Genomic DNA, 126,330 nt, shown 5'->3' with positions numbered 1-126,330 from the left:
TGCTGAGGGAGACTTTTCTGGACTGGGAAGTGGTCAACTTGCAGGTTGGTAAAAAAAAAAAAAAAGAATTACCAACAACAGTATAGCTTTGAAAAAAGAAAGTTTATTAGAAAGAAAGAAGAGTGCAGTCTTCTGCAGCTGGGGTGCCTCAGCAAGAGGAGTGAGCACCCCGCAGTGGATTTTTCCTCAGGAGCATTTATGGACCTTAAGGCCAGAGCTCAAGGGTAATTTGAACCATATTAGCCACACCGGTCATGACAAATGATTACATTTGTAGGCATTTTAGTGCCTTAATGTCAGCAAGGGTTGCACAATGAGTTTCAGCACGGAATTCGGAGATGTATAGAAATTCTAGTTACTTATACATTTTTGGGAGGAAAGAAATTTGGAACCAGATGCCTGTTTTAGATAATAGGGAAATCTGAGGCCAGGTGTGGTGGCTCATGCCTGTAATCCCAGCACTTTGGGAAGCCGAGGCGAGTGGATCACCTGAGGTCAGGAGTTTAAGACCAGCCTGGCCAACATGGTGAAAACCTGTCTCTACTAAAAATACAAAAATTAGCTGGGCATGGTGGCAGGTGCCTGTAATCCTAGCTACTCATGAGGCTGAGGCAGAAGAATCGCTTGAACCCAGGAGGCAGAGGTTGCAGTGAGCCGAGATGGCTCCATTGCACTCTAGCCTGGGCAACAAGAGTGAAACTCCATCTCAAAAATAATAATAATAATAATAAGGAAGTCTGATTACTTCCAATTTCCCCACATAAGGAGTTTTGCCTTCAGATGCCTTGGGTTGTTTGTTTGTTTTTGAGACAGAGTCTCCCTCTGTCGCCCAGGCTGGAGTGCAGTGGTGCAATTTCAGCTCACTGTGGCCTCTGCCTCCCGGGTTCAAGTGATTCTCATGCCTTAGCCTCTGTAGGAGCTGGGACTAAGGCACGTGCCATCACACCCAGCTAATGTTTGCATTTTTAGTACAGATGGGGTTTCACCATGTCGACCAGGCTGATCTCGAACTCCTGGTGCCTCGGCCTCCCAAAGTGCTGGGATTACAGGTGTGAGCCACCACGCCTGGCCCAGGTGGCCTGTTTGATGGTTACCAGGTGGTCTTTTCTCACTTCTAAATTTCTCAATAAGGAGTTTTTGTCTCCGGGGCCTGTTCAGTGGTCAACAGGTGATTTTCGCTCTCCTTTCTCCCCAAGTTGTCATTAAGAGTCCTCTCTTCAGGGTGGCCTCTTTACTTCTTAAATACCCAAGTGCTTCCCAAATGGGGCAGGGGAAAAAACAATAGTAAATCAATCAATAAATACTCAGGTGCCTCTGAAAGTATTTTTGCTTTCTGGAAAACAAAATAAAGGTTCCAGGCTCATCTTAATTTTTCCTACCCCAAGACATAGGATCAGATCTTTTGAAAAGCACTTGTTTATTTTAACTGAGAACAATACTGGAGAAAAAAGAAAAAAATCAAATTGAGCACTGGAGTATATGAGATTGTTTTACACAACTGTTGGAAGGAGGCAATCTCATATACATCAGAGAAGATACTACTCATTACTGCAGTAACAGCAATAATGTCCTAAAAAGAACAATGATTTCACATTAATGTTTTCAATTTATCTCTTCTTAACTCCCTTTTGTCTTGCTCTATTAAAAGAAGTTATTTTTCTACTTTCTATTTTACACTAATTTAACATGCTATGTTATAGACTGTCATACTGAACCATGTGTCTTAATTATTGTGTTATACCTTAAAACTACTTAGAATTCTTCTAAAAATTCCTAGAATTCTAATTTTTTAAAATCCTCAACCCAGGTATTCTGAAATTGCCTCCAACATATGCCAGTCCAGGGGGATCTTCCTGTCCCCTTATCAGCATTACCAGAAACTCCATCTATCTTGAAAAGATAAGCAAATCCATCCTCCCTCACAAACACAACCACAAATCCAACCCAGCCTGATAAGCAGAATCAATCAATGGACACTTAAAGAAGATAATAACATCCAATGGGCAAATCATTGGTTCTCCAAGTTTGTTCACTTGTTTTTTTAACAATGCTTCTCTAGCCTTCTCCTTTTGAGTTGATTTTTCCTCTTTTTTTTATGCTTGTGCCAAACAATATGCTCATTTGTTTGCATATTCATTTATTTTAAGGCTGTCTCAGGGCTGAATTCCAATTTTAGAAGTCCTTGGATACCGAACTATTATCTCTTTGTTGCACAAACCCAATTATCCAAACCAGGCAAACTAATCTGAAAATAAAACTAAATTATAGCCAAAATCATTAGAAAACTTTATTAAATGGAATAGTTACATAATTCTATTCCTAGAAAGTTTATTTGGAATAATTGTTTTATTTTTGTTGACTCTGCTGTACTCCATAGAATTACTTCATAAGAGATGAAAGCTCAATTGAATTATATCATACTCCCATATTCAAATTACTGCTAGTTATTCACCTAATAGCATTACATGCAATTCCCAGACACCTTGGCCCATCTACAGGGACTTATAGTCCAATATTTTTTTTTAACTCAGCAAATTATAGCTACAGAAAGTTTTAGTGGAACTTATCCAGATTCTTGATGGATTAAAAGACCCCATGGCTATACACCAATACAGCAGTCTATGATAAGTGCCCAGTTACCAGAGAGATAAAACACAGATTTGTCTATAAAGACCCTAGCCCCATCCCCAAGAATTTGAGTATATTAAAATTATTTTAAAGAAAAAGAAAAAAAAGAAAAAATTATTTCCATTTCCATTATTTCACTGCAATCTCCACCTCCCAGGTTCAAGCGATTCTCTTGCCTCAACCTCCCGAGTAGCAGGGATTACTGGCACCCACCACCATGCCTGGCTAATTTTTGTATTTTCAGTAGAGATGGGGTTTCACCATGTTGACCAGGCTGGTCTTGAATTCCTGAATTCAAGTGATCTTCCCACCTTGGCCTCCCAAAGTGCTGGGATTACAGGCGTGAGCCACCACAACTGGCCCAAAACATATGTGTTTTTAAAATCCCTGCCATCACCAAGTTTATATTCTAATGGATGCATCTAACCTAGCATTTTTGCCTCTAGGAATTTGTTCTACAGATCTATGCTTAAGTGTACATAGGCAAAAGGGTATTTGCTGGAGCAGTTTTCTACACTGAAGAACATCCAACAATAGGCAAGTGATAAAGGAATGATGGCATATTGGTATGTAGAACTATGCAGCCATTAAAAGATTCAGATAGACACATGTATTTTCACATAAAAAGTTCTAGAAGATACATTAATTTTTTTAAAAAAAAAGCACACATCATAGATCCATAGAAGATGTATATGTTCATAATACAGATTTATAGAAAACAAAGTGAAGGTTGTGAATCAAACTGTAACAGTGGTGGTTATCGCTGGTAAGGGAATTAGGAATGGGAGTAGGGTGAACAGAAACCCCGATGTTACTCTATAAATTTTTCTATTGTTTGAACCATTTGCAATGAGAATTTATTTGTGTATCATTTGTGTAATTTTAAAAAGACAGAAAGAAAAAAAATAGCATGGAACTGCTGTGAAACCAGCAAAATTTTGACAGATGGTCTGTCAGAACTAACAAGAAAAAATGCAAGCATTGGGAAAATAACAGAGAAAAAATATCAGGTCAATATCCTCAGTTAATTAAAACTAAGAGAGAAAAGGAAGAGAGAGGTAGAAAAACAATCTAAAAAATGGGAATTTAAAACCAAAGTAGGAGATGAGAGAGACCTTGAGGAGCCATTAACTGTGACCACAGCACATTACATCTGTGATTTATGAAGATTATTTTATCAAAATCAGAGCATCACGAGTCTTCCAGCTCTATTTCAGAGAGGCTGGAAGGCATCGTTTCATTTCAACACTCAAGAGGAAACGATCAAGAGCCAAGAAAGATTTAAATATCTTCAGAGACAAGAGTTTTGCTTGCCAACTTTTAAGCAGCCAAGATTCCTTGTCATGATGAACCAAGACGCTGAGCAGAGAACAGATTCTTAAGAAAAAGGCAGGACCAAGCAGAATGACATCTGCAAGTCTGATGTTTTTTATTCAAGAGTCTTGTCTTTTTTCTTATTAAAAAAAACTGTAGGCCGAGCATGGTGGCTTATGCCTGTAATCCCAGCACTTTGGGAGGCTGGGGCGGGGGGCGGGGGTGCGGATCACGAGGTCAGGAGTTCGAGACCAGCCTGGCCAAAATGGTGAAACCCCATCTCTACTAAAAATACAAAAATTAGTGGGGTGTGGTGGTGGGCATCTCTAATCCCAGCTACTTACTCGGGAGGCTGAGGCAGGAGAATCGCTTGAACCTGGGAGACGGAGGTTGCAGTGAGCTGAGATCATGCCACTGCACACCAGCCTGGGCAACAGAGTGAGACCCCATCTCAAAAAAAAAAAGTAAATTAAAAAAAAATTTGGTAAATGCTGCTCCAGACAAAATATTGCACCCAGCAGCTTTCTGAATATTCAGCTGTCCATTTCACTGACCATACTTAATTTTGCCTATTGCCCAATGGTTTATAAAACACTTTCTCACACATTATCTCAGGCTGTTCTCACAACAACAAACCTGGTCCTGGTACCACTGATCTTATTTTATAAGTGAAGAATCCAAGCTCAAAGAAGTTGCTTCAACAAGGTCACACAAGTGAATGGTATAGCTGGGATGTAAATCTATGTCTGCTGACTCATATGTTCCTCATCAAAATAATTGCCCAGGCAGAGAGAGTTAAGGTATTTGATTTTTCCTTGGATAATCTTTGTGTGTTGGTGCAAGAGAAGGCAAGTAGGAAGTTTTGCATGGAGCAGAAGACCTGGGATAGAAAATAAGCTTGGGGAAGCATGTAGAAAAGGAAGTGAATGAGCAGTCTTAACGTAGTTGGAAGGTTTTTTTATCTGTTATGATTAGGCATACAAAATGCCACTATGGAGCTCTGCAAAGGGAAATGTCATGATGAAAACTGTGTTTAAGATAAATTATTTGAAGAATTCAGCATAAAAGGAAATGAGAAAAAATGGTGTATTAGAAACAAGGAGTCTGGGGCCATACATCAAAAAATGATGAGATTGGAGACATCAAGCGCAGGAAGATTCTCAAGGCCCAGGAAAGAAAAACCATTCAAACTGTAAATGAAGAACGAGTCAAAAGAGGCCGGGCGCGGTGACTCATGCCTGTGATCCCAGCACTTTGGAAGGCAGAGGCGGGTGGATCACTTGAGGTCAGGAGTTTGAGACCAGCCTGTCCACCACGGTGAAACCCCCGACTCTACTAAAAATACAAAAAATTAGCCAGGCGTGGTGGTGGGTGCCTGTAATCCCAGCTACTTGGGAAGCTGAGGCAGGAGAATCACTTGAACCCAGGAGGCTGAGGTTGCAGTGAGCTGAGATCGCGTCACTGCACTCCAGCCTGGGCAACAGAGTGAGACTCAGTCTCCAAAAAAAAACCCAAAAAGCAAAAATAAAACAAGAATGAGTCAAAAGACATACAGGAAGTCTTTATATCAGGTACACCAGATTGACAGTGATGCTAGTAACTGGTAGAGATGTTGAGAGGGTGACTAGAGATGACCCAGCCAATGACTGATAAGTAAAGCTTCAGGTGTCGATAATCGAGACGCCCATAAGAAATTGGTGGCACAAATCTGGAGAAAACTGAGAAATGAGTGCTAGACCTTTATAAACAGTCATTTATTTAGGTGATCATTAGAGAACAGAGGGTTAAAAGAGATGAGAAAACAGAGAATAGAGAGTTGATTTTGTGTAAGAAAAGAGATCTGGACAGGTCCACCCAGATGTAGCCAGAAGTGAACCTCTGGCCAGGCAGGAGGGATCAATCAGAGAGCAAAGGTTTCAGCAAACAGAGCATCAGCCAAAGCAGGAGGGTGAAATAGGGATCGTTAATCTACCCAATAAGTTCTGCGAGTCTACAAACACAGTTTCACGAACCATGGTAAACTCTGATATCACAGCAGAGGTTGTAATCAAACAAATATCCTCTTTGCTTTTGCTACCTTCTTATTCAGTGGAGGCAATCCTATACTTAAAACTACTTATTATGCCGGGCGCGGTGGCTCATGCCTGTAATCCCAACACTTTAGGAGGCTGAGGTGGGTGGATCACCCTGAGGTCAGGAGTTCGACACCAGCCTGGCCAACATGGCAAAACCCTGTCTCTACTAAAAATACAAAAATTAGCCAGGTGTAGTGGTGCACACCTGTGATCCCAGCTACTTGGGAGGCTGAGGCAGGAGAATTTCTTGAACCCAGGAGGCAGAGGTTGCAGTGAGTGGAGATCGCGCCACTGCACTCCACCCTGGGTGAAAGAGCAAGACTCCATCTCAAAAAGAAAAACAAAACAAAATAAACCCTACTTATTATGAGCCAAGTGCAGTAGATCACACCTGTACTCCTAGCACTTTGGGAGGCGGAGGCGGGAGGAACGCTTGAGGCCAGGAGTTTAAGACCAGCCTGGGCAACGTGGCAAGATCCTGTCACTATAAAAATAAAAAACTAGCCAGGTGTGGTGGTGCATGCCTGTATTCCCAGCTACTCGGGAGGCTGAGGTAGGAGGATCACTTGAGCCCAGGAGATTGTGGCTGCAGTGAGCCATGACTGCAGCACTGCACTCAGCCTGGGTGACAGAGTGAGACCATGTCTCAAAATATATATATATATAAAATTCATTATGACTATGAAGAGGTCACTGGAGGAAGGCAGGGTGTTGGAATAACTCATTCTGAAGGTGATTATGAAAGGGATCAGAGCCAAAGACCACGTTTAAGAGACAGCTCACTATTAAAGAACAGGAGAAATTTTAGTGAAGAAGAAAGAGAGAGGAAGAGAAAAGTAGAAGGAAAAGAAAAAATAATAGCATGTTAGAGCTTAGGCTAAGGTAAAGTGAAAAGATAAAAATGTTATTAAAGGTAGCTAAAAGATCAAAAAGGATGAGAACACATAAAAAAAGACTTAAATTATTTAATACTCAGGAAATCACTGGTGATGAGAAAGTGTAATATTAGTGAAGATGTAAAGATAAATGCCAAGTTGCTGGGAAGAAAAGGTGGTTGATGCTGCTCAAAGAAATCAAAGATGACACAAACAAATGAAAAAACACCCATCCTCATGGATAGAAAAAATCGATAGCATTAAAATGGCTATACAGCCCAAAGCAATATTTGGGTTCAAAGCTATTCCTACTAAACTACAATTAAGATTCTTCACAGATCTAGAAAAAAAAATTTAAATTCATATGAAACCAAAAAAGTGCCTGAATAGCCAAGACAATCCTAAGCAAAAAGATCAAAGGTGAAGTCATCGTGCTACCTAACTTCAAACTACTACTATAGGGCTACAGTAATCAAAACAGCATGGTACTGGTACAAAAACAGACCCATACACCAATGGAACAGAATGCAGAACCCAGAAATAAGACTGCACACCTACGACTATCTGATCTTCAACAAACTTGCCAAAAACAAGCAATGGGGAAAGGATTCTCTATTCAATAAATGATGCTGGGATAACTGGCTAGCCATATGTGGAAGATTGAAACTGGACCCCTTCTGAACATCACACACCGGGGCCTGTTGTGGGGTGGGGGGAGGGGGGAAGGATAGCATTAGGAGATATACCTAACGTTAAATGACGAGTTAATGGGTGCAGCACACCAACATGGCACATGTATACATATGTAACAAACCTGCACCTTGTGCACATGTACCCTAAAACTTAAAGTATAGTAATAATTAAAAAAAAAAAAGAAGCTGGACCCCTTCCTTACACCATATGCAAAAGTTAACTCAAGATGGATTAAAGAATTAAATGTTAAACCCAAAACTATTAAAACTCTGGAAGACAACCTACGCAGTACTGCTCAGGACATAGGCACAAGCAAAGATTTCATGATGAAGACACCAAAAGCAATTGCAACCAAAGTAAAAACTGACAAATGGGATCAAATTAACTAAAGAGTTGCTGTAACTCAAGATGGATTAAAGAATTAAATGTTAAACCCAAAACTATTAAAACTCTGGAAGACAACCTAGACAGTACTATTCGGGGCATAGGCATGAGCAAAGATTTCGTGATGAAGACACCAAAGGCAATTGCAATAAAAGTAAAAACTGACAAATGGGATCAAATTAACTAAAGAGTTGCTGTACAGTAAAAGAAACTATCAACAGAGTAAACAGACAACCTACAAAATGGGAGAAAATTTTTGCAAACTATGCATCTGACAAAGGTCTAATATCCAGCGTCTATAAGGAACTTAAACAATTTTACAAGAATAAAACAACCCCATTAAAAAGTGAGCAAAGGACATGAACAGACACTTTTCAAAAGAAGACATACATGTGGCCAACAAACATAGGAAAAAAATGCTCAACATTACTGATCATTAGAGAAATGCAAATTAAAACCACAATGAGATACCATCTCATGCCAGTCAGAATGGCTATTATTAAAAAGTCAAAAAATAACAGATGCCGGCAAGGTTGTGGAGGAAAAAGAATGCTTTTACACTGTTGGTGGGAGCATAAATTAGTTCAGCCTTTGTGGAAGACAGTGTGGCAATTCCTCAAAGACCTAAAGACTGAAATACCATTCAACCCAGCAGTCCCATTACTGGGTATATACCCACAGGAATATAAATCATCCTATTATAAAGACACATGCATGTGTATGTTCATTGCAGTAGTATGCACAATAGCAAAGACACAGAATCAACCTAAATGTTCATCAATGATAGACTGCATAAAGAGAATATGGTACATATACACCACAGAATACTATGCAGCCATAAAAAAGAATGAGATCATGTCCTTTGTAGGGACATGGATGGAGCTGGAGGCCATTATCCTTAGCAAACTAACACAGGAACAGAAAACCAAATACTGCATGCTATCACTTATAAGTGGGAGCTAAATGATGAGAACACATGGATACATAGAGGGGAATAACACTCACTGTGGCCTATCAGAAGGTGTAGGGTGGGAGGAGGGAGAGAATCTGGAAAAATAATTAATGGGTACTAGGCTTAATACCTGAGTGATGGAGTAATTTGTATAGCAAACCCCCATGACAAAAGTTTACCTATGGAACAAACCTGCACATTCGCCCATGAACTTAAAATAAAAGTTAATAAAAAAGGAAAGGCGGTTGATAAGGCTATTGGGATGGCCATAGAGAAGAGTAACCCTGCAAGGTAGTAAAATTATAGATTGACAACTGTTACAGAAAGAAGACTAAATTTAATTGAAGAAACACCTAGTAACTATTTACTATGTGCATGGCACCATGTTAGGTGCAAAAAATAAAATAAAATAGAAATTTTAAGAAAAGAAACTGGCCGGGCGTGGTGGCTCACGCCTGTAATCCCAGAACTTTGGGAGGCCGAGGAGGACGGATCATGAGGTCAGGAGATCGAGACCACGGTGAAACGCCGTCTCTACTAAAAAATACAAAAAAATTAGCCGGGCGCGGTGGCGGGCGCCTGTAGTCCCAGCTACTCGGGAGGCTGAGGCAGGAGAATGGCGTGAACCCGGGAGGCGGAGCTTGCAGTGAGCCGAGATCACGCCACTGCACTCCAGACTGGGCGACAGAGCCAGACTCTGTCTCAAAAAAGAAAAGAAAAGAAAAGAAACGGCCAGCCATGGTGGCGCACAACTGGAATCCCAGCTACCTGGAGGCTGAGGCAGGAGGACTACTTTAAGACCAAGAGTTTGAGACAAGCCTGGGGAGCACAGCAAGACCCTATGTCTAAAAAAATAAGAAAAGAAAAGAAATAGACCAGGTGCAGTGGCTCACACCTGTAATCCCAACAACCTGGGAGGCTGAGGCAGGTGGATCACTTGAGGTCAGGAGTTCGAGACCAGCCTGGCCAACGTGGTGATACCCCATTTCTACTAAAAATACAAAAATTAGTCAGGCATGGTGGCGGGCACCTGTAATCCCAGCTACTTGGGAGGCTGGGGCAGGAGAATCGCTTGAACCCCGGAGGCGGAGGTTGCAGTGAGCCGAGATTGCGCTATTGCACTCCAGCCTGGGGCACAGGAGCGAAACTCCATCTCAAAAAAAGAAAAGAAAAGAAATAGTCAAAGGAAAGTAAGAAAGGGTAGGGAAGAGGACATGAGCAAGACAGTCCCCATAAGGCTGACAGAAAGAACCCAGAAGGAGTGACAAGTGGTCAGCTAGCTGCTCAAGTATGGTGGAGGAAAGGTGGATGGCAAGCTAAGAAACGACCAGCAGGAGCAGAGATAAACTAGGCCTTAAAAGGGGACCAGTAATTACTAATCAAGTATACAAAATTGGCAACTCAGATCAAATTATTTACCAATGTGTGGGTGGGGATTCAGGGAAAATGGATCATATACGAGGGTCTACACAAAGAAAGTGCGAGAAGTGGTCAAATGCTAGAGGCAGATCAGCCCACGTATAGGAGCATGTTGGTTTTGAAGTTAAAACAGATCTGGATTTGAAATATGGTCCTGTCACTCTCTAGTTGTGTGATGTTGGAGAAGTTACTTAACTTTTTGGAGCTCCAGTTTTCTCTCCTATAAATAGCAACCTCATAGTGTTATTCTAAAAATTATGTGAAATAATGCCTGTAAAAGCAAGTGCCTCACATTCAGTTAGTACTTAATAAATAGCCAATATTATTAATATGGAGTTGTATTTATTTATTTATTTATCTGAGACAGAGTCTCACTCTGTCACCCAGGCTGGAGCGCAGGAGTGTGATCTCCGCTGACTGCAACCTCTGCCTACCAGGTTCAAGAGATTTTCGTGCCTCAGCCTCCCAAGTAGCTGGGATTACAGGCATGTGCCACCATGTGCAGCTAATTTCTTTTGTATTTTTAGTAGAGATGGGGTTTCGCCATGTTGTCCAGGCTGGTCTCGAACTCCTGACCTCAAGTGATCTGCCCGCCTCAGCCTCCCAAATTGCTGGGATTATAAGCATGAGCCACAGCACTGGGCAGACACTTTTAAATTTTTTATTGGCCATTTGTTTTTCATGGAAAAAATTTTAACACTTCTTAAGGTAAAATATGAGAAACACGGAAGCCTATTTTTAAGTACCGTTGCTATAACCCCAGAAATAATGCTTTCTGCAAGAGATAGCTTTGTTCTGTTTTCTTGTAACCTTATGGCTGGGTAATGGAGGCATTTGGCTTCAACTCCCAATGGCTCTTCATTATTTAAATGCCGGGATGGAAAACTCTAGTGGATATCTGAGACTGTCAGTAACAGAGCTTTTGTTATCTTCTCCCGATTGCTATTTCCTAGTTAGTTTTCATCACAGTTCATCCAAAGGCTAGTTTGAATAGACTATATATTATATATTTTTTCTACCACATGTGATTAAGCTCCACTGCTTTCTTCCAGTTTGAAAGAAAATATTGGATATGAGAAGTGTAGATGGGAGTTAATTTCTAAACAAGGTAGCCGGTACCTTTCTTTCTTTTTTTTTTTTTTTCCTGGCTAGCGGTGGTTAGAGCAGCAAACTGTAGGAATTTCAAACAGTAACAATATTATTTACATGAATAAGACCACAAAGATCAAAGGTGACTGTAGTGAAAATCTATTTGATTACCCAAATCTCTCTTTCTCTGGGAACTCTTTCCCACTCTTACCCTATCTAAAAAGTCTATCTAAAAAGAATCAGCAATGGATTGGTCCTACTATAGACAACTGTCTCCAAATGGATCAGTCCCAATCCTTGGGAAATGGGAAATGCTGTCACTAGGTGGCTGAAACTGTAAGCTAGTAAAAATTTAGGAAGTTTCGACAGTCAACTTTTCTGCCATGTGCCTTGGGAAACAGAGAAAATTGGTCAGCAAGTGGAGAGAAATGGTTCAGAACCATTTCCTTGCTTACAAGAACAGTTCTTGCCTGACAATGCTGTAGGCTCTCGTTCCAGTCTGTTAGAGGCATGCACCCCTGCATCTCTCTCTCTCTCTCTCTCTCTCTCTCTCTCTCTCTCTCTCTCCTTAGTGCAGTGCGGGCCAGGGTTCATTTCTACTGCTTACAGCCAAGAGAATTTGAAATAAAACATTCAAATCCCTTTTTCTATCATGCTACCTGAAAATAAATAACTTAACTATTTCAAACTGTTGAAGAAAGGACATATTTTCTCCCTTACTGCCATTATCCCATCTGTTCTCTTTTCTTTAGCAGACAGACCAAAATATTTGCAAACCATTTACTATTACTTATATATATAATCACTTTAATCATAAACCTGATCAATTCAATTAGTAAATATAATCAATTTAATTGCAGGAAGATGTTGTTTTGTGATTACCTTGGATACTCCTCTTACCCAAAAGAGTTCTAAAACTTCTAAAGGACATTTTGACCTATTTTTCATAACTAGGCACAATCTTACAGCGTAAGTTTTAAGACATAAATATTTGAAATTTTTTTTTCTAAAAATAGCTGCCTATTTGGGACTATGAAAAGATTTTGGAATTAGTGGTGATAGTTGCACAACTTTGTAAATATACCAAAAAATCACTGAATTTTGACCAAATTCAAGATTTGGTTAAAAATTTAGGGTATTTTAGGGTATGTGAATTCAAAATCAATAAAAATTAATTTTTAAAAAACTAATAAAAACAAAAAACCTGGCCAGAGTAATACATGTTCAAGTTGGTTGTAATAATATTGATGTAATAAAATTAAATTTGATGATCATATAATACAGAAAAGAAAGAAAATCGCTTTCCATCTGGGATGTCAAAATGTCCCTAATTCTATTATTGGAGAAACTGGTCCTTTAATTAAGGCATTGCCACTCCCAGATACCCTGTTAATAAGCAAATACATTTTTGCAAGCTTATCTAAAAAAACAGTATTGGTGGCCGGGTGTGGTGGCTCACGCCTGTAATCCCAGCACTTTGGGAGGCTGAGGTGGGCGGATCACCTGAGGTCAGGAGTTCGAGACCAGCTTGACCAATATGGAGAAACCTTGTCTCTACTAAAAATACAAAATTAGCTGGACGTGGTGGCATGTGCCTGTAATCCCAGCTACTTGAGAGGCTGAGGCAGAAGAATCACTTGAACTTGGGAGGCAGAGGTTGCAGTGAGCCGAGATAGCACCATTGCACTCCAGCCTGGGCAACAAGAGTAAAACTCTACCTCAAAACACAACAAAACAAAACAAAAGAAAACAAAACAAAACGGTATTGGCCATTCACTCCTTTCGCTAACTAGTCTGGTGAGCAGCAGTCACCTGTTAGGGCTTTGAGGAGAGAAAATGTGACAGAAAAGTTCTCCTCAATGTAGGTGGTTGATGGGTGAAGAAATAGTGGTGGGAAGGTAAGCAATGGTCAAGGAATGGGATATGTCATGCTAAGTCCTGGACAACTAGAGGGTAGCATCAGTGCTTGGAGTCTATGATAGAATGGTAAGGGGTCAGATTGTAGAGTAGGGAGAAGAAAGGAGAGGAGAGCAGCTGAGTGTCAAAGAAGGATGGAAGTCCTCAGAGAGTAGAAAAGTACTCACGCCACATTACCTCCCTTGTAACTGCCCTCAAAGTGGATCGAGGCTGTTACCCTCTTTCTAGAATCCTGCACTTTCTCTAAAAATTGATATCAACGACAAATATTAGAACAAAGCTAAATGATTAATGGTCCCTAAAACAAAATGGACCTTTTATCTCTCTGACAACACACTATTCTTCTTTGCTTATTAACTGCTGAACACACAGCTTACATTTCTCTTTGTTCTCCAAGTGGCACATGAAGAACTTTTTGAATTCTTGCCACATTACAGAATGACAGGATGGAGTTTCCTAAGTGCAGTGTGATGGGTAAGTCTGAGTTACACTTCTCAGGCAGCCAAGTACTAAAGTTCTCATTAAGTCAGCCCCTATTCCAGATAAAGAATCTTTTCAGAAAACACAATGAAAATGAATTATTTAGAAATTATATTTACTGGCCAGGTGCAGTGGCTCACACCTGTAATCCCAGCACTTTGGGAGGCTGAGGCAGGTGGATCACCTGAGGTCAGGAATTCAAGACCAGCCTGGGCAACATAGTGAAACCCCATCTCTACTAGAAATACAAACAATAACCGGGCGTGGTGGCGGGTGCCTGTAGTCCCAGCTACTACAGAGGCTGAGGCAGGAGAATCGCTTGAACCCAGGAGGCGGAGGTTGCAGTGAGCCAAGATCACACCACTGCACTCCAGCCTGGGCAACAGAGTGAGACTGTCTCAAAACGAAAACCAAAAGCCAAAACAAAAAAAAAAACAAAAAAAATGTTTTGGGATAAATTTGTCCTAGCCTTTATCTTTGCCCATGTAAATGACTGCCTATGAGCGATGACAGGTAAGTGGAATTAGCTACTATTTGAGTTAAGACCAGTTATGTTACTGAATGAGATGGTTATGGTTAGGTACTAAGATACAGTGCTAATAATATTAGCTGAAATGTACTGAGTGTTTACTGTGTACCAGAACTGGTTCTAAGTGTTTTACATTTATTAACTCATTCAAAGTTTTATAACCCTATGACATAGGTATAATTAATACCTCCATTTACAAAATGAGGAAAGTAAGGTCCTAGCCTGTTAGTGGCAACAGTAAAAAAAAAAAAAACTGCAAGGGGACCCCAAATTTAAAGTAAAATTGATAAAAGCAAGTGGGTTTAGTTACTCACCTCTCCCTAGAGATTCTCCTTTCAGTGTTAAAGTGAAGGTTCTGGGTTTTGTCTCATTTTGTCAACGTTAAGGTATGTTACTATAAATGCCTTGTCCAAAGGCCCCAGGACCATCATAATTCTCTGTGAATTCTGTGGGTGTAGATCTAGAATCTCTCAGACTAATGTAAATTCTGATGTTCTACTCTTGCTACCTAAAAGCCATGATAAGGATTTCTGATGGTATTCAGAGCAAGATGGCAAGCCATTTGAGCACTTTGAACAGAGGAGTGTCCTGACTTGGTTTTCGATTTTCACAGATCACTCTGGCTGATGTGTATAAAATAGACTGGGGCCTTGGCGCGGTGGCTCACATCTGTAATCCCAGCACTTTGGGAAGCCGAGGTGGGCGGATCACTTGAGACCAGCCTGACCAACATAGCGAAATTTAGTCTCTACTAAAAATAAAAAAATTAGCTGGGCGTGGTGGCACACGCCTGTAATCCCAGAGCCTCAGGGGGCTGAGGCATGAGAATCGCTTGAACCTGGGAGGCAGAGGTTGCAGTGAGCTGCATTCGCACCACTGTACTCCAGCCTGGACAACAGAGTGAGACTCCGTCTCAAAATAAATAAATAATTTTTAAAAGCCAGAATGGGATTAAGATAAGGATTGAAATAGAAAAACTAATTAGAAAGCTATTGAAATAGTCCAGGTGAGATGTAGTAATGGTCTAGATTAGAAGAGGTAGTGGGAAACAGATTTTTTTTTTTTTTTTTTTTGAGATGGAATGTCGATCTGTCACCCGGGCTGGAGTGCAGTGGTTTGATCTCGGCTCACTGCAACCTCTGTCTCCAGGTTCAAGTGATTCTCCTGCCTCAGCATCCCGAGTAGCTGGGATCACAGGCGTGTGCCACCATACCTGGCTAATTTTTGTATATTTGATAGAGACAGGGTTTCACCATGTTGGCCAGGCTGATCTCGTGCTCCTGACCTCTAGTGATCCGCCTGCCTCGGCCTCCCAAAGTGCTGGGATTACAGGCGTAAGCCACCACACCTGGGCTGGGAGATAGATTTTTAATACATTTTACAACTAGAGTCAATAGGATTTGCTGTTGACTTTAACATGAGTGACCTCCAAGTTTCTTGGCCTTAGAAACTGGTTGAAAGGTAGGTTTTCTAGCCAATGATAAGGAGTAGTCAATGGAGGAGAAGGATACAAAAAATCAAGAGTTCTGTTTTTGATATTTTAAATTTGACATGCCTGTTAGACATTCTAGCAGCAATATCCTGTAGGCATTTAAATATACAATATTAAATATATATATTCTTTATTTGATTTTATTTTGGTTGCCTTTTTCTACCTATTTTATTTTATTTTGGTTGCCTTTGTCCACACATTCTGAGAACCTGTAATTTGGAGAAGAAGAACCTTCATTTTTGTATCTTCTCCACGCTCTTAAGCAAAGATTTAGTGAACTAATTCACATAAAACTACAAATTGTGATGGAAATTTTAAACATTCTCCTCTTAGAAATAGTTTAATTTCAGTAAGGAACAAAGTGCTATGCCATTTTCTGACAATGAAATTTCAGATATTCATGTCACTCCACTTTGGGATGAATAAAAATGGCATCTCGGTTAGGGACAGAGGCTCATGCCTGTAATCTCAGCACTTTGGGAGGCAGAGGCAGGAGGACTGCTTGACGCCAGGAGGTCAAGACCAGCCTGGGCAACATGGTGAGATTCCATCACTAAAAAAAGGAAAAAGAAAGAAAAAAAAAGGCATCTAAGTACTACTTGAGCCAAACAACATAGGCAGCTACATATAGTACCTGTAAGATCAGTTCTGTGATCATCTCAATGTTAAAGAAGTAGATATACTTACAGAAATGTCAATGAGTGTCTTTTTTTTTTTTTTTTTGTGACAGAGTCTTGCTCTGCCACTCAGGCTAGAGTGCAGTCATGTGATCTTGGCTCACTGCAACCTCCACTTCCAGGGTTCAAGCAATTCTCCTATCTCAGCGTCCAGAGTAGCTGGGGTTACAGGTACACACCACCACACCAGGCTAAATTTTTGGGAGTATTTGTAGTAGAGATGGGGTTTCACCATCTTGGTCAGGCTGGTCTTGAACTCCTGGCCTCAAGTGATCCACTCGCCTCGGCCTCTCAAAGTGCTAGGATTTCAGGTGTGAGTCACCATGCCTGGCAGAGTGTCTTGATCTTTTACTACTTTGCAAAGAGAATTTCTTAGATTAAATATGTTTTAGTTAAACATAGCTGATAAGATTTGTCTTTTTTTTTTCGAGATAGTCTCACTTTGTCGCCCAGGCTGGAGTGCAATGGCACAATCTCTTCTCACTGCAATCTCCACCTCCTGGGTTCAAGTGATTCTCCTGCCTCAGCCTCCCAAGTAGCTGAGATTACAGGCACACGCCACCATGCCTGGCTAATTTTTTGTATTTAGTAGAGATGGGGTTTCACCATGTCGGTCAGGCTGGTCTCAAACTGCTAACCTAACCTTAGGTGATCCACCTGCCTCAGCCTCCCAAAGTGCTGGGATTACAGGCATGGGCCACTGCGTCCAGCCAAGATTTGTTTTAAACTTACTTCCTAATACTCAATGAATGTCATTCATTTTTTAATATGGGTGAGAGAGAGAGAGACAGCTAATATTTCACAGGTGGAACTTTATAAGGAAAGACATAAAGATATGACATCATAGCACCATACCATTATATGTGAGAAAAATATAGTATATAAAAATCATTTTAGATAGGGTGGGGCACACACAAAATTTTTTTTTAGTGTTTTAAAGTCAGACTTTTTTTTTTTGAGGCAAAGTCTCACTCTGCTGCCCAGGCTGGAATGCAATCATGTGATCTTGGCTTACTGCAACCTCTGCCCCTGGGTTCAAGGGATTCTCCTGCCTCAGTCTTCCGAGTAGCTGGGACAACAGGTGCCGGCCACCACACCCAGCTAATTTTTGTGTTTTTAGCAGAGACAGGGTTTCACCATATTGGCCAGGCTGGTCTCAAACTCCTGACCTTTAATGATCTGCCCACTTCGCCCTCCCAAAGTGTTGGGATTACAGACATGAGCCACTGGTGCCTGGCCTAAAGTCAGACTTTATTTATATGCAAAAAAGCCATAAGTTATATTTGTAAACTGTACTTAAAGTTAACTATATTTCTCAATAACTAAATTTCTTTAATTGGATTTGTAGCTGGAAAGAAAGAAAAATTTCACTAAAATAGTCTGACAGAAAACATTGCTGAAAACACTCTTACTTTATTTTTATGTTTTTATTTCCAAATCTTCTTCAAAATAAAAACCCTTATCTTGTTATATCTTGTGCCAAATTTAGAGTGTTATGTTTCACTAACATTTCCAAGACATACTTTACAAAATATACTTACACATACATTATATTTATTTAATTGGTCTCTGCAATCTCTTGGAGCAAGTGTTATTAATGTCCCCCTTTTGCAAGGAGAAAATTTGAGGCTCAAAAAAGTTAAGAAATATGCCTAAGATTATGTAATCAATTAACAGCTTTAAACCAGGTTTTAGGCTGGTTCTTTAGATTCCATATCATGCTGCTTCTTTTCCATTTTTCCTACTCCCAACACAGAACATCCAGTCAAATTTTATTCATTTTTCTCTGCCTTGAAACAGTAACTTTTCTATCAACAGAAGCTTTTTCAAGAAAATACAGACTGCCCTTCCCAAGGTACTTACCCTTGCCACCATGAAAGGACAGTCAAATGCTTGCTGTGGACCTGACAGAGGGAAATGAAGAACTTGTCTGTGTAAGTCAGTTGCCCTTCTTTCTCCCCTGTTTCCCTCTCCTTCTACAAATCCTATCCAGATCTATTATGAGAATATTTTCCTTTATCTCATTGAGCATAGTTACAATAGCTGCTTATATTCTAACATCTGAGTCATCTCATAGTTGACCTCTGCCGATTTTCTTTCCCTCGAGGATGGGCCACATTTTCCTTGTTCTTTATATGTCAAGAAACTTTGGCTGGGCACAGTGGCTCACGCCTGTAATCCTAGCATGTTGGGAGGCCAAGACGGGTGGATCACCTGAGGTCAGGAGTTTGAGGCTATCCTGGCCAACATGGCAAAACCCCATCTCCACTTAAAAATACAAAACTTAGCCAGGTGTGGTGGTGCACACCTGTAGTCCCAGCTACTCAAGAGGCTGAGGTGGGAGGATCACTTGAGCCTGAGAGGTGGAGATTGCAGTGAGACGAGATCACACCACTGCACTCCAGCCTGGACGACAGAGTGAGATTCCATCTCATACACACACAAAAAAAGAAACTTTGGGTTGTATTCTGGACGTTGTGCATGTTATACAGATTCTAGATTCTATTATATTTCTCTCAAGAATGTTGATAGTTTTGTTTTAGCAGACAGTTAATTTGGTTAGAATCAAGCAGCAAACTTTAACTCACCTATGGTGGATGGCAGCTCAAATATTACTTCTGTTCTTTACCTTCAGCTACACTTCAGCTTGGAGTCTGACACCATGCATGGTTCAGGAGTCAGGCCAGATTAGGGTAGGGCAAAGTTTATGTACAAAATTTCTGGCTTCCTTCTCAGTATTTCTGTCTCATGCCTCAATTGTTTGCCATAAGCTTATTCTTCAAACCAGAAATATGGCTGTCTTTTTACTGGAGTTGTAGCTGCTCTGTGCTCTGCTGTGACTGTGCCCTTCACTCAAAACAAAGCTGCAAATAAGAAACCCACCCTGTCATAGTCCCTTCCTCTAAGTTTCAACTCTTCTCCAACAACTTACTGCTTTTTTTCTCTTTTTTCCTCAACAGGCTTCACAGAAAAGTAACAAACGTATTGCTTTTGTTCATTCATCAGAACCCTCAGATAGTTGTTTTTTGTATTATTTCCAGAGTTTATCATTGTTATCTGCAAGAGGTTTGCTCTATTAGCTTATATACTAGAAGATGCTTCTAGTATAATATAGCATCTAGTATATTAGCTTATATACTAGATGCTTCTAGTATATAAGCTAGATCCATCTGGATCTCGGTTCAGTTGCTATTGTAACTAACCACTCAAAACTTGGTAACTTAAAATAACACTATTTATTTGCTTAAAAATCTGTCACTGGGACTGGACTGAGGTAGGTGGTTCTTTTCCTCTTTACACAGTGGCTTGATGTTTCAAAACAAGTGCTCCAAGAGCACAAACCTTGGCGTACAAACACCTAGCCTCTGCTTGCATCACACTGGCTAACACACCATTGGCCAAAACAAATCACACATCGAGGCTGTCACTGTGGGAATGGACTACACAAGAGAGACGTGGCTCATTGTGGCCACCAATGTAAAGGTCTACATTCCCCTAGGCTCTCTCCCATGTTCAAGTTATAGGTTGCTTCTCTCTCTTTTTACCTCAAGGATCTTTCTCAATCAGTTATTCCTCAGTCTCCTGCATCCCCAACCTCTTTCTCCCTACTGATCATCAGCATATAGGTGAACTCTGCGTCATCTTCTTTCCTTCTTTTTTTTGAGACAGAGTCACCCATGCTGGAATGCAATGGAGTGATCTCGGCTCACTGCAACCTCTGCCTCCCAGGTTCAAAGGATTCTCTCGCCTCAGCCTCCCAAGTAGCTGGGATTACAGGCACCTGCCACCATGTCCAGCTAATTCTTGTATTTTTGTAGAGACAGGGTTTCACCATGTTGGTCAGGCTAGTCTCAAACTCCTGACCTCAGGTGATCTGCCCGCCTCGGCCTCCCAAAGTGCTGGGATTACAGGCATGAGCCACCGCACCCAGCCTCTTCCTTCTTAAAACAACAACAAAACTTTACTTCAACCTAGTACCCTGTCTATTACCCTTCACAGCCAAACTTCTTAACTGGTTGCGCCACTCCACTGTCTCCAGTTCTCTATCGTATGGTTATTTTCCTCCATCAGTCATATGGCTTTCACTCACACAACTACACTGGATTGCTTTTGTCAACTTCAGTGGCACCTCCTTGTTGCTAAATACAATAGATGTGGCTCGGTTCTTCTAATTAAATTTCAGCAGCTGTGAACAGTGTAGACCAATCATTCCTGAAACTCTTTTTTACCTGGACTCAACTGACCTTACCTTGATTTCCTTGACAGCACAGTTATCTGTTGCTGCTTTTATTCTATGTTCATTTTTTAAATATAATTTTTAATTTTTTGAAATAGAGATGGGGTCTCACTATGTTGCCCGGCCTGGTCTCAAACTCCTGGGCTTATGCAATTCTACTGCCTTGGCCTCCCAAAGTGCTGGAATTACATGTGGGAGCCACCACACCCAGCCTTCATGTCCATTTTTAAAATATTGCCATTCCTAAGGGTTTATCCTCGGCCCTCTTTCGTTTTGGCTCTAAACATCCTCTCTTGTCATCTCATCCTTTCTTTCTTTTTTTTTGAGACAGAGTTTCACTCTTGTTACCCAGGCTGGAGTGCAATGGTGCAATCTTGGCTCACTGCAACCTCCACCTCTTGGGTTCAAGCAATCCTCCTGCCTCAGCCTCCCAAGTAGCTGGGATTACAGGTGCCCGCCATCATGGCCAGATAATTTTTTTGTATATGTAGTAGGATGGTGTTTCACCATGTTGGCCAGGCTGGTCTCGAACTCCTGACCTCAGGTGATCCACCCACCTTGGTCTCCCAAAGTGCTGGGATTACAGGCATGAGCCACCGTGCCTGGCCCATCTGATCGTTTCTAATGGTTTTAGTTGACATCTATAGGCTGATGCCTGCCTAACCTAAATCTCTAGCCCAGATCACTCTTCCTGAGCTCCAGAAGCATATATCCAATGGCTTACTATTCATCTCTTCTTGATTTTCTCACCAGTAACCAAATTCAACAGGTCCAAAACTGAAGTCATTTCCACCCTTCTCAAAACTATTCGTCTTCTTTTGATCTCTTTCTTCATGACTGACACCATCAATGGCTCCAGTCAGATACCTGAATATCCTTTTACCTCCCTTTTACCCATCCCTCCCCCATCCAACCAATGGTACTCATCCCAGTAGGTCAGCCACCACTGTCTCGCATTTGCACTTTGGCCATAGACTTCTATCTGATTTCCCTGAACACACTGTTGTATTTCCTGCCACACCCCACCCATAGCCTACTACCCCATGCACACACATGCAAAGTCTACTCATCAGAGTAAATCCAGAGAGATCTTTCTATATTAAATTTATTCACTTCAGGCCAGGTGTGGTGGCTCATGCCTGTAATTACAGCACTTTGGGAGGCTGAGGCAGAAGGATTACTTGAGGTCAGGAGTTCGAGACCAGTCTGGCCAACATGGCAAAACCCCGTCTCTACTAAAAATACAAAAATTAGCTGGACATGGTGGTGCATGCCTGTAATCCCAGTTACTTGGGAGGCTGAGGCAGGAGAAGCACTTGAACCTAGGGGGTGGAGGTTGCAGTGAGCTGAGATCACATCATTGCACTCCAGCCTGGGTGACAGAGAGCCAGACTCCAACTGAAAAAAAATAGAAATTAAAAATAAATAAATAAATAAATTCACTTCAGTGACTACCCATCACTTATAGGATAAAATCTCAGGTTACAACTTGACAAGGCCCTTCCTGACTACACACTTACCTCTCAAAATTCATTTCTTATCTCTCCTCAACCTTCCTTTCAAACCTTCCTCCTTCACTCCTTTTGTCTTGTTGCCTTCCTAGTTATACACAATCTCACTCACCCTGGCATGGAAATCAAACATGTATTTGTTGAAGTTAGACTAACTGACTGTTCTGTCACACACTTATATGTGAGACCTATGTAACTTCTCTGAGCCTCAGTTTCTTATCTGTAAAATAAGAATAGTAATAGCATCTACTTCATAAAGAATAAACTGAAATAGTCTGGGTGTGGTGTCTCACGCCTGCAATACCAGCACTTTGGGAGGCCGGGGTGGGTGGATCCCTTGAGGTCAGAAGTTTCAGACCAGACTGGACAACATGGTGAAACCCCATCTCTACTAAAAATACTAAACAAAGTTAACCGAGTGTGGTGGTGCGCACCTGTAATCCCAGTTACTTGGGTGGCTGAGGTATGGAAATCACTTGAACCTGGGAAGTGAAGGCTGCAGTGAGCCAAGATCGTGCCACTGCACTCCAGCCTGTGTGATGAAGTAAGAGTGAGACTCTGTTTCAAAAAAAAAAAAAAAAAAAAGCTAAAATGAGGTCTTTAGGGTGTGTCCTAACCCAATATAACTGGCATCCTTATAAGAAGAGAGTGTTTGTGCCCAGACATTTGCAAACACAGATCATGTGAAGACAGAAGACGCCATCTGTAAACCAAGAAAAGAATAAGAAGAAATCAACTCTGCCATCCCCTTGATCTCAAACTTCCAACTTTTAGAACTGTAGAAAAATCCATTTCTGTTGTGTAAGCCACCCAGTCTTTGGTAGTTTCTAATGGCAACCCTAGCAAATGAACATACCAATACACTAGAAGATGTCTAGCATGATGCCTCGCAAACAAGAGGAACTCAAAAATCCTTGATTCATGAAACTGAATCATCCCATGTTCCTCCAATACCATGAGGAAATGTCCTAACGAATTGGAGCAACACTAACTAACTAAGCCTTCCTTCCCCAACTAAAGATACTGCAGAAATGTGAGATTAAACCAAAATCTAAATATAGACACCATGTTTCAAATGCTTGCAAATCATTTCCCTTTCCTTCCCCTTTTAGAAACAGATGGCAGGAAATCTTAAAAGTTGTTTCATAAATAGCTGAAGCAAAATTAGAATATTTACAATACCTATATTCTAAGGGACTTTGTTTCTGGTTGATTTCATCACTGTTATTGAGTTAATAGGAGTAGGTACTTGAAAAGGTCATCTGAATTGCTAGGGATATCTGTAACCAGGCGTTAGATACCCTCAAGTTTGTCAGGTGCCCAAATTTAGCATGAAAATAGTGGAGGAGAAGGAAATATTCCGATAATCAGACAGACTCTCTTGAGGAAACAAGTTTCACTCCCTCCTTAACCTTCTGTTGATAGGCTGAAGAAAACCTAAAGCAGAGAACCAAATGAAATGATTCCTTCACAGTGTAGGTAGGAATTGAGCACAGAATTCTCAGATGTAGCAGTGAAAGGTAGCTCAGAAAATTATTTATTTTCCATATTGGCGAAGCTTAAAATGTTATAGTACTACAAAAACAAATAAAGCAATAACTTTCATTTCAAAAAAAAAAAGAGAAATTATTCTCCTATCTCTATTATGCTGTTATGTAAGCATGTAAAGGTCATTTAATCTCTTTCCTTGGAGCAAAAAACGAAACTCCCTAAAATCTGCAGACTCACTGAATATGATATCTGCTGAAAAATTAGATGAACTGACTCAAACTCTGCAATGAAACAGTTTTATTGTTGCCTCCCATTTAGTTTAAAATTTCCAGTGATCTAACATTTCTATAAAGGCAATATTAAAGGAAATGGTTTTAAAAAGCGTGAACATATAACATCAATTTTTTTGACAACACAGCAATCTTATTTGAGTTTCCCAATCTTGTAATTTTAAAATAATTTCAGAAAACAGAAAAACTATTTCCCACCAGAAACACCTGCTTTCTTGTTGTTGTTGTTGTTTTTGAAACAAAGTCTCACTCTGTTGCCCAGGCTGGAGTGCAATGGCACAATCTCAGCTCACTGCAACCTCCACCTCCCAGGTTCAGGCAATTCTCCTGCGTCAGCCTACCGAGTAGCTGGGATTACAGGCGCCCACCACCATGCCCGGCTAATTTTTGTATTTTTTGGCAGAGACGGGATTTCGCCATTTGGCCGGGCTGATCTCGAACTCCTGACCTCAAGTGATCCACCTGCCTTGGCCTCCCAAAGTGTTGGGATTACAGGCGTGAGCCATTGCTTAATGAGATAACCTTTATAAAGCAGCAGCATAATATCTGATATATGGTGGGCATGTAGGTATTTAATAAATATTAATATCCTTTCCCTGCTCTCCTTCTTGAGAAAGAGAAAATAAAGGCACCTAGAATGTCTCTTTTCAAATTCACAGTTAAAGAATTTTGGTTATGCAATGTGGCTTCATTCTCCTATTCCCTGCCTAAAGAGGACTGTATACAGGTATACAGCAAAAGCTTCATGTTGCACTCAAAGATCTGGCATTAGGGAGGAGAAGGAGGAGGAGGACGACGACGATGATGATGATAGTTGAGGTATATTAGTCGAGGTCTCATATTTTAAATTCAGTCTTTGGATGTTTAGATATATCAACCTCCTAGCACAATACCTGAAACATACTAAGTGCTATTCAAATAATACCTCACTTCGCTTCTTTCGTATCCGCTATAAAGCCTTTTCCAATATGTCACTAAAAGGAAACATGAACATCTATCTCCAAGTGTTTAGCCAGAAACACTAAATATTTGTCCTATTTGATGAGAAAAGGTGACAGTCTGCTGTCTCCCTCTGACAAATAGCTAAAGCAAAAAAAGAGAAACAGCGCTACCCAGTGGGAAGTCTGAGAACTGCACCTCTGAATGCAAACATGGTTTGGGGGACCTCACAATCAAGCTGTTCAGCTAGCATGAGGTAAGTCAGCTCCTAAGGCTTCTAGATAGTTTGCAGCCCCCAAAAGCATAGGGACGGGCATTGCATCCTGCCCAAACCTCATTGCTTACTCTAGGAAGCAGCTGCTAGAGTGGTGCAGGGGATGTGGTGTGGAGCAGAGGAGAAGGAAGGGGCAAAGAGATGGAGAAAGTTTCATGCCACAGAATACTTTCTCCTAGGGACATCTCTGAGCTTGCTTGAAATAAACATTTTGATAATCTACTTGGGGAAAAGGGTATAGGTCGTCCAGGGCCTGCTCAGGTAACAAAAGATAAGCATTAGCCAGACATGGTAGCACACGCCTGTATTCCCAACTACTCGGGAGGCTGAGGTGGGAAGATCGCTTGAACCCAGGAGTTCAAGACCACACTGGGCAACACAGTGAGACTCCCTATAAAAAATTTAAAAATCAGCCATGCATGGTGGTGCATGCCTGTAGTCCCAGCTACTCAGGAGACTGAGGTAGAAAGATGACTTGAGCCCAAGAAGTCAAGATTGCAGTGAGCCAAGATCACTGAAGTCTGGGCAACAGAGTGAGACACTCTCTGTCTCTCTCTCAGAAATAAAAAAAATTAATAAATAAAAAAAGTTAAGCCACCAGGAAAGGCCCAAGTTCTCAGAAAATCCTACAGAATCTACAAATACCTGGTGTAAACTGTTTCCTGTGGAAATTAGGGAAGGGAGAAGGGCGAGAAGATCACAGCTACCATCTTGGTTCCTTCTGAAAGCCTCACCTTCATAGCTGCCCCTCTCTTCCTGTCCTGTGAGGTGGCAGGTGACAGTAATGAGTGACACACTACTTCTTCAGGCTCTCTGACTAACCCCAGCTTCAACACTTCCCTGTTTCTATGTTCCATAACTATGTTATTGACCAAAGGCCCTCAAATTCAAGACATCTGACTGTCCAGAGGCACAGAAGCAGAGCTGTAAGACAGGTGTGAGAATTATCCTCCCAAAATTAGAAAAACAAAAAACTAAAAGAGAGAGGATTATCTTGGGGAAAAATGAATTGAAGCATCGTTATATGATTTGCCAAAACAACACTCTGAATTTAGCATTGGTGCCATCTGAGCCTCTGCCAAGGAAAAACATCTAATCAGAGCGATTGAGCAAGGTGCTTTTTGCCTGCTATGATGCTGCTGAACTTAATCAAAAAGCACTTATCAAGTATTTAATTACATGCAGTGCTGTGGTGGATACCCACAGAGAGAACTGTGTTTGCCCGACCTCTTCTCTTCTGTGGTTTACAATATGCAGAAGTGGGAGGGTTGGAGACAGGAAGGAAGGTAAAATTTCATGAGTTCCTAGAGTAAGGGATTTAATCCTTACCATCACCTTTTGAGATAAGTCTCATTTTGTCCATTGTACAGATAAGGAAAGTGAGGCTCAGAGGAGTAAGTTATAGGAGCTGGGACTCAAGCTAAGTTTTCTGACTCCATGCTGTTTCCCTGATACCACATCGTCTCTGGGAGAAAGAGAGGCCATTATGGGCAAATGTGCTCAGAATAAAAGGACCCCCTAAAATAATAAGTGATGTCCAAGCATTTAGAGATGGAAAGCAGAGATATCTATATCATATAATTTGGGATCAAAGAAAGTATGTTCTGTAGACATTCTGAAAAGGATTTACATTTTTTGTTGTTCTTTTTAAGAGATGAGATCTCACTATGTTGCCTACTCTGGTCTCAAACTCCTGGCCTCAAGTGATTGTCCCGCTTCAGACTCTCAAAGTGCTTGGCCTCTCAAAGCACTGGGATTACAGGTGTGATCCACTGCATCTGGCTTAAAAAGGACTTCTTTATTCGGACCCTAAAATTTGGGGTGAAAACTTTCTGTTTTGCTTATCATCTCAGGCTCGAGGTATACCATCAAGTAGTGGCCTGAGAAGCTGTTTTTCTCTCTTCCCTCTAGATGATTTATGAAATTCGGAGATTGCTGTTGGGATTGAATGCTTGTGCCATGGATGGGAAATCATCCACAGACCCAGGGGTGTTATGGGAGTAAAGTGGCAAGGCTCTGACAAGAACCAGAGCAAACCTGCTCAAATATGAATCCACTGCTATTGGTGCTCTAGTAACATGACAGGAGCCCATCACCCACGTGGCCACATGCTCACCTCCTGGAATCAGCGTGCCACTCACTGTCAGCATGGATGTTTGAGGATGTGGCTTGTCCTCCCCTGCCTTGCCTTGGGCATGCTGCGCTGTTCATTTTCCTACCAGCCCTGTTGGTGTTTCACACAGATCCTCCTGTGGACATATTGATCTAACTCATGAAGACCATGAGTGCTGGCCCTTCACTGCCCCTCAGCCTTCTCCTCACTGTTCCTCCACACCTCTTCTTTCCATCTGTCTCTTTCTTTCTCTCTCTCTCCTATTTATGTATTTATGTATTATTAGAGACAGGGTCTTGCTCTGTCGCCTAGGCTGTAGTGTGGTGACACAATCATAAATCACTGCAAACTTCAGACTCCTAGGCTCAAGAGATCCTCCCACCTCAGCCTCCCGAGTAGCTAGGACTACAGTAACAGCCACCACATCCAACTAACTTTAAAAAATGTTTTGTAGAGACAGAGTCTCACTATGTTGACAAGGCTGGTCTCAAACTCCTGGCCTCAAGCAGTCCTCTTGCCTTGGCCTCCCAAAGCATTGTGATTGCAAGTGTGAGTCACTGCATCTGGCCATATCTCTCTTTCTAAACTATCCTTCTTGCTTTGTTTGATTTCACTTCCTATCTTCCATTAGTATCTTATTTTTACACCTTTTCCCTTGTTTTTCTTTGAGTCCAATTCAACACCATTCGTTGTGTGTTCAATGCTGGGTTGTGCGTGATGGGTTACACCTTAGAGTATCTACAGTTTGGTTGAGGGGGATGAGGCAGAATGATGAAAGTCTTGGTGATTGCAGGAAATAATTATTATTAGGGGCCAGACAGAAAAAATGTTGCAAACTAGGGTTTAAATAGATGAGAAAAACTCTTAAAGTTTTAAAGGTCTTCTTTTAGACCATGTAAACTCTGAATCTCTAGCTTAAACACTGTTGATTTCTCATTAAAAGATAAACATCAGTTAAAAATGTGTAACGTATGAGAAAAAATACTTTCTTATTTTGATACGGAGTTTCACTTGTGTTGCCCAGGCTGGAGTACAATGGCATGATCTCAGCTCACTGCATCCTCTGCCTCCCGGGTTCAAGCAGTTTTCCTGCCTCGGCCTCCTGAGTAGCTGGAATTACAGGCGCCCACCACCACATCTGGCTAATTTTATATTTTTAGTAGAGATGGGGTTTCACCATGTTGGTCGGGCTGTTCTCAAACTCCCGACCTCAGGTGATCCGCCCGCCTCAGCCTCCCAAAGTGCTGGGATTACAGGTGTGAGCCACCATGCCTGACTGAAAAAATGCTTTCAAAGAATTTATGATTGTTACTTCACTAGTCAGTTTCTCCAGAGGAACAGAACTAATAGGCTACATATATATATGAAAGAGAGTTCATTAGGAAGAATTGACTCACTTGATCACAAGGCAAAGTCCCACATTAGGCCACCTGCAAGCTGGGGGAGAAAGCAGCCAGCAGTGGCTCAGTCTGGGTCTGAAAGCCTCAAAAGTAGAGAAGCCAACAGTGCAGCCTTCAGTCTGTGGCCAAAGGCCTGAGAGTCCTTGGCAAACCACTGATGTAAATCCAGGAGTCCAAAAGCTAAAAAACTGGAGTCTGATGTCCAAGGGCAGGTAGCAACCAGCACAGGAGAAAGATGAAAACCAGAAGACTCAGCAAGCCAGCTTATCCCATCTTGTTCCACCTGCTTTGTTCTAGTCGTGCCAGCAGTGGATTGGATGGAGCCCACCCACACTGAGGGTTAGTCTTCCCCTCCCAGTCCACTGACTCAAAAGTTAAGCTCCTCTGGCAACAGCCTCACAGACACACCCAGAAACAATACTTTACCAGCTATCTAGGCATCCTTCAATCCAATCCAGTTGACACCTAATATTAACCATTACAAGTCCACCCCTTGTCAACTTGAACCCATACACATCTCCTGAAATCATACTTAGTCTCCAAATACAGACAATAATAAGGTTGTAATTATGCCTAACGTAATACAGCTATCCTTTGTACAACTGGAAGCACGCTAATGCTTAACCTAAATGCTATTATATAAAGTTAACAACACTTAAATGCTGATATGAAGTCAATAAATCTTATGTAACATGATAAAGGAAAAAGAAAGGAGATAAAATGAAGATATTTCCTTTGTACAAGTGTATGTATGCACAAACATGTTCTTAACAAAATAAGCAGGAGGCCAGGCATGGTGGCTCACACCTGTAATCCCAGCAATTTGGGAGGCCGAGGTGGGCGGTTCAACTGAGGTGGGGAGTTTGATACCAGCCTGACGAACATGAGGAAATTCCGTCTTTACTAAAAATATAAAATTAGCCAGGGGTAGTGGCGCATGCCTGTAATCCCAGCTACTCGGGAGACTGAGGCAGGAGAATCTCTTGAACCAGGGAGGCGGAGGTTGCGGTGAGCTGAGATCGCACCATTGCGCTCCAGCCTGGGCAAAAAGAGCGAAACTTTGTCTCTAAATAAATACATAAATAAGGAGGAAATATGACAATTACAGTCCCTGTTTCTGCAGCTGGTCACGTGGTCGTAGCTGGTATTGATGACTACTTTCCTCTACTGCCCATCATGTACTCCCTTTGTCTTCAGCAAGCACCTGGGCTGGTTGTGTTTTCTTACCTGGTGGAGTGACCCAAACTTTCATTTCTGAAGGGTCTGGGCCATTTGTAGTTCTGCCTTGATTGGGTTGTTGTAGTTTTCCATTGACCTTCATCATGAGAGGTGACAGCGTGCTGGCAGTCCTCACAGCCCTCGCTCACTCTCCGCGCCTCCTCTGCCTGGGCTCCCACTTTGGCGGCACTTGAGGAGCCCTTCAGCCCACCGCTGCACTGTGGGAGCCCCTTCTTGGGTTGGCCAAGGCCGGACCCCGCTCCCTCAGCTTGCAGGGAGGTGTGGAGGGAGAGGCGCAAGCGGGAACCGGTGCTGCGCGCGGCGCTTGCGGGCCAGCTGGAGTTCGGGGTGGGCGTGGGCTTGGCAGGCCCTGCACTCGGAGCAGCCGGCCGGCCCTGCCGGCCCCGGGCAATGAGGGGCTTAGCATTCGGGCCAGCGGCTGCGGATGGTGTACTGGGTCCTCCAGCAGTGCCAGCCCACCGGCACTGAGCTCAATTTCTCGCGGGGCCTTAGCTGCCTTCCTGTGGGGCAGAGCTCGGGACCTGCAGCCCCCCACGCCTGAGCCTCCCCCCAGCCATGGGCTCCTGTGCAGCTGGAGCCTCCCCGACAAGCGCCGCCCCCTGCTCCATGGCACCCACTCCCATTGACCACCCAAGGGCTGAGAGTGCAGGCGCACGGCGCAGGACTGGCAGGCAGCTCCACCTGCAGCCGCCGTGCGGGATCCACTGGGTGAAGCCAGCTGGGCTCCTGAGTCTGGTGGGGACGTGGAGAACCTTTATGTCTAGCTCAGGGATTGTAAATACACCAATCGGCACTCTGTGTCTAGCTCAAGGTTTGTAAACACACCAATCAACACCCTGTGTCTAGCTCAGGGTTTGTAAATGCACCAATGGACACTCTGTATCTAGCTACTCTGGTGGGGCCTTGGAGAACCTTTGTGTCCACACACTGTATCTAGCTGATCTAGTGGGGACTGGAGAACCTTTGTGTCTAGCTCAGGGATTGTAAACGCACCAATCAGCGCCCTGACAAAACAGACCACTCTGCTCTATCAATCAGCAGGATGTGGGTGGGCCCAGATAAGAGAATAAAAGCAGGCTGCCGGAACCTGCAGTGGCAACCCGCTGGGGTCCCCTTCCAGGCTGTGGAAGCTTTGTTCTTTCGCGCTTTGCAACAAATCTTGCTATTGCTCAGTCTTTGGATCCACACTGCTTTTATGAGTTGTAACACTCACCACGAAAGTCTGAAGCTTCATTCCTGAAGCCAGCGAGACCATGCGCCCACCGGGAGGAACGAACAACTCCAGACGCGCTGCCTTAAGAGCTGTAACACTCACCACGAAGGTCTGCAGCTTCACTCCTGAGCCAGTGAGACCACGAACCCACCAGAAGGAAGAAACTCGCAGCCTTAAGAGCTGTAACACTCACTGCAAAGGTCTGCAGCTTCACTCCTGAGCCAGCGAGACCACGAACCCACCAGAAGGAAGAAACTCCGAACACATCCGAACATCAGAAGGAACAAACTCCAGACGCGCCACCTTAAGAGCTGTAACACTCACCGCGAGGGTCCGCGGCTTCATTCTTGAAGTCAGTGAGCCCAAGAACCCACCAATTCCGGACACAATCACAGGGCATGGTAATACCAAGAGACACTCTAAGGAATCTCCTGTATTCCATGCATACTCTTCCTTACCTCCACTGCGGAGTAGTAGACTGATTTCATTTTGATAGATGGGGTCAATCACCTGGACAATCAACACTGTAACTCTGTACAACACTGTAACTCTGTAGTACACTGTAACTCCCTTCTTAGTCTGTTGACGTAAAGGCAGGAGGAGTCTGAAGTGTCCAGTGGCAATCTTGACTTCCTGTATAACGGAATCATTGTTGTGTCTGCTGGTGGCAGCGTTCCTCCCTCTGGACCTAAGACCTCCAGGCAAGCAGAATGTAATGTCACTGGCACAGGAAGCAAAAATTTTGCTAGTGGGTCACTAGGGGTGATAGTGAGTGGTGCCACTTACCCAGTTACTTTCAAGTGCTTGGAGAAAGGTTACCATTAGGACAAAATGGGGAGTCGGCATTTTGCAGCTGCCTGTGAGTGTGTGGACCGGCATGGTTTCTGATGAACAAGTTCGGCCAGTCTCCCTGATCCACGACCTGCTCAAGACTGAGGAAACCTTCACTCTCCAACTCCACTTTGTCTGGGGTCCCTGAGGATTCTGCTCCATATTCCTGTTTATGTTCATTTAATTTATTTCTTCTGTTACAAATCCCCAAGTTTGATTATATATATGTAAAATTCAAAAATTGGCTGGACACGGTGGCTCACGCCTGTAATCCCAGCATTTTGGGAGGCTGAGGCAGACCGATCACATGAGGTCAGGAGTTTGAGACTATCCTGGCCAACATGGTGAAACCTCGTTTCTACTAAAAGTACAAAAATTAGCCAGGTGTGGTGGTGCGTGCCTGCAGTCCCAGCTACTTGGGAGACTGAGGCAGGAGGATCACCTGAGCCCAGAAGGTGAAGGTTGCAGTGAGCTGAGATCATATCACTGCACTCCAGCCTGGGCAACAAAGCAAGACTCTATCTAAAAAATTAAAAAATACCAAGTGTCAGGCACATGGTCTATGGGGTGGATTTTTGTCTTTTTATTTTGTTTTATTTTATTTTCTTTGGCTACTTTCCAATGACATGTAGAGAGACATCTTAATCTTTTAAATATATATTCTATTTATATTTTTGGTTACTTATATCTCAAAGAAATTTTTCTACTAACTTCCCAAAGCATTCTTCTTTTTCAAAGTATTTTTAATTGTAAAATAATATACCTATTCTAGAAAAATACCTCTCCATATGCACGAAGAGGGGTAAGTGTATACAAGGAAGGAAGTAAAAATGCATTCATTTATAGCATTTATTGAAATATCAAGTGGCTGAGCAGCCTAAATATCCATTATTTGAGGACTGATTTAACTATAGTATTCATAATTTAATCACTATTCAGCAGTTTTAAAAAATGAGGTGGATCTATATACATTAGCAAAAAACCAGCTCTACAATATAGGAAAAAATAAGGTTGGGCATGGTGGCTCATGACCATAATCCTAGCACTTTGGGAGGTTGGGGCAGGAAGATCCCTTGAGCCCAGAAGTTGGAGATCAGCCTGGGAAACTTGGTAAAACCTTGGTGCACTCTTGTAGTCTCAGCGACTCAGGAGGCTGAGGTGGGAGGATTGTTTGAACCTGGGAGCTTAAGGCTACAGTGAGCCAAGATCATGCCACTGAACTCCAGCCTGGGTGACGGAGCAAGCCCTTGTCTACAAAAATAAATAAATATATATACATGTGTATATATATATATATATATATGTGTGTGTGTGTATACAAAAACAGCTATGATATAATTTTATTCATGAAAAAATATATGTGTAATAGAAAAATCAAATATTTTAACATGAAACTATATGCTACAAAAGTATACAGAAAAAAGTCTGGAGGAATACACACACCAAACTGCTTACTGTGTAATCGTGATTTATGTGTATAATTAAAATTTTTTAAATAAAGTTTGAAAAGTCACACATGGTAACAATCTCAGAGTGCAGAAAAATTTAAACTGGAATGAAAATATTTTTCTACATTTTTAGTCCTACTCAGTAGAGATAACCTTTAATGGTTTTTATATATTCTTGCAGAAAATTTTCACAAGTATACAAAAGCAAATATATATAACTACAAATTAATTTTTTTAACTTAGCTATATCTTTTTGCAGCATATATAAATCAATGGATATAAATCTATTCCTGTGTTTTCTGTTGTTGTTGTTATTGTTGTTAAAGTCTCACTCTGTCGCCCAGCTGGAGTGCAGTGGCACGATCTTGACTCATTATGGCCTCTGCCTCCAGGGTTCAAGTGATTCTCATGCCTCAGCCTCCCGAGTAGCTGGGATTACAGGTGTGTGCCACCATGCCCAGGTAGTTTTTGTATTTTTAGTAGAGATGGGGTTTCACCATATTAGTCAGGCTGGTTTTGAACTCCTGACCTCAGGTGATCCACACACCTTGGCCTCCCAAAGTGTTGGGATTACAGGCGTGAGCCACTGTGCCTGGCCTATTCCTGTTTTTTTTTTTTTTAATTCCCATGCTTTTTAATGACAAGCTTCATTGTTACTATATACATAGCTTCAAAATATACATATAAATTATATATAATATTGTATATATAATTATATAATATGCAACTTTTTGAGACAGGATCTTACTCTGTCACTCAGGCTGGAGTGCAGTGGTGTAATCATAGCTTATTAGTTTCCATCTGCTGGACTCAAGCAATCCTCCCACTTCAGCCTCCTGAGTAGCTGGGACTACAGGTGTGTACCACCATGACTGGCTAATTAAAAAATTTTTTTTGTAGATAAATAAGTTTTTATAAATTTTTTATTTTTCGATGAGGGTCTCTCTATGTTGACCAGGCTGGTCTTGAACTCCTGGCCTCAAGTGATCCTTCTGCCTCTGAAAATGTTGGGATTACAGGTGTGAGGCACTGTTCCTGGCCTTTTAATTTTAATTAAGTCCAATTTACTTATTTTTTTTTTTTGGTCTGTTCTTTTGGTGTCATATTTAAGAAACTATTGCCAAATCCAAGGTCATGCAGATTTGTCCTTATATTTTCTGCTAACAGCTTTATAGTTTTAGCTCTTAAATTTAGATATCTAATCCAGTTTGAGTCCTTTTTGTATAAAGTATAAGGATAGGGTCCAACTTCATTCTTTTGCCAGTGAATCTCCAGTTTTATCAGCACCATTTCTTTTTTTTTCTTTTTCTTTTTCCTTTCCTTTCCTCTCTTTCTCTCTTTCTCTCTTTCTTTCTTCTTTTCTTTCTTTCTTTTTTTGATGGATTCTAGCTCTGTTGCCCAGGCTGGAGTACAGTGGTGTGATCTCAGCTAACTGCAGCCTCCGTCTCCTGGGTTCAAGCAATTCTCGTGCCTCAGCCTCCTGAGTAGCTGGGACTACAGGCATGCACCACCATGCCCAGCTAATTTTTGTATATATTTTTTAGTAGAGATGGGGTTTCACTATGTTGACCAGGTTGGTCTTGAACTCCTGACCTCAGGTGATCCACCTGCCTTGGCTTCCCAAAGTGCTGGGATTACAGGCATGAGCCGCCATGCCCAGTCCTACTTCTTGAAGACTATTCTTTCTCCGTTGAATGATCTTTGTATCCTTGTTGAAAATCAATTGACCACAGATGAGTGGTTTTATTTCTGTGATTGATTTTATTGTTCTATATGTCTATCTTTACACCAGTACCATACTGTTTTGCTTACTGTAGCTTTGTAGTACGTTTTGAAATCAGGAAGTAGGAGTCTTCCAAGTTTTGTGTTGATTATATATCCTGAAACTTTTCTGAATTGATTGATTAGCTGTAATAGTTTTTTCATGAATTCTTTCAGGTTTTTATTTTCTTAATTTTTAATTTTTATTTTTTTTGAAAAGGAGTCTCTTTCTGTTGTCCAGGTTGGAGTGCAGTGCACAATCTTGGCTTACTGCATCCTCTGCCTCTGCCTCCTGGATTCAAATAATTCTCGTGCCTCAGCCTCCTGAGCAGCTGGAATTACAGGCATGTGCCACCATATCTCGCTGATTTTTGTATTTTTAGTAGAGACGAGGTTATGCCATGTTGCCCAGACTGGTTTCAAACTCCTAGCCTCAAGCAATCCACCCTCCTCAGCCTCTCAAAGTGCTGGGATTACAGGTGTGAGCCAATGTGCCCAGCCAGAGTTTTTTAGATTTAACATTATGTCTTCTATGAATAGAAATAGTTTCACATCTTCCTATTTTGTTTCCTCTGGTCCTTGATTTAGAAGTTTCTTTTTAATTTGAATACCATTTATTTCTTTTTCTTGCTTAATTTTTCTGGCTCTGTAAACTTTCATAGCATACATTTGCCTATGAAAATAGTTGGGTTTTGCATTATATTTGTATTCTTTTTTCATGGATAAAATTATAGCATAGCTATTATTTTGCAACCTGCTTTTGTAACATATTATATTAAAGGCCTATTTATTTTGCCAGTGTATGTAGATCTACCTCATTTTTCAAATGGTTGAATAGTCTTCTAAGTTTAGATATCATAGTTTTTTTATTCATTCCTTAAATAATGGATATTTATGTTGCTTTTAGTTATTTGTCATTTGTATTTTAACTTTATGTTTTCTTTTTTCTTATGCAAAAGTTTCAAACTTTTTATGTAGTCAAATTTCTTGAATCTTTTTCTTTATTGTTTTGTATTCGGGGTAATGCATGGAAAGTATTGTAAGACCACATTAAAATATTTTTTCTAGAAATTCTGTTGGTTTGATTTCACCTTTTTTTCTTTTAATTTTTTTTTTTTTTTTTTTTTGTGAGACAGGGTCTTGCTCTGTCACCCAGGCTGGAGTGCAGTGTTGTAATCATTGCTCACTCCAGCCTTGAACTCCAGGCTCCAGTGATCCTCCTGCCTCAGCCTCCCAAGTGCTGGGATTACAAGCATGAGCTATCACAGCCAACTACTTATTTTTTATGTTTTAGTCTGAATCATTAGTAATTAATTTTGGTTTAAGAAATGAGGAGTAGACTGGGCGCGATGGCTCATACCTGTAATCCCAGCATTTTGGGAGGCCAAGGTGGGCGGATCACTTGAGGTTAGGAGTTTGAGACCAGCCTAGCCAACATGGTGAAACCCGTCTCTACTAAAAATACAAAAATTAGCCAGGCGTGATGGTGCGCAGCTGTAATCCCAGCTACTCTGGAGGCTGAGGCAGGAGAATTGCTTGAATCCGGGAGGCAGAGGTTGCAGTGAGCCAAGATTGCACCACTGCACTCCAGCCTGGGTGACAGAGCGAAACTCTGTCTCAAAAAAAAAGAAAAAGAAAAAAATAAAGAAAAAGAAATGGGGAGTGATTCAGCTTTTTTTTCTTCCAAGTGGCTGGTGGGTTTTCTCAACATCATTATTAAATTATCCATCAGGTCGGGCGCGGTGGCTCACACCTGTAATCCCAGCTCTTTGGGAGACTGAGGCAGTCAGATCACCTGAGGTCAGGAGTTTGAGGTCAGCCTGGCCATCATGGTGAAACTCCATCTCTACTAAAAATACAAAAAAATTAGTTGGGCGTGGTGGCAGGTGCCCATATTCCCAGCGACTTGGAAGGATGAGGCAGGAGAACCGCTTGAACCTGGCAGGCGGAGGTTGCAGTGAGACGAGATCCTGCCATCGGACTCCAGCAACAGAGTGAGACTCCATCTCAAAATAAATAAATAAATAAATAATCCATCAACTGGGGATTACTTTTAAAAGAAATATAAAAGTCAAGTTGGAAAGGAACTAGGCCCCTTTGATTCCTAGAACGGTTGTACAAAGACTGAGACTCAGCAGAGTGAGCTTCCTGAAAGAGGGTAAAGCCTCATATAGTTTGGAACTGAATCAGAGCCAGATTAGGGAGCTACTGCTCAGCTCAGTGTGGAGAATCAAAATAATTATTTTATAAGTTATTTGGGGATACCTTCAAATATTCTTTTAGACCTCAACACACAGCATTATGAATTGTATTGTAAAAGAAAAGTTTTACTTCTTAACTGTCTAGAACTTAATTAAAAGAGATATCACTACAAAGCACTTAAAGCCCCATCTTCTGATTATTTCTGAAATAAGGAGTTCCTCCCATGAGAATGCTGCCGACTGCTTGGGCTGGATGCCTGAGCCTGGTACTTGGCATTAAAGAAGAATCAGGAGTGAGTGGAGATTAGACAAGGTCAGCTCTATAATCACTAAGTAGTAGCCTTGAGTTTCATGAAGGTTACAAAATTCATTTTCACCCTGAGTTTCGGTATGTGTTTTCTAAAACCTTTCAGAGAAATTGTGGTTTTGGTCTGAAACTTCACATATTTGGTGTCTATCCAAACATGAATTACTTTTGGGATTTTTAGCAAACTTTTTTTTCTGCTCCTGAGTCAGTGAAACAAACAAACAAACAAAATTCTGCCTTCAAAAATAAGTGTGCTTTTAAATGCCAGGATTTGAGATCATAAGAACTTTAGGAGAAAACAAACAATAATGAGAGGGCAAGTACTGGATATCAAGCCTGAAACTTTACAAGCCCTGAGACCTCTAACAGAGTCCATTATCACTCAAATGTGGAATGTTTGGTTACAACGGGACTCTATTTGTGGTACAGGTGCTTTGAAAGATACAAACATTTACGAAACAAATAAGTGGAAACTGGAATGTTTCCAATTGCTTACAATATCCTTAAATTTCTTTCTAGAAAAAAAAATTTTTCCAGAAAAAAGTACATAAACTAAATATAATTTGATATGCTAAAATAACTATTGACCTCCTTTTTTTGTCTGTTCATTGAAAGGGAATTTTTCAATGGCATCTCTCTAAGTACCTAAGAGAGATTTAGCTACAAAACATTATCCAAAGACAGAATTTTGGATATCTTCATTTCTGACAATGGTATAGGGCAGCCTAAGAGAATTGTAGAAATATTTAGCTAGGATCAACTTGTTCTAAAATTTTATTTAAAAGGCAAGTTAAGAAAAAAAAAATAAGTATGGGAGGTGGTAAATACATTAATTAGCTTGATTCAATCATTCTGCAATGTATCCATATACCAAAACATCATGTTGAACATCATAAATATATATAACTTTTATTTATTGATTAAAAATAAATTTAGGCTGAGCACAGTGGCTTATGCCTATAATCCCAGCACTTTGGGAGACCGAGGTGGGAGGACTGCTTGAGCCCAGGAGATCAAGACCAGCCTTGGCAACATAGTGAGACCCCATCTTTATTCAATAAATAAATAAATAAATCCATTTCAAAGGCAGATTAAAGTCAATATCAGTAAAGAGATCCTGCTTTAAAATTAACAAAAATATCAATTAAGTACCTATTGTTTGTATGCATGTTACGTTATGCCAGGCTGAATAATAGAAATCATAGTGAATAAAGGACAGATTTTGATGTTGAAAAAAAATCAATGAGATATTATTAACATTTTAATATCTGTGATCAGGAATGAGCACGGTGCCTGGAACAATGCTGATGGTGACAACACAGGAAAGATGGGGCTTCAGTCCAGCATCTTCTAATGGTGAACTGTTTGGTAGCATAGAGGTGGAAAGGTCATGGCTGACACTCCTATAACAAAAGCCAGATTAACAAGAGAAAAGCATAACAGATTTATTTATTTATTTATTTAAGAGGGAGTCTCGCTCTGTCACCCAGGCTGGAGTGCAGTGGCGCGATCTCGGCTCACTGCAACCTCTGCCTCCCGGGTTCAAGCAATTCTCCTGCCTCAGCCTCCTGAGTAGCTGGGATTACAGGTGATCTAATGACAATAGACTGAGTAGGGATAAGAATTTACAAGCATCTACTTTAATGCTTAGTACCAGGGTCAGCAAGGCCTGTTTGTTCAAAAGTCATAGAGAAACTTGGCTTTTGAGGCCTGCCAATGTGTCCTTCACTTCAAGTACTCAGCATGCAAAAGCACTATACTTGTGATATTATCCTCTTCTTTTTTTTTGTTGTTGTTGTTGAGACAGGGTCTTGCTCTGTCACACAGGCTGGAGTGCACTGGCATGATCTCGGCTCACTGCAACCTCTGCCTCCCAGGTTCAAGAAATTCTTGTGCCTCAGCCTCCTGAGTGGCTGAAACTACAGGCACGCACCACCACACCTGGTTAATTTTTGTATTTTTGATAGAGACGGGGTTTCACCATTTTGGCCAGGCTAGTTGCATTTTTAAACTTTTAAATCTGAAAAGTGTCTTGCTCTGTTGCCCAGGCTGGAGTGCAGTGGTGCAATCTCCGCTTCTGGGTTCAAACCATTCTCCTGCCTCAGCCTCCTGAGTAGCTGGGATTACAGGCGCATGCCACCATGCCTGGCTAATTTTTGTATTTTTAGTAGAAATGGGGTTTCGTCTGTTGGCCAGGCTGGTCTTGAAGTCTTAATGTCAGGTGATTCGCCCGCCTTGGCCCCCCAAAGTGCTGGGATTACAGGTGTGAGCCACTGCGCCTAGCCGATATTATCTTCTGAGCCCCAACACTAGGAAAACAGCTTCTCTCCTCCTCTCCTTACTCCTCATAAGTAAATAAACGCAAGAATCTTCACCAAAAGATCTTTAGTCATACAAAAATGAAGTGTCAGATACTTTTTAAATATAACTTATTTACAGGGCTATGCTTATATAAATTGCTTTAACAGTCATTAGAGCATTATATGGGCTGAGAACATATTTTTAATATATTATTAAAACAATGGGTCTGGCATGGTGGCTCTTGCCTGTAATCCCAGCACTTTGGGAAGCCGAGGCAGAAGAATCACTTGAGACCAGGAGTTCAAGACCAGCCTATAGTGAGACTCTGTCTTTACAAACAAAAAACAAACAAAAATGATTATGTATGTTAATAATGCCTTAATAAATCTGATTTAGACAAAAAATGACTAACATTTGCTTAGTGCTTTGTAGAGACAACATTGTATAAAGAGCATTACATGCATTATTTTATTTAATAGAAAATCTCTGGCTGGGCACAGTGGCTCACGCCTGTAATCCCAGCACTTTGGGAGGCTGAGGTGGGCAGATCACTTGAGGTCAGGAGTTCAAGACCAGCCTGGCCAACATGGTGAAACGCTGTCTCTACTAAAAATGCAAAAATTAGCCAGGCATGGTGGCTGACGCCTGTAATCTCAGCTACTTGGGAGGCTGAGGCAGGAGAATGACTTGAATCTGGGAGGCAGAGGTTGCACTGAGCCAAGATCACGCCATTGCACACCAGCCTGAGCGACAAGAGTGAAACTCTATCTCAAAACAAAACAAAACAAAACAAAAGGAAAGAAAATTTCTGTAAAAGGGAAACTAAAACTTCCCCACCTCAGCCTCCAAAGTAGCTGCTACTACAGGTGCACGTCACCACACCTAGCTAATGTTCTAATCTTTTGTAGAGACAGAGACTCACCATGTTGCCCAGGCTAGTCCCGTACTCCAGGCACCAAACAATCCTCCTGCCTTGGTGTCTCAACATGCTAGGGGCCATAGGCATGAGCCACCTTGCCCAGTCAGCTCCTAAGAACTTAAGCTAAGTGCCCAATATCACATGCTTGGTAAGATGCAGAACTCAAACCTCCATGACTAATTCTGGAGCCCTGGTCTTAACCAGTGTGCTGTCCCTGTGAAAGTACATGTCTTGGCTAGGTGCAGTGGCTCACACCTGTAATCCCTGTACTTTGGGAGACTGAGGCGGGAGGGTGGCTTGAGACCAGGAGTTTTGAGACCAGCGTGGGCAACATAACAAAGTCCCATCTTCACAAAAAGAAAAATCTTAAAAATAAGCCTGGTATGGATGTGTGAACATATAGTCCCAGATGCTTGGGAGGCTGAAGAGGGAGGATTGTTTGAGCCCAGGAGGTTGAGGCTGCAGTGAGCTATGATAGCGCCCCTGTGCTCCAGCCTGGTTAACAGAGTGAGATCCTGTGTCGAAAACAACAACAGAAAAGCATGTCTTGACATAATAATGAAATGAAATGTGTGAACCTTGATTGGATTCTGGTTACTGAAAAAGAAAAAACAGCAGCTGGGCCAGGCACAGTGGTGTATGCCTGTTATCCAAGCTACTTGGGAGGCTGAGGTGGGAGGATTGCTTGAACTCAGGAGTGTGAATCCAGCCTGGGCAACATAGCAAGACTCCATCTCAAAAACAAAACAAAACAAAATAAAACAAAAAAAGCAGCTAAAAAAGACATTTTGGAAACAACTTAGAAAATTTTTGCCATAGATTGGTTATTAGTAAACATGGAATTACTATTAGTTGTGTGTAATATTGATATTGTGGTTATGAAAGAAAATATAAAATATCCTTATTTTAGGCAACAAAGTATCTAGGAATGAAGCTTCATATTGTCTTCAATTTACTTTCAAGTAGTTCAGTTAAAAAATGGCCAGGCACGGTGGCTCACACCTGTAATCCCAGCACTTTGGGAGGCCAAGGCAGGCGGATCACAAGGTCAGGAGATCGAGACCATCCTGGCTAACACAGTGAAACCCCGTCTCTACTAAAAATACAAAAATTAGCTGGGTGTGGTGGCGGGCGCCTGTAGTCCCAGACCCTGGGGAGCCTGAGGCAGGAGAATGGCGTGAACCCGGGACGCGGAGCTTGCAGTGAGCCGAGATCGCGCCACTGCACTCCATCCAGCCTGGCGACAGAGCGGGACTCCATCTCAAAAAAAAAAAAAAAAAAAAAAGTATGTGAACACACACACCCACACACAGAGCAACCAAGACAAAAAATGAACAACTAATGAATCAAGTGTGAGGGGTACATGGATGTTCATTGTATTAATCTTTCAACATTTCTGTAGGCTTGAAAATTTTCAAAATAAAATGCAGAGAAGAAAATTTGCACGTCTAGAAAAGGCTTGTGATAAATAATTCATAGAATCTCAGGATTATGAGACCAGCCTGGGCAACATAGTGAGACCTTGTCTCTACGAGAAAAAAAAGAAAAAGAAAAAAGAAGATCACGTGGAGTCTTACACCATCTCTTCCTTCACTAACATTTGCGTAGTTTTATCTCACACATCCTAAACTGGATCACACTATACTCAATGTACAAATAAGCATTAGAATGTATGAAAGTGGGCAAGACGCGGTGGCTAAACTTGTAATCCCAGCACTTTGGGAGGCCGAGGCGGGCGAGTCACCTGACCTCAGGAGTTCCAGACCAGCCTGACCAACATGGCTAAACCCTGTCTCTACTAAAATACAAAAATAGCCAGGCTTGGTGGCACGCGCCTGTAATCCTAGCTACTCAGGGGGCTGAGGCAGGAGAATGGCTTGAACCTGGGAGCCGAGATTGCACCACTGCATTCCAGCCTGGGCGACAGAGCGAGACTCCGTCTCCGCCGCCCCACCAAAAAAATGTATGAGTGTATATATTCTAACTGATATCAAAGTTCTCTCCGGGAGCTGGTAACAGAAAATTTCTTTCCTTGTTTGCTTACATTTTTACAATCATGAGCTTTTTAGAAAATGTCATTGAAGTTTTTTCTCTTTTTGAAATTCAATTTTAAAAGAAACAAGGGCCCAGTGGCTCACGCCTGTAATCTCAGTACTTTGAGAGGCTGAGGTGGGAGAACTGGCCAGGAGGCCAAGAATTCGAGGCTGCAGTGAGCCGAGGTCGTGCTAGGGCACTCCAGCGTGGGCGACAGAGCGAGACTCTGTCTTAATAAACGAACGCCGTAAGCATTCCGAACTGCTTTGTTTCCCATTGGAGAAATCTGTAAATATGTCATGGAAATTGGAATCTTTATTCTGCTCCTGTCCCTCTGCTGGCGGAGTAGGATTTTACCGCTGGTTCTACCTAGGCGTAGAGCTGTGTCTGCAAACAACCAGGCAAGACCGAAAAAAGTTAATGTTCTTAAAATATGCAAGTGGAGCCCGAAAATAGTTAAATTCTTGGACTAGGAAGGCATCCTTAAATGCTCAAGTCTCTGGGTAAGAGCGCACCGAGGGGCTGCGGCCAGAAGCCCCAGGAACCGAGGTGGTTCAGGCGGTAGCCACCGCCCACAGTCCAGGTCTTCTGGGCCGGCACACCCCTCCCACCATCTCAGCCAATCGGAGCTAAGGGGGCGGGGATCGGGCCAGCCGGAGGCGGGGCGGACGCAGGAGGGGGTGTGTCTGGGGAGGGGCCTGGCAGGTCCCAGAAGGTGGCGAGTTTCGCGGCCAGAGGCTTACAGGTCCAGGTGGAGAGGCCGGGCTGGCCAGGGCTTCGGCCTCCGGCGTCGGGAAATGGCGGCGGGGGGCAGGATGGAGGACGTGAGTGCACGGAGGCGGCGGGCGGTTGGCCCCGGAATCCGCTTTTTCTTGTGCCGGGGCGCACGGGGCGGAGACTCAGAGAGGGAAGCCACCCTTGGCGACTGCGGCCGCGGCCGAAGGGGGCGCCGCCTGTGCCCGGGGAGGCCTGGGCGCGGGGCTTTGGGAGGGCTCCAGGCGGCTGTGGGATCCGCGACACGTTGGCTCCGGGCTAATTTTCCCAGTGGAGGCTGGGGTGGGCTCCTGGGCGGTGGGCGCGCGGCCCCCGGGGGTCCCAGGCTGGCGCCCAGCCCACGTGCGGGGTACGTCTTTGATCCCGGAACTGGCAGCTTCACGTGATGCGCGCCTGGCCTGACAGCCCTTCCTCCCCGCGAGTCTCCGGGAGCCGGGCCGATGGGTTCCGCTCGGACGTCCCAGGGGCACAGGGGGCGAATCTCCCTTCCTGGTGAGGTCCCTTGCCTTGGCTCTAGAGGCTGTGGACTTGGAGTGACAACGACGCTCGGGCCGGGCGCCAGCGTCCCGCAGACCTGTCGCTATCATGGCCTGGAAACCCACACGAGAGAAAAAGTGTCATGTGTTGTTTTGAATCTAGCATGGTAGGAATACAAAGGTTTTTAAATCTTTGATAGATTCAAACCAGATTACCAAAACAAAAACAAAAACAAAAAAACAAAAAACCAGTGGCCTAGTTTACAGCGTGTATAGTACAGAATGGTAGCATAATTACAAAAATCTTATTTCTTTGCTTCAGTATCGTAAGGTGTTTTTAGGAGAAACATGTATGTATGCTGAGAGTTAACTGGATTTTCCACTGGCAAGTAATAAAATTTTTGCTCTTGAGAAATGCAAAGTTGACAGTTACTGTAAAGCACTAATTTGGGTTAATAAATTAGTAGGAATATTACTGTGATCCTATCACTGAATGAACTGCATCAGGAAAAGGAAGAGAAACATGAAACAGTTCCAGCATTACGGTAGCTTAGATTCTTGTGCAGTAACCAGTTAAATAATCTTGATGAAATAAAGACCAAACAATTTCTAATGAAACTAAAATTTTCTATTTTTTCCAGTTGAGAAAATGGAAAATTAACTGTAAGACCTGTAAGTAGATTTGAGACTCATATATATTTAAAGCAAAATTCATTGTTTCTGAGTTTTTAAGGCTGAGCTTCATGAGCTGACAATGTACAGAAAAAACCGAATATGTAAGAGGAAAATGAGAGTGTCTTAGAAAAACACATGCAGTAAGTGCTTCTTGGTTGATGCTAAGCTGCTCTGGCGTTCTTGGATCTGTAGCTTTTAGCTTTAGGATGCATATAGTACTAGAAATCTGCTTCCTCAAACACTGGAGCCTGGGGATGGTCTGGGAGGCTCATGCCTGTAATCCCAGCACTTTGGGAGGCCGAGGCAGGCAGATAACCTGAGGTCAGGAGTTTGAGACCAGCCTGGCCAACATGGCAAAACCCCGTCTCCACTAAAAATACAAAAATTAGCCAGGTGGGGTGGTGGGGGCCTGTAATCCCAGATACTGGGGAGGCAGGAGAATCGCTTGAACCCGGAAGGCAGAGGTTGCAGTGAGCCAAGATCGCATCACTGCACTCCAGCCGGGGCAACAGAGCGACAGAGCGAGACTCTGTCTCAAAAATAAAAATAAATAAAAATTAATTAGAGATTAATGTTTTGCTACCAACCACATATTGGAGTCACTTTAGATCTGAGTAAGTTGCCTGCTTTTGGTATTTTGTAAACATGATTCCTAGCCTTCAAGAAAAAGCTAAAAATTTTGGACCATGCCTTAGTTACAGACACTTAAATGAGTTGAGTCAAAGACTTTGTGTTAGTAGGGATTCATTGTTTGCAGGCAGTGAAACCAACTGTGGCTAATTTAAGAAAAGGATGTATTCGAAAGGCTATAGGGTGAGTATATGCCAAGGCCTCTGAAAGGACCCAAACAAGGGCATCTCAAGGCATTGAAGTGACAGGAGTCCTTTCAGGGTCTACCCTGGAATGAATCTGCCTAAATCATGATCTTTCTTCTTTTTTTGTGATGGAGTTTCACCCTTGTTGCCCAGGTTGGAGTGCAATGGTACGATCTCGGCTCACTGCAACCTCCGCCTCCCGGGTTCAAGTGATTCTTCTGCCTCAGCCTCCCAAATAGCTGGGATTACAGGCATGCACCACCACACCTGGCTAATTTTGTATTTTTAGTAGAGACGGGATTTCTCCATTTTGGTCAGGCTGGTCTCAGGTGATCCATCTGCCTTGGCCTCCCAAAGTGTTGGGATTACAGGCGTGAGCCACCGTGCCCGGCCTCATGATCTTTCTTTTACTGCTCATGGAAAGAGTTGGATTCACCCAACTGTTTTTTGTTCCATGACCACTCCTAGAGCAGAGGAGGAGGAAGGGTATTGAAGGATGGTTCCACTAAGACTTAATGCAGAAGTAGACAGTGGGTCCTCAAAGGAAATAGAGTTATTGTCACAGAAGAGAGAAGAGATACCATGTGGGCAAAAACAACAGACATCTTCTACAGGTGGTAATGTAGTTAATAATGGAAATGAAAAAATCATTTGGATTCAGGAGTCCTCTTCCCCTCACCCTTCACTTGCAGATGGTGAGTTAATAGAATGACTGGGTGCTGTTTGTATGGTTACACTGCATATTTCCTATAGGATTCAATGGAAAGTAAATACTCCTGAGTGACATAGAGAAGAACCATATTATAGTCCCCAACTCCTTCAGTGTAGTTAGGAAAAACAAAAGATACACCCATGAAAAGGAAAACAATACAAGGCAGCATAAGAAATATTCCAAATGAATATTATGGGCAATAAGTTTTATAGGATTTTAAAGCAGAAGGAAAACACTTAACAAGGCCAGTTTTATAGAGAACATAAACTTGGTTAGGACCTTGAAAGATGCATAGAATTCTGAAAAAGGTAAGGGAGGATATTTGTAGGGCTCTATAGAAAGCTCATTTAGGCGAGAGAAGAAGGTGCATGAAAGTGACATATTAGGAGATAAAGTAGATTATTGTCTTATAGTGAAGTTTTCAATGCTAGCTTTGTTTAAATGTCCCAGGTCTGGCCAGGTGCGGTGGCTCACGCCTGTAATCCCAGCACTTTGGGAGGCTGAGGCGGGTGGATCACCTGAGGTCAGAAGTTTGAGACCAGCCTGGCCAACATGGCGAAACCCGGTATCTACTAAAAATATAAAAATTACCTGGGCATGGTGGCACATGCCTGTAATCCCAGCCTGTGGTCAGGAGGCTGAGGCAGGAGAATTGCTTGAACCTGGGAGGCAGAGGTTGCAGTGAGCCAAGATCACACCATTGCACTCCAATCTGGGCAACAAGAGCGAAATTCTGTCTCAAAAGTAAATAAATAAATAAATAAATAAAAATTTCCCAGGTCTGAAGCATACAAGAAGTTGAGCAGTCTTTCTTTCTCTCAACACGCATATTGAACACCTTAGCATCTGCTGTGTATCAAGTGTTAAAAGCACAAAGGACATAATATAAAAGAGTCTCTGCCCTTGTAAAGCACATTTTATTCTGACAATTTCAATGCCATGTGCTTAGTATGGTAGGTTATGATACAGATACAGATGTAAGAGAGTTCAGTAGGGACTTCCATTCCCAGCCAACATGGAGTAACTGGGAATAGATATACCATTCTGCCTGAAACAACCAAAAAGCTAGATATAACGTATGATACAACACTTTGTGAGATACCGGACATCAGACAATGAAGGGTAGCAATCTCAGAGATGGGAAACAAATGCTGTGAACCCTATCACTGCTCCGGCTTACTGCCTTGAAAGAGTGTGCAGGCTGTGACAGGGAAGGGGGAAGCCAGGCAGAGCCCAGCAGACTTCTGAGTTGAGGAGATGGAGTTGAGGGTCTAGGAGATCGAGGTAACTGGAGTTCACAAGACAGAGCACCCAGAGAGGAGAGAGCTACAAAGAGGGAGAACTCTGAAGATATGCACGGGGAGCCCCCTGGCCCTGCGCCTACCAGGCATCCAGTAGAGTGCTAATCAGGGCATGAGGAAGCTCTTGGAGGCCTCATAAAGAACCACCTAAAAGGATTGGAAGGAACAGTTTCTCCATACAGGGCCAAGAATACTGCCTATTTCACCCACAAGCCAGACGGAACCCTCATAATTCACAGAGCATGTAGGTAGAGTACTCAGAAAGGTCTTGCCTCAGTAGTGGAGGCCTTAGATTAGCCTTAGATGAAGCCCACCTAATTTCTTAACAGCAAGACTGTTTCCAAGTAACTTGACTGCACTCCAGAACAAAGTTCACGAATATAGGATTACAGAAAATGGCCGGGTGCGGTGGCTCATGCCTGTAATCCCGGCACTTTGAGAGGCTGAGGCGAGCGGATCACGAGGTCAGGAGATCGAGACCATCCTGGTTAACATGGTGGAACCCTGTCTCTACTAAAAGTACAAAAAATTAGCCGGGCGTGGTGCTGGGTGCCTGTATCCCAGCTACTTGGGAGGCTGAGGCAGGAGAATGGTGTGAACGCAGGAGGCAGAGCTTGCAGTGAGCCGAGATCATGCCACTGCACTCCAACCTGGGTGACAGAGCAAGACTACATCTCCAAAAAAAAAAAAAAAAAAAAAAAAAAAGGGAATACAGAAAATACCCAGCACCCACAGAGGTAAAATTTGCAATATCTGGCATCCAATAAAAAATGACAAGGCATGCTAAGAGGCAGGAAAATGTGAGCTGTACTGAGTCCACTGAAACTGATTCAGACATGACATAGGCTAGAAATAGCATGTGAACATTAAACATTATTATAAATGTCTTCTATATATTTAGAAGTTACATAGAGACATGGAAGATACAAAGTAGACCCAGCTCAAACTTGTACAGATGAAAACTACAATGTCAGATTAAGAGTGCAGTAGGAATGATGCTGGGGCTGGGAATGCTAAAAAGGCACCGCAGAGAAGGCGGTTTTGCTGGGACAAGCATTTGACAGGTGGGGAAGAATAAGTAGAGCTGGTGTAGAGATGGAAAGTGTTTCATGAAAGACGGGTATCATAAGCAGACGGCACCAGGAGGGAGGGAAATGGTGAGAGGCAAATCCTTGGCCAGGCGTGGTGGCTTATGCCTGTAATCCCAGCACTTTGGGAGGCCAAGGTGGGTGGATTGCTTGAGTTTTGGAGTTCAAGACCAGCCTGGGCAACATGGTGAAATCTCACCTTTACTAAAAATACAAAAATTAGCCAAGCATAGTGGAGTGTGCCTCTGGTCCCAGCTACTCGTGAGACTGAGGTAGGAGGATTTCTTGAGCCTGGGGAGGGGGGCACGGAGGCTGCAGTGAGCCGAGATCGTGCCACTGTTCTCCAGCCTGGGTGACAGAGTGAGACCCTGTTTTTTTTTTTGTTTTTGTTTTTGTTTTAAAAAAAAAGGTTGGGTACAGTGGTTCACACCTGTAATCCCAGCACTTTGGGAGGCTGAGGGTGGACCACTTGAGGTCAGGAGTTTGAGACCAGCATGGCCAACATGGTGAAACCCCGTCTCTATTAAAAATACAAAAACTAGCTGGACAAGGTGTCGGGCACTTGTAATTCCAGCTACTTGGGAGGCTGAGGCAGGAGAATTGTTTGAACCCAGGAAGCAGAGGTTGCAGTGAGCTGAGATCATGCCATTGCACTCCAGCCTGGGGGACAGAGCAAGACTCTGTCTCAAAAAAAGAAAAAAAAAAGAGAGAAAAAAAATCCTGAGAAGTTACTTGGGGACAGATTGTAAAGCGATAGACTAAGAATTTGGACTTTGTCCTGAGGATTTGGGGATCGTATTAGGATTATCCAGAGGGACAGAACCAATAGGATATATGTATATATAAAAAGGGGGTTTATTAGGGAGAATTAGCTCACAAGATTACACAGTGAAGTCCCATGATAGGCCACCTGCAAGCTGGGGAAAGGGAAGGTGGTAGTGGCTCAGTCCAAGTTCAAAAGCCTCAAAACCAGGGAAGCCAACAGCGCAGCCTTCAGTCGGCAGCCGAAGGCCTGAGAGCCCCAGGCAAGCTGCTGGTGCAGGTTTCAGAGTCCAAAGGCCGAAGAATCTGGAGTCTGATGTCCAAAGGCAGGAATTAAGGAGGCAAGCATCTGACGCAGGAAAGAGAGAGCCAGAAAACTCAGCAAGCTGCTTATACGCCTATTCTGTGCTTTGTTCTAGCTGCATTGGCAGCTGATTGGATGGTGCTTGCCCATATTGAGGGTGGGTCTTCCTCTCCCAGTCCACTGACTCAAATGTTTGGCTCCTCACAGACGATACTTTGCCATCCATTTGACACTTAATATTGACCATCATAGGGAGCTACCCAAAGTTTTTGAGGAGAGAAACACGAATGTTTGTCTTGGAGCAGTGAAAGAGATTGCCAAGACCAGAAGACTGGAAGCTTCTAATAAAAGGCCATGAGAAATGGGAGGGCCTGGACTAAGATAGTGAGAATAGAGAGGAAATAACAGGTTTAGGAGTTAGAATGGTAATGATTTTTTCTCTTTTTATCATGCCCCAGCACTGAGTGGATAGAATGGTAATGATTATAGGGGTAGTGTCTTTGTTTGGGTTGCTATAGTAAAATACAAATAGGGTAATTTACAAATAGAAATGTATTGACCACAGTTCTAGAGGACAGGAAGTCCAAGATTAAGGCAGCCACGGATTCAGGAAGCCCAAGATCAAGGTGCCAAGAGCCCTGGGGAGGGGTTGCTCTCTGCTTCAAAGATGGCGCCTTCTTGCTGCATCCTCACGCAGTGGAAGGTGGAAGGGAGCTCATTCAAGCCTCTTTTATAAGGGCACTGATCTCATTTATGAGGGGGGGAACCCTCATGGCTTAATTACTTCCCAAAGGAAAGCAGGGAACTATTGGGGGACACCAACATTTAGACCATAGCGGGGTGCAAGTCAAAAGTAAGAGTTAATAAAAAGGCCAAGTGTGGTGGCTCACACCTGTAATCCTAGCACACTGGGAGTGCACTTGGGAGGATTGCTTGAGGCTAAGAGTTCAAGACCAACCTGGCCAACATAGCGAGACCCTGTTGATTTTTATTTTAAAATTTAAAAAATATTAAAAAGAGAAAAGAGTTAATAAAGAAATAATAGTGGCTAATACTTATTGAGTGCTCTCTGTGCGTCAGGCAGTGTCATGAGGACTTGCATGTGTAGTGACTCATTTAGTATTCCTGACAGAGCTACGAAGCAGGTGCTATTATTAGTCTCCTTTTTAGATGTGGAAACTGAGGCATGAGAGATGAAGTAACTTGCTCTCAGCTAGAAAGCGGTAAAACTTGTGCTTGAATCCAGGCAGTTTGCCCTTAGGAGCCTGACCTTAACCACAGCTCTTACTGCCTTTGGTCACAGTTGATCCCCCGTATGTCCTGATAATCTCTTCTAATTAGCCCAGGTCTTTGATGATGCCCATAATTGAATTAGAAAATACTGCAGAAACAGGTTTGGGGCACTCATTCATTCATCTAGCAAATGTTTGCTGAGTGACAACCATGAGATAGTGTTGAGTGCTGGGATTACAAAGACAAGAGGTGTAAAGGTAATGGGTCCAATGACGTCTAGTGGAGAAGAGATAAGTAAGAGACCATCACAGGATAGTTTGATAGAAGAGGCAAGCACAGAATGCTTTGAAAAACATGGAGGGTGGCACAATCCAGATTAGGGGTATCCAGAAAGGCCCTGTGGTGGGAATTGCCCCTTCTGAGCATGAAAGAATGCACAGACATTAGCTAAGGGAAGAGCAGATCTCAAGGCTCCAACATCTGCTGACTGAGAATGAGCTAGAGGCAGAGGGGTCTTGAAGAGAACAGGAGTAATCTGAATTGTACCATGAGTTATGGTAAACTAAACAGGAAGCAATCTAGGCATTGAATAAAAGACTTGGCCAGGCGCGGTGGCTCATGCCTGTAATCCCAGCACTTTGGGAGGCTGAGGCAGGCGGATCACCTGGGGTTGGGAGTTTGAGACCAGTTTGGCTAACATGGCGAAACCCCATCTCTACTAAAAATACAAAAATTAGCCGGGCATAGTGGCGCGTGCCTTTAATCCTAGCTACTCAGGAGGCTGAGACAGGAGAATCGATTGAACCCAGGGGGCAGAAGTTGCAATGAGCCGAGATTGAGCCACTGCACTCCAGCCTCGGCGACAGAGCGAGATTCCATCTCAAAAACAAACAAACAAACAAAACAACAAAAACAGTTGCAGAGCAGTGTTGAATACCTGCTACTGGAAATTGAGGAGCCCACTCCAGAGCTAGGTTACACCCTAGATTACTGTCCTTATCTTTGTAATCTTAGCAATCAACAGCCATCTCTTACATCATTTGTCCTACTACCTACTTCCAAAATAAAGAGCTCTCATTCTGTGTAGCCAAAACCTATTCATGAATCCTTCATTTCTGTCTCATTGTAGTGCAGTTAGCTGACCTAAATTTTTTGGCATTGTCTTCTATGCTTTTCATTTGCTGATTTGTTATGTGCTTCCCATGAACCATATTCTTTTTTTCTTTTTTTTAACATGTGATGAGAACACTTAAGATCTACACTCTTAGCAAATTAAAAGTATATACAATGCAGTATATATCCATATTTTTGAGACGAAGTCTCTCTGTCGCCCAGGCTGGAGTGCAGTGGCGCAATCTCGGCTCACTGCAACCTCCACCTCCTGGGTCCAAGTGATTCTCCTGCCTCAGCCTCCCGAGTAGCTGGAATTGCAGCTTGCGGCCAAGAGTTCAAGACTAGCCTGGGGCCGGGCACTGTGGCTAATGCCTGTAATCCCACCACTTTGGGAGGCCGAGGTGGGTAGATCACCTGAGGTCAGGAGTTTGAGACCAGCATGGCCAACACAGTGAAACCCTCCCTCTACTGAAAATACAAAAATTAGCTGGATGTGTGCCGGGCACGGTGGCTCATGCCTGTAATCCCAGCACTTTGGGAGGCCGAGGCAGGCGGATCACCTGAGGTCAGGAGTTCGCGACCAGCCTGACCAACATAGAGAAACCCCATCTCTACTAAAAATTAAAAATAAAAAATTAGCCGGGTGTGGTGGTGCATGCCTGTAATCCCAGCTACCCCAGGAGGCTGAGGCAGGAGAATTGCTGGAACCCGGGAGGTGGAGGTTTCGGCGAGCCAAGGTTGTGCCAGTGCACTCCAGCCTGGGCAACAAGAGTGAAACTCTATCTCAAAAAAAAAAAAAAAAAAAATTAGCTGGGTGTGGTGGTGCACACCTGTAGTCCCAGCTACTCAGGAGGCTGAGGCAGGAGAATTGCTCGAACCTGGGAGGCAGAGGTTGCAGTGAGCCAAGATTGCGCCGCTGCACTCCAGCCTGGGCAACAGAGCGAGACTGTCTCAAAAACAAAAAACAAAACACAAACAAACAAGACCAGCCTGGGCAACATAGTGAGACCGTGTTGCTACAGTTTTTAAAAAATTAATTAATTTTTTAATTAATTAAATTAAATTAATAATTAATTTTTAAAAAATTGGATTCAGGTAGGCAATGTGTTCTCTTGCCTTTAATTTGTATGTGGTTAAAAAGCTCTGTAGTTTAGTAGATTTGTCTTAGAAACATAATCTAGAAAGTGGTGATTATAGGTTGCTTGTTTTTCTGCACCCCAGGGTTCCTTGGATATCACCCAGAGTATTGAAGACGACCCACTTCTGGATGCCCAGCTTCTCCCACACCACTCATTACAAGCTCACTTTAGACCCCGATTCCATCCTCTTCCTACAGTCATCATAGTGAATCTTCTGTGGTTTATTCATGTAAGTTGGCTGCAAGAAGGGGACCTATCCAGAGGTGATGTTTGTAAAAATTATATAAGTGTTTCAGAGGGCAGTTGTGCTGTATCTATCAACATTTAAAATGTAGGGCACATGTTCTTAGGACATCCTGAGTGCTGTGTCATGGGCAAAAAAAAAAAAAAAAAAGTACGTACACTTTTACTTATATCTTCAAATAATTCATTGTGGATATATTTGCACACATGTAAAGATATTGTTGATAATAGCCATGTTGTCTGTCATATCAAGAGACTACAAACTACCTGGCTACTTGGCATCCAGAAGACACTGTGTGTCCCATTCATATAAGGAAATGCTATGCAACTGTTAAGAATGGGGTGGATAGGTATACAGTATATTAACATAGAATAGCCTTCATGATTACATTGTCGAGTGAAAAAAAATCAAGTTTTCAACCTTGTGTACAGAATGTTCCTATCTGCAGTTTTTAAAAGGGAGTTGAGAGGGCTGTTGTGGACCTGTTTTCCTGTATATAATAGAATATTTCTAGAAGCATTCACAGACCTAGTTGCCTCTGAAATGAGGACTGAGGGTCTTGGTGGAAGAGACACTAATATAATTTACTGTTTACTTTTGAATACTACTTGATTTTTTAACCATGTGCTTGTATTACTTTTTCAGTTACAAAAAAGATGCAGAAAAGTCTACATATGTTGACACAGGAATTTATCAATTTACTTATACCTAGGGAATAATGTTTAGCAGACAAATCAAGTTGCAGTGGAATAATATGTACAATTTTTGTATGATGACAAAATTACAACTATCTGGAGTTTATAAAAACACATGTGCAAAAGGTCTTATCGCAGGCCTCACTGGTGGTGACTCCACTGCCAGTCTGTTTAATCAGTTCCTCCCTTTCGACGATTGCAGTTGGAAGCACTAGGGGTTATAGTTGTTCTCTGCTGCAATGTGAAAAATCAAGAGGGCTCATTCTCACCACTCCTTGAGTATTTACGAGGACTGTGAATGGAGTTGATTGACTTGCTCAGCCTCTGCTCAGCCTCCTACTGATAGGTTTGCCTGTCTGCAGGGACCGTATCCCTCAGCACATTTCCTGGCTTCCCCTGCAGCTGGGATTCCTCTCCAGTGAAGTGCACTGTGGGAGACTTGAGTTCAGAACTGAATCACTGGGGAGAGAGGTGGTATCCCCTTTCCTTGAGGGAACTAGTAGCTGTGGTATGGCTCCACCATGGCTTCCTGATCCCCAGATCCCAGCTGAAGCGCTTTCTTCTTGGTACCACCATGTGCAGGGGTGGCCTTGTGGTTTCCAGATGGTGACCTCTTTTTCTTCTTTCCTTTTACTTTTTGTGTAACATACTCTGTACCAGCCTGGGTGCCATAGCAAGAACCTGTCTCTATAAAAACTTCTTAAAATTGGCCAGGCATGGTGGCACAGGCCTGTAGTTCCAGCTACTCCAGAGACTGAGGTAGGAGGATCGCTTGAGCCCAGGAGGTTGAGGCTGCAGTGAGCAGAGATGGCACCACTGCACTCCAGCCTGGGCAACAGGGCAAGACCGTATCTCACACAGAAAACAAAAATACATTTAAACAAAACAAAACGAAAATACATTTAAAAACTCATTTATAAAAATAGGACAGGGGAAGCTGTAGGTATAAGAATGTATGCTGGGAAGCCGGGTGCGGTGGCTCACACCTGTAATTCCAGCACTTTGGGAGGCTGAGGTGGGTGGATCATGAGGTCAGGAGATCGATATCATCCTGGCTAACATGGTGAAACCCCGTCTCTACTAAAAATGCAAAAAGTTAGCCAGGCGTGGTGGCGGGTGCCTGTAGTCCCAGCTACTCGGGAGGCTGAGGCAGGAGAATGGCGTGAACCCGGGAGGTGGAGCTTGCAGTAAGCCGAGATTGCGCCACTGCACTCCAGCCTGGGCGACAGAGTGAGACTCTGTCTCAGAAAAAAAAAAAAAAAAAAAAAGAATGTATGCTGGGATGGTAGTTATTGCTTCCTAATTACAAATATTGAATATTAATCTTTCTGCTCTCCTTTCCCCCAGCTCGTGTTTGTTGTTTTAGCATTTTTAACAGGTGTGCTTTGTTCTTATCCTAATCCAAATGAGGACAAGTGCCCAGGAAATTACACAAACCCATTGAAAGTTCAGACGGTTATAATCCTTGGGAAAGTTATTTTGTGGATTCTCCATTTACTCCTTGAATGCTACATCCAGTATCACCACAGCAAAATCAGAAACCGAGGCTATAACTTGATCTACCGATCAACAAGGCATCTCAAGAGACTTGCGTTGATGATACAGTCCTCTGGTATGTCCAATTTTCTCTCAGCTACTTGGGTGCTTGAGGGACAAAAATGACAGCAGAAAGAATATATGAAGTTTGATTTTAGAATCAAATATATTCTCTCATTTTTGTAAGGTTGATGTGTGTTCTGACCACTAAAATTTGGATCACCTTAATGTCTTAAAGCTTTTCTTGGCCGGGTGCGGTGGCTCACGCCTATAATCCCAGCACTTTGGAATGCTGAGGTGGGCAGATCACGAGGTCAGGAGATCGAGACCATCCTGGCCAACATGGTGAAACCCCGTCTCTACTAAAAATACAAAAATTAGCTGGGCGTGGTGGTGCATGCCTGTAATCCCAGCTACTCAGGAGGCTGAGGCAGGAGAATTGCTTGAACCAGGGAGTCAGAGGTTGCAGTGAGCTGAGACTGTGCCACTGCACTCCAGCCTGGCAACACAGCGAGACTCCATCTCAAAAAAAAAAAAAAAAGAACTTTTATTATGAAATATATAGCCTTAATTTTCATTTGAAATCTGTTATTTGTTATGAACATGGTGTCCTCATAGCATGTGTGAAGTGTGGAATTATACCCTCTTTTGTTACCAGGTGGTTTACTCATCTCATAAAGATAGAAATGCTGTTGCTATTTGACATTTCTGAGGATAGGGAGAGGGAATTTTTAAATTTTATTTTATTTTCTCTGAGGCAGGGCCTTGCTCTGTCACCCAAGACTGAAAGGCAGTGGGGCCTTCATGGCTCACTGTAGCCTGGAATTCCTGGGCTTAAGCAATCCTCCCACCTCAGCCTCCTGAGTAGCTGAGACTACAGGTGCATGCCACCACACCCGGCTAATTTTTTTAAACATTTTATGTAGAAGCAGGTTCTCACCATGTTGCCCAGGTTGGTCACTGGAACTCCTGGCCTCAAACAACCCTCCTGCCTCAGGCTCCCAAAGCTCTAGGATTACAGGTGTGAGCCAGTCCTGGTGGGAACTTTTTAAAAATGAAGCTCAGTGCTTTTCTTGCAGTAGGAGACAGTAATGGTTAGTTCCTAGGATAGAGGACTGTTAGGCAGTGAGATGCATTATATCAAACAGAAAACTTGGAAAACACACAGGTCCTAATTTATGAAGGCAAGATCAGAAGGTCCACATGAGACTTAGAATGCATGAGTACTTGCTTTTCTTTATCGTTGCAGACATTTTAAAGATTTAATGGAATTAAATTGAACTTCTTTAGGTAAATTTGGCATTAAGTTATAGTAAATGGCCGGGCACAGTAGCTCATGCCTGTAATCCCAGCACTTTGGGAGGCTGAGGTGGGCAGATCCCTTGAGGTCAGGAGTTTGAGACCAGCCTGGGCAACATGGAGAAACCCCTCTCTACTAAAAACACAAAAATTAGCCAAGTGTGGTGGTGTGCCCCTGTGGTCCCAGCTACTCTGGAAGCTGAGGTGGGAGAATTGCTTGAGCCGAGATCATGCCACTGCACTCCAGACTCCAGCCTGGGTGACAGAGTGAGACCCCATCTCAAAAAAAAAAAAAAAAAAAAGAAAGAAAAAAAGTTGTAGTAAATAACTTAGTTTCTACCTTTTAAAAAGATCCTGTTTTTCAATTTGAGTCCAGAATAAATCTTAAAAATTTTTGAATCCAGGCCAGGCTCGGTGGCTCATGCCTGTAATCCCAGCACTTTGGGAGGCCGAAGCGGAAGGATCACCTGACGTCAGGAGTTCGAGACCAGCCTGGCCAACATGGTGAAACCTCATCTCTACTAAAAATACAAACGAAAATTAGCCGGGTGTGGTGGCACGCGCCTGTAGTCCCAGCTACTTGGGAGGCTGAGGCAGGAGAATCGCTTGAACCTGGGAGGCAGAGGTTACAGTGAGCCGAAGTCATGCCGCTGCACTCCAGCCTGGGCAACAAGAGCGGAACACTGCCTCAAAAGAAAAAAAAACTTGAATCCATATGTAGTCTTCCTACTTGGAGGAGGCAGCGAGAAAAAGAAAAAGAAGGAAAAAGAAAAAAAAATTTTTTTTGAATCCAGGCTGGGCATGGTGGCTCATGCCTATAATCACAGAGCTTTGGGAGGCCAAGGTAGGAGGATTGCTTGAGGCCAGGAGTTCGAGACCAGCCTGGGCAACATAGTGAGTTCCCCCATCTCTACCAAAAATGAGAAATTTAGTGCTGTAACAAATGAGCACCAAGTTAAGTTTTAAAAAAAAAAAGAAATTCCTGGGCGTGGTGGCTCACGCCTATAATCCCAGCACTTTGGGAGGCCGAGGCGGGTAGATTCCCTGAGGTCAGGAGTTCGAGACCAGCCTGGCCAACATGGTGAAACCCTGTCTCTACTAAAAATACAAAAATTAGCTGAACGTGGTGGCGGGCAACTGTAATCCCAGCTACTCGGGAGGCTGAGGCAGGAGAATTGCTTGAATCCGGGAGGCAGAGGTTGCAGTGAGCTGCAATCATACCATTGCACTGCAGCCTGGGTGACAAGAGCGAAACTCTGTCTAAAAAAAAAATTAAGGCCGGGCACGGTGGCTCATGCCTGTAATGCTAGCATCTCAGCACTTTGGTAGGCTGAGGCGGGAGGATCACTTGAGGTCAGGAGTTTGAGACCAGCCTGGTCAACATGATGAAACCCCATCTCTACTAAAAATACAAAAATTAGCTGGGTGTGATGGCAGGTGGCTGTAATTCCAGCTACTCAGGAGGCTGAGAATCGCTTGAACCCGGGAGATCAAGATTGCAGTAAGCTGAGATCGTGCCACTCCAACCTGGGTGACAGAGTGAGACTCGATCTCTAAATAAATAAATAAATCTCTATTTCAAAATAAATAAATAAATAAGTAAAATAAAATAAAATAAATAAATTAGTCATGTGTGGTAGCCTGTGCCTGTAGTCCTAGCTACTTGGGAGGCTGAGGTGGGAGGATCCACTTGAGCCCAGGAGTTTGAGGCTGCAGTGAGCTATGATTATGCACCACACTCCAGCCTAGGTGAAAGAGTGACACCCCCCTCTATAAAAAAAGAAAAAAAAATTGGATCAAATTAGAGATTTTTTTCTCCAAAAAAAAAAAAAAAAGGCTCCACAGAATTTAACTTTTATTTTTCTTCTGTTCTGTTAGTGCATTTTCTTTTTTCTTTTTTTTTTTTTTTTTGAGATGGAGTCTCGCTCTGTCACCCAGGCTGGAGTGCAGTGGCGCTATCTCGGCTCACTGCAAGCTCCGCCTCCCGGGTTCAGGCCATTCTCCTGCCTCAGCCTCCCGAGTAGCTGGGACTGCATTCGCCCGCCACCACGCCTGGCTAATTTTTTGTATTTTTAGTAGAGACGGGGTTTCACCGTGTTAGCCAGGATGGTCTCGATCTCCTGACCTTGTGATCCGCCGGCCTCGGCCTCCCAAAGTGCTGGGATTACAGGCATGAGCCACCGCGCCCGGCCTGTTAGTGCATTTTCTTAAAGGGCATGCTGCAAGTTCATCTACTCAGTGAAATTCTCAGTGGAAGCTGAAGGGCTATGCTATATCAGCGTGAAGCAGTTTATAGAGTTGGGTGATCCTGACTGCTCTTGAAGGGGAAGCATTTATTGCTCCCTGCCTCTTGTGAGAATGAGCTTGAGAATGTTCAACTGTTGATGTGCAGCTCTCTCTTTTGGCCAGAAGATGTCAGGGTAACACAAAGATTAAAAAAAAAGAAAAAACTTAATTTTAAACTACAAAAGATCTTATATGATCTGTGACCAAAATAATACTCAGTTTCTCAAGTGATGGTCTGGAAATAGTATTTTGGAAGCTCACAAGGAGATTATTTGATCTTTACCTTTCCAAAATCTGCCTTTCAAATTTTTGTTAAACATGTGAGCCGTAATCATAATCTATTTCTGAACACTTGGACCTTTAGAATCACAGGTGATATCACGTTTATGTGGCTCATGTGAAAACCCAGAAAATCAAACGGAATGGAGCAGGTACTTACCTTATTTCTATTTTTTAAAATATTTTTTCTTATTTGCAAAAAAAAAAAAAGATAAATCTATGGAGATGTAGGATGTAGGACTTACAGATAACAGTACTGATAATATTAACTTCAGCCTGATATATTTTGTTATTTTCCAGAGAAGAAAAAAAATTATTTACCTTTGGGTGGAGATGGGAGAAAGGGCTTTGCTTTCCTACCAAGTGAAAATATTTACCTGATTAATCTGTTCTCCTTCCTTAGATCCAAATACATATATATATATATAATTTTTTTTTTGAGAGTCTTGCTCTGTTGTCCAGGCTGGAGTGCAGTGGTATGAACTCAGCTAACTGCAACCTCTGCCTCCCAGGTTCAACTGATTCTCCTGCCTCAGCCTCTCCAGGCTAGACTACAGGCACGCACCACCACACACAGCTAATTTTTATATTTTTAGTAGAGACGAGGCTTCACCATGTTGGCCAGGCTGGTCTCGAACTCCTAACCTCAGGTGATCCGCTCCCCTTGGCCTCCCATAGTGCTGGCATTACAGGCATGAGCCACTGCGCCCGGCCTAATAATATTTGAGTTCAAAATGTATTTGGGCCAGGTGCAGTGGCTCACGCCTGTAACACCAGCACTTTGGGAGGTCGAGGCAGGCAGATCACCTGATGTCAGGAGTCCAAGACAGGCCTGGCCAACATGGTGAAACCCTGTCTGTACTAAAAATACAAAAAAAAAAAAAAAAAATTAGCTGGGCATGACTGGGGTGGTGGTGGGCGCCTATAATCCCAGCTACTCAGGAGGCTGAGGCAGGAGAATTGCTTGAACCTGGGAGGTGGAGGTTGCAGTGAGCGAAGATGGCGCCACTGCACTCCAGCCTGAGTGACAGAGTGAGACTCCATTTTTAAAAAAAAATTTTTAAAAATCAAGTATTATTAGTTACATAGCCAAGTTGCATATTTGGGGCTTTTTTCACATTGAAATGAAAACTTGGTCCTTCACTGAAAATAGTAATTTTCAACCCATCATGTGGGTCCAGTCAGTCTCTCTGGGGCCTAAAAGTGTAAAGCCAGAGGCTGAGGACATGCAAAAGTGCAGTTCAAGGAAACTGCTCTTGAAGGTAAATTCTGGAAGGAATTCCTGGCAGGAATTGTAGGACCCGAGGGCATAGTGATTGTGTCCTTCCTGCTCACCTCTAGTTCTCATGGCCCACATTCTTTGGGAGGGCCAGAGACTGTCTTAGTTGACTTGTAGAAATGCCTGCTGGAGTCCTCACTGATGTCTGGGCCTGGTGCCCTGGGGTAAGCCAGAGCAGCTGGGTCTCTCCTGTAGCATAGCATCTGACTTCAAGTCCCCTGTGAGTTTTGTTTAGAGGAGGGGCTGCATAGCATGTGCCTGGAATTGAAAATCAGAATTCTTGTTTTAATAATAATAATGATATATGGCATTTACTACATGTCTACTTAGGCATTGTTAGTTCATTTCTTCCTACCAGAACCCTGTGTGATAAGCATTATTTCCCCCATCTTATAGTGTAGGAGTCCAGGTCTGGGTGAGATCATGGGTTTCGTTTCTAGGAGGCATCAGATCCTACACTGGAGCCCAGGCATGGTAGCTCTCAGCCTGTGGTCATTACAGGACCGCCCAGCCCACAGGAACTTATTTCTTCCAAATATTCTTAATGAATAGCAAGCATTAACCTTAGAATCTTTTTTTTTTTTTTGAGACTGAGTTTCACTCTTGTTGCCCAGGCTGGAAAGCAGTGGTGCGATCTTGGCTCACTGCAACCTCCACCTCCTGGGTTCAAGTGATACTACTGCCTCAGCCTCCTGAGTAGCTGGGATTACAGGTGTGCGCTACCATGCCCAGCTAATTTTGTATTTTTAGTAGAGACAGGGTTTCACCGTGTTGGTCAGGCTGGACTTGAACTCCCGACCTCGACTGATCCACCTGCCTTGACCTCCCAAAATGTTGGGATTACAGGCGTGAGCCACTGCACCTGGCCTAGAATGTTCTTTTTTTCCTTTTCTTTTTTTTTTTTGAGACAGAGTCTCGCTCTGTCACCCAGGCTGGAGTGCAATAGCACGATCTCAGCTCACTGCAGCCACCGCCTCCCGGGTTCAAGCGATTCTTCTGCCTCAGCCTCCCGAGTAGCTGGGATTACAGGCATGCACCGCCCCACCCGTCTAATTTTGTTTTTTTAGTAGAGATGGGGTTTCTCCCTGTTGGTCAGGCTGGTCTTGAACTTTCGACCTCAGGAGCCACCGCCAGCCTAGAATCTTTAAAACGGTGAGTGATGTAAAACAAAAAGCACTTAGACTATGTCTATGGTTATAAAATCATTTAAAAAACACCAAACTAGGCCGGGCATGGTGGCTCACACCTGTAATCCCAGCACTTTGGGAGGCTAAGGCAGGCGGGTCACTTGAGGCCAGGAGTTCCAGACCAGCTTGGCCAACATGGTGAAAACCTGTCTCTATTAAAAATACGAAAATTAGGCCAGGTGCTGTGGCTCACGCCTGTAATCCCAGCACTTTGGGAGGCCAAGGCGGGCAGATCACCTGAGGTCAGGAGTTCGAGACCAGCCTGGCCAACATGGTGAAACCCCCTCTCTACTAAAAATACAAAAAATTAGCCAGGCATGGTGGCAGGTGCCTGTAATCCCAGCTACTCAGGAGGCTGAGACAGAAGAATCGCTTGAACCTGGGAGGCGGAGGTTACAGTCAGCCAAGATCATGTCATTGCACTCCCAACTGGGCAACAAGAGCAAAACTCCGACTCAAAAAAACAAAACAAAACAAATACAAAAATTAGCTGGGCATGGTGGCGTGGCGGGTGCCTGTAATTCCAGCTACTAGGGAGGCCAAGAATTGCTTGAACTGGGGAGGCAGAGGTTGCAGTGAGCTGAGATCTCACCAGCCTGGGCAACAGAGTAAGACTGTTTCAAAAAAAAGTCACCATTATTAGACTATTACTGTATAACTGTATAACTGGAGAGTGTATTTGGTTAGCACAAAACTGATAAGGAGGCTGGTGTGGTAACCCAGAGGTGAAGTGACTTTCATCTGAACTAAGATATTGTACAGGGTGGTCTTCTTCAAGGAGGGTACTTGTGTAATGTCCACAGCACATACCATTATAAGGAATGTTTTATTTCAGTATGGCTTTCCCACCAGACTGCAAACTTGCTAGTACATAGGATTTGCCCAGTACCTTGAAAATCCTTTGAAAACTCTTTCATTTCTCTGCAGAAGTTTTTTTTCCTAGCATGTATTTCTTTCCTAAATGTTGTAAAACTGTATTGGCCAGGCGCGGTGGCTCACACCTGTAATCCCAGCACTTTGGGAGGCCGAGGCGGGTGAATCACGAGGTCAGGAGTTCGAGACCAGTCTGGCCAACATGGTGAAACCCCGTCTCTACTAAAAACACAAAAATTAGCCAGGCATGGTGGCGGGCATCTGTAATCCCAGCTACTCAGGAGGCCGCGGCAGGAGAATCACTTGAACCCTGGAGGCAGAGGTTGCCGTGAGCTGAGATCGTGCCACCGCGCTCCAGCCTTGGTGACAGAGCAAAACTCCATCTCAAAAAAAAAAAAAAAAAGAAGAAAAAAAAACCATAAAACTGTATTTATCTTGTTCACAAAACTGATTTACAAAGAATCTGTCAATATGCTAATATACTGTGGCAGGTCATTGGGTGAGTGGGCTTGCTAGAAGGTAGCTTTGTGTTGTTACTTTTTTTTTTAATCCAGTGATATTTTGTCAAAACTTTTTTTATTTATTTTTATTATTTTTTTTTTAAGAGACAAGGTCTCGCTCTGTTGCCTAGGCTGGAGTGCTGTCATAGCTCAGTGTAGCTATGTCATTTGTGCTGTCATAGCTCAGTGTAGCCTCAAACTCCTAGGCTTGTGTAGTTAGTTTGGATGGGGGTTCTTTCAGCAAGGATCTTTGGCTCACAATCATTTCTTTTGTATCAAGCAATAGAAGATAAATGAAAACAGCGTTTTCCCTCTCAGGATCAGACTCACATAAATATGTTAAATAAGCTTTAGAAAAATCTAAGATAAGATGCTACAGAGTCTGCCCCTAAACTTCTCTTTGATATTTGTCAGAATAAAAGTGCAAAAAGAGTTTAAAATGGTCCTCATAAGTAAATAATAGATATGCTGAGTGTGTGGTAGGGGGTGCAAACAGGTAATATTTATTGAATATTTACAGGCCAGGCACTGTTCTAAGTATTTTTTACATACTAACTCACTCCCTAGGACAGCACTGTGGGCCGGGTGCGGTGGCTTACGCCTGTAATCCCAGCACTTTGGGAGGCCGAGGCTCGCGGATCACTTGCGGTCAGAAGTTCAAGATCAGTCTGGCTAACATGGTGAAACCCCGTTTCTACTGAAAATACAAAAATTAGCTGGACATGATGGCACATGCCAGTAATCCCAGCTGCTCAGGAGGCTGAGGCAGGATAATCACTTGAACCCAGGAGGCAGAGGTTGCAGTGAGCTGAGATTGCACCTTTGCACTCCAGCCTGGGCAGCAGAGCAAGACTCCATCTCAAAAAAAAAAAAAAAAAAAAAAAAAAAGAACAGCATTAAGAAAGAACAGCATTGTGAGAAAGGTACTGTTATCCCCATTTTTTAGATGGGGACATGGAAGAGCAGAGATACTAGGTAACTTGTCCTGGATTTTCATCCAGGTAGTCTGGATCATGGGCATACTCTTAATCATTCTTTAGTTCTGCTGTTGCTGTACCAGGTGACCAGAATGGGCTCCTAGGATTCCCACCATGTGGGTCCTGAAGAACTGGTCTAATGGAAACTTTTTGTTTCTTTTTTGTGTCTTAAATGCAAACTTCTAAAAATGGCATCACTTTTTACTTGCACTGGGTACCTAAAGGAAGTAATTGTCAATAATTCTGTAAAGCAAAAAATCATTCCTAAGTTTTTAAGAAAGTCCAGGTTTTTATATAGTTGTATTATGGGCCATTATTAACTCTTAGATGTGTAGATTTTTTTTCCATTTTCCCCAAAATTTAGGAGTATTTTGTTTTTATCCTTTAACTTCCTTTGCTGCTAAGAATAAATAGTTTTGTGTGTGGGTATGCCCTTGTGGGTGTCAGTGCTGAGCTCTAACATGTTGTCTGAAAAAACTGCTTTTCTACGTTCCTACATAGAACACTTCTTACTAAACTAGATGTGTGGAGTTTTCCCTACAACAGTTTAATTCAGTTCTTCAGCAGAAACCATCTGGGTGTCCTTCAACATAATCCAATTATAGCACCATCTATCCTCAGATAGTCTTAGATCCCACAAATGAAAGGGCTCTAGTCTTAGATCCCACAAATTAAAGGGCTCAATCCCACAAGACTCTCCCTATTTCAGATGTCAATTGAAAGACCATGCTTCCCATACTTCTGTATTTTTTTTTTGAAATGGAGTCTCGCTCTGTCACCCAGGCTGGAGTGCAGTGGCGCTATCTCAGCTCACTGCAAGCTCCGCCTCCCGGGTTTCAGGCCATTCTCCTGCCTCAGCCTCCTGAGTAGCTGAGACTACAGGCGCCCGCCACCACGCCTGGCTAATTTTTTTCGTATTTTTAGTAGGGACGGGGTTTCACTGTGTTAGCCAGGATGGTCTCAATCTCCTGGCCTTGTGATCCGCCCGCCTCATCCTCCCAAAGTGCTGGGATTACAGGCTTGAGCCACCGTGCCTGGCCACTATGCTTCCCGTACTTCTGACCTACCAGCTATATACTAGGGTTTCTATGACCTTTTTTTTTTTTTTTTTTTGAGACAGAGTCTCTCTCCGTCGCCCAGTCTGGAGTCTGGAGTGCAGTGGCACGATCTCAGCTCACTGCAACCTCCACCTTCCGGGACCAAGTGATTCTCCTGTGTCAGCCTCCCAAATAGCTGGGATTACAAATGTGCACCACCACACCAGCTAGTTTTTGTATTTTTAGTGGAGACAGGGTTTCGCCATCTTGGCCATGCTGCTCTCGAACTCCTGACCTCAAGTGATCCACCTGCCTCAGCCTCCCAAAGTGTTGGGATTACAAGTGTGAGCCACCACACCTGGCCCCTCTCTTCTTGAGTTCTGTAATTTGCTAGAATGGTTCACAAAACTCAGGGAAACACTTTTATGTTTTATGGTTTGTTGTAAAGGAGATAGATGAACAGCCAGATGAAGAGGTACATTGCGTGAGGTCCAGCAGGGTCCCAAGTACAGGAGCTTCTGTCCACGTGGAGTTGGGGTGCACCACCCTCCTGGCAACCCAGAAGTTCATCAGAACTCATTGTTCAATAGATTTTTTTTTTTTTTGAAATGGAGTCTCGCTCTGTCACCAGGCTGGAGTGCAGTGGTGTGATCTCGGCTCACTGCAAACTCTGCCCCCCGGGTTCAAGCAATTCTACCACCTCAAACTCTCAAGTGACTGGGACTACAGGCGTGTCCTGCCACCATGCATTTTTTTTTTTTTTTTTTTTTTTTCCAAGACGGAGTTTCGCTCTTGTTGCCCAGGCTGGAGTGCAGTGCCACGATCTTGGCTCACCGCAACCTCCACCTCCCGGGTTCAAGTGATTCTCCTGCCTCAGCCTCCCAAGTAGCTAGGATTACAGGCATATGCCAGCACGCCCAGCTAATTTTGTATTTTTAGTAGAGATGGGGTTTCTTCATGTTGGTCAGGCTGGTCTCGAACTCGCAACCTCAGGTGATCTACCCACCTTGGCCTCCCAAAGTGTTGGGATTACAGGCGTGAGCCACCGCGCCTGGCCTAAAAGACACTTCTATCAGGAAATTCCAAGGGTTTTAGGAACTCTATACAAAAACCAAATATACCTGTTGGGATTCAGAACACCATACTCCAAAGTGCAGGGCTTTGGCATGCTGAGTACTCCAAACTAAAGAAGATTGGGAGGGGCTCAGAAGCAAAGTCTCTCTGCCTTCCGGCCCTCCTGTTTCTTGTCCTTCTTTCTCCCCTGGCCAGTCATAGAAACCAGAACTCTTCTTCCCAAAGGCAGGCCATAGAAACTAGACTCCTCTCTCCCAAAGCAGGCCATAAAATCTAGAAAGGTCACTTTCGGCTGGGTGCAATGGCTCACGCCTGTAATCCTAGCACTTTGGGAGGCCGAGGCGGGCCGATCACGAGGTCAGGAGATCAAGACTATCCTGGCTAACACGGTGAAACCCTGTCTCTACTAAAAATATTTTAAAAATTAGCCGGGCGTGGTGGCGGGCGCCTGTAGTCCCAGCTACTCGGGAGGCTGAGGCAGGAGAATGGCGTGAAACCTGGGAGGTGGAGCTTGCAGTGAGCCGAGATAGCGCCACTGCACTCCAGCCTGGGCGACAGAGTGAGACTCCGTCTCCAAAAAAAAAGAGAACCCTTTCTCCCTTTACCCTTTTCCCTTGAAGACCCTTATTTCAGAGGGGTCCTGCCCTATATGGCAGGAGGGTTGGGGGTGAGGAGTCTACACAGAGAGGCCGAGAAGAACCTGAATAGACAGGTCTTGCTGGGTTTGCCCCTTCAGTCTATTCCCAGTAGATCATACTTTGTCCACTCACATTTCTACATGGCTGTCCATTCTTCATCAAACCTAAGCATAAGAATAGTTTTCTCTGGGTCTTTCATTTCTTTTCCTTTTTTTTTTTTTTTTTTTTTTTTTTGCAGTAGGGTCTTGCTCTGTTGCCCAGGCTGGAGTGCAGTGACACGACCTCAGCTCACTGCAGCCTCAACCTCCCAGGCTCAAGCAATCCTCCCACCTTAGCCTCCCAGGTAGCTGGAACTACAGATGTGTGCCACCATGCCTGGCTAATTTTTTATATTTTTTTATAGAGATGGGGTCTTGCTATGTTGCCTAAGCTGGTCTCGACCACCTGGGCTCAAGCAATCCTCTTGTCTTGACTTCCCAAAATGCTGACATTACAGGTGTGAGCCACTGCACCTGGCCTGGGTCTTCATTTCTGAAGGCTCTGATCACTCAGGAAATTACAAGTGTTTTAGGAGCTCTGTGTAAGGAACCAGACAAAGACCAACTATCTATTGGACAAAGACCATATATGTATTTCTCATCACATGCTGTGTTTTATGTTTCTCCTCCTCAGGCAACACAGTGCTTCTCCTCATACTGTGCATGCAGCACTCCTTCCCAGAGCCTGGCAGATTGTATCTTGACCTCATTCTGGCCATCTTGGCACTGGAACTCATCTGTTCCCTGATATGTCTCCTCATTTACACAGGTGAGAATTACAACGAGCCTGTTCTTATAGGAACTTCGAACTGCTTCCTTTCCTCCCAGTTTAAAGTATAGCCCATTAGCGACAAGGAAGTTCTCTGTGTATCTGAGTGGTGACCACATGCAGACTTCTTTAATTTCAAACCAACAGGAAGGTACAGCCACCACCAGTGAGACCCCATTCTTTTAAGATTGTGTCATTAATAAATTTTTGTTAATGCAAGTGAAACTTTTCCATTAAAACAAGACACAAACTTTTTGGGCTGGGAATGGTGGCTCAAGCCTGTAATCCCAGCTCTTTGGGAGGATGAGGCAGAAGGATCACTTGAGCTCTGGAATTCAAGACCAGCCTGGACAACATGATGAAACTCCATCTCTACAAAAAATACAAAAAATTAGCCAGGTATGGTGGTGCACAAATGTGGTCCCAGCCCCTCAGGAGGCTGACGTGGGAGGATCACTAGAGCCTGGGAGACAGAGGTTGCAGTGAGCCAAGATCACATGCCTGCACTCCAGCCTGGGTGACAGAGTAAGACCCTGTCTCCTAAAACAACAACAACAAAAACATCCACAAACTTTTGCTTCTCTGAAGGCAGCTGAAATGTCAGCTTGCATTTAAAATTAAAAATTAAGAAATAGGCCAGGCACAGTGGCTCATGTCTGTAATCCTAGCACTTTAGGAGGCTAGCACTTTAATAGAGATGGGGTTTCGTCATGTTGGCCAGGATGGTCTCTAACTCCTGACCTCAGGTGATCCGCCCGCCTTGGCCTCCCAAAGTGCTGGGATTACAGGCATGACCCACCGCACCCAGCCCCAAATTGTATATATTCATCTGCTTAATGAAGTTTTCATCCACATGTCCCACAGGCACCAACAAGATCAGAAGTGAACAGAACATAATTTTCTTCAAAATTTCCCTCCATCCTAACCGTCCTCTTCTAGCTCAGTTAACAATACCAGCCTGCATCCACTTGATAAATCAGAATCCTAGAAACGTAGGAGTCATCTACCTTCTTCCTTCTACCTCACTCCCCAAGAACTGGATAGGATTGGTGATCAGTCAGTCATCAGTCTTATTCAGTCTACCTGTCTTTCAGCTCTGTCTCTTTTCTTTGGTCCCTGCCACTGCCTTGGTTAGGTACTCATCATCTCTTGCATGGCTACATCCAGGAGACACATAACAGGTCTCTTTCCCTCTGTCCACTGATTCATATTTCTTATTCCTGCCAACATGATCTTGTTTATACTTAACTCTGATTGTTAACAGCTTCCCTGCCCAGAGTTTTCTAATAGCTGAAGGAAAAAAAATCTAACGTTTTCATGTGGCATAAAAGGCATTTTCTTTATTTTTTTTTTGAGTTGGAGTTTCACTCTCGTCACCCAGGCTGGAGTGCAATGGCGTGATCTCAGCTTACTGCAACCTCCGCCTCCTGGGTTTAAGCGATTCTCCTGCCTCAGCCTCCTGAGTGGCTGGGATTATAGGCGCCTACCACCACACCCAGCTAATTTTTGTGTTTTTAGTAAAGACAGCATCTCATCATGTTCGCCAGGCTGGTCTCAAACTCCGGATGTCAGGTCATCTATCCGCCTCGGCCTCCCAAAGTGCTGGGATTACAGACATGAGCCACCATGCCCAGCCTGAAAGGTTCTCCTTGAATGGCCTCTACCTAGCCTGCTCTTCAGGGATGATGGTGAGATCCTTTCAAAGACTGCCAGTTGCTCTGAGGATAAAATCTAAATGTCTTAGGCCGGGCCTGGTGACTCACGCCTGTAATCCCAGCACTTTGGGAGGCCTCAGCGGGTGGATCACTTGAGGCCAGGAGTTTGAGAACAGCCTGGCCAACATGGTGAAACACCGTCTCTACTGAAAATACAAAAAAAATTAGCTGGGTGTGGTGGTGCACGCCTGTAATCCCAGTCGGGAGGCTGAGGTGGGAGAATTGCTTGAACCTAGGAGGCAGAGACAGAGGTTGCAGTGAGCCAAGGTTGTGCCACTGCACTCCAGCCTGAGCGACAGAGCAAGACTCCGTCTCAAAAAAAAAAAAAAAAAAAGTGTAAATGCCTTGCATGACACACCAGCCACTCCTGATGCATTCTCTGCCTATCTTCCCAACCCACCCCTTGTCCATACACCCTCACACCCATACATACGTGTAGCTTCTCAAGACCATAGCATTTGTTCAGACTCCTCCTGCACCTGAAGCACCCTTCTTTATTCTCCTAGTCTGTGTGATTAATTCCTGGGCTCAAACTCTATCCTCTTTTCCCCTCTCTGATACCTCCTGTTGAGTTAGGCACTGCTTTCCAGGCCAAAAAGCAGCTTGACAACTCCTTGTGCAAGCCTCTTGCACAAGCTTCTATTGAAGGTACTTTCCATACTGTCTTAGAATGTAGGATTATTATCTGTATTTTCCCCTGGACCAGAGGAAGTCATGATTTCTGAATTAGATGGCTGGCTGGTTGCTCAACTTCTCTGGGCTTCACTGCGGGGTAATAGGAGCATCCACTTCATGCAGGTGTTTATGAGAACTGAATGAGGGCATCCATGTAAAACATTTAAACTGTGCCTCATGTGTTCTAAGTGCACAATAAATGTCAGCTATTATTGCTATTTCAATACTAATGTAATCCCTATATTCCCAGGGCTTAGAACAGGCCTGGCACATAGTAGAATTTGAAATACTCAAGGACGTTAATAAGAACGGCAAATTAGCATAATTTGAAAAAATGAAACTAGACTTGTCTTTCAGAATTCGATCTAATAATGACTTTATTATTTTAGTGAAAATCCGGAGATTTAATAAAGCTAAACCAGAGCCTGATATACTTGAAGAAGAAAAAATCTATGCTTACCCCAGCAATATTACCTCGGAGACTGGATTCAGGTAAGATTTAGGTGAGAATAAAATAATTGAGTTTTTTCCCCTAGAAAGCTAGAAACCATTCTGATGCTTGGAATTTATGATTGTGTATTTGTACTTTTACATTTGTTTGATTTGTTTATTTCCTTTCAGCTGTGGTGAAATCAAGTCTAAATCAGGATGTGTAAATGTATTAAATAGGCCATATATTTGATGCAAAAAATTAACCACTTAGCCAACCTATTTAACCTCTCAAGAGCTTTTGACATCATTAACTGGTTACTCCCTCCTTGAAGCACCTTTTTTTATAGGTGTCTTTTTTTTTTTTTTTTTTTTGAGATGGAGTTTTGCTCTTGTTGCCCAGGCTGGAGTGCAGTGGCATGATCTTGGCTCACCGTAGTCTCCACCTCCCAGTTTCAAGCGATTCTCCTGCCTCAGCCTCCCAGTAGCTGGGATTACAGGCATGCACCACCACGCTTGGCTAATTTTGTATTTTTAGTAGAGATGGGGTTTCTCCATGTTGGTCAGGCTGGTCTTGAACTCCTGACCTCAGGTGATCCGCCCGCCTCAGCCTCCCAAAGTGCTGGGATCACAGGCGTGAGCCACCTCGCCCGGCCTGTTATTTTCTTTTTAAGGGATAGAGTCTCTCTGTATTGCCCAGGCTGGCCTCAAACTCCTGGGCTCAAGCAATCCTCCCATTTCAGCCTCCCAAACAGCCAGCCCGGTCTGCCCACCCTTGTTTCTATCCAGTCTCTCCCTAAGTGACTTCCATGGTAATTAAAATATCATTCATATCTGTTGGAGATCTTGGGGCTAAAGTAGATGTAAAAAACTATACATGCCCAGCTAATTTTTGTATTTTTAGTAGCGACAAGGTTTCACCATGTTGGCCAGGCTGGTCTCAAACTCCTGACCTCAAGTGATCCATCCACCTCGGCCTCCCAAAGTGCTGGGATTACAGGCATGATTACACCACTCCTGGCCATGTCTGTGGTTCTTCTCATCCTGCTTTTGGATCTATATAATCTGGGACACGAGTTATTCCTTAACATCATCTGAAGTGGATAGCAACAGACATAAGAATATAGTCAGTATATATAAAGAAAGTGTGGGCCAGGTGGGGCAGCTCACGCCTGTAATCCCAGCACTTTCGGAGGCCGAGGTGGGTAGATCACCTGAGGTCAGGAGTTCAAGACCAGCCTGGCCAACATGATGAAACCCCATCTCTACTAAAAATACAAAAACTAGCCAGGCACAGTGGCGCATACCTGTAATCCCAGCTACTTGAGAGGCTGAGGCAGGAGAATCGCTTGAACCCGGGAGACAGAGGTTGCAGTGAGCCAAGATGGCGCCACTGTACTCCAGCCTGGGCAACAGAGCGAGACTCCATCTCAAACAAAAAAAAGAAAGTGTATTACTTAGGGGCTTAAGAAATGGACTCAGTGCCATTACTGATGTACTAGTTAAAAAAAGAAAAAGAAAAAAACATGACTGGGCGCGGTGGCTCATGCCTGTAATCCTAGCACTTTTAAGAGGCTGAGGTGGGCAGATCACGAGGTCAGGAGTTTGAGTCCAGCCTGACCAATATGGTGAAACCCCATCTCTACTAAATATACAAAAATTAGCTGGGCAAAGTGATGCACACCTGTAGTCCCAGCTACTCAGGAGGCTGAGGCAGGAGAATCGCTTGAACCTGTGAGGCGGAGGTTGCAGTGAGCTAAGATTGCGCCACTGCACTCCAGCCTGGATAACAGAGCAAGACTCTGTCTCGAAACAAAACAACAACAACAAAAAACTTTATAGATAAAGGAAAGAGATACTTTTAAAAACAGTTGTTGAAATAAATATAGTTTAATGTATTGGCTTTTAGTAAGGCCAATTTTTGAATTAGTGTCATTTTTAAATTAGCTTTTATAAACTGAACTGTTGTTAGGCACAGGTGTGAAGTGACAACACAGGTGTGACAGTGTTGAATCAGGATGCACATTGCTTTTTATTATAGTGTGGAATATAAATACTTAATGAATAAAAAGAAAAAAGAACAAAAAACAAAAACAAACACTTAATGAGCAGCAAGTCCAAGGTTGTTCTTCTTGGGATCGTTATCTCTGTCCCACAGTGTAAACTGATGATATCTTGATAGTTCTAGAATCCTTTACCCTCGGTTTCTTGAAGCCTGGATTATACTGTCTATAATTCTCAATACGTACAGAACTATGAAAACGGAGGTGTCTTTAGTGAAATAGATTCTTTCCCCTAGAAAATACAACTTTTTTTTGTCACTTTTCACTTACCATGATCTGCCTTCTTATTTTGTTTACTCTTTTTCTTCATTCTAACCTAAATAGAGGAATAACTTTAGTATCAATTGTTGATTATCTCTTTGTTGACTTTTGGGCTTATTAAATTCAGAGACTGTTCTTCCTGACCTTGACCCTTTTCATATTTCATCTTGTTCCCCCTGAGCACTGAAGAGTTTACCTAATATTGCTCTCTTATGACTTAATGGAAAGCTTTTTAAAATGTATTCCCTTCACCTCATGGGGTTAACTTTGGGGCAATGAAATTCAGTTTATGCCGGACGTGGTGGCTCACGCCTGTAATCCCAGTACTTTGTGAGGCCGAGGCGGGTGCATCACCTGAGGTCAGAAGTTCAGACCAGCCTGGTCAGCATGGTGAAACCCTGTCTCTACTGAGTATACAAAAATTAGCCGGGCGTGGTGGTGCGCACCTGTAATCCCAGCTACTCAGGAGGCTGAGGCAGGAGAATCGCTTGGACCCGGGAGGCAGAGGTTGCAGTGAGCCGAGATCACGCCATTGCACTCCAGCCTGGGCAACGAGAGTGAAACTTTGTTCCAAAAAAAAAAAAATTCAGTTTATATTCCTCTTTTACTTTTAAAATTTGTATGGAATGCTTCTTTGAAAATGCATCTCAGTTTGAAAATTTGAATCAACTTCCAATGAAAGAAGGTAAATCTAGCCACACGTTTATCCCTTCACCCTCCCCAGATCCTTCCAAAAGGATAGTGAAGGATTAAAAAAGACCAACCTACCCACACTAGCAGAAAAACTGGAGGAGAAAGGGACCATCGATGGTTGAGTGATTTCTGAAAATGTGTGGGCTACAGAATACAGATGAAGGAGCGGTAGACAATACCACAGGGCAGAGAGGCTACATTTAGAGGACACGGGGAGAAATAAAGCCAAGGAGGCAGCCACTCTTTTTGTGTAGCCCCAGAGAGACTTGGAACTCAGAAATGAACAGGATGCCCAGGAGTGGAACATAGGGCAGGGAACAGGGATGTTAATTGAAAGTCTACTGTATATAGACGATGTCCAGGTCTGGGTGTGGTGGCTTAGGCCTGTATTCCCAGCACGTTGGGAGGCTGAGGCGGGTGGATCACTTGAGGTCAGGAGTTTAAGACCAGCCTGGTCAACGTGCTGAAACCCCATCTCTACTAAAAATATAAAAATTAGCTGGGTGTGGTGGTGCACGCCTGTAGTCCCAGCTACTCGGGAGGGTGAGGCAGGAGAATCGCGGGAACCCTGGAGGCGGAGGTTGCTGTGAGCCGAGATCATGCCACTGCACTCCAGCCTGGGCAATGGAGTGAGACTCTGTGTTGAAAAAAAAAAAAAAAAAGAAGATGGTCAGTCATGGTGGCTCACGCCTGTAATCCCAGCACTATAGGAGGCCAAGGAGGGTGGATCACTTGAGGTCAGCAGTTTGAGACCAGCCTGGTCAACATGGTGAAACCCCGTCTCTACTAAAAATACAAAAATTAGCCGGGCATGGTGGTACATGCCTGTAATCCTAGAGGCTGAGGCAGAAGAATAGCTTGAACCGGGGAGGCAGAGGTTGCAGTGAGCCGAGATTGCGCCATTGCACTCCAGCCTGGGCCACAGAGCAAGACTCGGTCTCTGCCGGACACGGTGGCTCACGCCTGTAATCCCAGCACTTTGGGAGGCCGAGGCGGGTGGATCATGGGGTCAGGATATCGAGACCATCCTGGCTAATATGGTGAAACCCCATCTCTACTGAAAAATACAAAAAAAAAAAAATTAGCCGGGCGTGATGATGGGCGCTTATAGTCCCAGCTACTCAGGAGGCTGAGGCAGGAGAATGGCATGAACCCATGAGGCGGAGTTTGCAGTGAGCTGAGATCGCACCACTGTGCTCCAGCCTGGGCAACAGAGCAAGTTTCCGTCTCAAAAAAAAAAAAATAGAGACTCGGTCTCAAAAAAAAAAAAGTCAGTATATACAAGAGTTGACTCTACTCAGAGCATATCCCTTCTCAGTTCCATCAAGATAACTTGAAAACCTTTATATAAAGAGTATTTTTTCAGTGAATAGCCCAGCTCAGAAAAAAAAAAAAAGAGTGGGAGGTTCCTAGGTGGTTTATACATATTAAGTGCTAAATGTTTGTTGTTGTGTTAACCTCTGAAGACCAGAGAGTTTAGGTAACTTATTAAGTTCACACAGTCTGTGGGTGACAAAGTCAGGATTAGAATTCAGATAGTCTTTTTCCGAATATACTTATAAATAATAGCATATTCAAAGTTTTTTTCATGTTATGCTTATAAATAATGTGGTTATTGGCTGGGCGCGGTGGCTCACACCTGTAATCCCAGCACTTTGGGAAGCTGAGGCGGGCAGATCACCTGAGGTCAGGAGTTTGAAACCAGCCTGGCCAACATGGTAAAACCCTGTCTCTACTAAAAATACAAAAATTAGCTGGGCATGGTGGCAGGCGCCTGTAATCTCAGCTACTTGGGAGGCTGAGGCAGGAGAATCGCTTAAACCCAGGAGGTGCAGGTTGCAGTGAGCAGAGATCATGCCACTGCACTCCAGCCTGGGCAACAGAGCTAGACTCTGTCTCAAAAAATAATAATAATAGTAATGTGGTTACATAGCCCATTCCTGTAACCACATTATTTATAAGCATAACTATTTATTTCTAAGAATAAATCTTTTTTGTTCACATGGGACCATTCCCATGTGATATTTTTCATGCTGAATTTCTCACTTACCATCCCTTGAAATAGTTCCCTTTTAGCACATATAGAATATCTGAGTAAAACACATCCAATAACATTTTATTTCTTGAATAGGCAATTTTTAGTCAACATTAAAATTCATCTGGCATATTATTGTCATTATCATTATCATCATCACTATTCCTAGTACTAATATCTTAAATTAGTGGAAGGAAATTAAAAACACTTTATAGCTATTACTTCTGAGCAGTGAGACCGAAGTGGGTTGGGGCAGTAGTGTAGGAAGGAGTTAGATTTTTTTTGTTTGTTTTATATACTTATATAATATTTTTATTTGTGTCAGGTGCAAAAAGATACATTTTTGTGGTATGGGAGAAAAAAGGAGAAATGCAAAAATAAACAAATGCCATACATTTAAAAAATTGTTTCCCATGGTCAGAGTAGTCTATTTTAATCGTCATCTGATTATTGAATGAATTTTGCCTTTATTTATCTTTAAACGCCATTTAAGTTGATTACTTATACTCAATTATCTTACTCTAACAAATTAGGATCCTTCTTAAATAAAGCAATGATGGCCTTTTTTAAAACATAGAGGTGTGAAAGTTTATAGCATTTTAAATTTATTTCAAGAGTAGAAGTTACTAAAATGATTTATGAAAATAATCTTATTTGGCAATATTACCCTGGCTTCTGACATCTAAGAAAAGGTGGCAAATACAATATGCTTTACTAAAAACTAGTAGGTACTCATTTGCAAAGACACTAATGAGTATTGGTGAATATGTGTAACCCATTTATATCTTGATTACTTGCAGAACTATTTCAAGCCTAGAAGAAATTGTTGAAAAGCAAGGAGACACCATTGAATACCTGAAGCGACACAATGCGCTGCTGAGTAAGCGATTGTTGGCTCTCACTTCCTCAGACCTGGGCTGTCAGCCAAGTAGAACGTGAGAGGCTCACGGTCATGACAGCAATTGCAGAGGAACCCAGAGTAATTGAGACTGACTGACCACCTGACAAGCTGCCACGGGGAACTGCAGCTTTTGCTGAATAGCATTTTACAGTGTTTGTTGGAAACCTGAATTTGGTTCTGACTTCTGTGGCTGTTTAAAATATAGGGCTTGTGGGTCACTTGAAAAGTACCTGTAGAAGCCCGGATAACTTGAGGGGAATGTCTGTTTGTACTTTTGGAAATTATTTAACTGCTTGGTTTATCCTAGGATCAGAGGCTAAACAACTCCATAGTCAACACTTTTCCACCTGACATTAGAACCCTGTAATGATTTCATTATGGATAGGGGAAGTCTAACAAGACAATCGATTTTAAACAGGGTTTTAATCAAATAAGTTCTTCCCACTTTTAAGCTGATGAAAGAAGTCATTATTTCTTGTGAATATTTTTTCCTGGAGAGCCTTATCATGTATTTTATATGCTTATGTGGTGTTGGATGACATCATGGACCATATAGCTTTTATAGAGAATTTTTCTCACCATAGGACTGAGGTCTCACCAGGTGATCTACTATGCAAATTCCTACAGTTTTCTATTCTTAAGAAATAAGGGCTGGGCACGGCGGATCATGAGGTCAGGAAATTGAGACCATCCTGGCTAACACGGTGAAACCCTGTCTCTACTAAAAATACAAAAAAAATTAGCCGAGCATGGTGGCGGGCACCTGTAGTCCCAGCCACCTGGGAGGCTGAGGCAGGAGAATGGTGTGGACCCAGGAGGCGGAGCTTGCAGTGAGCCGAGATCACGCCACTGCACTCCAGCCTGGGCGACAGAGCGAGACTCCGTCTCAAAAAAACAAAAAAGAAAAAGAAAAGAAATAAGATATGATGATTGATTACTTGGACCAGTGTTAGACCGACCTGTGTTAGACGAACCTGTGTTGCCTATTATATTGGCAGCACCTTCCATTAGCAATAGCTGAAAAATTCAGAGAAGAATTTAGAACTTTCACTTTATTTTTGCCATTCTTCAAGAAGTTGCTGTATATTTCAGTCTGGTTATACCTTCAATTGATCAATAACTTCAATTATAGGAAAGGCATCTTCTATAATTTTAAATTACTGTAAAAAAAAGATACCTTTTAAAGCCTTGGATTATACTTAAAAATTGTAATGGAAGAAATGCATATTAAGTTATATGCAGATATTAAACATATCTGATTCTGAAGATAAAACTGAAGTATTTTTCAGAGCAAATGGCATTATTTCTCCATTTTTCCTAGTATGCCCCTTTAATTTGTCAGTTTGCTGTTAGCACTGTTATATGCTGCCTTAGAAAGACTTTTGGTTGAAGGCTGAATATGAGGGGAGGGGATATTTATGACTGTGTTAATCTTTTTTGATCATTAGCTGAATATTCAATATTTGATATGTAACCATATAGGGATGTGTTCGATATAACTATATAGGCAAGGGATATATTGATTTGGCCACATCTATTTGACTTATGGAGGGCAAATACCTGTTTCTTTTAGATACAGCCATTGCCGGGGCATTCTAAAAGTTTTCTACTAAGATAAAGATGATTGTGTATGGCTGGGAGCAGTTGCTCATGCCTGTAATCTTAGTACTTTGGGAGGCTGAGGCAGGAGGATCACTCAAGGCCAGGAGTTTGAGACCAGCCTGGGCAACAATGAGACACTGTCTCTCAAAAAAAAAAAAAAAAGATCGTGTGTCACCTGCACACAACATTCACAAACTAAAGCCAAATTGTATTTTTAAAATTTCCTTTCTCCCTTCCGTTTTTTTTTGTTTTTTGGGGGTTTTTTTTTTTGTTGTTGTTTTTGAGACAGAGTCTCACCCTGTCGCCCAGGCTGGAGTGCAATGGCGCCTTTCTTTCTTTCTTTTTTTTTCAGACGGAGTCTCGCTCTGTTGCCCAGGCTGGAGCGCAGTAGCATGATCTCGGCTCACTGCAACCTCCGCCTCCCGGGATTAAGAAATTCTCCTACCTCAGCCTGCTGAGTAGCTGGGATTACAGGCACATGCCACCATGCCTGGCTAATTTTTGTATTTTTAGTACAGGCGGGGTTTCACCATGCTGGCCAGGCTGGTCTCAAACTCCTGACCTTTTGATCCGCCCTCCTTGGCCTCCCAAAGTGTTGGGATTACAGGCATGAGCCACTGTGCCCGGCCTTCCTTTCTTTTTAATAAGTGTATGTATCTCAAAGCCATTGCCTTCTCTAGAAATCTGTTTCTCTGTTCTGGAAGAGCCTATAAACTTTGCCTTCAGTTGTTTTTCTTTTCAAAAGGGAACACCAGTGGTAGATGATTAACTCTTATTTATTTTTAAAATTTAATTTGGATCTATAGTCAGTATCTGAGATTTATAGGATGAACTTTGGTTTACAAGGAACAGTGTAGTTAAAAAGTTAGGGTGCCTATGTTCTTATGTAATCATCAACATGTTTGTTGTATAATCATCAACATTTTTCTGAATGCAATGATGAACATTTCAAACAATAAATGAAAATGAAACTAAGTATCAGAAGTAGCAAAACAGCTGATGCAGTGGCTTACGCCTGTAATCCCAGCACTTCGGGAGGCTGAGGCAGGTGGATCACCTGAGGTTAGGAGCTCAAGACCAGCCTGGCCAACATAGTAAAACCCCATCTTTACTAAAAATACAAAATAAGCCAGGCATGGTGGCACGCATCTGTAATCCCAGCTACTCAGGAGGCTGAGGCAGGAGAATCGCTTGAACACAGGAGGCAGAGGTTGCAGTGAGCTGAAATTGCACCACTGCATTCCAGCTTGGGCAACAGAGCTAGACTCGATCTCAAAAAAAAAAGAAGTAACAAAACAGAAAAATGAACAAAACAATTTAAATGTTAAACATTCTATTCACCAGGCTGGTAATTGTGCTAGCACTGAGGATACAAAAATTAAAGACTCTGGTTGGCAGCTTACATTCTAAAGAGAGCGAGGAATAGATTTCCAGACTCTGTGCTAAGTGCAGTAATGACAGTAGGCCCAACATGCTGTAGGAGCTCCACGTCAGGGGGTACCCTGGGGGCAGGAGGGTAGAGGGTTTTAAGAATGTCAGACAGAACAATGAGTAAAGTAGGAAGGCAAATAGCTACAAAATATCACAAGCACTGTGTATAGCTGGAACCAAAAGTGTGAGGCAGGACCTGGGTGGAGAGGTAGACAGGGTCAGAGCTTGGAGGGCCTTGATACTATGCTGGAAGACTGCACTTTATCTTGTTGATAATGGGATCCTCTGAAGCATTTCAAGCAAGGAAGTGACAATGTCAGTTTTAGTTTCAGCAGGATCAGATGGTAGTTCAATATGGAGGAAATATGTGTGGCAGAAAGATATGGCCCTGAACTAGGGCAGGTATAGTAAACCTTTTATTATAAGTATGTATGTGTATAGGTATATAGATAGATATAGGTATATATGTATGTATATGTATTCCAAATGACAACAGTATCATGACTTATTATAAAGTTAAAAGCTCATTTTTTAAAAAATGGCAATATGGAAAAATATAAAGCAAAACAATTATTTGAAATCTCACTACCAAGGGATTATACCAATGTACACTTTTTTTGTTTTGTTTTTTTTTTTAGTCTCATCTGTCTCCCAGGCTGGAGTGCAGTGGTGTGATCTGGGCTCACTGCAACCTCCTTCTACCGGGTTCAAGCAATTCTCCTGCCTCAGCCTCCCAAGTAGCTAGTACTACAGATGCATGCCACTATTTTTTAGTACAAAAATATTAAAAATTTGGGTCGGGTGTGGTAGCTTACGCCTGTAATACCAGCACTTTGGGAGGCCAAGGTGGGTGGATCACAAGGTCAGGAGTTAGAGACCAGCCTGGCCAAGATGGTGAAACCCCATCTCTACTAAGAATACAAATATCAGCCAGGTGTGGTGCAGGGTGCCTGTAATCCCAGCTACTCTGGAGGCTAAGGCAGGAGAATTGCTTGAACCCAGCAGGTGGAGGTTGCAGTGAGGCAAGATCACGCCACTGTACTCTAGCCTGGGCCACAGAGCAGGCTCCATCTCAAAAAAAAAAAAAAATACTAAAAATTTTGTATTTCGGCTGGGCACGGTGGCTCACACCTGTAATCTCAGCACTTTGGGAGGCCGAGGCGGACAGATCACGAGGTCAGCAGATCGAGGCCATCCTGGCCAGCATGGTGAAACCCTATCTCTACAAAAAATACAAAAATATTAGCAACATTAGCTGGGTGTGGTGGTGCGCGCCTGTAATCCCAGCTACTCAGGAGGCTGAGGCAGGAGAATTGCTTGAGCCTGGGAGGCAGAGATTGCAGTGAACCAAGATGGTGCCACTGCACTCCAGCCTGGCGACAGAGCAGAGCGAGACTCCATCACAAAAAAAAAAAAAGAAAGAAAAGAAAAAAAATTGTATTTCTAGTAGAGACGGGGATTCACCATGTTGGCCAGGCTGATCTTGAATTCCTTACCTCAGGTGATCCACCTGCTTTGGCCTCCCAAAATGCTGGGATTATAGGCATGAGCCAGCTCACCTGGTCTCCATACCCTTACCAATAGTGGGTGTTACCTTATTTAAGTCTTGACCCATCTGATGAGTGTGTCATTGTTTCAAATTGTATTTCTTTGGATACTAATGAAGTGTTAAACATTTTTTCCAAATTATATGGTCTTTTATAAATCTTTTATGACATGTATATTCAAGTCCTTTGCTTATTATTGTCCCAGGATATTCTTTTTCTTAACAACTAGAATCTTCTGGTTGGGCGTGGTGGCTCCCGCCTGTAATCCCAGCACTTTGGGAGGCCAAGGCAGGCAGATCACTTGAGGTCAGGAGTTCGAGACCAGCCTGACCAACATGGAGAAACCCCATTTCTACTAAAAATACAAAATTAAGGCTGGGCGCAGTGGCTCACACCGGTAATTCCAGCACTTTGGGAGGCCGAGGCAGGCGGATCATGAGGTCAGGAGTTCGAGACCAGCCTGACCAACATGGAGAAACCCCGTCTCTACTAAAAATACAAAATAGCCAGGTGCAGTGAAGTGCACCTGTAATCCCAGCTACTCAGGAGGCTGAGGCAGGAGAATTGCTTGAACCCGGGAGGTGGAGGTTGCAGTGAGCCGAGATCGCACCACTGCACTCCAGCCTGGGTGACAGAGCGAGACTCTGTCTCAATAAATAAATAAATAAATAAATAAATCTTGAATACAAAACTCACATCTGGTAAACTCTTGAGTTCTTGAAGAATCAAACTTTGAATATGTGACAATCACAAATTTGAGATCTCAAAACATTCTCTAGGTTTCCTAAGGAAAATTGTTTCATTCGCAAACCAGGGAAGCCTATCTCTAATTCTTCTCCCTTCCTCTCTATCCAGTCTCACCTTTCACTCTACTACTCTACTGAAACTGTTCTTGGCAAGGTCACCAATAGCTTCCTTCCACATTGCTTAAATTGGAGATGAATGCATACGTCTCCTCTTTTAACTTATCAGCAACACTTGGCTCAGTTGATTGAGGGGGGGTCTGCCCCTCCACACCTGTGGGTATTTCTCGTCAGGTGGGACGAGAGACTGAGAAAAGAAATAAGACACAGAGACAAAGTATAAAGAAAGAACAGTGGGCCCAGGGGACCAGCACACCCAGCATGCGAGGACCTGCACCGGCGCCGGTCTCTTGAGTTCTGTTAGTATTTATTGATCATTATTTTTAATATCTTGACGAGGGGAGTGTAGCGGGGCAACAGGTGGGGAGAAGGTCAGCAGGGAAACGTGAGCAAAGGAATCTGTATCATGAATAAGTTCAAGGAAAGGTACTGTGTCCGGATGTGCATGTAGGCTAGATTTACGTTTCTCTTTACACAAACATTTCAGTGTAGCAAAGAGTAACAGAGCAGTATTGCTGCCAGCATATCTCGCCTCCAGCCACAGGGCAGTTTTCTCCTATCTCAGAATAGAACGAATGGGAATGGTCAGCTTTACACCGAGACATTCCATTCCCAGGGACGAGCAGGAGACAGAAGCCTTCCTCTTATCTCAACTGCAAAGAGGCCTCCCTCTTTCACTACTCCTCCTCAGCACAGACCCTTTACAGGTGTCGGGCTGGGGGATGGTAAGGCCTTTCCTTTCCCACGAGGCCGTATCTCAGGCTGTCTCAGTGGGAGGAAACCTTGGACAATACCCAGGCTTTCTTGGGCAGAGGTCCCTGCGGCTTTCCGCAGTGCATTGTGTCCCTGGTTAATCGAGAATGGAGAAAGGCGATGACTTTTACCAAGCATACCACCTGCAAACATATTGTTAACAAGGCACATCCTGCACAGCCCTAAATCCATTAAACTGATCCAATACAGCACATGTTTCTGTGAGCACAGGGTTGGGGCTAAAGTTATAGGTTAACAGCATCTCAAAGCAGAAACAATTTTTCTTAGTACAGATCAAAATGGAGTTTCTTATGTCTTCTTTTTCTACATAGACACAGTAACAATCTGATCTCTCTCTTTTCCCCACAGTTGATCACTTCCTCCTTGACTCTTTATTTCAGCTTGGCTTCCAGGACACTACATTCTCCTCATTTTCTTCTACTTCACTAGCTTCTTCTTTTGTCTGCTTTGCAAGTTGCTTTTTGTTGGTATTCTCCAGGGCTCAACCCCTGGGCCTCTTGGCTTCTCCATCAGCGTTCACTCTCTTGGTGGTCTCACACAATCTCATGACTTTGATAGAATTTATGAGCTGATAATTTCCAAATGTGAATCTTCAGCCAGGCCTTCCTCCCTGAACTCCAGACTTATGTGTCCAACTGCCCCTTCTAGATCACTACTTGGGTATATAAAAAAACACCTCAAACAGAACATGTCCCCAGCTGAGCTATCTGCCACAGTCTCTTCCACCCCTGTAATGGCAGCTCCTCTTTCTCTCAAACCCTATAGACAGTTAATCAGCAAATCCTGCTGGCTTTTCCTTTAAAACATACCCAGAGTCCAACCAATTCTTGGCACCCCCAATGCTACTTCCCCAGCCACTATAATCTTCACCTGGACTATTATAATAGTCTTTCGGTTTTTTGGTTTTGTTTTTTTTTTTTGGGGGAGGGAGTCTCGCTCTGTTGCCCAGGCTGGAGTGCAGTGGCGCGATCTGGGCTCACTGCAACCTCCGCCTCCCAGGTTCAAGTGATTCTCTTGCTTCAGCCTCCTGAGTAGCTGGGATTACCGGCACATACCACCACACCCAGCTAATTTTTTTATATTTTTAGTAGAAAGGGGGTTTCACCATGTTAGCCAGGCTGGTCTTGAACTCCGGACCTCAGGTCATCCACCCGCCTTGGCCTCCCAAAGTGCTGCAATTACAGGCATGAGTCACTGTGCCTGGCCCTATTATAATAGTGTTTTTCTTTTTCTTTTTCTTTCTTTCTTTTTTCTTGAGATGGAGTCTCACTCGTGTCGCACAGGCTGGAGTGCAGTGGCGCAGTCTCGGCTCACTACAACCTCCGCTGCCCAGGTTCAAGCAATTCTCCTTCCTCAGCCTCCTGAGTAGCTGGGATTATAGGTGTGCTTTTTTTATTTTTAGTAGAGACGAGGTTTCACCATGCTGACTAGGCTGGTCTGGAACTCCTGACCTCATGATCCTCCCTCCTTGGCCTCCCAAAGTACTGGGATTACAGGCATGAGCCACCACACCTGGCCTATAAGAGTCTTTTAAGTGATCTTTCTGCTTCTCACTACCTCTCCACCCTGACCCCCCAGCCCCATGCACACACACAAAAAGCAGCCAACAATATCCTTCTAAAACACTACTCTGATGGTTCCCTTTTTCATTCAGTAAAAGCCAAAGCCTGGACAGTGGCCTTCAGGGACCTAGAAAATCTCCACTTCCCACCCCACCCCACCTCCTCTCTCCTACTCTTCCTTTGTGTACCCTGCGTCGGTCACACTGTGGCTTTTGGATTGCTAAGCACATTCTTACCTGAGGACCTTTGCGGTTGCTGTTCCCTCTGCCTGGAAGGATCAACTCCCATATATCTTTTTCAAGTCTTTGTTCAAATGTCACTTGTGGCCAGGTGTGGTGGCTAACCCCTGTAATCCCAGCACTTTGGGAGGCTGAGGTGGGTGGATCACTTGAGGTCAGGAGTTGGGAGACCGGCCTGGCCAACACGATGAAACCCTGTCTCTACTGAAAATACAAAAATTAGCCAGGCGTGGTGGCACGTGTCTGTAATCCCAGCTATTCAGGAGGCTGAGGCAGGAGAATCACTTGAACCTGGGAGGTGGAGGTTGCAGTGAGCCAAGATCGCACAGCTGTACTCCAGCCTGGGTGACAAGAGTGAGAATCCGTCCCCCCCCCAAAAAAAAAAAATCCTCCCACTTCAGTCAGCCTCCTGAGTAGCTGGGATTATAGATGTGCACCACACCACCACACGTAACTTTTATTATAGTATATTGCTATAATTATTCTATTTTGTTATTAATGTTGTTACTCTCTGTGCCTAATTTATAAATTTAACTTTATTGTAGTTATGTGTGGATAGGAAAAAATATAGTGTTCGTAGGGTTTAGTACTATCTGTGGCTCCAGGCATCACCTGAGGTCTTGCAATGATTCCCCTGCAGACCTGTGGCTCCAGGCATCACCTGAGGTCTTGTAATGTTTCCCCTGTAGATAAGGGGAAAATACTGCATGTAACTTACTTGTTTACTTTGTCTGTGTCTCCTGATAGAATGTAAGCTCTATCTTTTGCTTACTACTGTGTCCTTCATACATAGAACAGTGTCTGGCACAAAGTAGGCACTCAATATACGTTGATGAATTAATGTCACTAACTTCAGTGATTTCACTACTGGAATTGTAGTAGAAAAACTATGCTCACACATGCTCAAAGCCTGTTCCTGTAATCCAGCTGTAACCTGGGCTCTGTTTTCACTTTCTGTTTATGATGTCCTGAACTGAGAGATTATTTTTTTAAGGTCTTGTTTAAAAGTTTATGTCTAGGATACACTAAAAAATAACAACATATCAGAAATAAAAGAGATAAGACTGCTAGTTTTTATAATCACTGCTATTTACTATTGTCCAAAAGTGCCCATCAATACAGTTGGATAAAGGAGCAGGATTAATTTGTGCATGGGATGGTTATATATTAATATCTAGAAAATTTAAGAATTAACCATTAGACATCTAGAGAATTTAAGAAAAACCATTAGAAAGCAAGGGTGGCAGACTGTAAAACATGAAGATAACAATTTTCTTACATACCAAAAAGAACCAGTTTAAAATACAATTGGAAAGGTACCATTGCCGATTGCATATAAACATATATTCAGGAATATTTGTTAACCTTTTAGAGCTCTGCTCCTACTAATCCAGTCCCATATTAATAAATATTTAAGACATTTCTGTTATTATATAGGAACTAGATGTTCAGATAGAAATTTCAAATTGGGGCGGGGCATGGTGGCTCACGTCTGTAATCCCAGCAATTTGGGAGGCCACTGCTGGAGAATCTCTTGAGCCTAGGAGTTGGAGACCAGCCTCCTGTTGAAAAGACCCTCTCTCTGTTGAAAAAAAAAATTTTTTTTTTTTGAGACGGAGTCTCACTCTGTCGCCCAGGCTGGAGTACGGTGGCGCAAACTCTGCTTACTGTAATCTCTGCCTCCCAGGTTCAAGCGATTCTCCTGCCTTAGCCTCCCTAGTGGCTGGGATTACAGGTGCCTGCCACCACGCCCAGCTAATTTTTGTATTTTTAGTAGAGACGGGGTTTCACCAGGTTGGCCAGGCTGGTCTGGAACTCCTGTTAAAGTGCTGAGATTACAGGCGTGAGCCACCACACCCAGCCCACATTTGTAATTTAAATGAATAAGATAAAAATAACCTATTAGAAAACACATGGCCATGGCCGGGCGCGGTGGCTCACGCCTGGAATCCCAGCACTTTGGGAGGACGAGGTGGGTGGATCGCGAGCTCAGATGATCGAGACCATCCTGGCTAACATGGTGAAACCCCGCCTCTACTAAAAATACAAAACATTAGCTGCGCATGGTGGCGGGCGCCTGTAGTCCCAGCAACTCGGGAGGCTGAGGCAGGAGAATGGCGTGAACCCGGGAGGCGGAGCTTGCAGTGAGCTGAGATTGTGCCACTTGCACTCCAGCCTGGGTGACAGAGCAAGACTCCGTCTCAAAAAAAAAAAAAAAAAAAAAAAAGAAAAAAGGAAAAAAAAAAAAAAGAAAACAGATGGCCAGTCATGGTGGCTCATGCCTATAATCCCAGCACTTTGGGAGGACGAGGTATGAGGATTGCTTGAGCCCAGGAGTTTGAGACCAGCCTGGGCACCTTAGTGAGGCCCCATCTCTTTATCTTTTAAAAAATAATATTAAAATAAAATAAAATAAATGGATAAAGTTAGTAGGAAACACCAGACATGTTCATAAAAATATTCACTCATATTATTGCTATTTCTTATTGTTCTGGAAGATCCAACAAAACATTTAGATAAGAAAACGTATATGGAGTTATATAGATTGCATTTTCTTATCAAATAAGGATTGACTACCAGCTAACTCCAAAGAACCTAAGTAGAAAAACTATCACAGGCTGGGTGTGGTGTCTCACGCCTATAATCCCAGCATTTTGGGAGACTGAGAGGGGCGGATCACTTGAGGTCACGATTTCAAGACAAGCCTGGCCAACATAGTGAAATCCCATCTCTACGAGAAATAAAAAAAATTAGCTGGGTGTGTTGGCAGGCACCTGTCATCTCAGCTACTTGGGAGGCTGAGGCAGGAGAATTGCTTGAACCTGGGAGACAGAGGTTGCAGTGAACCGAGATTGTACCACTGCACTCCAGCCTGGGCAACAGAGCGAGACTGTCTCAAAAAAAAAAAAAAGAAAAGAAAAGAAAAGATAAACTATCACAAAAATATATAAATAAGAGTATTCAGTAAGGTTCTGGGTGCGAAATTAATAGGTAAAAATCAGTTGCTTTAATACAAGCAACTACCAGTTAGAAGACACAATTGAAGAAAAGGCCCCATTTACAATAATAACAAAAAAGATGAAGTACCCAGATCTTTTTGAAGAAAACTTTAAAACACCACTGAAGAATAAAAAGAAGACTTGAAATGGTATGCTGTGTCCTTGGATGGAAAGTCTTGACGTCATAAACATGGCAATTCTCTCTCAATCTATGTATGAGAGGATTAATTCTACAAGGTATTAAGTGTATTATAATAATATAATAATTAAAACAGTGTGCTACTGCCCATGAATAATTACATCAATGAAACTAAATAGTAAATTTAGAAATAGACCAAAGTGTATATGAGAATTTAGTATATAAAAGATGTTGTTTCAGGCTGGGCACGGTGGCTCACACCTGTAATCTCAGCCCTGGGAGGCCAAAGTGGGTGGATCACAAGGTCAGGAGTTTGAGACCAGCCTGACCAATATGGTGAAACCCCATCTCTACTAAAAATACAAAAATGAGCCGGGCGTGGTGGTGCGTGCCTGTAGTCCCAGCTAGTCGGGAGGCTGAGGCAGGAGAATCGCTTGAACCCGGGAGGCAGAGGTTACTGTGAGCCAAGATTGCGCCACTGCACTCCAGCCTGGGCGACAGAATGAGACTCTTTCTCAAAAAAAAAAAAAAAAAAAGTCGGATGCGGTGGCTCAAGCCTGTAATCCCAGCACTTTGGGAGGCCGAGGCAGGCAGATCACGAGGTCAGGAGATTGAGACCATCCTGGCTAACACGGTGAAACCCCGTCTCTACTAAAAATACAAAAAATTAGCTGGGTGTGGTGGCAGGCGCCTGTGGTCCCAGCTACTTGGGAGGCTGAGACAGGAGAATGGCATGAACCTGGGAGGCGGATCTTGCAGTGAGCCGAGATCGCGCCACTGCACTCCAGCCTGGGCGACAGAGCGAGACTCTGTCTCAAAAAAAACAAAAACAAAACAAAAAAAGTGGTGTTTTTTGTTTTTTGTTTTTTGGAGAGGGAGTTTGCTCTTGTTGCCCTGGCTGGAGTGCAATGGTGTGATCTCATCTCACCGCAACCTCTGCCTCCGGGGTTCAAGCAATTCTCCTGCCTCAGCCTCCTGACTAGCTGGGATTACAGGCACGTGCCACCATGCCTGGCTCATTTTGTATTTTTAGTAGAGACAGGGTTTCTGTGTGTTGGTCAGGCTGGTCGTGAACTCCCTACCTCTGGAGATCCGCCTGCCTCAGCCTCCCAAGTAGCTGGGATTACAGGTGTGTGCTACCACACCCAGCTCATTTTGTACTTTTAGTAGAGACAGGATTTCACCATGTTGGTCAGGCTGGTCTCGAACTCCCCATCTCAGGTGATCCGCCCACCTCGGCCTCCAAAAATGCTGGGATTACAGTCATGACCCACCTTGCCCGGCCATATTACACCCTCCTTAATATACTTTCTTTATTTGGCTTCCAGGTCAGCACAATCTCTTGGTTTCTTCCCACCTTATTGGTGACTTCTCAGTCTCCTTTGCTGTTTCCTCTTTTTCTATACCCATTTTAATGTTTATATTCAATAAAATTCACTGTTGGTATATAGTTCTATGATTTTTGAAAAATGGTCATAAAGTTGTGTGACCAATATTACAATAGTAACAGGTTGAGACTTTGGAGATGTTGAGTTGAGGTGAAAGTATTTTGCATGTAAGACAGATGTTCATGTTTGGGACCAGAAGATGGACTGTAGTAGACAAAATCATGTCCTGGCCCCAAAGATGTTCATGTCTTAATCCCAAGAACCTATGAATATTTTAATTTACATAGCAAGAGAATTTGCAGTGTGATTAAATTAGGAATCAAGAGAGATAGTGAGATTTTCTTTAATCAGCTCTCTGGGCCCACAGTAATCTAAAAGGTCCTTTTTCTGTTTATTTTTTAAATTTATTTATTTATTTATTGTAGACATGAGGTCTCACTATGTTGTCCAGGCTGGTCTGGAACTCCTGGCCTCAAGTGATCCTCCGGTCTTGGCCTTCCAAAGTGCTGGGATTACGGGCATGAGCCACCATGCCCATCCAAAAGCATGCTTCTAAAAAGCATGAAGATACGAGAAAATATTGGAGACCATTTTTACAATCGTGGTATAGGAAATGACTTTCTATATGACTTGAAACCAGATCCACAATATGTATAATGTTTTGTAGTAATTTACACCAAGAAAAAATTTTTAATTGAAAAAAATTGTGTGTATCAGGATTAAAAATAGAGGTCATGAGGCCGGACGTGGTGGCTCACGCCTGTAATCACAGCACTTTGGGAAGCCGAGGAGGGTGGATCACCTGAGGTCAGGAGTTTGAGACCAGCCTGGCCAACATGGTGAAACCCTGTCTCTACTAAAATAAAAAAATTAGCCAGTCGTGGTGGTGCACACCTGTAACCCCAGCTACTCAGGAGGCTGAGGCAGGAGAATCGCTTGAACCCGGGAGGCAGAGGTTGCAGTGAGCCGAGATCGCACTATTGCACTCCAGCCTGGGCAACAAGAGTGAAACTCTGTCTCAAAAACAAAAAAGAGGTCATGAGATGGGAAATCCCTCAACTTCTCATAAGGAATTTATGAGACCTATATTGATCCCATCCACTCCTCCTTACCTTTTTAAATTTTCTATTATTTATGTTTTTACAATTCCACTGGAACCTTTTTTATTTTATTTTTTATTTTTTTGAGATGGAGTCTTGCTTTGTCACCCAGGCTGGAGTGCAGTGGGGCAACTTCTACCTCCTGGGTTCAAGTGATTCTCCTGCCTCAGCCTCTCCAGTAGCTGGGGACTACACGCCCATGCCACCACGCCCAGCTAAATTTTTTTTTTTTTTTTAAGAGTTTCGCTCTTGTTGCCCAGGCTGGAGTGCAATGGCGCGATCTCGGCTCACTGCAACCTCCACCTCCCAGGTTCAAGTGATTCTCCTGCTTCAGTATCCCAAGTAGCTGGGATTACAGGCATGTGCCACCATACCCGGCTAATTTTTTTGTACTTTTGGTAGAGACAGGGTTTCACCATGTTGGCTAGGCTGCTCTCAAACTCCTGACCTCGTGATCCGCCCACCTCGGCCTCCCAAAGTGTTGGGATTACAGGCGTTAACCACTGTGCCTGGCCTAAGTTTTGTATTTTTAGTAGAGACAGGGTTTCACCATGTTGGCCTGGCTGGTCTTGAACTCATGTCTTCAGGTGATCTGCCCGCCTTGGCCTCCCAAAGTGCTGGGGTTACAGGTGTGAGCCACGGCCCTCAGCCAGGAACAGTTTTTAAAATCAAGGAATTACCTCTCCACATGTCAAAGGTTGAACATTCCTCTTGTGATCTGTATACCATCCTCTCTGCTTCTGGAACTTTAAAGTTGTAGTTTTCACTTTTTTTGTTGTTTTGTTTTGAGACAGCGTCTCACTGTGATGCTCAGGCTGGAGTGCAGTGGCGCAATCTTGGCTCATTGCAACCTTCGCCTCCCGGGTTCAAGTCATTCTCCTGCCCCAGCCTCTTGAGTAGCTACAGGTGCGTGCCACTATGCCTGGCTGATTTTTGTATTTTTAGTAGAGGTGGGGTTTTACCATATTAGCCAGGCTGGTCTTGAACCCCTGACCTTAAGTGATCTGCCTGCCTCGGCCTCCCAAAGTGCTGGGATCACAGGTATGAGCCACAACGCCCAGCCTAGTTTCTATGCAATTACTGCTGACTTCTAAATTTATATATCCAGCTAAGACTAATATTTAGAATTTGAGTGATACAGCCAATGAGACAGGAAAATCTGATTGTATCAGTTCCCTGGTTCAAGCTTCTCGTTGGCTTCCCATTCTTCTTAAGGTCCCAAAATGTACTAACAAATTTATGATCTACTTTCTTCCTATCATTCAAATTCTAATATTGGCCTTATTACAGATTAGTTCATATAAAAAGAAGTTACATAAACTAGTATATGTAGGCCAAAGAAATCTCTATAGATATATACCAAAAATGTGTGCACGTGTACGGATAGGTGAGGTTACACTAATAATTTTTATTTATATGCCTATTATTTGATTTTTAGTAAGCACGTAAAATTACTAGTATAATAATAAAAAATAGTTACCCAAATGGAAACCAAAAGTGAAATGTGGCCAGGCACAATGGCTCGTGCCTGTAATCCCAGCACTTTAGGGGCGGGTGGTTCGCTTGAGCTCAGGAGTTCGAGACCACCCTGGGCAGCCTGGGTAGAGACCGTCTCTACTAAAAACCCCAAAAAGTTGCCAGGTGTGGTGGTGCAGGCCTGTGGTTCCAGCTATTTGGGAGGCTGAGGTGGGAGGATCGCTTGAGACTGGTGTGGTAGAGGGGCTCGGAGGTTGCAGTGAGCCGAGATCACGCCACTGCACTTCAGCCTGGGTGACAAAGCAAGACCCTGTTTCAAAAAAAAAGTGAAGTGTAATCCTGAAAAGTTTATAACATAATTTATATAGAAAACTAGGTATTAAACAATAGAAGAGGCTGGCCTGGGCGCGGTGGCTCATGCCTGTAATCCCAGAACTTTAGGAGGCTGAGGTGGGCAGATCACCTAAGGTCAGGAATTCGACACCAGCCTGGCCAACATGGTGAAACCCCGTCTCTACTAAAAATACAAAAATTAGCTGGGCGTGGTGGCAGATGCCTGTAATCCCACTCACTAGGGAGGCTGAGGCAGGAGGAATTGCTTCAACCCAGGAGGCGGAGGTTGCAGTGAGCTGAGATCATGCCATTGTACTCCAGCCTGGATGACAACAGCAGTCTCAAAAAAAAAAAAAAAAAAAAAGAGGCACCATGTTTTTTCTTACACTATCTTATTAAAAGAATATATGATATTCATATATATGGTACCTATATCATATATATATGTATATATATACCTGGTTGCCTAGTGGTTAGAAAAGATTTATATATGGATGGGCGCAGTGGCTCACGCCTGTAATCCTAGAGGCTGAAGTGGATGGATCACAAGGTCAGGAGTTCAAGACCAGCCTGGCCAAGATGGTAAAGCCCCATCTCTACTAAAAATACAAAAATTAGCCAGGTGTGGTGGCAGGCAGCTGTAATCCCAGCTACTTGGGAGGCTGAGGCAGAGGATGCCGTGAGAAGAGATCGCACCACTGCACTCTAGCCTGGGCAACAGAGTGAGACTAAAAAAAGAAAAAAAAAAAAGAAAAAAGTGTATATGTATATATATATATGTGTGTGTGTGTATATACATATATATGTATATACACATGTATATATAGCCAATACAGATCCCATTTGATAACAAATATTTAAAGGTGATCCAGTTTGCACTGGGTCCAATTCTAAGGAAATGGACAGTTATTAATATTTATAGCTCAATAGCTAGTTTCTCAAATCTTAAGAAATTTAAAACTAGTCAAAATACACAATTTCACTGAGTTTTAGACGGGAGAGTAGGGATAAATATGTTCATTCAACTGTAAGTGGGCCCAGTCAAACTTCAGGTAGAAGTGGCAGTCATACAGAAACCTTAACTCAGAACATATGGATAAAGGGAAACATTTTTGCTTGTTCTTTTTATTTAAAGCACAAAGAATAGTACATAAAGTAAAACGTCCATCACCTAGACTTGACAATTATCGACATTTTGTCACATTTGCCTTGTTTCTTTCTTTTTTTTTGGCTGGAGCTCTTTAATAGAAATCATAGAAATACAATTTCACCCCTAAATATTTTACTCTGGATAAGAGCATTTCCTCAATCACAATGCTGTCACACCTAGCAGAATTAACAGCTCCCTGTTTTCACCTAACACCCTGCCATACTCACATTTCCCTCGCTGAGTCAGAAATATCTTTTTTTGGGCTGGGCATAGTGGTTCATGCCTATATTCCTAGCACTCTGTTTGGGAGGCCAAGGCAGGAGGGTCACTTGAGGCCAGGAGTTCAAAATGAGCTTGGTCAACGTAGTGAGACCCAGTCTCTACTAAAAAATAAAATAAAATAATAAATAAATAAAAATTGCCTGGATGGGTCGGGCGTGGTGGCTCATGCTGTAATCCCAGTGCTTTGGGAGGTGGAGGAGGGAGTATCACTTGAGCCTAGGAGTTTGAGCCCAAGCTGAGCAACAAAGTGAGACCCTGTCTCTACAAAAAAATTAAAAAATTTAAAGTTAACTGGGTAGCAGGCGCCTGTAATCCCAGCTACTTGGAAGGCTGAGGCAGGAGAATCGCTTGAACCCGGGAGGCAGAGGTTGCAGTGAGCTGAGATCGCGTCATTGCACTCCAGCCTGGGTGACAGAAGCAAAACTCCGTCTCAAAAAAAAAAAAAAAAAAAAGTTAACCGGGCACGGTGGCATGTACATGCCTGAGGTCCCAGCTACTCAGGAGGCTGAGATGGTAGGATTGCTTGATCCTGGGAGGTTCAGGCTGCAGTGAACATGATCCTGTCACTGCACTCCAGCCTGAGTAACAGAGCGAGACCCTATCTCAAAAAAAAAAAATTGGCTAAGTGCGATGGCATGAGCCCACAATCGAAGCTATTTAGAGGCTGAGGTGAGAAGATCCCTTGAGCCCAGGAGTTCAAGGTTATGGTAAGCTATGATTGTGCCACTGCACTCTAGCCTGGGCAACAGGGTGAGACCTCATCTCTGAAAAAATTGAAAAATAAATAAAATAAAGTAGATAAGGGCTGGGTGCAGTGGTTTACATCAGTAATCCCATCATTTTGGGAGGCTGAGGCAGGTGGAACCACTTGAGCTCAGGCGTTCAAGAACAACCTGGGCAATATAGTGAGTCCCTGTCTCTATTTAAAAAAAAAAAAAAAAAAAAAAAAAATATATATATATATATATATATATATATATATATATATATACACACACACACACATATATATAAATTAACTTTGGCGCATACACACACATATATAACTTCACCTTCATAACTTTCATGCAAAATAAAGTATTATGTCCATTTTACGCCCGCGTTTAAGCCCACTACCAGACATTAGCAGAACCTGGATATAAACCCAGATCCTTCTGGTTATGTTAGTGTAGCATCCTAAGAGTTTATACATGGACCTGTGGACATCTCCTTTTTCATAGTCAGAGGGAAAAATAATACCTTATTACTTTCTGTGTAATAAAGCATTCCATTGACAAACCATTTAAGGGTCTGGTTTGTCAGTGATTGAAGGCACCCCCGGACATCTCTTTACCACTGGCTGAGTCATCTTAACTAGGATACTTTGTCTTGAAACTGTTTTCTTGATTTTAAACTCTTTTTTTTTAACAGCACACTGCCTACGTCTCAGAGTTGTTCTGAAAATACTGCAACTCCTGGGACATAGTTAGGGCTCAATATATGTTAGCTGTCTTTATAAGAAAACATTCTGAGTAAATATAGGTATACCATCCTGCCCAGTGATTCATCTTTTAGTCTCTGACATGGTATCTAACGGTAATGTCCATTAGTAACAAGATTTTCCAGTTCTCTCCAGTGTCATAAGTCACTGTATTCCAAAGTACTATGCACAATAGCAAAGAATACAGGAAGAAATAAAAGTTTTGGGAGCAGAAATCTAATGTAGTGAATGCCACCAGTAGGTGGCTTCTGGGGATAACAGAAAAAACTGTCAAAGCCCCACATGTTAAAGGCTAAAAATGCTTACCCTCTCCCTGTGATGCCCACTCCATCCCCTTAAATTGTGCCCTGTGGTTTAACTAAGGGTTACAACCTGCTCCCTGCTTAGTATGTGTCAGGAATAGCACAATCCAACCTTTATACAGAGGAGACAAAATTGGTAAGTTTGTTCTGCTTCATCCCTTGCAAGCTCCATCTGCAGTTTCTGAAAAACAGAAATAATCACCCTTATACTCAGCAATGTGCCAGGTCCATGCACATGATAGGTAACCCCCACGACATTCCTGGGAGGGAGCCATTCTTAGCACTGTTTTATAGATAGTTGTTAGAGCAACATAAAGTTTTCTTCTTGGAAACTGTAAAAGAAAAAAACTAAAGGGATTATATTCATACATATGTTAATACAATAGCCTCTGCATCTTCCATTAAAAAAAAACAAAAAAACAAAAAAAATGACGACAACAACTAGTAAAATAGTTCAGCCTAACAGGTGGGTTTTCATTCACAAACTGTCCCTGTACAGATTCTGAGAGGTTGTGAATCTGGTCCTACATAGAAATAAGGCCGAAGAGGCCCAGTAAAAGTGTCAGTGAAAGTACAGATGTGAGATTTCTCAGCCATGTTATAGAATGAGATCTCACCCATCTCATAGTCCAGGAAAATGCCAATGGCCCTGGCTTTCACCTCTAACAACAGAGGGGTTGGAAAAGCCCCTGGTGCATGATAGCCATCATCTTGCAGCTCAATTCTCCAACATTCCTGCTGGGCTGATGAGGGTCTCCTCGCCTTTGTGGGAAGAGAATCTTTGCAAATGCCAATAGCCCATTCTGACTTATCCCCCACTTCAATCTCCCAGAAATGCCTGCCAGAATGAAAATACGGAAAACCCAGAACAACTGGCTTGACTGTAAATCTTTTTGGGAAACCAGGAACCTTTTGTTTTCTCTTTGTAAATCTCACACGTTTTTTATCTTCAGATACAATCAGGTTAGGGTGTGCTGTTTCAGGGTCTAGAATTATTTCTACTTTAAATTTCTTTATAATTCTCTGCAGAGCAGAATATTGGGGAGGAAAACTGCAGCCATCTCTCTTTAAATGAATTGAAAAGATCGATGGGCTACTCTCATTTTCAGATTCGTAGAAAATTTTAATTTGTGACAGCAATTCCAGTTCAGACAGCTCACTGAGCTCTACTACCTTACTTAACTGGCTTTTGAGTGTGGCACTGTAGTTTGAAAATGCTGTTATGTTTGCACTGAGTTTCTGTTGATTGTCCTTCTCTTCTTCAGCTAATCTGGAGAGAACTGCCTGTTGCTCACGGTCTAAAAACTGGTTGAGGTGCTCAAATTCAGAGGATAATTCCTGCCTTTGGTTTTCCACCATCTCTCTCAGTTCTAAGGGTTTTTTGCTTTGAGTGCTTATTAATTTTTGGAGGTCTGCCAATTGCTTTTTCAGGGGCTGGATGTAACTGCAGAATCTTTTCCTATAATGAATGGCAGCTTTCTCTATGGGCCTCACATGGTGGCCCTGGTGGTCAGGGGGCTGAGTGCACAGCGGACACAACACCATCAGGTCCTCCTTGCAGAAAACGCTCAGGGGCTGGTTGTGTTTCTCGCACAAGGTGGTCTCTTCCTGCTTCCTTTTATTACTCTTGGTGCTCTGGAGTAGCTTGGCAATTTCAATCATCCTTCCCAGCTGGGTGTTGCTCCTGAAGTGCCCCTCTTGACACTGGTGACGACAGACAGGGCAAGGGAACAATTCCTGTAGATCCAGCCAGGACTGTTGGATGCAGGAACGACAGAAGTTGTGCCCACATTCGATGGTGACGGGGTCACTCAGGTAATCCAGACAGATGGAGCACTTAGCTTCTGCTTGGAGTCCGGTCAGAGCTGCTGCCACTGCCATTGGGCTGTCGGTGAAGGTCTCGACCAAGGTGGGCTTTCTTCAAGAGGTTGAGTTCTGTGGGTACTCTTCAGTGAGAAGCAGATATGCTCTTAGATCTCACTGTCCTTCCTGGAGGCAGCTGATGACCTCACTACAGTCCCACTGATTTCTCACATTGGTGGCAGCCCTTGAAGTCCTTTGAATCTTCGGACCCTTTAATTCCAACTGCCAAAAGGAGTCCCACACACAGCCTGCCGGCAGTCACAGCTCAGCCAGACAACTGCTCTTCCAGCCTTTGGCTGCTCAGAGAAAATGATGCCAAGCTAAGCAGCTGTTAGGAAAACAGCTGTTGCCTCAAATCATTGGTTGCTGTGGGTGAGAAGATATTTCTTTCTTAAGAACAAAACAAGATGAAACAAACCTGAATTTATTTCAGGTGGTCCTAACCTCCACCACATTCTAGCCAAACACAAATTATCCTCCCCTAGTCCCAGTCTTTTATTTCCATGCCTTTATTATTGTGCCCTAGCTATTCCACATAGTTGGAACCACAATCCCCACATCCCATCTACTTACCAGTCATCCTAACTGGGGTTGTGGGAACAGCTTAGGCCCTGAGGCATAGAGACCACCCAAATTAAAATACAGCCTTTGTTACCTATATCTGTAACTTGGAGAAATTTGCTTTACATCCCAAATTCTTGGAATCAGGTAAATAATGACAATCTCCCTTTAAACTTTTGTCTTGGTAAGTTATTTCTAGCCTGGGCAATGTAGACTGAGCCCATCTCTACAAAAAATAAAAATAAAAAAATAAAAAAATAAAAAAAAAATTAGTTGGGCATGATGGTGCGCACCTGTAGTCCCAGCCTACTTGGGAGGTTGAGGCAGGAGGAATCCTTGAGCCACAGAGGTCAAGGCTCCAGTGAGCTGTCACTGTGGCACTGCACTCCAGCCTGGGTGACAGAGTGAGACCTTGTCTCTAATTAGAAAAAAACAAAAAGTATTTCTGATGGCTCAAAATCACATCTACCAAATTTACCTTGCTCTTACATCCTTGCTTCTCTACAGTTGAATAGGCCACAGAAGACCTATCTATTTGTGAAATGAAACCCAACGAGATAACACATTGAATATAAACAAAATTTGCGAAAATATTTTCAGTATTTACTACTAAAATGTCATTATGTCTAAATGCAAAATACCTACAAGATAAGAAAATAAAAAGACAAAAACTGAACATATTCCCAATGTATGGGAACATGCTCTCCAAACGAGCATAGAAGCAACAGTTATGTAGACATTCCAACACTGTAGACTGTGAAGTAGAAACAAAGGCTGAGCTTGGTGGCTCAGCCTGTAATCCCAGCACTTTGGGAGGCCGAGGTGGGAGGATCAGTTGAGTTCAGGAGTTTGAGACCAGCCTGGCCAACATGGCAAAACCTTGTCGCTACTAAAAATACAAAAAAAATTAGCCTGGCATGGGGGCACATGCCTGTAATAGCTACTTGGGAGGCTAAGACATGAGAATCGCTTGAACCCAGGAGGCGGCGGTTGCAGTGAGCTGAGATCGCACCACTGCACTCCAGCCTGGGTGACTAGACTGCTATCTCAAAAGCACACAAACAAAAAACAAAAAACAAAAAAATACTTAAAAAGTTTTTCCTTTGACATTGTAATTTGACAATGCTAATCCTATAAAAATGCAGATGACTTGAACAAATATTCAAACATATATACAAATATTTTTGTTGTTGAGACAGGTTCTCTTTTGGTCACTCAGTGCATGATCATGGCTCACTGAAGTCTAATTTCTTGTTATTTTTTCTAGAGGTCTTGCCATGTCACTCAGTCTGATCTCAAACTCCTGAATTCAAGAAATCCTCCTGTCTCACCCTCCCAAAATGCGAGGATTACAGGTGTGAGCCACTGCACCAGGCTGAAAATGTGATTTTCAGTACTAGTTTGAACTTCAAAAAAGAGGAAGCATTGGAAAATGTCTAGTCAGTATTGGCAGAATAAACTATATTACATGTGTGTAACATACATTCTATACAAGGCAGTATCAAGCAGATTTTAAAGCAAAATAATAGCACCAAATATATTGATGCACACAGTATATCCTAGGATAAAAAAAAGCGGGCATCTTCCTACTCCTTCCACCTATTTTTCACTCTGTTCACAGCTATCATCTCTTTCCCTTGGACCAAGGGGCCATCACATTCAGAATTTTGTATTTTAGAAAATGGATTGGCCGGGCGCAGTGGCTCACGCCTATAATCCCAGCACTTTGGGAGGCCAAGGCGGGCAGATGACCTGAGGTCAGGAGTTTGAGACCAGCCTGCCCCAAATGGTGAAACCCCGTCTGTACTAAAAATACAAAAAAATTAGCCGGGCATGGTGGTGGGCACCTATAATCCCAGCTACTTGGGAGGCTGAGGCAAGAGAATGGCTTGAACCTGGGAGGCGGAGGTTGTGGTGAGTCGAGATCACACCATTGCACACCAGCCTGGGCAACAGAGCGAGACTCTGTCTCAAAAAAAAAAAAAAAAAAAAAAAAAAAAAAGAGACAGAGACAGAGAAAGAAAAAGAAAAAGGACATGGTACATAGATTGTCTATTATGTGAGCATGCCCAGAAAGGTTTCGGAAACACTCTATTATCAATCCCTGTGGTCCAAGGCCTCAGTAATAAAAACACACTTTTATCAGACAGCATAGTCCATGGCATCAGAAATTACTCCCAGGATCTAGTGAAGGGACAGTCCTGAAGACAGACCTTTCTTTGGAAAATGCAGGGATCCCTCAGCTCAAGTCTGCTGATTTCACCCTTACTGGAGGGTCTCAGGAATCACTTCTTTAAAAAAAAAAAATCATTTTTATTAACTTATTTATTTTTAATAGAGATGGGATCTTGCTGTATTGCCCAGGCTGATCTTGAACTCCTGGCCTCTCAAAGTGTTGGGATTACAGGTGTGAGCCACCTCGCCAAGCTGAAAATATATATATTTTAAAGAGATGGGGTCTCCCAGCCTGGCCAACATGGTGGAACCCTGTCTCTACTAAAAATACAAAAATTAACTGGGTGTTGATGGGTGTAGATAACTGATGCCTGTAGTCCCAGCTACTCCAGAGGCTGAGGTGGGAAAGTCGCTTGAACCCAGGAGGCAGAGGTTGCAGTGAGCTGAGATCGCACCACTTCATTCCAGCCTGAGCAATACAGTGAGACTCAAAAAAAAAAAAAAAAGGGAGAGAGAGACAGCGTCTCATGTGTTGCCCAGGCTTGTGTTGAACTCTTGGGCTCACGTGATCCACCTGCATCGGCCTCCCAAAGTGCTGAGATTACAGGCGTGAACCACCACGCCTAGCATACTTCTTGATCAAGCATAAATTTCTGGAGCAGAGTGCATTCTCTCGCCCTGAGGCATCTCTGGACAGCTGATCCAGAGTCCTGCAAAGCTCAGGTCCTGCCACTATTTTCTTTCCTTAGCTCCTTCTCTTTGTTCAGATTTCAGGCTTCCCCTCTGGCCTCATCTTCCAGCGTCAAGACTCAGTATCAAACGCCTCTCCTTTGTAAAATGTAGTTATCGCCGGGCACAGTGGCTCACACCTGTAATCCCAGCACTTTGGGAGGCCAAGGTGGGTGGATCACCTGAGGTCGGGAGCTGAGACCAGCCTAACCAACGTGGAGAAACCCTGTCTCTACTAAAAATACAAAACTAGCCCGGCATGGTGGTACATGCCTGTAATCCCAGCTACTCGGGAGGCTGAGGCAGGGGAATCACTTGAACCTGGGACATGGAGGTTGCGGTGAGCCAGGATCGTGCCACTGCACTCCAGCCTGGGCAACAAGAGTGAAACTCCATCGCAAAAAAAAAAAAAAAAAAGTAGTTATCTTACCAGGCACAGTGGCTCACGCGTGTAACATTAGTGCTTTGGGAGGCAGAACTGGGAGGATCGCTTGAGCCCAAGGAATTCAAGACCAGATCTGGGCAGAGTGAGACCCCATTTCTACAAAAAAAAATTTTTTTTTAATGGTTGAGTTTGATTCCTGGTGTTCCCTTATTAACTGTGTGGCCTTGGGGGAGCTACTTAACCCCTCCTGGCCTTAGTCTGTCCTTTGTAAGCAAGCAATAGTGGTTAAATAAAGGGAGATCAAGTCCATAAACAGCCTGATGGGGACCTCAGGGCCTCGGATCAGGGCTCTAACCCTCCACCCCACCCCCAACTCTATACACAAACCATCCCTCACTGCTACATCCTGGAAGGTAATTCCACACTCGCCATCAGACCAGCATTTCTGGGAATGTTCCCAGACAGATATCAGTCACCTCATTTTCTGACTCCTTAGGACAGGGTGGGCTCTCAGCTTAACTTTTTTTAGTAAGCATTTCGGTGACTTAGGACAAAACTAGTAAATAAATCAGGAACCATAATAAATAAATGGCGTGCGTTTTAAAATAACCTTATGCCGCAGGCGCGGTAGTTCATGCCTGCAATCCCAGCACTTTGGGAGGCCGAGGCAGGCGGAACACTTGAGATCAGGGGTTCGAGACCAACCTGGCCAACACGGTGAGACTAAAAATACAAAAATACTAAAAATGGGCCAGGCACGGTGGCTCACACCTATAATCCCAGCACTTTGGGAGGCCACGGCGGGTGGATCACGAGGTCAGAAGATCGAGACCATACTGGCCAACATGGTGAAACCCTGTTTCTACTGAAAATACAAAAAATTAGCTGGGCATGGTGGCACATGCCTGTAGTCCCAGCTACTGGGGAGGCTGAGGCAGGAGAATCACTTGAACCTGGGAGGCGGAGGTTGCAATGAGTCAAGATAGCCACTGCACTCCAGCCTGGGCAACAGAGCAAGACTCTGTCTCAAAAAAAAAAAAAAAAAAAAATACACAAATTATCCTGACTGGTGGAGAGTGCCTGTAATTCCAGCTACTTGGAAGGCACAGGCAGGAGAATTGCTTGACCCCAGGAGGCAGAGGTTGTAGTTAGCCAAGATCACCCCAGTGCACTCCAGCCTGGGTCACAGAGCGTGATTGCGTCTCAAAAAAATAAATGAAAATAAAAACATTAAATAACCTGATGCCGAATTCAGGTTCCCTTGTGAGGTGCAAGCTCCCTCTAGGCACAGAGCAGGTGCTCAAGAGGTCACGGGTTTCACTACACTCCAGCCTCCCGCACCCACGGAATGTCACTTCCCAGCTTACCTGGAGCAGGGGGAGCTCTGCGGCGGTCCTTTATCCGTGCAAAAGGCCACACACTAGATACTAACTAAACACACATGGAAAGTGCAGCTGTGAGGACTCCACCCAGCTAAGACCAGCTTCCACCTGGAAGTGGGAGGGGTAGGGGCAAGAGAGGGTGGGGGAGGCTTCCTCCCTGTAAGCACTTAAGTGTCCTTGGCCTTGATCTAAGAACTTTGGAGTCTTTTTTGTAATAACTGAATAGGGCAGGTTTGCATTTGCTCATGCAAATAACCAGAGCCCACCTTATTTAGATGAGTGAAAAGGAACAGAGAAGTTGAGAAAGACTAAAGGAGATTTCAACCCAGAGCCTGCAACTGGGCTACCTGCTGAAAGATATCCCTTACAAGCCTGAGCAACATGGTGAAACCCTGTCTCTGTGGAAAATACAAAAAATTAGCTGGGTGTGGCGGCAGGCACCTGTAATCCCAGTTATTTGGGAGGCTGAGGCAGGGAGAATTGCTTGAACCCAGGAGGCAGAGGTTGCAGTGAGCCGAGATGGCGCCACTGCACTCCAGCCTGGGCGACAGAGTGAGACTGTCTCAAAAGCAAAACAAAACAAAACAAAACAGGAATCTTGATTTCTCCTGAACTCTGAAGCCAGAAACCTGGCCGTCTCCCAGTCTTCTCCACCTCAATCAATGGAATCTTTGTTCACCTAATATTTGAAGCAGAAAATCAAGAAGACATCTCTGATTTCCCTCATTTCTTTTGCTCCCTACAAATCCACCATCAAGTCCTGGTGTCCTGCCCCACACTGTGTCCCTGAGCTCTGACACACCCTCCTTGGGGACACCTGGGAACCCTCACCTGGTTAGCTGACCCTGGCTGTCCTCCCTCATCCCCCGCCCCTCAGAATCCAGTGCTGTCACCTGGGATGCTAATCTGGGGGCTGTGTTTGGCTTCATGTGTGTCCTGTGAAAGCAGAAGACAGATTGACAACACTGGCCATACACAGATCCTCAAGAAGCCATGAGTCCTAAGGGGCAGGCAGAGAAAGAGTCATCTGTCCAAGAGACCAAAGAGACTGAGGGGCAGCTGTCCGGGGCCCACAGCAGGGTCCCGCTCCTAGGGGATCAGGACAACTGTAAAGGGACTGATAAAAATGCGTGGGAGCATTTCAGAGGAGTATCAGGGGCAAAGGCCAGAGTGGCTCTAATGGGAGACAAGAGATAAACACTCATTATAATTCCCAAAGGTAATCAGCCCAGAGCCTGAAGTCAAAGTAAAAGAACAGATTATTTGGATTAATTTACATTTCTGAGGGTAAGTGATCCTTTCTCAATTCTGTCCCTCCCACCCATTAGCTGATTCCATTTGGTTTTGGCCCCACCATATGATTATAAAGGAAATAATCAAAATATAGCAATTTTTCCTCCAAAGGAGTTTTAATGCCAAAATGAGTGAGAGTTCTGTCTTAAAAATGAAACTGAGTGGCCAGGCATGGTGGCTAACGCCTGTAATCCCAGCACTTTGGGAGGCTGAGGGGGGGCGGATTGCCTGAGCTCAGGAGTTCAAGACCAGCCTGGGCAACACAGCGAAACCCCGTCTCTACTAAAAATACAGAAAATTAGCTGGGCATGGTGGTGCACGCCCATAATCCCAGCTACTCAGGAGGCTGAGACAGGAGAATCCTGGGAGGCGGAGGTTGCAGTGAGCTGAGATCATGCCACTGCACTCCAGCCTGGGCGACAGAGTGAGACTCTATCTCAAAAACAAACAAACAAAAAAGTGAAACTGAATGTTTTCAATCCTCTAAACTATAATAGAGTTTTAATATAGTATATTTTAAATGTTTAATATTTTCTGGGAAAAGAACAAATAAATAGAGATGAAGACCATCAGAGGATTGTAGAGTGCTGTCTTCTGGTTGTCTCTTGACATACTCCCTGTGTGCTCTCAGACACACCCCGGGGACTTACACTACCATTTGTCTGTAGAGGAGACCCAAGCCTATATCTCATCAATAGATTACTAATATCTTTCCCAATTCTAAATGATTTCAGTCATGCTGTGCCATTTATTAGCTCCTCAACCTTGAACAAGTAATTTATAATCTCCTTGAATTTTATTTTTCTCACCTGTAATATGAGGACGTGTGTGCATATATATTTGATCACAGTTGGCCCCTGGCATTGCTTATTAGTATTAAGAAAAGAATACATTGATCTGTAGATCTTGTTTGGAGCCTGAATTAAACAAACTAACTCTAAAACACACAAATTTTGAGACAGCCTGCGGAATTTGAAAGGAGAAAAGATATTTAATGATACTTAAATTACATTTAATTTTTAAAGGGTGATTATGATATTACTGTTACTTTTTTTTTTTTTTTAACTTGAGATGGGGTCTCAGTATATCGCCCAGGCTGGTCTTGAACTCCTGCCTCAAGTGATCCTCCTGTTACTGGAGTGGGTCTCGATCCAGATCCCGAGAGAGGGTTCTTGGATCTTGTGCAAGAAAGAATTCAGGGCGAGTCCATAGAGTAAAGTAAAAGCAAGTTCATTAAGAAAGTAAAGGAATAAAAAATGGCTACTCCATAGACAGAGCACCCCGAGGGCTGCTGGCTGCCCATTTTTATGGTTATTTCTTGATGATATGCTAAACAAGGGGTGGATTATTCATGTCTCCCCTTTTTAGACCATATAGGGTAACTTCCTGATGTTGCCATGGAATTTGTAAACTGTCATGGCACTAATGGGAGTGTAGCAGTGAGGACGACCAGAGGTCACTCTCATCGCCATCTTGGTTTTGGTGGGTTTTGGCCGGCTTCTTTACTGCAAGCTGTTTTATCAGGAACGTCTTTATGACCTCTATCTTGTGCCGACCTCCTATCTCATCCTGTGACTTAGAACAAGTAAGTGTCTGGGAATGCAGCCCTGTAGACTTCAGCCTTATTTTACTCAGCCCCTACTCAAGATGGAGTTGCTCTGGTTCAGACACCTCTGACGCTCCCACCTCAACCTCCCAAAGTGCTGGGATTACAGGCATGAGCCACCACATCTAGCCTATTACTGTTATTTTATTTTATTTCATTTTTTGAGACAGGGTCTCACTTTTGCCAACGAGGCTGGATGTGGTGGTACAAACACCGTTTGCTGCAGCCTCGACTTCCCAGGCTCAAGTGATCCTCCCATTTCAGCCCCCAAAGCAGCTGGGACTACAGGCTATATTACCATTATTTTTAAAAAGATTCTTTATCCTTTAGAGATATATGCTGAAGTATCTTTGGATCAAATGATATGATGTCTTCAAATGATATGATTAGCTTTAAAAGAGTCTAAGTATAGGAGGTCAGGACCAGCATGTATAGATAAAACAAGATTGGCCACATGTACATGACTGTTGAAATTGAGTGATTCAAGAGATCTTTGCTATTCTTTTTATTTGTGCATATTATTGAAATTTCTTTTTATAAAATTGGATTTATGTACTTGGTTTTATCGACAGGACCTCGCTCTGTCACCCAGGCTGGAGTGCAGTGGTGTGATCATGACTCACTGCAGTCTCTACCTCCTGGGCTCAAGTGATCCTCCTGCCTCAGCCACCTGAGTAGCTGGGACTACAGGTGCACACCACCACACCAGGCTAATTTTTTTTCATTTTTCCTAGAGACAGGGGTCTCAGTATACTGCCCAGGCTGGTCTGGAAGTCCTGGTCTCAAGTGAACCTCCTGCCTCAGCCTCCGAATGCTCTGGGATTACAGGCATGAGCCACTCTGCCTGGCTTTGACATTTCTTATAATTAAAAAAAAAAAAAGCAAGTACAATACAAAATAAGAATATATGTAAATATATGGAATATATGGAATTAATATCTATATTATTTTTACACAAACATCATAGTATAAAAATATCTAAACACACAGAATATGAAATCATAATACTATCACCCAAAAATACAGTCAGCCCTCAGTATCTGCCAAGTTCTGCATCCCGGGATTCTTCCCTTTTCTTTTTTCTACACCATCGGGAAATCAAAGTCTGCATCCCAGGATTCAACAATCACTAGTGGAATATTTTCCATCAGCTGAGGCAGAATCCACCCATATTGAGGCAAACTGTAAGGGATTTGAGAATCCGTCTGAATTTTGTTATCCAAGGGAGTCCTGGAGCCAATCCTCTGCAGATACCGAAGGATGATTGTAATCATATTCTAAAGTATGTATATTGAGACATTCTTTTTTTTTTTTTTTTTTTTTTTAGAGAGGGAGTGTCGCTGTGTCACCCAGGCTAGGGTGCAGTGGTGCTATCATTGCTCACTGCAGCCTCAAGCTCTTGGGTTCAAGCAATCCTCCCTCTTCAGCCTCCCAAGTAGCTGGTATTACAGGCATGGACCACCATTCTGGCTAATTTTTTTTAATTATAGAGACAGTCTTGCTAAGTTTTCCAGGCTGGTCTTGAACTCCTGGGCTCAAGAGATCCTCCAGCCTCAGCAGCAGTATATTTTTTCAAAAAGTATATTATAAACCTCTTTCTAGAGAATACATTTAGTACTTTCTCTATATATATTATATATATATAAAATACTCTATTTAGTACCTCTTAGGGTCATACAGCATCATGTAAGTACAGTATAATTTATTAAATTACTCTCAATATTTAGGCTGTTTTAAAATTTTGGGAAAAGTTCCTTGCAACTTCAGCAAGGATTTCCTTCCTTCCTTCCTTTTTCTTTCTTTCTTTCTTTTTTTTTTTTTTTTGAGTTGGAGTTTCATTCTCGTTGCCCAGGCTGGAGTGCAGTGGCGATTCTCCTGCCTCAGCCTCCCAAGTAGCTGGGATTACAGGCATGCACCACCACGGCCGGCTAATTTTTGTATTTTTAGTAGAAACGAGGTTTCTCCATGTTGGTCAGGCTGGTCTTGAACTCTTGAGCTCAGGCAATGTGCCCACCTCGGCCTCCTGAAGTGCTAGGATTACAGGCGTGAGCCACCGCGCCTGGCGTGAGCTACAGTCTCGACACCGCACTCCAGCCTGTGCAACAGAGACCTGTCTCTAAGTTTTATATATAAATAGAATTTACATATAAGGAAGAGACTTCCAAGGCAGCCTTGTTTACCTATGGTCCATTATGCACAACATTCAGTATAATCAGCAGCCCGAAAACCAAACAGACCCAAGGATAAAAAATGCAAATCAATGTTTGGAAGATCTTGAATTTTTGTGTCCAAAGAAATCTGTGTTATTTAATACCAAAATATCCCATTAGCTTTCTACATTCTTCCTGTGTTTCCAAAAAGGCAGGGAGGTGATGGGTGTTTTCCTTGTGTCCTGAATCCTTGTCAGTTAAATGATTTCTCTCAACCAGCTTACACCTGTAGGAAGTAAGCAGTAAGTCTAGATTCCAACCCATGTAATCCAAATAGTTGAATCTAAATAGTTTGCTGTTTTTACAGCTCCAGTCTGCCCAAGTAGAGCGATTTGGGGTGCCCAGCGTGTGAGAGGGAGGAAAAGAGAAAATGGGGCCTGGAGGGATGGGTGGTCATTAAGTGTGGGAGGGAAAAAATGCAGTTAACTTGATAGGAAGAGGGGCCTTCGGGGGCGGGGAGCCAGCAGAGGGCCGGACATGCCATCTTCTCACCTACAGAAATGAAATAGGGCCAGCTAGGCAGCCAGTCTTCCCACTCCCTCTGAGTGTCCTATTTGTATCTTTTCCCCTCCAGGGTCAAAGATCTTTACTTTAAAACACAACACTTTCTTCAGTGCCCTGGGCTGTGTCCTGTGGCATTCCTTTCATTAGTTTCAATTGTTTATAAACAATTACAAGATACTATGTTTCAATTGTTTATAAACAATTACAATTTCAATTAGTTTCAATTGTTTATAAACAATTACAAGATACTATGTTGAGTACAAGATAATATGCTAACTAAGGCTTTGGTCAAACGATTGGATAGCTTCGGCCTCTGCTTTCACTGAGGAGGGCATTTATAAATCTAGTCACAGGACAGACACTGCAAGAGCCATTTTACTAGGTGTCCTGAGTGTTTTTTTTGTTGTTGTTTGTTTGTTTGTTTTCAGACAGGGTCTCACTCTATTGCCTCACCTGCGTGCTGGAATACGGTGGCACAATTAGGGCTCATTGCAGCCTCTTCCAAATCCCAGTCTCAAGTGATCCCCCGACCTCAGCCTCCTGAGTAGCTGAGACTACAGGCATGGGCCACCATGCCTGGCTAATTTTTTCCATGTTTTTGTAGAGGCAGGGGTCTCACTATGCTGCCCAGGGTGATCTCTCTAACTCCTGGGCTCAAGAGATTTCCCTGTGGCCTCCTAAAGTGTTGAGATTATAGGCATGAACCGTTGCACCCCGCAGTCCTGGGTGTTCTGATACCGCAGAACAGTGGACTACAGGAGCAGATGACAGGCTTACCTCCCCTAGTGTGACCCAGCTTCCTGGGGAAATGGCTAAGATCAAGCTAAGGCCTCACTCTAAGTCAGCGGTAACCAATCTTTTGGCTTCCCTGGGCCACATTGGAAGAATTGTCGTGGGCCACACATAAAATACATTAACACTAACAAACAGCTGATGACCTTAAAAAAAATGCAAAAATGGGCCGGGCACGGTGGCTCACGCCTGTAATCCCAGCACTTTGGGAGGCTGAGGCAGGCAGATCACAAGGTCATGAGTTCAAGACCACCATGACCAACGTGGTGAAACCCCATCTCTACTAAAAATACAAAAATTAGCCGGGTGTGGTGGCAGCATGCCTGTAATCCCAGCCACTCAGGAGGCTGAGGTAGGAGAATCGCTTGAACCTGGGAGGTGGAGGTTGCAGTAAGCAAAGACGCAGAGGACACGGAGGTTGCAGTGAGCTGAGACTGCGCCACTGAACTCCAGCCTGGGTGACAGAGCTAGACTCTCTCAAAAAATAAATAAATAAATGAATGCAAAAAATCTCATGTTTTAAGAAAGTTTACAAATTTATGTTGGGCTGCACTCAAAGCTGTTTTGGGACGCATGCAGCCTGTGGATTGCGGGTTGGACAAGCTTGATCTAAGTAGTGATCATCTGGGTAAAGGAGACTAGAGTTGTACAGCACGTATAACGGTAACTTTGTGCCGTTTTACCAGCATCTCCCCACTCTCCCGCCTCCCAGCCCCTAGTGACTACCATTCTCCCTGCTTCTATGTATTCAATCTTCTTAGATTTCACATATATGTGAGATCACACCATAGTTTTATTTATTTATTTTTTGTTTTGCTTTTGAGACGGAGTCTCGCTCTGTCACTCAGGCTGGAGTGCAGTGGCGTGGTCTCGGCTCACTGCAACCTCTGCCTCCCAGGTTCAAGCGATTCTCCTGCCTCAGTCTCCGGAGTAGCTGGGTCTACAGGCGCATACCACCACGCCTGGCTAATTTTTGTATTTTTAGTAGAGACGGGGTTTCACCATGTTGGCCAGGATGGTCTCGATCTCTTGATCTCGTGATCCACCCTCCTCAGCCTCCCCAAGTGCAGGGATTACAGGCGTGAGGCACCACGCCCAGCCACCATAGTTTTATTTCTGTGTCTGGCTTATTTCATTCAGCCTAATGTCCTCCAGGTCCACCCATGTTGTCACAAATGACAATATCTCCTTTTTTTTTTTTTTTTTTTGGCTGTAAGTTTATTCAGTGCAAAATAATCTTCTCCAATTTTACTGAGGTGGCTGACCACGTCCACGACCAAATCCGCCTCTAAACTGGAATTCGGTTGCTGACCCAGCCCCAGCCTCAGCTTTCTTGTTGGCACCAGGGGGCACAGCACTCCGTCGGTAGGTATCTCTGTCGGCTTCCCCTCTTGTGAGTCTTGCAGGTCTCTCACCCTACAGATCTTTAGGCCGAGGCCTGCCGCTCTCTGGACGGCTGCGGCGTAGAGTGGCAGGCCCAATCTCTTGGGGGTAGATGAAGGTAATCATGGAGATACCTTACCTCATTGGTAAGGTACCAGTAGAAATGTCTCCAGGCCTGGTGGCTCATGCCTGTAATCCCAACATTTTGGGAGGCTGAGGTGGGCAGATCACCTAAGATTGGGAGTTCGAGACCAGCCTGACCAACATGGAGAAACCCCGTCTCTACTAAAAATACAAAATCAGCCGGGCTTGGCGGCCAATGTCTGTAATCCCAGCTACTCCGGAGGCTGAGGCAGGAGAATCGCTTGAACCTGGGAGGTGGAGGTTGTGATGAGCCGAGATCGCGCCACTGCACTCCAGCCTGGGCAACAGAGTGAGACTCCATCTCAAAATAAAGAAATAAATAAAATAAAAATAAATAAATACATAATTTAAAAATCCCATATTTCCATCAATCAGCATTCAACATTCATCAGGATTTCACTAATTCCTGTTTTCTCCTCCCTTTAATTGCTGTCAATGGGGGGAAGTACCCACTCCAACAAATATGGGTATAATCTTAAATAAACTTTATTATATTTAACAAAACAAGCAATGCTTCCTCCTTGGTATCATTTTATACTTAATATGTATTGAAAATTCCCCAAGTGCCTCATAAAATGTCTTTTTGGCTGGGCGCCGTGGCTTATGCCTGTAATCCCAGCACTTTGGGAGGCTGAGTTGGGTGGATCACCTGAGGTCAGGAGTTCAAGACCAGGCTGGGCAACATGGTGAAACCCCATCTCTACTAAAAATACAAAAATTAGCTGGGCGTGGTGGCACGTGCCTGTAATCTCAGCTACTTGGGAGGCTGAGGCAGGAGAATCGCTTGAGCCTGGGAGGCAGAGGTTGCAGTGAGCCTAGATTGTGCCATTGCACTCCAGCCTAGGTGACAGAGCAAGACTCCATCTCAAAATAAAATAAAATAAAAAAATAAAATAAAATAAAATAAAATGTCTTTTTAAAGTTGGTTTGTTCAAATCTGGATTGAAAGAAGTTTTATGTTTTACATTTAGAAATTTTATTGGTTTCAACTAAAAATATATCATTGCCTTGTTGAGGAGAGTAGGTAACTGTCCTGTATTATTTCACACATTTATGTGTCATTTCCTGGGTCACTTAACTTATTCCTTGACCCCCATATTTTCTGTAAACTGAGAGCTAGTTACAAAGGCTTGCTAAATTCAGATTCAACTTTTTTTTTTTTTTTTTTTTTTTTTTGAGAGGGAGTCTCGCTCTGTCACCCAGGCTGGAGTGCAGTGGCGCGATCTCGGCTCACTGCAAGCTCCGCCCCTCGGGTTCACGCCATTCTCCTGCCTCAGCCTCCTGAGTAGCTGGGACTACAGGCGCCCGCCACCACGCCCGGCTAATTTTTTATTGTATTTTTTTAGTAGAGATGGGGTTTCACCGTGTTAGCCAGGATGGTCTCGATCTCCTGACCTCGTGATCAACCCGCCTCAGCCTCCCAAAGTGCTGGGATTACAGGCGTGAGCCACCGCAACAAGAATAATTCATAGATGATGTAGTGTGTAGTTGACTCTTGAACAACATGGGTACAAGCTGAGCAGATCCACTTACACAGATTTTATTCTGCGTCTGCTACCTGAGACCAACTTCTCCTTTTCTTCCTCAGCCTACTCAACGTGAACATGATGAGGATGAAGACCTTTATGATCTACTTCCACTTAATGAATAGTAAATATATTTTTCCTATGATTTCTTTCCTTTTTTCTTTTTTGAGACAAGGTTTCACTCTCTCACCCAGACTGGAGTGCAGTGGCGCAATTATAGTTCACTGCAGCGTTGGCCTCCTGGGCTCAAGTGATCCTCCTGCCTCAGCCTCCCAAGTAGTTGGGACGACAGGTGCTCACCACCATGCCTGGCTAATTTTTAAAATTTTTTGTAGAGGTAGCATCCCACTATGTTGTTCAGGTTGGTCTCAAATTCCTGGGCTCAAGTGACCTCCCATAGTGCTGGGATTACAGGTGTGAGCCTCTGTGTCCAGCCTTCAGCATTTTTTTTTTTTAATTTTTTGCCTTCCTGAGCTGTAAACATCCATTTTTAATAAGGGTTTAACTCTCTCATACCATAAGCAGGGCTTGGTTGCCCTTAATACTGTTACCAGTTTTCTACTTCTGTTCCTCAGTGTATTTGATCCAGGTATCTGCCTTATACAACAGCCTCCTGGTGACCACCTCCCTAATGGGACATGTAGATAAAACCTACTTGACTCACTCCACTGACCTGCACAACCCACAGGGACTGTACACATTTGCTGCAAGGACTACCTCTCATACAGTGTGACCCCACAGAACTCATGTCTGCTTATCCCAAATCCACCAACTAGAATGTCCCTTGGGAAATGCACTGGACCGCAGTAAAGGCCTTGGCCCATTGGTCTCTCTCTCTCTCTGGCTCCTCAACTGCTAGGTGAGCAGCACTGCCCCTGCAGCCTTCTCATCAGCCCTCAACAGTACCATCTTCTCTCATGGACCTGTAATAAAACTGTTTCTGTTATTTAACGTGTTTTTGTTGCGTTGCCTCCTCTGTGTCAAACTCTACCAACACATGGACTTAACTTTTCTCCTGGTCAGGGCTCTCCTACAGAGTGGAGAATAAGACTACAGAGTCTTGGCATGAATAAGCTGGAAATAGGTCCGACAAGAGCCACAAGGGTGTTTGCCAGTATAAACAAGTTTCCTATGAGAGGGACTCCTGGTCACAGATTGGACACTTAGGCATTAGGCCATCCACCAGGATAAAGAAATATCCCATCAAAGGCACCCTGTAAATATCCACTACCAAATCCCCTGGAGTTGAGGTAGGACAGGGCTGGAGCATATAGCCACTCTCTGGAGAAACCCCAAGATCAAATTAGAGGAAATATACTTACTCTCTGAACTTACTCCAGTATTTTTCTTCACTCACTACTTGTCACTGGCTTCCTTGCAATTACAGCTTGACAGTCCCTTCCCCATACACTTTCTCAAGCCATTCACTCTGAAATGAAATTTGATGAGGATGCTATTTCCAAGCCTACTCCCTCAACTGTTTGCTCAGATTCCACATTCTCCAAGATACCTACCCTGACCACCCACTTCACATAGCTAACTCTCCTTCATGCACAGCACTCTCATACAGGTGACATTGACCTACTTTTCCCTGTCACCACAGTATCTGATCAGCATCTAACACACTATAGCAATTCTTTGTGTTTATTATTTTATTGTTTCCTTTCTCCCCTCCAGGAAGTATGCCGCTTAAGGATGGAAACCTTTGTTTCGCTCATCTAATACAATTCCAAATTGAAGGCAGACGTTGAGCATCCCTAATCAAAAAACATGAAATCCAAAATGCTCCATAATCTGAAACATTGAGCGCTGCCATGACACCCAAGTGGAAAATTCCACACCCGACACCTTTGCTTTCTGAGGGTTCAATGTACACAAACTTTGTTTCATGCATATTATTAAAATAATTACCTGCAAGCTATGTGTATAAAATGAATTTTTTGTTTCAAATTGGGTCCCATCCCCAAGATATCTCATTGTGCATAAGCAAATATTCCAAAATCCCCCCCAAAATCAGAAAGCTGAAACACTTCTGGTTCCAAGCATTTTGGATAAGGGATACTAAACTAAGCTTTGATTACTCAGTAAAATAAACAAAGTTCAAACACTAGGGCTATAAAAGATCATAATCCTTTGATTATGAAAAACAGTGGTATCCAAGCATCAAGAATCAGACTGATATCAGACTTGTCAAAACCATCAAGTTTTAAAAATTAAAATGATTCCAAATATTCTCTTTAACTGTCACCTAAATATGAGAAAAGTCATTTGCAAACTAGTTGTCTGCTAAACTTTATAACGCTGCAACATTTGGGTTGATGGCACCCCAAAATGAAAAGATAAAGAGGAAAACAGAGGCTTAAACCAAGAAATAATCCAAGAGCAGAGGTCAATTCCTAGAATGGTAGTGACTGGAAGTGTACTGGCCTAGTGTAGTTGGTCTAGATTGGCAGGTGATATACAGAAAGAAAAAAATTGCTGTTAGAGATTATTTATGGATTGTGCATAGGTAAGTATATGTGCGGAAAGGATTTAAACAAAGTGAAATCCTCATTACCCATAAAAATAAGTCAATTGTTTCAACTGAGACACACGAAAGAACAGAAACAAATTATGAGAAATATGGAGGTAAACAGAAGAATCCACTAAAAAGAAAGGTATGTGGCAAGCATGATATTCAAATAATGTATGCAACTTTAAATAATTTGCTTAACTAAAAAAAAAAATTATAGGCAATTTGAAAACATTTTATTGGACATGTTAAGTAACATAATTCTAAAATATTTTATCTTAGAAATCAAAGCACCTGACAATTGATATTCATAGAATATATGAAAGTGGCATTATGAACATCTTATAGTTGCCAAAAATTTAGGAGAAAAATCGACTCTGGTTTTCAGTGGTAAAACTTAAAGAGTCCAGAAATGAGATTAAATTTACTGGCTAAGTTACCTACAAAAACTGAAACAGACCCATTTACCAGTTCCTTATCTTTCAGAATCTGATACTGAGCAGATTTTAAGAGGTTCGGAATCTGTTCCAGTATAGAAATAAGGCCAAACGGCTTCTGTGAAACAATCGTTAAAAGTATAGAGAATAGACCTATCATTCATATTATAAAAGGAAAGATCACCCAATTCATAGTCCAGAAAAATACCAATTTTACTGGGTTTTACTACTGGCAGAAGCTGGGTTGTCTTAGGACCTGACGCAACATAACCACTCTTCATGTATCGCCCAATTGCCCAGAATCCGCCCAGAACTGATGGCTGATCCTGCCAGTTCCTAAGAAGACAGTCTTGACACACACCCAATATCCATTTAGGTTTGTTTCCCACTTCTACTTCCCAGTAATGTCGGCCAGAACTAAATCTCTGAGAGCCTAGGACAGCAGGGCAGACATAAAATCTCCTTGGGTCATAACAAATGTTTCGTTTTTTTCTTTCATATCGCACAGCTTTTCTATCCTCAGAGACAAGAAGTTGAGGATGTGCTGTGTTGAGATCTAGAATCACATCTACTTGAAATGGCTTGATAATTCTGTCCAAGCCAGAATATTGAGGAGGAAGACTGAAACCATATTTTGTTAATCTAAATGAAAAGAGTTCAGGGCATTTTAGGTTTTGATACTTGTGGTGCATACTCTTAGCTTGTGTCAGTAATTCCAGGTTTGACTGCACAGACTTGCCCTCTACCTCCCTCAGTAGATGTTTTAATGTGGAAACATAATCTGAAAGTTCTACAAGGTTTTCATTTAGTTTTGCTAAAATGTTCATCTCTTCATCTTGTATCTGCCTAAGAATCATCTCTTGTTCATTCTGTAAAAACAATCTTATTTGCTCAAACTCAGAATTTATTTCTTCCCTCTTATATTCTACCTTCTTTTTCAGCTCCACTGATTTGCTGCCTTGCAGAATTATCACTTTTTCAACTCGTTCTATATTATTCCTCAAGGGCTCAAGGCTACCTTCTAGAATTTCTCTGTGATAAGAGGCAGCTTTCTTAATAGGGCAAATGTAGTGCTTCTGGTGTTTAGTGGAGAAACTGCACTGTGTACATAAGATCTCTAGATCTTTAACACAGAAGAGGGTCAGAAACTGGTTGTGTTTTTCACACATGGCATTCTCTTTCTGCCTCTTTCTCTTGCTCCTCCTAATCTGGAGTTGTTTAGCAATTTCAGTCAAATTACGGAGCTGGGGGTTCCTCCTGAAGCTCTTGTATGGAAAGCAAAAACGGCAGACAGGACAGGGAAAGGTATCATCTAGATCCTTCCAGGATACACTGAGGCAGGAGCGACAGAAGTTGTGCCCACAGTTGATGGTCACTGGGTCTTTCAAGTACTCCAGACAGATGGGACAGCTAGACTCCTCTTGGAGGTTCACCAGGGCTGTCACAAACTCCATCGAGCTGCGAACAAAGGTAATGCATAAGGTAACCTCCCTTTGATCAGTCCTGCCTCCGTAGAGCGCAAACCCAGTGAGAAGTGGATACCCCTCCCAGACCTTGTAGATTGATCAGGTTTAGGTTTCACTAGCCTAGCATGCTGGTGGCACCCACTGAAGTCTTGTTTAGTCCACTGCTCCTTAGCTTGGAGGATAATAATATAATAATTCAAAGCTTACAGCTCTATTATACATGAGCCCGTCTGAATCTTTTTTTTTTTTTTTTTTTGAGACGGAGTCTCGCTCTGTCGCCCAGGCCGGACTGCGGACTGCAGTGGCGCAATCTCGGCTCACTGCAAGCTCCGCTTCCCGGGTTCACGCCATTCTCCTGCCTCAGCCTCCCGAGTAGCTGGGACTACAGGCGCCCGCCACCGCGCCCGGCTAATTTTTTGTATTTTTAGTAGAGACGGGGTTTCACCTTGTTAGCCAGGATGGTCTCGATCTCCTGACCTCATGATCCACCCGCCTCGGCCTCCCAAAGTGCTGGGATTACAGGCGTGAGCCACCGCGCCCGGCCGAGCCCGTCTGAATCTAAGTGTAATGATTTTCTTCTTCAATAAACTAGCCACAGGTTATAATACAGCGGTCATCCCTGTGGATGAGAAAAGATTTTTAATTTCAAAATCTCCTGGATTTGGAATCACAATATAATAACTGGTTCAGGCAAGAATCATCACTAACTGTAAAAACTACTGGGTAAAATTTTATGGGGGAATGATATTCACATTCTCAAAATTTTACTCTAGGATTATATTTTAATTACAAAGAGAAAAATAAGTACCTTTATAATGTAGAGAATACCACCTTAACCAATGATGGGGCAAACTGATGACCTGCAATGGGGAGCAAAGCATTACCATCTATAGAGAACTTTTGCAGAATATATATATAAAATAAATAAAATTCTACTATATGTAATTGTGTATTATATATAAAATTCTATTATATATAACATACAATTGCTATTATTTTTTGAGATGGAGTTTCGCTGCCACCCAGGCTGGAGTGCAATGGCACGATCTTGGCTCACTGCAACCTCTGCCTGCCAGGTTCAAGTGATTCTCCAGCCTCAGCCTCCCAAGAAGCTGGGATTAAGGCGCCTACCACCACGCCTGGCTAATTTTCATAGTTTTGGTAGAGACGGGGTTTCATGCTGGCCTCAGACTCCTGACCTCATGTGATCTGCCCTCCTTGGCCTCCCCAAAGTGCTGGAATTACAGGTGTGAGCCACCGCACCTGGCCTATAATATAAAACTATATATAAAAATGTATGTATGTATATATAACAATGAAGAAATCCAAATCATACAAGATTCAACACGAAAATGGTTCTCAACAGCACAAATGACAACAGTGCTGGGAAAAAAAGCAGGCTTTTTTTTTTTTTTTTTTTGAGACAGGGTCTTTCTGTGTCACCCAAGCTAGAGTGCAGTGGTATGACCATGGTTCTTTGCAGCCTCAGCCTGCAGAGTAACCACGACCACAGGCTTGTGCCACCAGGCCCAGCTAATTTTTAAAATATTTTGTAGAGATGGGGGTCTGTGTTGGCCAGGGTGGTTTTGAACAATCCTCCCACCTTGGCCTCCCAAAGTGCTGGGATTATAGGTGTGAGCCACTATGCCCAGCCTGTTTCCTTACATATGAGGGGAAAAAAAATGTAATTCATTCTCTTAGCTTGAATTCTAGACTGGGAAAAAAAAGTTGCAATAAAGTAGATAGTATAGGACAAATTGAAAAAATGGAGTATGTACTATTTATTAGATATTAGTAATACATCAAAGTTAGGCTTCCTGAATTTCCTAACTGCACCATAGCTGCAAAAGAAAATGTCCTCATTCTTAGGAAATACATGCTTAAATATATACTGGTGAAGGGGTCATGATCTTTATAAACACCTCTCTTTTCCTTCGGGTCACCTCACAAATCCTATCTGCTGCTCATCAATCTGACTGCCTCCCACCCCACCCTCTAGTCTCTCACTATCCCATCTCTTTACTTTCATAGAACTCAATCATAATCTGAGATTCTTTTCTTCAGGTATTTGTCTTTTGGCCTTAGCTGGTGAATGAGATAGACTGGAAGTAGGTACTTAGTCTACCTTATTCATAGGGAGGTAGTAGAAAATCAGTAAAGATCTTCAAGAAAGTGAATCATGAACAAGTGGATACATGAATGAATAAAATCCAAAAATAATACAAATAGAGAATAATGTCAATGTTACAAAAGATAAAATTTAGGTTGGGAAACTGTTCAAAATTAAAAGAGAGCTCCACTGCACTCAGCCCATTTCAGAATTATTCTAATATGAATAGAATCATTCATCTTAGATTTAATGAAACAGGAGCTAGGCACATTGGCTCACACCTGTAATCCCAGCACTTTGGGAGGCTGAGGCAAGAAAATTGCTTGAGCCCAGGAGGTGGTGGCTCATGCCTGTAATCTCAGCAATTTGTGAGGCCAAGGCAGGCAGATCACGAGATCAAGAGACGGAGACCATCCTGGCCAACATGGTGAATCCCCATCTCTACTAAAAAATATAAAAACTAGCTGGGCATGGTGGCACATGCCTGTAGTCCCAGCTACTCAGGAGACTGAGGCAGGAGAATTGCTTGAACCCGGGAGGCAGAGGTTGCAGTGAGCCAAGATCCCGCCACTGCACTCCAGCCTGGCAACAAAGCGAGACTTAGCAAAAACAAAACAAAACAAAACAAAAAAAGTATAATGATTTGATAGGCGTATCCAAAGTCCTAATACTAACTGGTGTGACTACTGGTGTGATACTAAATCACTAAGCACGCTATCCGTTTTTTTGTTTGTTTGTTTTGTTTCGTTTTGAGACAGTTTTGCTCTCGTTGCCCAGGCTGGAGTGCAATGGTGCAGTCTCGGCTCACTGCAACCTCCGCCTCCTGGGTTCAAGCGATTCTCCTGACTCAGCCTCAAGTAGCTGGGACTACAGGCACACACCACCACGCCTGGCTAATTTTTGTATTTTTAGTAGAGATGGGGTCTCACCATGTTGGCCAGGCTGGTCTCGAACTCCTGACCTCAGGTGATCCACCCACCTCAGCCTCCCAAAGTGCTGGGAACTGGGATTACAGGCGTAAGCCACTGTGCCCAGTCTTTTTTTTTCTTTTTTCTTTTTTTTTTTTTTTGAGACAGAGTCTCACTCTTGTCTCCCAGGCTGGAATGCGATGGCACGATCTCGGCTCACTGCAACCTCTGCCTCCCAGGTTCAAGCGATTCCCCTGCCTCAGCCTCCCCAGTACCTGGAATTACAGGTGCCTGCCACCATGACCGGCTAATTTTTGTATTTTTAGTAGAGACGGGGTTTCGCCATGTTGGCTGGGCTGGTCTTGAACTCCTGACCTCAAGTGCTCTGCCTGCCTCAGTGTCTCAAAGTGAGACAGATGAGAAAGTCTCTACAGATGTGAGCCACCACGCCCGGCCTAAGCACACCATCTTTTCTTCTATTCACATTAGTGCATAGCCTTGAAAACCTTTATGAAAGTGCTTCATATAGTGTTCTGTTTAACCCACCTGGATGGACATCCACAATTTGTCACTATATCAAATAATCTAATGAGGGGGAAATTAAGATTTTTTAAACTTAAAAAAACAAGCAAACATGTAAGATGATGTAAACAGATATCACACAAATTATTAGGTAGCGGTCTCTAATGAGATGGGTGTTTCACTCCAACATTCACTTACCTACATCTATATGTCATTGATCAACTAACTTAATTTCTCTGAGTTTGTTTCTATTTCAGAAAGCTGAAAGCATTAAATGAAAAAAAAATGTAAGGATGTTACAGTGCCTGACCCAGAACAGATGCTCACCAAGTGGTATTGTGCGGAAGAATGAGCACAGCAGGCCTAAGACTGCCACCCTTAGAAGGTTGCTTGCAAGGCTGCTACTTGGCTCTTGTCTGGCAACTTTGATTTCCAGAATTTATAAGGAACTTATGAGGAAATGGATCCTGCCATTCCCTTATAAGAAGGGCTCACTATTGGTCGGGTGCATGGCTCACACCTGTAATCCCAGTACTTTGGGAGGCCAAGGCGGGCAGATCACCTGAGGTCAGGAGTTCAAGACCAGCCTAGCCAACATGATGAAACCCTGTCTCTACTAAAAATACAAAAACTAGCTGGGTGTGGTGGCACATGCCTGTAATCTCAGCTACTTGGGAGGCTAAGGCAGGAAAATCGCTTGAACCCAGGAGGCGGAGGTTGCAGTGAGCCAAGATAGTACCATTGCACTCCAGTCTGGGCAACAGGAGCAAAACTCTGTCTAAAAAAAAAAAAGAAAGAAAAAAAGAAAAAAGAGTGGCTTACTACACCTACAGTGTTTATACAAACAATGAGGTTTATGATGAATAGCTGCTTTCCTTCTGAGAAACTAGAATTTTGATATAAGCTAGGAAGGAGCCTGCATGATCTCTTCCCAATAAAAATTCCGGAAAGACAAATCTTCAATGAGCATCTTTGGTATGTAACAGTTCACTCATTTATCACTTTGTCTTCAGAGAAACTAAGCAGGTCCTGTGTGACATCACGCAGAGCGGACTTTTGGAAGCTTACGCTTGGTTTCATCCAGACTTCATCCCACACACCATTTTCCTTTGCTGATTTTGCTTTGTATCCTTTCACTATAATAAACCATAATTGTTGGCCAGGCACGGTGGTTCGCATCTGTAATCCCAGCACTTTGGGAGGCTGAGGCAAGAGATCAATTGAGGCCAGACACTCAAGACCAGTCTGGGCAACAGAGCAAGACCTCATCTCTACAAAATTTTATGAAAATCAGCCAGGCATGGTGGCATGTCCCTATAGTGCCAGCACTGAGAAGGCTGGGGTGAGAGGATTCCTTGAGCCCAGGAGTTCAAGGCTTCAGTGAGTCATGATTGTGCCATTATACTCCAGTCTGGGTGACAGAGAGAGATACCTCAAAAAAATTAAGTTATAACCTCAAATAATACTATGCTGACTCCTGTGGTCATTTTAGCAAATCACCAAACCTAGGGGTGGTCTTGGGGATACTAATACAGGTATTATTACAAAATCTTATAAAATTTCCAAGTGAAAAGTGCATTTAGAAATCTAGCCAAACTGCCTACATTTATGTCATTAACTGTCGTAGTATGTATAGTATAGTACTATTTTGGTCTAAAAGCTACTATATCTCTCACTGCTCCTAATTAGAAAAGGTGTTAACTGTTCATAGCAGTAGTCGGGCAGAAAATGTCATGTACATTCCAATTTTGAAGGGACAGTAAGGTATTATTACATCTTAAAAATTATAATATTTTTCAATCATAAGGAATTAAAATAAAATAATAATGTGTCCTTTAACTCTTCCCACCTTCCAATTTAACATTTTCATAAATAACAATGTCATTGCAAAAGCTCCTAATCCTTGTTTTAACACACCATGTTTAATGGATGCTTTGGGGCTGAGTAAATTTGAAAAGGAAGTTTTAAGCATTCTGAACAAAGCTGTACAGCCAATACATTGCAAAATATGACTGGAATTTTTTAAATTATAAGAAAGAACCACATTGCTGTAAAAAAGGGTATTTCATGGACGGGCGCAGTGGCTCACGCCTGTAATCCCAGCACTTTGGGAGGCCGAGGTGGGTGGATCATGAGGTCTGGAGTTCGAGACCAGCCTGACTAACATGGTGAAACCCCGTCTCTACTAACAATACAAAAATTAGCCAGGTGTAGTGGCGTGCGCCTGTAATCCCAGCTCCTCAGAAAGGCTGGGGCAGGAGAATTGCTTGAACCCAGGAGGTGGAGGTTGCAGTGAGCCGAGATCACGCCACTGCACTCCATCCTGGGCGACAGAGTGAGAGTCATCTTAAAAAAAAAAAAAAAGTGTATTTCATTTAAAATAAAAAGGTGCAGGGAACATTCCTGCATAGATCCTGGAACTCAATGGTTCGTCCTTCCCCACACACTCCAGCTTCCCCTAACCCATCTTCCAGACTCAGGCAATGAAGTTTAAAGAACAGCATTATAAGCCACTCTTCTCAGTCCAAGCTATAAACATTAGCCTACTATAGTAACTATCTTCTGATACCTGAAGACAAGGCCCCTGTCTCCCAGCATCTATGGGAGAGTTGGGGCCTGACTTCCTTAAGTGCCAGTGAGCAAACCTGGGTGTGTTTCACATGACCCAACCACCCCTTTCCCACTTTTTGTAATTTTTCACTTCCCTGACTCTACTGAGCGCCAACTCACTACCTTCATTCCCCAGTTCCCCTTTGAAGCACTTGGTCACCTCTGTACAAATCACAGTTGAGTTCTGTTCATGCTGAATTCTCCCTATTGCAATAGTACAGTACTGATTAAAATCTGTCCTTATGACTACCCAGTGTCTGGCTTTATTTTTGACATGCTCTATCCCGTCAATCAATTCCATAACTCTATAGTTTCCAAACACAGATCTAATCCTATAACCTTCCGATTTCCAATGGAATGGCTTTTCTTACTCTTAAGTATTACAAGACTCACCAACATCTGGACTTTACTCTTTTCCTGACTCCACATATCTATCATACTGCAGATTACAGTTGAGATTTTTACATTTATTTTTGTCAACCTTTGGTTAAGGACACTGGAGAGTACAGTTCACGGTCTGAATTCTTCCTTATTTTCCTCACAACTGAATTACCAACTCTGATTCTTATGCTGGTGTACAACGTGTGTTCAATAATTATTAGGCTAATAAATCAAACCTGCAGTAGATTCCCTACTCTCAAAATTCAACCTCTACTGCTTGAGATCTTGTCACATTAAAAAAGAAAAATTCAACCTCTATTACCTTATTTATTTTACTTTTTGAGACAGGATCTCACTCTGTCGCCAAGGCTGGAGTGCAGTGGCGCGATCTCCATTCACTGCAACCTCTGCCTCCAGGCTCAAGCGATCCTCGCACCTCAGCCTCCCGAGTAGCTGGGACCACAGGCACGCCCCACCATGCCCGGATTTTTTTTTTTTTTTTTGTAGAGACAGGGGTCTCACTATGTTGCCCAGGCACGAGCGTGAGCTAGAACTCCTGGGTTCAAGCGATCCTCCCGCATCGGCCTCCTCATGGGGTTACAGGTGTGAGCCACCGCGCCTGGCTCCTACTCTGATTCTTGTGCTGGTTCATAGTGTGGGCTCAGTGAATATAAATCAAACCTGTGGGAGATTCCCAGATCTCAAGATTCAACCTCTATTACTTTAGATGATACGAAACGTAAGTGAGCCTAAACTTTCTCATCCGTAGCAGTTTCCTGACAGCCAGATCCTTGTGAGGACGGAAGGAGACAAAATCCGCCAGAGAAGTGCTGGCGCTGTAGGGTGGGAGGTCCTTCCTTAACGCTCCCACCATAATTTTTGGAGATCACGTGGCCACTTCCCAAACTGGTGTTCAGATCAGAATCTTCTTTAAAGTTCAATCATCGGGGTCCCACTGCCTCCGCGGCGAAAACAGAATCCGGCCGAGCACGGTGGCTCACGCCTGTAACCCCAGCACTTTGGAAGGCCGAGGCGGGCGGACCACCTGAGGTCGGAAGTTCGACACCAGCCTGGCCAACATGGAGAAACCTCGTCTCTACTAAAAATACAAAAATTAGCTGGGTGTGGTGGCGAGCGCCTGTAATCCCAGCTACTCAGGAGGCTGAGACAGGAGAATCGCTTGAATCCGGGAGGCGGAGGTTGCAGTGAGGCGAGATTGCGCCACTGCACTCCAGCGTGGGTGACAGAGCGAGACTCCGTCTCAGAAACAAAAAAAAGGATCCACAGTCTGAGCTCAGTCGTGGACAGGTCGCGACCCCGAGGTTTGGGCACAGCTGATACTCAGGAAGCCCCTGCCCAGTTAAGTAAGCCTCCCGCCAGGCCCTACTGCGCCTTTCCTGCGGCCCTCCCAGCTTACCTGGAGCAGTTGGACCGGCGGCTCAGGCCTGATGCTGTGCAGGACCCATGGAACCCCGCGGGGCGCAGAGCGGAAACCCTCACACAACCCTGGGCGCCTTGGTTTTCGAGTTTTAGGCATACAATTGACCAGCGCGGTGGTTGGCTGCTCCACCGGAAGTGGGCGGGAAAGGCCTGAGCATGCTCAATGCCGCAGGGTGCAGGGAGCGTGAGAAGATTCTGAGGAGAGCCTAGGGCGGTTCCCTCCGTGGTGGGGTCCCTGATGGCTTCAGTGGGTCATTTAAATCACAATGGCAATCTTTTCAGATTTTTCATTCCTATGAGCAACTTTTTTTTTTTCTTTTTTTTTGAGACAGGGTCTGGTGCGGTCTCGGCTCACTGTAGTCTCGACCATCCGGGCTCAAACGATCCTCCCACTTCACAGGCGCGCGCCACCACGCCCAGCTGATTGTTGTATTTTTTGGTGGAGACTGGGTTTCGCCACGTTCCCCGGGCTGGTCTCGAACTCATGGGCTCAAGCGATCCGCCTGCCTCGCTGTGAGCCACCGCGCCCGGCCAGGGTGGTTAGTTTTAAAATGCAAGAGGAATAATCAGCTCTTTGGATCAGTTTGCGTCTCTGGTTGAGAGGCTGCGTAGTTACCACCCTGGAGATTAGGCCCCACCCTACCAACTAAGACTCACCAAGGTCTCGTCTGAGGAATTGATATTTAAAGTAGATTTTAAGGGACGAGTATGAGTTTGTTGGACAAACTTGACGGTAAAATCTTCAAGGCTGAAGGATTAGTCCTTGTGAGGAGCCTCTTAAGTCTTATAACTTGGTAAATGAGACAGTGAAAGAGGCTAATATTTGCAGAAGAAGTCATAGAATCGGCATAGCACTTTTTTATTTATTTATTTATTTTTGAGACGGAGTCTCGCTGTGTTGCCCAGGCTGGAGTGCAGTGGCACGATCTCGGCTCACTGCAAGCTCTGCCTCCCGGGTTCACGCTGTTCTCCTGCCTCAGCCCCCCGAGTGGCTAGGACTACAGGCGCCCGACACCACGCCCAGCTAATTTTTTCTATTTTTTAGTAGAGACGGGGTTTCACTCTGTTAGCCAGGATGGTCTCGATCTCCTGACCTCGTGATCCACCCGTCTCGGCCTCCCAAAGTGCTGGGATTACAGGCGTGAGCCATCGCGCCTGGCCGGCGCACTTTTCTGTTTAAAATGTAGGGCTACTTGGCCAGGCGCGGTGGTTCACACATGCAATCCCAGCACTTTGGGAGGCCAAGGCGGGCGGATCAGCTGAGGTCGGGAGTTCGAGACCAACCTGGCTAAAGTGGCAAAACCCCGTCTCTCTAAAAATACAAAAAATTAGCCGGGCATGGTGGTGCATGCCTGTAATCCCAGCTACTCGGGAGGCTGAGGCAGGAGAAGAGCTTGGACCCGGGAGGCGGAGGTTGCAGTGAGCCAAGATCGGGTCACTGCACTCCAGCCTGGGCAATAGAGTGAGACTCAGTCTCAAAATAAAAATAAAAAATAAATAAATAAAATAACTTAGAGCTACCTTCCCAGAAAAATACCCTCTTGTGATGAAGTCTGAGATTTGATGGAAGAGTGGGAAGTAGGAACAGGGAACAATAAGTGAAATCTTCAAATCTTCACACCTTAGTGCAGAAGATGCAAACAGAGAGGATGATAAAGGCTGTGGTTGGGAGGACACTGATCTGGAGTCTGACCAATGGGATGAAGGAAAGGAAACTCTAAAGGCTTAAGGCTGAATGGGGCCAGATTCCACCATAAAATTAAACCAAAGGCTGGGCGGGTGGCTCACGCCTGTAATCCCAGCACTTTGGAAGACC

General features: G+C 43.4%; 3 protein-coding genes across 6 annotated transcripts, besides 6 other annotated features; 1 reads left to right on the top strand and 2 right to left on the bottom strand.

Annotated features, from left to right (window-relative positions):
• Nucleotides 43,389–43,448: an enhancer, noted in NCBI's record as "active region_22116". NCBI's record gives its function as "activates an Ori minimal core promoter by ATAC-STARR-seq in GM12878 lymphoblastoid cells {active_cell/tissue: GM12878}" and the evidence as "EXISTENCE:reporter gene assay evidence [ECO:0000049][PMID:35858748]".
• Nucleotides 43,572–43,770: a silencer, noted in NCBI's record as "fragment chr4:166033986-166034184 (GRCh37/hg19 assembly coordinates)". NCBI's record gives its function as "represses an EF-1alpha promoter that drives an FKBP-Casp9 reporter gene in an ReSE screen in both phorbol 12-myristate 13-acetate-treated (for megakaryocytic differentiation) and untreated K562 erythroleukemia cells {active_cell/tissue: K562 | K562(+PMA)}" and the evidence as "EXISTENCE:reporter gene assay evidence [ECO:0000049][PMID:32094911]".
• On the top strand, nucleotides 43,744–85,996 carry TMEM192 (transmembrane protein 192). 2 transcript variants are annotated; one of them, NM_001100389.2, is made up of 6 exons: nucleotides 43,744–43,857; nucleotides 53,508–53,654; nucleotides 55,712–55,976; nucleotides 68,002–68,136; nucleotides 70,916–71,018; nucleotides 76,808–85,996. In NM_001100389.2, exons 1-6 carry the CDS (start codon nucleotides 43,831–43,833, stop codon nucleotides 76,944–76,946), a joined length of 816 nt encoding a protein of 271 aa, NP_001093859.1. In that variant the 5' UTR covers nucleotides 43,744–43,830; the 3' UTR covers nucleotides 76,947–85,996. The 2 variants fall into 2 exon arrangements, with proteins under 2 accessions (NP_001093859.1, XP_011530020.1); XM_011531718.4 differs by lacking the exon at nucleotides 68,002–68,136.
• Nucleotides 43,939–44,198: a silencer, noted in NCBI's record as "silent region_15782". NCBI's record gives its function as "represses an Ori minimal core promoter by ATAC-STARR-seq in GM12878 lymphoblastoid cells {active_cell/tissue: GM12878}" and the evidence as "EXISTENCE:reporter gene assay evidence [ECO:0000049][PMID:35858748]".
• Nucleotides 44,229–44,468: an enhancer, noted in NCBI's record as "active region_22115". NCBI's record gives its function as "activates an Ori minimal core promoter by ATAC-STARR-seq in GM12878 lymphoblastoid cells {active_cell/tissue: GM12878}" and the evidence as "EXISTENCE:reporter gene assay evidence [ECO:0000049][PMID:35858748]".
• Nucleotides 86,736–87,235: an enhancer, noted in NCBI's record as "H3K27ac hESC enhancer chr4:165990521-165991020 (GRCh37/hg19 assembly coordinates)". NCBI's record gives its function as "activates a minimal SCP1, AML or CMV promoter by ChIP-STARR-seq in primed H9 embryonic stem cells {active_cell/tissue: H9 hESC(primed)}" and the evidence as "EXISTENCE:reporter gene assay evidence [ECO:0000049][PMID:30033119]".
• On the bottom strand, nucleotides 96,050–102,738 carry TRIM75 (tripartite motif containing 75). Its single transcript, NM_001396070.1, has 2 exons — nucleotides 102,656–102,738; nucleotides 96,050–97,804 (listed from the first exon to the last, which is right to left on the bottom strand). Exon 2 carries the CDS (start codon nucleotides 97,454–97,456, stop codon nucleotides 96,050–96,052), a length of 1,407 nt encoding a protein of 468 aa, NP_001382999.1. The 5' UTR covers nucleotides 97,457–97,804; nucleotides 102,656–102,738.
• Nucleotides 102,739–114,854: 12,116 nt separating this feature from the next.
• TRIM60 (tripartite motif containing 60) lies at nucleotides 114,855–124,605 on the bottom strand. Of its 3 annotated transcripts, NM_001258025.2 has the most exons (4): nucleotides 124,492–124,605; nucleotides 117,352–117,403; nucleotides 116,989–117,162; nucleotides 114,855–116,535 (listed from the first exon to the last, which is right to left on the bottom strand). In NM_001258025.2, the coding sequence occupies exon 4, from the start codon at nucleotides 116,529–116,531 to the stop codon at nucleotides 115,116–115,118; it is 1,416 nt and encodes a 471-aa protein (NP_001244954.1). In that variant the 5' UTR covers nucleotides 116,532–116,535; nucleotides 116,989–117,162; nucleotides 117,352–117,403; nucleotides 124,492–124,605; the 3' UTR covers nucleotides 114,855–115,115. The 3 variants fall into 3 exon arrangements, with proteins under 3 accessions (NP_001244954.1, NP_689833.1, XP_011529985.1); NM_152620.3 differs by lacking the exon at nucleotides 116,989–117,162; XM_011531683.3 differs by lacking the exons at nucleotides 116,989–117,162; nucleotides 117,352–117,403.
• Nucleotides 124,447–125,103: an enhancer, noted in NCBI's record as "H3K27ac hESC enhancer chr4:165952653-165953309 (GRCh37/hg19 assembly coordinates)". NCBI's record gives its function as "activates a minimal SCP1, AML or CMV promoter by ChIP-STARR-seq in primed H9 embryonic stem cells {active_cell/tissue: H9 hESC(primed)}" and the evidence as "EXISTENCE:reporter gene assay evidence [ECO:0000049][PMID:30033119]".

The sequence above is a fragment of the Homo sapiens genome, chromosome 4, assembly GCF_000001405.40.
Source record: "Homo sapiens chromosome 4, GRCh38.p14 Primary Assembly".
In the NCBI taxonomy this organism is placed as follows: domain Eukaryota; kingdom Metazoa; phylum Chordata; class Mammalia; order Primates; family Hominidae; genus Homo; species Homo sapiens.
This window is presented reverse-complemented; position numbering and strand designations above follow the sequence as displayed.

Coding starts and splice junctions, on each gene's coding strand:
- TMEM192 (NM_001100389.2), top strand. CDS start 43,831: ATGGCGGCGGGGGGCAGGATGGAGGAC. Junction 55,977..68,001: donor GTTGATGATACAGTCCTCTG/GTATGTCCAATT, acceptor TCTCCTCCTCAG/GCAACACAGTGCTTCTCCTC. Junction 71,019..76,807: donor ACCTCGGAGACTGGATTCAG/GTAAGATTTAGG, acceptor GATTACTTGCAG/AACTATTTCAAGCCTAGAAG.
- TRIM75 (NM_001396070.1), bottom strand. CDS start 97,456: ATGGCAGTGGCAGCAGCTCTGACCGGACTCCAAGCAGAAGCTAAGTGC.
- TRIM60 (NM_001258025.2), bottom strand. CDS start 116,531: ATGGAGTTTGTGACAGCCCTGGTGAACCTCCAAGAGGAGTCTAGCTGT.